This window comes from Lonchura striata, chromosome 2 (genome assembly GCF_046129695.1).
Source record: "Lonchura striata isolate bLonStr1 chromosome 2, bLonStr1.mat, whole genome shotgun sequence".
In the NCBI taxonomy this organism is placed as follows: Eukaryota; Metazoa; Chordata; class Aves; order Passeriformes; family Estrildidae; genus Lonchura; species Lonchura striata.
Window position 1 is genome coordinate 30,389,425 of NC_134604.1, and position 103,026 is coordinate 30,492,450.

The window sequence follows — 103,026 nt, forward strand, 5'->3', positions numbered from 1 at the left end:
ACAGGACTGGCTCGATCAGTTATTTATTCTATTAAGTCTTAGGTGTGCATACTGTAATTGTATCTGGCTTAATCATAATTAAAGCTTGCACCCGAGGAGCTCATGAACATGGAGGTAGTAAAACTTGGCTTGAGAACTGAAGTCCAGAGGGCCAGTAATTAGTAACTAGAAGGTTAGCAACTGGAAACCTTTCCTCTAAGCCCTCCTACTCTATTACCAATTAATGCCACTGAATTAATGAACTGTTCAAAGCAAATAACGAAATTAATGGAATGTGTCTGAAAAGAGGAAAGGGGTGGGATGTTAGAATACTTCCATTGTTAGCAATTTCATTTTTAAAATTTTCATCTATTTAAGAGTAGGAAGAAAATAACAATGGGAATATTGTAATGCTTAGGGCTGGAAGCAGCCACAAGCTGAATGAGAGAAGTGAACAGTTACACAGCCAACATCCTCCAGAAAATTTTCTCCTCTCCCAGTCTGTAAAGGAGTTCATTCAGCCTTGGTTATCTTATCTTATAAATGAGGTGAATGTAAGAATGGATACAAAAACTTATTTAAAGCATAAAGAAAATGTGATATGAGACAGTGTTTAAATTGTTTGGTTTAGGAAGATTAGAAATTGTGAGGGTGTGTACATAGAGGGAAGATTTTCTAAAACAATAAATGAGAAAGAAGAGGATGATCCTGTCCTTCACATAGTGGAAGAAATCAGAGAAATTGTCAACAAAACCAAAATTTGCTTTACATAAGAAATGCAGTTTGCTTCTAGACTAGTAGGTTTTCTACAAAAAAAAAAAAAAAAAAGGCAGAAAATCTAGACGTTGGGTTTTTTATTTGTTTTGTACAGGGTGTTTTTTTGGTTTTTTTTGTAAGGTAGATTATGTTCATACCAATGTCCATCTTCATGAATCTCTTGTATGCAGTGGGAGATGCAAGAGACCTGTTGAACAGCATTCTCCAGGTGAAGCTCTGCCAGGAAAGGGACAGTTAAATGTCCTGCAGATTCCCCCATCATCAGTGCCGTCATGTGCTGGTGCACAGGACACCGCTCCCCAAGGCACACACTTCACTGCCTCATATACTTGAGTGTATATGAAAGTTGTACCCACGAGTGGATCTGACCTGATGTTGGCATTAAAGAAGCCTCTGTCATCTTTCTGCATTTTACATGTCACTGGCCATTCTCTGACAGGGCAATGAGTGAGTTGAGTTGCCATTATGTCACAGTCTGGCCAAGGCTACGCTGCCCTAGTTTCACAAAATAAGAAAGGAAAGCATCATGTAACCTTGAAATTTAATTGTAGTGAATGGCCTTGCATAACTTGTACTACCTCTCTGTATTTTCAACCTTATAACCTGTAGGGTAGAGCTTCCCTTTTGATTATCTCATTGAAAATGTTTGGTTAATTAAAAACGTTGACTATATCTTAAGGAGTAATATATTGTAATTCTTGTATGCATTAAGAATAGGACTAGGCTGATTTGCCCTAGGATTTTATTCACTTAAATTATCATATATATTTTGATTTTTCATTTTGAAATTATTAAGCACCATTAGATTATGCATATATCATCAGAACATCCATAATATTTTTTTTCAACAATACCTGCATTCCTGATGTAGGAAAGGCCAAGTGCTATCAGTTCATGTTTCACCAAAGTTGTTTATTCAGATATCTAAAAAGCACCCCACTGTCCAGCAGGAACTGGAATTTCATGTAGAACTGTCTGGGACATTCTTCTAGATGATTACATAGATAACATGCTGAGGAATGCAGCACTGCTAATAGGGTATTAGGAAAGTAGTCATTACCATAAATGACTGTATTTTTAAGAGTGACTTTTCCTAACAGGTTTATCTAAAGAGTTATTATGTAACACAAACAGCCCACAGCCGTTGCATTTTTATGAGGTAAATCCTACTCTCAGTGACACTGTCCAAACTCATTGACCTCAGTTAGCCCATTCAAGTGGTCCAAGAACAGATGACCTTTTGGCCAGCATTCACCTCCTCTTCTCTTGTCTCATGGGGCTACACAAACAGTTTAACGGTTTATTTGAAGTTTGAAATACAGTTTAATTTTCTTTTAAAATTAGAATAGAATAATTCTTGTTGGAAAATCCCTGTGGCAATCATCAAGTCCAAACTTAACCAAAAGATGAGCTGGTTATTGAGGGCTGTGTTCAAATGCTTCTCAAACTGACAGGCTTGTGGCATTCACTCCCTCTCTAGGAAGCCTGTCCAGAAGGATGCTGTGAGAAACAGCATTGAAAGCCTTACTAAAATCCAGAAAACCTTCACTTTCCTTTACCCACTAGGCAGCTGATGTTACAGCAGAACACATCATATTAGTTAGACAGGACTTTCCTTTTAACTGTACCTGATGATTTCATTGTTTCATTGCTCTCTAAATGCCTTTCAATAGCATCCAGTATGATCTTCCCCATAATTTTCCATGTGCTGAGGTTAGAGTAACAGTTCTGTAATTTCCTGGATCTTCATTCTTGTAAATTGGAATAATGTAGGCTTGCTTTCAACTTCCAGTCAGGAATGAATTCCCAGACTCCCAAGACCTGTAATAGATGATTTCAGCAGCTGAACAGACCTGTAAACTGAACTGTTAAGTTTAGTACTATCTCTTTTTTGGAAGAGAACTCTGATCTAGTAAGGAAAGATCATGAATATTATTTGGAATTCTGCAAGATTTAAATTTTCATGACCACAGTAGAGGGGTATTTGGAATTGTTCCTTAAAATTCGTTTAATCAAAGAAATCTAAAATTATGTACAATCATTTTAGTGATTTTAAACTTAGACTGAGTGTAGCTTTTCTAACCCAGTATACCATCTTTACTGATACATGTGCTACACAGTTCTGAAGAAGGTAAAAGAGCACTCACAGTTAACACCTTGGAAAGTAACTTATTTACTGTTATCTTTTATTTTGAAACAAAGGCTGTGTTTTGAAGGTTTACTTGATTGTCCCGAAGGTATTACCCCAGATTTATTATTTTCAATAATACACTGATTATAACCTGTTGGCAATTCTGATGCTGTTAAAAAGAAAGCAGATATGATCTGCCTTGTTATGTGTCTCTTAGGAAAGGAAAGGATGAAGTAACAGGTTGTCCATGAAGAAAATTTTTCTAAAATAGTCACTATAGGATGCTCTGCTTGGCACTTATTCCTGAAAGACTCCTGGTGATGTAATGCTAACTTTTCCTACAAAACTGTGTACACCTCCAAAACACAGTATTTGTTTATATCTGTGAGAAAGATCCATGCTTTCCTGGGGTAGAACAGATGCTACATGAGAGTTTACTAAGACAGTAATTCTAATCAATGTACTTCTTAGATTACATGAAGGTATGGAGAAGCAAGGAAAGGAAAGCAGCAAGAGGAGACAGGTTTGCTTAATTTCATGCCAGCTGAGTCCCCACAGCATATTCAGAGTGATGAACAGAAAAGCTAACAGGAGACATTAATACATAAAGAGATAATGTGTTTTGATCAAAAACAGATGTGCTGAAATGAGACTGGAAAGGGTTGCCAGCATCTACATCTTGGGTGAGATACACCAACATCAGTCAGTGTATGTTAAAATTGTTCCTGAATAGAAACTGTATGGATTTTGCAGGATCACTTTCCAGAGAACACCTACTACTGCAATCAATGGCAGTGTTAGAGAGCCACTTCTAGTCTTTTTTGTTATGAAAATGATAAATGTCATTGTAAATGCAAAAACTATAAAAAAGTTACTTTATTCATCTAGAACAACAGAACAGTTTTTGAAGGAGGTCTTTATTTCACTTATAGGAAACTTCAGGTATGTATTTAAACTATTTTAAAACAGATATATTTTACCTATGTATTATTGTTATTCATATTGTGAACTCTACAAGTTTTATAAAGTCCTGTTTTCTGAAAGGAAGTATAAATATAAAATTTTCTGTAATACAGACTTCTGTCTTCCTTCTTTTGTTTTTATTTTGTTGTGATTGCCCATATGCAAGCCTTTAACTTCAGGAGAGTTTCAACTAGCTTGACATCTATGAGCAACCTATTCTGTGAATTCTTAGGAGTATTCACAGAAATTCCATTTGAGTAGCAGCTCAAATGGAATGCATCCAAGGATTCTCTGCTAAAACCCCCAGTGTTGTGGGAATTAGGCTATCAAGAAGTCGTGGCGTCACCAGTGATCTCAGTGGAGCACAGAACATTCCACAGCAGCATAAATATCTGATAGTGTGGCACTGCTGGTATGTTTAAGTATCCAGTAAGTTCTCTGAGGTAAGAGCCACATGATGCAGTGAAATTGCTCTTGAACCCTGTGACTGGCCCGGTGACCACGAGGAGCAGAGCAGGTGTGCCTGCAGCACTCCAGAAATTCAGTGCTTTTCTGTGTGCAAGGCTCAACGCAAACTGGAGGCTGTGGCTGTTTGTGTAATCATTCTGTTTGTGGCACAAGATTACTGTCAGAAAGACATTTGAAAAGAGAACGTTATTTTCACACTGTTTTTCATGTATGTGCTTTTCTCTATGAGTTTCCCTATCTGAAGATACTGTGATGCTGTGTAGAAGGGATATGTGCTCTACCTTGTCATAATGATATAACAAGCATACCACCAAAGCAGTGCTCATTCTAATTATCACTTTCCCATCTTCTGTCCTTCTTTCTCTCTTTCTTTTTCTAAATAAGTTTTGTCACAGGCCTATGGAAATATTTTTGTATTGGCTACCTGAAAGGGCATCAAAAAACAAAAAAATTGAGACACATCAGTTCCATTGGTTGCCATTTGCCTTGAGTGCCATTAAATAATTGATATTATTCATGCTCAATAAATGCTATTGGATTTGTGTGTGTTTAAACTTTTCCAGAAACTGTTTCAAAATCTCTATAACGGGGGAAGAAAAAAACCTTAAAATACAACTTAGTCTATAGAGACCTACCTAAAGTAGAAGGAATTAATCCATTAATAATTGGCCACATATGCACATAGATTACAGGGCTACAAATGGAGAGCAAATACTAACTTCTGGTTTTTAGAATGAATTGTTTTATTCCAGAGGGACACAGAACCCTTTCTATGCTGGTTTCATACAGTGCAGAGTGGTGAACAGGTGACATGGGAAAACAGATAATTCTAGGCCCATGCTTGCTTGTAAGGTAAGAAGGCAGCAGAGTATCTGTGAATAAACCTTTTAGGACCAGGGCATTGCTCCTGTTACTGTTTAGTCATTCTGTTAGGGAGATGGGGGAATGGAAAATGAGACCAGTGTCTTTTGCTCCTGGGTTCTCTTTCAGGTTTCACTGTGAGCTTAGTGTAAAACTGGATAACATAAATATTAATGGAAAGCGACAAGGAGCAGATCACTGCTGCTCACTCTGTCATCAGCGCTGCAACAATAAACAGAATAAAGATTAAACAGAGGAATTTTGCAAGACACTGGGGTTTTTAGGCAATCTGGATCCATACTTTGAGATGTAAATCTTCTGTGGATTGTTTTTCTGTTTTTAATAATACAGCTGAATAAACCAAGATTATCAAAGAAGAAAGGTATCTATAACAATGGACAGGTTGTGAGGGGGAGCAGAGTACTGAAAACCATGTTGGGGTAGTAGAGGACAAAGAAACCTACATGACAGTCAGTGTGAAACTCTTGGCATGCATATTGAAAGTATTATACAAGAGAAAGAATGTAAAATGTTAATTAATACATAAATTGTTAAAGCATCTGAAAAGTTTAAAAACTTGTTGACTGGAACCCTAACAATCAATCAATGATTGGGAAACATGCCTGACACTGAAAAGCTTACAAAGTACAGTCCATAAAAACATTACAATAAAAAAAAAGAGAAGTGGCATGTCACAAGTGTTAAGTATCTCCACAAGGAGAAAATGCCAGCCTGGCAACAGCTCTGTGAAATACCTGAGAATGATGTAACAAGAAACAGTGGCTTGGAGCTTAAGCCAATGTTAATTTTAAACAAAAGGAGTGATATTATCTGTAACAGCAGCATTGATTAACTGGGGAACAGAATTCCCCAACAAATGGTAAATTTTTAATCCTCAAGCTTTCTTGAAAACAAGCTTCAGCTAGACACCTTTACCCAGAGCTCTGGTATGTGGAGAGTTATAAGCATCTAAGAAGTATGGAAGGTCAGCCTACATGATTTTAGGTTTGCTTCTGGCCTTAAATTCTAATAATACACTTTATTTCAAAGAGGTAGTGAGCACCAACTCCATAAACATGGGAGCAGGGGTGAGGAGGAAGAGTAATGAGAAAAAAGCAAGGAACAGCTACTCATAACTAAGTTCAGAATATATTATGTACAAGCATCACCTTCTGCCAAAATGGCAATAAAGCACATTTTGTCTTTGACCTTGTACTTGTCCTTCTACACTGGCTAACACCAGAAGCGGAGAACTCCCTGTATTCTGAGGAGGCTGTCAATGCTGTGCTAGTCAGCTGGAGAACTATTCAGTCAAGAGGAAAAATGTCTGCGCTTCATTAAACTGTTCCTTGTATGTTGCAGTTGAAATTATTTTGCTCTTTGTGCTACCATTGCATTCTGTGTATTCCCCTATTTTATAAAATGGAGAAGAATTCACAGAATCTTAAAATGTTAAGGGGTTGGAAGGGACCTAAAGGTCATCTAGTCCCAACTTCTCCTGCCATTGGCATGGGCATCTCCCACCAGACCAGGTCACTCCAAGCCCCATCCAGCCTGGCTTTGAACACAGATGAGATGTTGACAGGTTGCCCAACTTCTCTGGGCACCCTGTTCCCGTGCCTCATCACCCTCACAGTGAAAGGTTTCTTCCTAACACCTAACCTCTGCTATGACCAGAGACTGTCAATCATATGAGGGGTTTTGCTTATTCTTTGAATGTTTGAAATACTTGTGTACACCTTGCTGGGTTAATCATTGCATATGAATAATAAGATTGCATCAAATAATGATAACCTACATATTTAAAAGATAATAAATCTAATGAAGAATTTCCAGTCTCTGTTTAGATAGTGTATTGTGCTAGAAGTGGTTGCACAGTGCCCAACCAGCTGAAATACACATCATTTCAGGTGTCTGTCCTGTTTCTGGATATTGGCAAGTTTTATAATCCAATCTTGAGTTTAGTGATTGGGGTCAAGACAATTAGTGACTGCTGTCTCATAACTCTTACATGCTTCTTTACCTCACACATTAAAGGTACTCGCCTTGAAAGTTACAATTTAGGATTCTAGGTACAACTCTGTGTGACAGAGTCCATCCTGTATTTTTTGGGAGAGTGCACTGACTAGAGCAAGGCCCATGTATGAGATAACTGTTAGGATAGAGAGAAAACCATTTTTAGATAAAATATCTAATTTCTGGTACATAATATTTGATGATCTTCCCTTTTCTAGCAATGCTATTTTGATCTAAGCTGTGGCTGGGGTTGGGGTTCCATAACTGTAGAGCACAAACCAAAAGAAGGCTCCAATGCCAGAGCCCTTTGGTGTCTTTTGTGCAAGAGCCCATAGATCCTGCCTTGAGCTGGTCACTAGTCACTGTTTTCTGATAGAAATGCTGTGCAAATATATGAGTTACAGCACTGGTGTAAGTGAAAAACAGACTAAAGACAGACCAATATTCTTTTGTGTTGCTGTAGAATTTCTCAATCAGCTTATTTTAAAATCCTTCAGACTGTTTACATAATTGCAAAGGTAAAGTCTCTTCTTTCCTGTGTTTCAAGGCATATGTGCTGTCTTTTTGAGAGGTAATCTGATTCAGCAGTTTTTTTAAGCAAAGGACTAAATACTACAGCCTTGAGTGCTGTAGTTAAAAAATTAGGAAGACCATAGAACAAGAAAGTGTGAAGAGAGAAAAAAAAAATAGGAAGACAATAGAACAAGAAAGTGTGAAGAGAGAATCTTTCCCAGTGAGAAAGATTTTATGTAGGAATGTTTGTGGTAGGTTAGGTGTCTGGGATTTACCCAGTTTTTTGAGCAGCTTTTTGAGCAGCTTTTCACACCTGTAGTGATGCCTGTGCTGCCTTGGTTGCATTTAAAGCTTGCTCAGGTAAATAAGCTGGAAGATACTGTCATGACATCAGTTTAAAATCCCCAAGTAGGATAACATTTTCAGCTACTCAGAGAGAAGAACAGCTCTATTTGCTCTCAGCTTAATAGTTGACCTGTTTGGAAGTGCAGCACTGCAGAGATTTGGAAGTCTTAGGACTATGCAGCCTGTATTGAGAGCCATGATGCATTTAGAAAATATTTTGTTTGTATCCCCACTGAGAGGCTGAATGCAGTAGGTGTCAATTTTCTGGCATTAGTTTAAATACTTCTGTGATGTGTAAGAAAGAGGGTTCATGCATCAACTCCCTTAAAAAATTGCTAAACCCATTCATTCCTGGCCTTTGGCATGTTGGACAGGTCCACACTCTCACTAAGGAAATAAAAAAGCCTGCAATCACCTGGATCACAGCTGATTGCAAATAAGTATATATTCAGCATCTAAAATAAGGGAAGCAGAATTCTGGCACAAATATTGTGCCAGAAACTAATCTCTGAGGGATTGGCCTAGATGAGGTTTTTTTTTTTGTGTAGAATCCAACTTAACTCTGTACCAGAAAAATAACTCTGATTAGATAAATGTAAACTCTCTTAAGGGGGTTTCAGACATCTGATTTGAGCACAGTAGTTTTAATTCCAGAATTTCTGGAAATTTTCTAATTGTTGTTATTCAGAATAATTTGTCACACAATTAATAAAGAAAGTGTCTAATAAAAAAGCATAGCTTTATATTTGCTAACATGGAGCCATCTTGGGTTAAGAAAATAAAAAAAACAGCTTATGTTTTGCTGTTATGGCTTCTGAACCAGAACTCTTCGAGGGAAAATGTCATTTCAGCAGGTATATAGGACACAGATATCAGAACTTTTCTATGTCCAAGTAGAGATTAAATAAATTTCTGTTTGACCAAGCATTTTAAGCAATGATTATCTTCACATTCATCTGGTCTGGTTTTCAGAAAAGCTAAACTCCTATGAATTCTGACTGAGTACTTAGCCATAGAGCAATAGATATCACCCATATAAAAACTTTTTGCTGTTTTCAAGGGGTGCCTGTCTGCAAACCTCACTCACCCTATTGTGAGTCAGTGGAGAGAAATTATGCAGCAGCTGATGCTTATCATGATCAGATTGAATCACCTCTATCATTCCTTTCTGCTGCTGCCTGGAAAGATCTATTGTGGCTTTGGAATCTTGAGAACAAGCCCAAATCATCTGCTCATTTATGCAGGTGATATTTTTTAGTTATGAAAGAATGTAGTATGTTTTATTCAAAGATGGCAGGAATTTTGTGCGGAGAGAGGAACCCCACTGAAAACTCTTTTGAAGGGGTCAGTGTCTCAGAATGTAAATCATTATGTACAGCAAATATTCTTTTCTTCTAAAAGATCTTTTGGGCAATTCTTGTTCTATAACTACCTGCCATCCTTCTGTGCAAATGGCTTCACTCTGAGCAGCATGCAGGAGTTTGTATTGAGGGGCTCAGGAGCCAGAAATGTGGCACAGCTCAAGAAAATATAATTAAATCAGGCAGACAATTATTTTTTATTACAAGAGCTCTGTTAGCAGATAGAGCATTTTCAAATGAACCAAGAGAGACTCATTGTCTGAGCCAGGGTGCAGTCAAGCCTGGGAATGAGAACCAGGTGTATGGTTTTATGGACAAACTCCCTGACGTTTAGAGGTAGCAGCTGCATTCCAGTGTTGTAAATCTGGCCTCATAAAGCTTGTGCACTTTTTATATATGGGGTCTGATATAACCCCAGGTGTCAATGGTTTAGCCAAAGAATAGAGTTTGGGAGGGAGGTTAGGTTGATGTTTGTAGCCACTTGAACTAAAACCTAGTTCAAATGGCTTACATTTAACTGGAGTTGGCAAATACATGCATTCTCCAGACAGAGATAAGCTGAGCAAGTCTTTATATGTCAAGTCGAGGCAGAGATGAATTTCTTCAAGCCCTCACTGTTCTCCACTCAAGCCTCTGCTGCTGCCTTGTGTTCGTTTATTCTCACTGCAGCAGAATGGCCACATCCTCACCACGGCCTGCCTGTGGTCCTAGAGTGACCAGCAAGAATGAGAGTTTCAAGTTTAAATAAACATTCGAGGCAGTCATTTGAGGTAGGCCTTTTTCTGCTGAGTTGGGCAAGGCTCTCTCAGCTCTGCAATTTTTTTTTTTTAGTGTTAGAAAAATAAAATAAACTGTTGTTCCTGTCTCAGACCAAATCCATCATATTTGCTTTCAAAAACATAAATTATCACCATATGCCATCACATCTACTGCCATTTCAATGTGGGCTTGTGTTCTCAAGTATCACTAAGTCTGGGAAGGGAAGGGAAGGGAAGGGAAGGGAAGGGAAGGGAAGGGAAGGGAAGGGAAGGGAAGGGAAGGGAAGGGAAGGGAAGGGAAGGGAAGGGAAGGGAAGGGAAGGGAAGGGAAGGGAAGGGAAGGGAAGGGAAGGGAAGGGAAGGGAAGGGAAGGGAAGGGAAGGGAAGGGAAGGGAAGGGAAGGGAAGGGAAGGGAAGGGAAGGGAAGGGAAGGGGAGAAGAGAAAGAGAAGAGAAGAGAAGAGAAGAGAAGAGAAGAGAAGAGAAGAGAAGAGAAGAGAAGAGAAGAGAAGAGAAGAGAAGAGAAGAGAAGAGAAGAGAAGAGAAGAGAGAGAAGAGAAGAGAAGAGAAGAGAAGAGAAGAGAAGAGAAGAGAAGAGAAGAGAAGAGAAGAGAAGAGAAGAGAAGAGAAGAGAAGAGAAGGGAAGAGAAAGAAGAGAAGAGAGAGAAGGAGAAGAGAGCCTTTCCAAACTAAAGCACTGCAAAAATAAAATGGTCAATATATGGATTCTGCTGTTCTGCTTGAGAAATCCATGTTGCTCAGCTCTGTGTCCTGGACAAAATGATATGTTTATCTTTTGCAGGCCACTAACACACCTGTGAGAACTGTTGTTATCTAAACTATCAGCCAAGCCAATCCTAGCCAGATATCACAAGGCAGCTACCAAAGGGAGCAGATGCTCTGTTAGTTCAAATAAAAGCAAGTTAAGTTCTGTTCTTGGTTAAATGCTGTGACAGTGCTACAGTTTGTTTGTTTGTTAAACAAACATAAATGGAATGACAGCTTCAAAATCTGGAAAGGCTCTCTGCCAGTCAAACTGAAATTATAATTAGTGACCCACCATCAGGCTTTAAGAATTGCTTTAAGTATTAATAATTAAGCAATAAAAAGATTTCATAATTGCATGAACTTCCAAGAAAAGTGAACCTCACTGCTTGAGTCATCTTAATATGAATAATCAGTGAGTAACACAATCAAACACATCTGGGAAGAATAAGTCTAGTGAGGCATGAGCAGAAACTAATTCTTCTATTGAAAGCTCAGAAGGACAAAAAGGCAGGGAACTTCTCCTTTTTCTCTTCCTTTGTTGAGTGGGACTTCATAATAGACTAGCAATAACATTTCAGAGCGTGGAACTACCAGTCAAGTGATATTTTGATAATCTTCAATATAGTTTTAATCAAAATATATTTAATGTTTCCTTACTAGAATCATCAGGATTTAACCATTTTCAAAACTCTACTTTAGCTACCTGGAGAAAAAAATTCTGCAACAAAAGAATGTAGTTTCTTGATTCCTGAACACTTTACAAGTAGTATATCAACACACACACTTCCACAGCCCTGTTACACAAGTTCATGAGATCTGTACAATTATCCAGTCTTATGTGGATACATATATCCAATCAGGTGATGAGCACCTACATTAAAAATAATTCAAAATAACATAGAAAATATTTCATAGAAGTTTGATTAAAGTTTTAATTAATGGAGATTGCATTTACTGCGTTTTCACAAAATTTTAATAGTAGAATTTTAAAATTCACTTTAGGAATTTTAGCATAATGAACACCCTGCTGAGAATAAAGACAGAGAATGTTAGGCACAGATGCAAACAATTTTAAGGCAAAGGTCGAATTATACAGACACTGATCTTATCCTTAAAGATAAAGCAATAAAATTGGTTAGAGTGGCTCAAAGAAAACACAGGGAACTACAGAAAATAATTAGGCAAACCCAGAAGATTCAGGTAGAATTATGATATCCTTCAGCACAAACACAGTTACGTAAACCTGTAAAACAGTCCCCTTAAGCACAGAAGCACAAACATTTGTAATCTAAAAGACTTAGACTTAGCAGTGGCAAAATTGTGATTTTTTGACTGCCTAGGGTAGATCACAATGAAATGACATTCCAGACTTTCACCGTATATTTTCTTCTGAGAAAAAATATTATCTTAAGCTTGACTTTTGTCCATATTTTAAATTTCCTGCAACTTCACGTTCAAAATCTTAATTATTCTGTAATCAGCTACCAGGTTTTTTTTTTTGGTTTTTTTTTTAACTTATCTTATAAATAATTCAGACTTAATCTAATTTAATTCTTAACTCTCTAGGAGTAACAAGTGACAGAAAGACCTGATCGATTTTCTTGAGGAACCTAGTAAACTGAGGGACATCTACATTGCTGCAGTCTACATTTTGGGCTGTTCCTAACACTGAGGATATCACAGTCTGCATGGATAGAGAGAGGCTATAAAGACTTTAGAACCTTTTCTATGAAGTGTTCCAAAACCATGCAGAAACACATGAAGGGAACTTAACAAGACTTGGTGGAAGGGTTTCTCTCAACTTTTTGTGAGAAAGTAATGGAGGATCAGGACCTACTTTCCACAATGGGTTTAGGGTAAATGATGAGCCCTATATCCTCTTTCAGTGTTTCTTTAAGACTAACATTCAAACACATGAATGATACCTCTGTTTTCTTGAACAGAAAGGCAGCAAAGCAGAGGTCCTGGGCTGTGATTACAGATGTTTGTATTACCCACTGAACCATGAGGAACTATGACAACCATTTATCTTATCTATCTTTTTAATAAATCAGGAATTACAATGCTGGTAAAGATGAGTAGCTGACAGCACTACCTAGTGCTGTGCAGAGCCAGTGAATACTGAACAAGTGCTGACTCCATATTCAAGTATACTCCTGTCTCTTCATCTTTTTCAGCTCTTTCTTCTTTAGTTTCTGTATCATATTTTGGAGATGCAGGTCAGAGAGACACAGCTCTTTTCCCAGTTTTACTCTCCAGCCTTGTATATCTGTGGTGTGATACCTTGTTGGCCAGATCTGCTGTTACACCAATCTTGCCCTTTCAGCCTGTTTATCAGTAACTGCAGGCTTGACTTCTCAACTTCCTAAGCACAGCCCACCTCATTAAGAGCAGGCAGAAGGGTTTTTCATTCCTTCCTTATGAAAAGCATGATGCTGCATGTTATTAGTACATTTTCCTAGCGTATCACCTTATTTTACTTAGGTTAATAAAGAGATGAAGAAGAAGCTTCTTTTTTTTAATTGTGATTTTTTTTTTAATTTGGCACATTAAGCTGGCTGGGACTTTACAGGCTGAACCCCTGTGGCTCTTAGTATCAGAGATAATTACAATGGGCATGCAGCCAACCTTTATGTTACTTAAAAATTATTTACTTCTCTTAACAATGACATCTTTATTTTCAAACTTTCCAGAGGGGTCATTATGTATTGTATTGAGCTGAAGCTCCCCTGCTGGGATGGAGCAAGATGAAAGGTTTACATCTTTAATTAGGATTCTTTTTTATCTGAATTTCCTGGTTAGAGCAGAAGGATGAGAATCAAAGAGACAGCTTTGTGTTCTGGCTGTGTATTTCCATCTGTCAGAAAGAAAGGATTTGGTTACTGAATTTTGTACTGTGACAAGAATCAATGATCCAGTCTACTTTAAACCGGTTGAAAAACTTGAAATGGGAGTAGAAATCCATAAATAATGCCAGAAATATGTGCAATTTCTGCATGGATCTCAGATGTGTGCTGGAAAATGCTGAGGCCCGGCCGTGTAAGATTGGAAGGAAATTTGACACCTTGTACTAAGTCTAGTCAAGTACAGTAAATATGCAATAACCCTGGAATGCTGAATTACCACCCGAGTCAGAATTATGTTTCCTTTGTGACATCTTCATCAGCTCCCTGGTCATGTAAAAGCTGAATTATGGATCTTCTGGTTATGCAAAATGTCTGATCTATAAAAGGTGGATCATTTATATGCATGTCTTGAGAGTTCTCAAAGTGTCCGCTACCTTGAGAACAAAAACCTCTAACCAAGTCTGGATGGCTGATGCAGCAAAACTCATTTCATGTAATAAATGTATTAATTTTAAAGCTATGGATGGGCAATTTTTATTGTTCCAGACTTTGGAAATCTCCCATGCTCCAGGCCTTGGAGAATAACAAGCTCTTCAGAAGCTTCTTGTTTCTTTTCTTGTTTGTAATATCTGTTGTACTCGTGAGATGGGTAACACCCCTTCCTGTACTAGTCCAGGCTGCAATATTTTTTTAGAAGAAAACTACTGGAGCCTGTATGTTTGGACAATGGGTATCTGTAGCAGAAAATAAACTTGCCAGAGCAAAGAGGAAATGGCTGAATGGTGGGGACTCAGCACTGGGATGGTGAATTTATTAAAATGTCCCTAGGTGCAGTGGGGGAGGCAGCCCTGCATGTGACTGCTTTGTCAGACAATGTGGATGTTGCTCAGCTGTGACAGACACAGCCCCAGAGCTTGTCAATGAAACAATGACATCTGACCCATAGGCATGTATAAATATATGAAAGGACATCCAAATGATCAAACATGATCCAGTAATGGTCCAGAACCATGTAAGAGATTTACTCAAGACCCCAAAGAGGTAGTGAAAATTATCTACTCAAGGATGTTCTATTTTATTTACCCATGACTCAGTTCCTTGATACCTCTGAATACTTTGCTTTCACTCCAAGAGGTGAACTGTGTACCTACATAGTCTAAAACACCCATGTCCTTAAACTGTGTATTTATGATGACCTAAAAGGCCCATAAGTCAATTTTGTCCTTGGAATGTATCCCACTGTCAGCTTTTTTTTCTCCATTTATTTTTCCTATTCGATTTGTCTGGATTGATAATTTAGAAAGATCACCTCTGTAGACATGTTTCAGTGCTGACAGAAGCAGTGTAGATCCAGATGATGCTTCTCTTTATTTGAAGCTCATTCTCACAGATGTTGCTGCACAGATCTGCTAGAGAAAGCAATGTAAACAGTCATGGAGAGGAGCCTCCTCCCTGAACAAACACAATTCATGAGAAGAGAATGCATCCAAAGTTCTTGTAAGACCATGTAGCCCTCAGGAGCAGTAGTATTTATCTGTGGTTTTGCCTAAATTTCAGGGTGAACGCTATATTTACATTGTGACTTTTTGGAGGGGTATGTCACATTTTAAAATGCTTTCATAGCAAGCCTACATTGTGCAAGAGTTGCATCCACCTACTTCAGAAAAAGTCTTAAAAAAGGTAGGAAAGAGCGATTTATGTTCAATTTCCTATCTATGAACAAAGATCTTCATTTCTCTGTGCCACAGCTTCTCCATCTGTAAAAGACCACTAATTATTTCAGATCCATAAACAAAGGCTACTTTACTGAAATCTGGTGAAGTATCATTTCCAAGTGCTTGAGATACTCCCAGTGAAGCATTTAGAGAGTATAAAAATATGACTGGGAACAGAAGTGAAATAAACCAAGTGCTGAAACACTTAAATGAGAAATGCTGACACTGAATTGGTTCACTCTGAGTGGCAATTCATTTCACAGATCTAATATCTGCCTTTGGGTCCAAACAAATGGAATCCTCCATGAATGAGAAACTAGATCAGATATTATGGTCCTTCTCACAGCACAAAACTCAGACTGTCTTCTAGAAAGTCAGTCCTAATATGAAAATGAGACAAGTCTTGAACTGACAATTTCCTGAGACTTGAATGAAATCTTATGCTTCATCTCCCTAGTTCCATGGATATTCATCACTCATTGCCATGGAAATCTTTGAAAATCCTGTAGTTTCCTATTATCTCTCAGTTTTCCACTAGCGAAGTATCTGTGGCTGTGCTGTGGATTTCTAGTTGTTGAAATATTTCTTGCACATTTGATATGGTGTGAGAGATAATAAGGAGATTGTGTGCTGCAGGAGAGACTGCTCTTCACAGGGCTGTGGTGAAAGAAACCATCAATTTGGTGAAGGTGATAATGGAAAAGGGAGATTATGTCAAGAATCCTCAGGCCACTAAATGAATTTTCAGTCACAACTATTACAATCTCATCTACTTTGGTACTCATCTGTGGGTTAAACCACTGTGCTTTATTTCTGACATGGGTGTCTCTGCAACTGTCCACCTTTTCTTCCTCTTTCTATCAACCTGTTGAATCAGTAGCATGCCTGTGTCTCTTCCACAAATGATAAGTATGGAATTGCTAAGGAAGACAAATCTTGTCAGAGAACTTTTCTGCAGAAGTTTGGTATTTAAAAAAGTAGTAGTTTTTTGTCCCTGTACCCTAATGGAACTGTGACCTGTGGGGAAATGCCTGTCTGAGCCTGCAGGCTGCCTGATACAGTGAAAAGAAGCAGCAAACTTTAATCCTCTAAGATAATGGTATTGACAAGAGCTGTTAATGACTTCACTGTCACCCATTACAACACTAACATAACTAATCTGAAACTTCATACCATGGTTTCTCTCTCATACCGTGCCCAAAACCATCAACCCTTCATACACAACTATGAAAATATTCTGCAACCTTAGCTGTGAATAGAAATATGCAATATTAAGTTCTGGTGTCTGTGGAAACTGATTCTGAACCAAAGTCAGCATAAAAAATTATCTAAATAACCCAAAAGGGCAGATTGTGCAAATGCATCCACATCGTTAATAATGTTTTCTTTTCTAATGGAACTGTTGTTTTGTGGGTCCAGATGTATTGTAAGGTAACATTTGACATCAGACATGGCTTCATGGTTTGCCCCTTCAATTAATACAGATGGCTTTGAGACAGTGATATTATTAATTTAAAATTTAGATGAACATATGTATATATAAAATATTCATATATTCTCTTATCTACCCTTCTGAAATTGAAAAGCATTGCTTCAGAGTGCACAGACTTGTGATTTTCTTTCCAAAGCCATCTTTCCAATTTCTTTCTCGTGTGGATGCATTTCCTTCTTCCATTCTCTCCTATAGTCTTCATGTCATGTCACATCACAGCAAGCCACCTCATCTCTTCTCACCTAATCATATGCTTCAAAAAAGCATACAACACTCACAGACAGCAGATATTCAAAAAGGCCTCAAAAATACAACAACAAAAAAGGAGTTGAAATTTGATAAGCAAAAGTGTGTGCTGAGTATCAGGAAATATTTGTGATAGTATGGAACTGGGGATATTAAGTGTTAGGCACTTAGCAGACAAATTCTTGCTCACTTTAAATTAGAGTAGATAAAGAATTATTATTAATATGCTAACACTCAGTAAGTCTCTCTTGACACAAAACACCTGTCTATGATTAAAAAAACCTCTCTTTTAAATGCTGGAACACCTCTGCTGCCAGGATTTGGCAAGGCAGAGATGGAAGATCAGCATAGTGTTGCAGGAGAGAATAATCTTTTCATTATACTGTTAATCTGAATTACCCCTGAAGAGCAGAAAATCTCTGCAGGACAGGTGAAAAAGAATGCAAATCCAAAAAAAAAATTTTTTTAAATGTCTGTATTTAATTTCTGTTTTCATTTCTTCAAATTCTGTAGCTTGCTTGTTGTATTGCTTCTTCCTATAAAGCTGGGTTTTCCCCTTAAGAAACTACTGGGGTTAATTGTCATTTGATACAAACTGGAATAATGCAATAAATGCCAGTATTTTATTTTTGTTAGTCAACCAGCTGGCCACTGTTTTTACTAACTGTCACTGCCACAAACTGTGAGTGTAAGGAAATAAGAAAAGAAATTTACCATTATTTTTATACTGACACTTCAATTAATTTTTAAGCCAAACATCTGTGTGGTGTATATATGTATATACCTGTGGTGTGTACAGAAACATGTGTACTTTGTGCTTATATATGACTGTACTATGTGTATATTACATTTTTGCTTCCATTTCTTCCCTGGGAACTTCAAAATCTCCTATTGAATCTCACATCATAGATCTTTCCATCCCACTGATTTTTCAATATTCTGCTTTAAAACATTTACTGGTCCATTGTCTAAATTCCAATTGAGAAAGCATGAAAAGTTCCAAAATATGGTCACTTATCTCTCCATGTAGATACTTAATAAAAGCAGCTTTTCAGAGAGTTAGACACTTTTCAAATCAAATCTGCTACAGATGGTGGTCTAATCTTACTCTTGATTACTTCACTGTAAATATAGTGACATTTCATTGAAGTTAAGGCATTTTAAGTGAACTACTTTTATGAGGAAAAAGAATCTGTGTAAATAGAGTCATTATGAGGCTGATGAACTCCTTTACATCCCACTCACACTATAAAATAAGATTGAAGTGGGACGTAAGCCTTGCACTGTGCATGATGAACCTCTCTTCCATGATGAATGCTAAATAGGAGCATCCACTCAGGTTCTGTACTGCCCTGCTAATAGAGACCATGAGTAAGAGTTCATAAACAGGAGATTATAAACAGGAGTTATGATTAATATAAACAATTCCTTTCCCCTTTTGTTTGCCCTTTCTAATGTTTGTAAATAATTATTTTGTTATGCTTCCACTTGTATTTCATTATATGAATAGTTCTTTCTCTCCATCCCCCAAAATCAAGGAGACATTTTTCTTTTAATTCCTACAGTAAAATGAAATGCTGAAAAAGAAAAAACCCAAAACAAACCCTGTTATAAATCACGCCTCTGGCTGTATGGCTTTGCAGAAAGAGTCTGGGGATACTGATGGACCACAGGAACATGAGCCAGCAGTGTATTCTTGACACCAAAACAGCGAATCCTGCGCTGCATTAAAGAGAATGCTGCCACCAGACTGAGAGAGGTGATCATTCCCATCTTGATCATTCCCCTCTGCTTGGCTCTGGTGAGGCACCACCTGGAGTCCTGCCTCCAGATCTGTGCTTCCAAATTAAGAGAGACATGTAGCTGTCACACAGAGTCCAGCAAAAGGCCACTAAGATAATTTAGGGAGTGGAGTTTCTTTCCTATGAGGTGAGGCAGGGAGACCTGGGACTCTCCAACATGTAGAGAAGTCTGAAGAGAGTGTTTAAAGAAGGCAGATCTGGACAGGCTCTTTCAGTGGTGTCCAGTGACAGGAAAAAAAAAAAGCAATCAGCATGAACTAAAGGACAGCATGTTCCATCAGGAAATGTATTTTACTGGGAGGGTGACAAAGCACAGGAGGAGGTTGCCTACAGATATTGTAAAATCTAGATTTGCTGCATTTTCAGTCATTCTGAGGCTCTAAGTCCAAAGCAGTTTCTTACTTTAAAATTCTTCATGGGTTTTCTTGTGTCTTACGTATTTGCTCAGTCTCTTAAGTTTTTACTCCCTTCACCTTCTCCTCTGAAGAACATAAATCTTTCATTTGCTCAGTCTTTACTTTCTGCTATGACTTAATTCTTGTCAGAAAATATTTTCTCTCTCTTTCAGGCAAACCCCCCCCCCCTCCCCCCAGATTCTTTTACTCTTTTTGCCTTCAGCAAATAATTCTGGAATGTTGTTGTGGGAATTTCAAATGAAGCGGTGGTGTGTAAATGGAGACATTTGTTGACACAGAGCTCTCCCTCTGGATCATTTGAATGGTATTTTTCAACCTCGTAGTGAAAAATATTCAGTCTTAGGCACTGGTACACTACAAACTTGAAGAAAATTAAATTAGTTCTTAAGTTTACATTAATGGATTAGGGATAAATCTATACTTCTTTTTTTACCTATGCCACCATCTAAGCAGATCGTTAAATGAGACAGAGGAGATCCAGAAATGGATCCTTGACCTGACGTAGTGCATCAAAAAATGAAAAAACAGGGGAGATTGATGACTAGGACATAATGGATACAATTGCTTAAGAACTTAAGAGTAGTTCAGTAGTGTGGGATCTTGAGTATGATAGATCAGTTTGAAGAGAGGACTGGAAGGGGTGCATGCTACTTTTTATATCTATCATCAGCTTAGATGATTTGGTAATTCACCTGCTCCATTGCCGTGTGAATGGCATCACAGATCCCAAGTGCTGCATGGACAACCATCGAGTTGCAATGCGGAAACTCACACATCACAGCCCTGTGCAATCCAACAGCACAGTCAGTTTTGTGACAAGTGACAGGATAATTTTACAGCATGGCCATCCAGATCCACTAAAAGAGTTGAACACCTAAATGCCTCAGCCTATGATCCATACTTGCTCCAGCTAATCTATTTCAGTTTCAGAGAGGATGTAGTTTAAGAATTTCTTGACTGAGTTATTTTGGACCCAAGGATACTGCTGCTATGCTTACCCATCAGATCACAAATATGTGGTTGATTATCTTATCTAGCTTTGCTCTGGCTGTATCTTGTAGGGGACCTATTGGATAAGTACTCTCTCAAAGCAGAAATGGAAAAGATTGATAGGATACAAACCAGCAGTCACAAACTAACATTTGGTAGGTGAGGTGGTAAGGCCTGCCTTTGATAGGGCCATTAGGGATTCAGAAGCTCTGGATCACTTTCATTTTAGACATTTTATTCTGGTAAGTTCCTGGCTTTAATTAAAAAAATGCTATAGTAATATGCCCCAGGATTTGTAACTTATCTGCCCTTGGAGTTTCACCAAATTGAAGTCACAGATTCATTCCTTATTGTATTTAAGAAAAGCTTACAACCCAGAAACAGCTAGATGCTGGATTCTTCTGGTGAGGTGCTGAATAAGCAAGGGAAAACTGTGTCTAGGGAGGAAGTGGCAGACACTGATATGTTTTCCTTAATTCAGGCAGTTCTTGTGAGTACTTACTTTGAGATTTGGATAGCAAAATTCCCGTAAAATTGAACTCAGGTAATCCAGACTTGACTTATGGATCATTTTACGTTCTGTTAGATTGAAAATACTGAATAAAAACTGCTTAGCATTGTAAAACGCCAATACTAAGATCCATTTTTTGAAAACTCTCCTCTAAGGGTAGTGCTTGACAGCTGGGGGAAAAAAAAAAAAAAGAGTGCACTTTCTATCTACATAGAATGAGTATCCTAAAAAAACCATTTACGTCAGAAGGATCAGAGTGTCCTGATTGAGTCAAAAAACTCAATTGTGAAAGGCTTACTGTGATCTGTGTGTGAATAAGCAGCGAACAGTCAGTTTGAGAGGCTGGTTTCCTGTCCATGTAGAGTATTAGTGAGACTGGTTCTGCCTCTTCTTCCTATTCCCCTCTTAGAAAGGAAGGCAGAAGATAAGATGGAGAACCATAACAAAGATGGGAGGACCAATCAAGATGTGTGACAGGAAGACATGTAAATATTTCCCTTTTTTAGAATATAAAGAAGTATGTATATGACCCAATGATGGTGGAAAATGCAGAAGTATCAGATTACAGACAACTCTTTATCCAAATTGGGTAGTAAACAAAAAGTACCAGTCAAACTGCAATTAAAAATTATCACAGCCATGGGAAAACAGTCCAAGGTATCTTGTAGATTCATTATTTCTTAATTAACCAAGAATAGATGCCTTTCTAGCAAAAATTCTCCAGTCAAATGTAAGGTAAACTCAACAGTGGGTAAAGTGTACTGTCCTGGAAGGTAAAGATCAATGTTCCCTCTTCTACCTTAACAGTAGAAACAGTAAGGCATATTACAATTACTGTCTTTTTCAACAGAACAACACAAACAGATCTACTTTTAAATAGCTAATTTCAGATAGTGCCTTGTCATTCCTATCTGTTCAACTAGGTGACTTCCCTGAATAAATCTGATTTTCTTATTTTTAATCTCCAGTTCACTTGCAGGGTTAGTAGGGTTCAAAGAGGGTAAGAGTCTGATCTCAGAAACAGAATTGCTTAAAATGATCTATCTGTTCCATCTGTCCAAATGTACAGGCAGTAGTAAGTTTGAGTTAAAGTATCCAAAATATGATGAGATGTAACTCAAATTCCAGTTGTAGCCAGCAGCCTGTGTAGTTTCTCATGTCACTTGTAAACTGGAAAAAATCCAACCTTACTTAGCAAGGCCTGAATTTAAGGAATTAATTTTCAGCTTTATCACTGCCAGCTAAGCACACTTGGTCTTGTATAAGAGACATAAATAACAGGCCAAACTATTAACTATTTGGGGCATACATGTCAACCCATGGCACTCATGTTTGTGACTTGCTTTTGCAGCACTTGAGTAAAGACCATGTTACTGTTTGTTTAAGGAAAAGAGGTCATGGAAGAAACCAGAAGGAAGTGCTAGAATGTTTTCATGAATCTGCATGTTTCAACTGAGAATATTTCAGGAAGAGAGTTTTCTCATCACCTGGGAAAGGGAAATGAAATAGCTAAGCTCCCAGGCTTTTTGAAGGCAGTTCTGTACTACAGCACACCGGGACACTTCAGTTCTGCATTTCAGCACACCAGGGGGAGTGATTCCTCTTTGAACAGGTCCTAGTTACAGCTCCACAAGGTCTAGAAGACACAGTGGCTTTTCATTATCTCAGTGCAGCCCTTTCAGCAACACTGAAGTGGAACAGCTCTACACAAAGTGCACTATGACCTTGAATGCCACAAAGTGTAAATTCTGAAAGAGGTGCAATTTTTTCCATATAGATTTGAAGAGTGAAAGATTAGACTAGCTTTTAGGTAGAGCAATGAGGTTTGCTTTCATGCTGTCTTTTAATGATATCCAAAGATTCAAATTTATGTGTGATCTGCAATCCTCCAGACGCCTGGTACTCATGAACAGTTGCTAATACACAACACATGTGATCAGCTGATTGCATTGCCCTTCTAGCATTACCTGGTTTTAGGAAGAGAATTTATCACTATTGTTCTGAACCCAAATCTACTGCCTACCTGCATCTCTAGGTGTAGGAGACATGAGTTTCATGCAGAAGACATTAATTCTTCATGAAGAAGAATTGTGTAGCCAACTGGTGAAAAAATGTGCCAAAAGCAGGATGGATTCAAGCTGGTTACCTTCACTTGGAATTGTCCTCAGGTGGACGTGTTGGCTGGAATCATGACCAAGGAAGATCCAGTGGCAGGGACAGTTCTACCCTTGTTTGTTTAGTAAAGCCAAGTTCCTTGGTGGTGTTCATTGTTTCTCACCATAAACACAGCTTTCATTCAGCTTTGTAACATTTGAATTGTCTGGGACCAGCTACAGCTGTCTCTTTCTTTCTAGATAGCCCTAGGTGCTGAATATATTTGTGCTAGACAGACAGACTCTTTCAGCATTTCTCTCCACTGAGCATCTTGTGCTCCCTCAATTAGCCCTAATACAGTGTTGTCGAAGCATGCACTAAGATTACACCCTTCAATTTAAAAAAAAACAAACAAGCAAACAAGAAACCGGGGACTTCACCCATTTCACCCGCACATGCATTGAAGCTACTTGGGTGCAAAGCACAGAAATCACTGTGTAAGTCACACTGTCATTGAGCCTTTCTTTAAAATAATTTCAGGCATGGAAGAAAAAATCTTAGCTTATGTGCTTGTCTTTGAGCACTTTGAGGCCTGCTTCTGGCAGAAACATGCCATGGCTTAGTGAGGCAGGAGTGCACAGGCACGTAGCTCCTGGCTGAGAATTTCACTTGGCTGCCAAAGCAGCATAGGTGGGAACTTGCTTGCCCGATGTGCTCTCTGGCAGCACAGAATATTAACTGACATCCTGGTGCAGATCCAATTATCTGTCTGGGAGGCTGTCCAGCAACAGACACCAAAAAGACAGGTTCAAGGAACCTCATCAAGAATAATTACAAACCAGCTTGCCTTAAGGTGAAGTTTCTTCCTGTTTCCAGACAGTGAAAAGTTGGTGTTTAAGCACAAAAGGCATTAATCTTTGAAATATATTCTTTCTAGCTATAGGTATGACTTTTCTGAGTTTTCATACAAATGTCTAACTCCCATAAGAAAGTCTGTCCACTGATCCCTGTGCATTTAGTTTATTCATTACTCTTGTCCACTTCCTGTTGTAGAAATCATATGGACTGAAGGGTGGCAATAACTTGTTAGTCTCCCATCTGTTCTCTGGCAAAGCTCTGTAAGACATTTTCAGCACTGTTTCTCACTCTTCTGGTGAAGGGCAGATACCAGGTGTCTAGGTGAGCTCACTGCTTTCCCTCCTCATTTTCATGCCTACCTGTTAGGGTTGCTCATGTACTGCAGGACATCTCAGATGACTGTGGAAACACAGTGTAGAATTTCTGGTTTCAGATGATTGAGAAAAGTAAGATCAGGGTATTTCTAATGCTTTTGCCATGATTGCCCTTCCTCCATGGTTGCACAGTTAAGGAGTGACATGATGGCAAATGACACAAGCTACATTGCAGCTTGAGAACCTTTGCATCCCAAACTGAATGACTGCCTGAAAACTGGGAACACATTGGGAATAAAGAGAATGGAGACACTTCTTATAGAAGTTATTCCTTTGCACTCAAATGTGATGCCAAGCCTGATCCTTATGCAGTTCTAAGTTTCATTGTTAACAAAACAGAATTCAGGCAAGGCTCCCATTTAATTTCCTATTGCACTAAGAAAGCAAAAAAATGTTTTTTCTGCATATAAGTTTCTACTAGGCTGAAAAGAGGCCATAAAATTCTATATAGGTTGCTAATCTCTCCAGTAATCCTGACCACTCAAGGCATGGAAAAGACAGGCTGCCTGGTTTCCCCAAATAGCACACAGAACTTCTAGAATACACTCATATATGAAGATGCATACATGCACTGTTGTCCTCTGGTGAATATATATGGAAGGTGCTAGAGACCACAGATTCCCCTCAGCATCTTGTGCTCAATATGCTTTCTGAAGAGGACAACACTTGTTCTGTCTAAGATGCCGTGGGTGGAGCTGACAGTCAGTCAGCATACATGTGACTGGATGTGTGAGTATTACAAGTTTCCAGAAACCCCTTAAAAAGCACAGACTGAGATTTTCTAGGTTGGACTCTAGTTGGATGTGATTTGGGTTTTTTTTTAATCTTCACAGTCTCTTTGTACTGTAATGAATGTTTTATTCATGTTTCCTTTTATTCTTTTTGTATTGATTTTTTTATATCTTTAAAAATGCACTGCTGTTCTCCCTCTTCAGCTAAAAAAAAATTAAAATAATGTTACTCTAATGCTGCAACAAAGAGTCTGAACTGCATCAGCTATTCCAGTGCAACTATTCTGGAGCACCTCCCATCATTCCAGTGGACTCTTCAATCACTCTTAAACATGGTTTCTTGGTCTTCAATTGCTAGGTTGACTGGGGGAATCTTTAAATCCATACAGGAGTAGTATGTGAAGAAGTTGTGATGCTCTTGACAGCTGGAGAAGTACATGAGATTCATGTCTACTTCACAGTAAGCAAACATAAGAACACAGATCAGAACAGTTGAGGTTATTTCTTCTCTAGACACACAGAGGGTATCATAACTAGGGTCTTGTTTACGTGGGCCATTTCCATTTCCCTTCCTACATGCTGATGAGGTAGAAAAGTGTATAGTTTATGAGTTTTCCTCTCAAGCTCAACTACATTGGGATACACAGATAGATACAGCCCCCTTGAAGCAGATTTTCCCATAAACAGGAACTAGTCTGCCTGAAGGGATACATAAGCTCTGCCATTCTGGTCACTCTCACGTGCCTGGGGATCAACATTGTTGAACCCAAGAACATTGTTAGCCCTTTTTTAAGGACTGAAGTGACTTATGGGACTGGTATCATTCCCTGATCACTCTTGACCAAAACTCGTGAAAGAGTTTCACTTCACACATTCCAGTTGTCTGTTTGAAGTTGACTACCGCATGTCTGTATTTTCTTCAAAAAAAATATTCTGTGCCTAATGGCTAGGTGAGAAAAAGAAGTATTTTTCAGCAGCAAAAGGTTTCATTTTTTTTTCATTCTGCTTTTCATTGTAAAGGGTTCAGAAGAAAACAAAACCCAAGATCCGGCTACTCAGGATTTCTGCATATCACAGGTTACGCCTTTCCTCATAAGAATGGGCTTGTGAGAACCAGGACCCGTTTCACCCTTCACTTTCAGGTCCTGCAGGAGGGATTCTAGGAATCCGTTGTTTATTCTGTTGCAGTCCCATAAATAGAGATGGACTGTTCCTCACATCAGCACAAAAGATTAGCAATTCCCATTATGGAGCAGACCCAAGAACTGCACACGAAATAGCATTGACTTTCGATTCTTTACTCTGAACCTGTGTACCAGGTGACATCTGTTTTTGCTTACCACATGCTGTGCACTAGCTGGAACTTCAGTTCCGAACTGAGCTGGCACACCAAGTGATAGCCTGATGCTCATCTCCATCTGAGGAATAATCTTTCACACCACAATGGCATTCTTCTGAAAAAAAAAAAAGCTAATTTTTTGTTACCTTTATTATGTCTTTGCAGCTTTGCTGGACTCTCAGCCATAAATAAAGCCTGCTGATGACTTTGTGAAGCTGTCAGATACCTTTTGTTGGCAGACAATAGGCAACAGGTGCTTGCGATCTGTCCAAGCCATTATTCCATCTCCACCCCGTGTTATTATAACCTTCCCTCCCCAAACCCATTCCCAATGTATGAGATCAGCCACATGTAACTGTCACCAGTCATTTAGTTCTGCTTTCAATCCCAGCAAGGCTTGGTTTTTGTTCATGGAACAGGACACGTAGTGTGCACTCTCTGGGTGCGTTAAGTCTTCAAGTAGCATACTGACATCTTTTTCTTACATTGAAAATCCCTCTGAATTCCCCCAGAACCTTTCCAGAGTTTGAGACTAGTGGAATGAGGATGATGTAAACATCACACTTCAACTGGTTCAAGTTGATTCAAATGGACTCGCATGAGCTGGATGCTGTTTAGAATCTTCTTCTGGTGACCAACGAGGGTGATTCCAATACGCTGGATATCTCTGCAAAACAACAGAGGACACAACAACAGAGTTGAAATTAACTGCTTGCCCTGAACAGTCTCAGTCTATTTTGCTGTAGATGCAAATAAATGTGTATGGATATGTGTGTGTGTGTGCCTATCTGTGCCTGAGAAACAGCTGACGAAGCTTCTGCTTTTGCTTGACAAATGTGCATGGGTGGAGGGGGTGTTGGCAGAACTTAGTAGGTACAAAAAGAAGCATTGCAACTGGGCCATGAAAAGGATCAGAGGGCTCCTACAGAAAAAAAGAGAGTTGGAAGTTTTTCAGCCAGAAGAGAAGGCTCCAGAAAGAACTTTCTCAATATATAAAGGGAGCTTACAAGAAAGATGGAGAATGACTTTTTACCAGGCTCTGTGATAACAGGACAAGGGGCAATGGTTTAAAACAGAAAGAGGGTAGGTTTAGACTGGAAATAAAGAAGGGTAGTAGGACACAGAAACAGGTTGCCAGGAGAAGTTGTGGATGTCCCATCCCTGTAAGCATTCAAGGTCAGAGCTGTGAGCAACATCATCTAGTGAAAGGTGTTCCTGCTTAAGGCAGGGGTGTTGGACTGGATGATCTTTAAAAGTCCCTTCCAACACAAACCATTCTATGATTCCAAGAATGTTTTTTTTTTCCTGGATCCTGTCTTTTATGTAGTACTTCAACCCAGTATATGGTGTGCCTGGTTCCACACATCTGCTTAGAAGTGCTTGTTATTATCTGTGCTAGCTGTCACGAACAGTCTGATATAACAGGCTCTCTGCAACACTGACAATACATTTTCTGATGCACCCTGGATCAGAATTAGTGCTTATAGATACAGATTACAAGTGCATCACAACAGGGATGCTGTCCAGAGCCCCTAGTAATATGCAAGGAACAATAGCTATTTTGTCTTTTTCATGTTTATGTATTTTCCATATAGCAAATTTCTCAGACTGCTTTCACTTTCTGCAAGGAAAACTCAGTGTCTGGCAGCTGTTGCTCTCTGCTCTGTTACTTACTCAAGAGTCATGCGTGATATCACATCAAATGTAGCCAGACCGGCCTGGTCAAAATTCTCCTTGTAGCGGCCCATCTTGATAGCATCCAACCACTCGTGGGCATTACTAAGGGAAGGGAAATCTGGAGGACAGTTGCTCAGGAGAGGCTGAGATGGTCTGCAAAAGAGGCAGGCTCTAAAACCCAAGTTATCAGCAGCAGCTGAGCACACTAGTAAAATAAGAACTATGAGGGGGAGAGAATGCAGCCTCCGAAAAGGACAGAATGAAGAACAATGACATTTGTTCTTCGTGCCCTGGCTCCTGAAGTCCCACCTTGATGTGCTGTTTCTAGAATTCCAGTGTCCCTTTTTCTGCCTGAAAACAATCAACCAATGCAAGGAATTGATTCTCCCTTCCCACTGCCCATACTCTCTCAGGCGCATTCTCTTCTTGTTGCCCAAGATCCTTCCACACTTTCTTGGCCTAGACCTATTAGCTGGGCAATGAACTGCAGTGAGGAGGTTTCTGGAAGAGACCTTATACACCTTTTTTACCTTTGTGACTAGGTCTTCCTCTCCTAAATGTTCTCTTTTGGTCAGATAGTGACCTATGAGACAATGGGGTGTTGTTTCAGCTCCAACACCCACAGATAACAGATCTGCACTAAAAGGCTAAAGAGATGACTGTTTACATATGGTATTTGCTCTTTTCCTCAACATCTGAACCTGTCCCAGAGCTTTAACACTTTTTATGTGCTGCTTTTAGTAAACTGGGCCTCACTAGATACTTTTCCCCTCCCCCATATGTGGAATACATTCCACTGAGACAAGATTTATAACCACAGGGAAAACCCCTCCAGGACAGCAGGATGTAATTTTGTCATCAGCACAGCAGCCAACTAACCTTGGCACCGTTTATCCCTCCAGAGACTTCTTCTTTGCTGACCTCCTGCCTCTTGTTCCATCAGACTGCAAAATGCAGTTGGGAAAATATGGGATGTAAGCTGCAGTTCTAATTATTCTTACGTAGAGACTTCCTTCCCTCTATAAGCTAAGGCCTTCTTTTTTTCATCATCTCTTGTGGTCACACAATATGGTGAGATCACAGAATACCTCATGCTGCTGCACATAGATGTGTCCCTCCCTTTATTCTCTATGATCCCTCAGTCATTCATCCTCAGTGTAACTCATCAAGATTTATCTCCTGTCACATTCAGCACTTAGAGCTCCCCATTAACTGAATCAGGATATACAGCTCTTCCAACCTGCTTCCTCTCTTTTTTTCCATTTCCTGTTTGTTCCCAGTCTCAAATGACAGGGTTAGGAAAAAAACTATATAGCCTGATTTCTGGCTTCCCTTTCCTCATGATGCCTACTGAGAGACAAGTCCTGTTACTTTACATTAAATCCCCATCTCACCTGCTGGTCCCAGTGCCAATGGCTTTGAGGGCTGATGGCTTGCGAATCATTTTATCCAGGGCACTGACTATTTGCTCAAATTTGGGTCTCTGGACCCTCTCCTTCTGCCAGCAGTCAAGCATCAGCAGGTGCAGAACAGTTGGGCAATCTGGGGGTGGTGGCAGGCGATAGTCCTGGTCAATGGCATTAATTACCTGCAAGAAAAGAAGAACAAAGCTTTATCACAACTGGGAAAATAAGAGAGATTCAATAACTTGGTGTATGTGGCTTTCTTCTGATTGAATTGAGACAGCACAGAGAGGCAGATGTACATCCTCACCACTTCCAAAACTTACATCCTGATTGGACATGTCCCAGTAAGGCCTCTCACCGTAGGACATCACCTCCCACATGACAATGCCATAGCTCCAGACATCACTGGAGGAGGTGAACTTGCGGTACTGGATGGCTTCAGGGGCAGTCCAGCGGATGGGGATCTTGCAGCCCTGGCAAGCAGACAGAAAGCAACCAGAATGCAGTGAGACAAGAACTGCTTGTGAAAACAAAATCACTGAAACAATCAGATGTTAGCAACACAGCCTGGAGCACGGAGCGACAGTCCCATTGATTCTGTCTTGGAAACATTGCTGGTTTAAATTCATACTATGTTCAAGGTTTCCACCTTGTTTTACTGACAAGTATAAATGAAAAGAAGAGAATCATGCCTCTTTGATGCTACAAATCCCATGATTTTATACTTCTGCAGCTTTACTTTGCAGCATTTGAAAGTGGCAATCATTTGGAAATCTAAAGCCATTTAAATAATGCCAAACTCCAGCACTTAGGGACAGATCCAATGAGTAGCTAGTGTTAACTCATTTCCCTTTCCATCTTGACCTCTCTAACTACAGGTATGACCTGTAAGATGAAATACCATTCAGGTGCTGGTTCTTCAAAATGCACAGATCTAATAATTGTTCCACTTTTCAGTGACTGGATGTTTCATCCCCTTCTTTTTTACTCCCACCCTTTTTGCAGGTGTCACAACTTCATAGGCAATAAGCTCATTTGATGGTTGGTTGTAAGCCGATAAATTCACTTAGGCCATTTATGTTTTGAAAAAACCGAACTCTTTTCTTCAAAGAGTGGTAGTACAGGATTGCAATCTCTCCTTAAGTCCTTTATCCTTCCTACAAAAAGGTAATGAAAGGGGGAAGATAATAGTTATATCAGGCTGTGTGGTTTGACCTATTCACCATCATGCCACAAAGAACAGCACTGAGACTTCACATGGCAGAGTGGCTCAGATACTCAGTTATTTTTAATTTTTGCTGCTTTGGAACAAATAGCCCACAAGACAGAAGTCTCTACTCCATGCTTCTCTATGGTCTTAAGACAGACTAGAGAAGATACATGAAACCAAGGAGGAACCCAGGAAAAAATTCTATCTGTCAGCACTACAGTAACTCCCACCACAGCAGTGACTCACCAGACCCCCAGTGTAGGTGGGATTGGAAGCATCATCCTCCAGAAAGCGGGACAACCCAAAGTCTGACACCTTGCACACCAGGTTACTATTGACCAAGATGTTTCGTGCTGCCAGGTCACGATGCACATAGTTCATGTCTGACAGGTAGCGCATGCCGGCGGCAATCCCCCGCAGCATTCCCACCAGCTGCAGCACACTGAACTGCCCTTCCTTCTGCTGCAAGGGATGAGGCAAACACAGGCTCTCATGGCCACAGAACATGAAGCCAACAGGAGACTAACAAAGAGCAGGGTAACAATGTGGATTTATGAAGTTAGAGAACACACATCCTAATTTCAGCCGAAATCTGAAGGTTCAAGGACAACAAATAACAAAGGACGGTGGGCTTAAATCAATGAACCTCAAATAAAACCACACATTGGTGATCTTTTCCTAAAGGTAAACCTCCTCTTGTGGCCACATCCCCCTTTAGCATCCTACATGTAGCCTCACTAACTACGAAGACGGCTAAATTAATGTGAGCACACAAATCTGCTTTTACTAAGATCTTCACAATGGCTTCTATGCAGTTCTACTCAATAAGCTCATGTACTCTTCAAATTGAAGCACATGAATCAGTAAAAAAGGAGAAGTGAAGCACCTATACTACCTAGATTGTCCATATTTGTTTTCCATTACTAGAAAACTCAAAATCCAAAAATAATTGCAAGTTTCATTACAATGTTGAAATTAGAATATATTCTGTGAAATAAAGTCTAAAAATATTATTAGAAAGGAAAAATTTGGAACATGCACATAAGTAACTGAAAGGGTGTATACAAAGATTTGGTACTGTTTACATTATTATTGGGAGTTGAAGAAATCTAAAATACTGAAATTTTACATGGTTGTTGAGCCCTTGGAGTGTTTTCACCATGTTGTCCTGAAACCACTTACTGTGGCTAACTACTATAACTTCTATTGCACCTGAAGAGGGCAACTGAGGACTTAGGGAAACAAGACTGAAGAAGAAGGACAGGCAAAATTATCAGGTCTGAGACTGGCACACAGGGAGATGAAGAGGTTAATGGCTGTGGGAGACTCTGTGGTACCCTGAGGAAGGAATCCAGCGATCCATTCTCCATGAACTCTGTGACAATCATGACTGGTCGGCTCTTGGTGACCACCCCCTCCAGATGGATGACGTTGGGATGCTCAAATTGTCCCATGATGCTGGCCTCGCTCAGGAACTCCCGCCGCTGTTCCTCTGTGTAACCTGACTTCAAGGTCTTAATAGCTACCATGTATTCACGCTTCCCTGGGTGTTTTAGGCGCCCAAAGCACACCTCTCCAAACTCTCCTGTCAGGGAGGGAAGAAATACACCTCAAGTAAGGAAACAGAGTAATGGATTTTAAACAGATGTACTAAAGCACTCTACCGTGGACGACTTTGGGCGATGCATGTAAATAGGGTTATGGGACTGTTCAGATTAAGGTAAAGTCTTTGGTCTAGGCTGGAGACATCTTTGGGGTTCAAATGAGGAGTTCTGAGTCTTCAAAGGGTGTTTTAAACTTAGTTTAGAGCCAGCATCTAAAGGGTGCTGTAAACTTAGTTTAGAGCCAGCATCTAGTAGGTTAAAATGAATTTTGGTAAAAATGAAGGTTTAGATATCCTGGGACACTGGATGGATCCATTGGTCCACTTCAGGCTAGTAGTGTGCCAGGTCTCAATGTGAACAAGAAGGCACTTTAAATAATCTGCAGATTCTCACACTACCTGATCCAATGACCTCCTCAATCTTGATGAGGGACACATCAATCTCCTTGGCAAATTCTCGAATGGCTTCATTGGGATCTTCATAGGTTGAAGGATCAATGTAATACTTCACTCCGAGTCCTGCAGTGAGGGAAACAGCCCAAACATCACCAGAATCAAACCCTGAGACACACAGGTGTTAATGAGTCCTGAAAAGAGACAGGTCCTGGCCATCTGTTGCTCAAACACACTTACCTCGTGCACCGATATACTGCTGCAGGCGGTCTGTGTATGGAGTCTCTCGCCTTTTACTGCAGGACACAAAGGAAAGGAAAGTCAAAACACACACAAGAGTCTCTCATCAGATCCTGGGGTAGGCTTCTCAGTGCAAGGCTCAGAGAATCCTTGAAATTAGGGGTAGAAGATGGATGTTAAGATCCTGCCCATCTCCTGGTAACCAGTGCATGCTTGTTTTCTATGTGGTGGTTTTTATACTGCTGTTGGCACCCCCACTTTAGAAAAGACAAATGATAGGGCTTTCAACACTATCCTGAAAAAGAATATTACAGTTTAACATTACTGCCTTGGAAGTTTTATTGCTATTCAGGCTAAATTTGCATTTTAATTTAATTTAATTACAACAAATTATTATTCTCAATTATAATGTATGTTTTCTTCTGTGATGTCTTTTAAGTTCTTCAAAAACATTCTAAGAGCCATTTACTCTAATGCTTAATATGTATAGATCTCCCCCAGTTATTTTTCCTCCTGGCTTTGTTTAACAGCATTTATTTTGGCCATTCTAATAAGTATGGTACTCAAACCAAACCACACAGAGACAAACAGATGGAAATCTGTTCCTTGATGTGACTTTTGCATGTGCAGATCAAAACAGATTTTTAATATTGTAAGGTTTATTGCATATATGCATCTAATTTCCAGTAAGCATAGGTCCTTCTCAGCATTGCATTTCTCAGATTTCATTCTCCTTCTGAATGTGTATGATTCACCATTTATTTCCCACACAATTATTTTACAAGTTTCATTCTATTCTTTGTTTGCACTAAATCTATTTGCCATTTTCAAGCTACTTCCTTTGTTCCAAGCAGTGTTCATTTAACAAAAAAAAAACAAAAAACAAAAAAAAAAAAAAAAGTATGTTTCATGCTAGTTTCCAATCACCCTATTAATTAGACCAGATTGTAAATCAAACCCTACAGTATCCTGCAGTATCCCTGCTGTCTGCATGGATTTGTGTCAACTCATGTTTTGCTGTTTCAGCATGAGACCTTTTAGCTGCTGATTCAATTAGCATTTGAAGGAAAAGTATCATGAAACATTATGTTACTTTTCTTTATGAACATAAGTAATTCTGACATTCTAACAGCTAACTGTATTATTCTTACTTGTCAGATATATCTCTTTAAATTCTGCTTTCAAAACCAAGACAGTTTTAACTTCAAAATTTTTTCTCTTGTGCAAAGAAATCGGCTTTGTTGGGGGCCTATACCTAAGAGCTCTAACTTTGCTGTTAAACCTGAAAGTCAGGTTTTTAATAAGTTATCTAACAAATTCATTGTTTTCCATATAAAAATCCAACAAAACAATTAGCTGAAAGAGATGCTTCACAGTGCATATTGCCTGAAAAATGTGTACCAACAATTTATAAAAACAAGTTAAAGTCAGAGCATTTAATTTTACGTATGTTCAACTTTTTATGGAACTACTAATTTCATCTGGTGTTCCTCATTTTCTGCATCTTCAAACTTACTTTTCTTATCAAGGACAAATTTAAAATAGAAATTTGGTGTCTTGACTTTTTCTGAAAAACTGTCTATTAACTGTACATAATACTTTAAGTACAAATTAATTTTTTTTTTATAATATTTCCTCATATGTATATTTACAGATGTTGTTAATGTCTTTCCCCAACACAGTTTTGGTAATATTAACTTATTCTGGGTTTGTTTTTTTTTTTTTAGAAAAATATATGCTTTATTGAGTTGTGCACAGAATATCACATTTCCAGCTGTAACAAGAAATCGTATTTTTAACAGTTCAAAGCAACAAAAGGAGGCAACATTTCAAATATAACAATATTTGATAATTCTTTTCTTTCCAAAAAGAAAAATATTAAAAGATAATATATACAAGAGGAGAAAACAAATGTAGAAAAGGGAAGAGTACAAAAAAAAAAGTCATTAAAACTAGATGCCACTTTTTAAAGTTAAGTAGTTTATACATTTTTTTTTAGGTCAGCAGAAAAAGCTAAAAAGTCCCTCTTGTGCAGAGGCACAGTAGAGCAAAGACACAGAAACCCATTACTGACATTCTAGGGGATTAAGTTCAAACCTCAGTAAATTCAAGGAGTGGGTAATGACTGTTTCTTTTCTTCAAATAACAAAACCCCCATTGTTTACTTTTGTACCTCTAAAAAATAGCAACCCTTACTTTTTTCTCTTTAAAATTTCTCTCCTTTCTTTTTCTCTAAGAGATTATCTCTACAATCTTTTATATGCCCTTTATTCTTTCCAAAATGGAAAGTGGTATTTGCTTTCTTTAACCTGTATTTTATGAGCTAGTGTTCCACGGAACCATTGGGGTTGTATAGATTTTATTCTTCAGCAAATGAGCCCTTGTCTCTTGGTCCTTGGTGAAAGGGTATTTATCACTTTCTAAATAACTGGATATGCATACTTATTCCACCAGACTTCTCCACTACATTGTTTCATTCTCCACTTGCTTGCCTAAAATTCAATTTACAGTCCCTCCTTCACAGCAATGCATTTAAATACCTTTTGAGTACCAACTTAGAAATACTTTCCTCGTGTCCATATTGCTAACTAGCCAAATATCAGCTAAGTACATGAGTGGTTTACCAAAGGAGAGGCTCCCCAGATAGGAGTAATGGGGCAGGATCTTTCCTTAATTAGAGAATGGCATCTCAAGGACATCTGGATAAATGCAGATCAGGCTGTTTCCCTTGGGACGGGGTTATGTTGCGGGGGTAAGGAAGTTCCACTGAAGTGCACATGAGCAGGTCAAGGAATTCACCTCTTGAAGATGATGGCAAGGATGGCAATGGCAGCAATTACCAAGAAGGCCAGACCCCCGAGCGCTGAGCCCACGATCAGCGGCAGTCGGTCCTGCACCATCTCCGAGCGCTCCCCTGGCAAGGAAGACACACATACACACACATGGATGCAGAGGGCAGGAACTGTGCAGTTTCCCTTCTGCTCACCAAGATCTCATCCATAATTCCAGCCCTAACAGCCCTTTGCTCCCCAGTCACTGTGCTTCTCCAGCGCCTTCTTTCCTACTTCTGAAACGCCAGTGCTCCCTCTGAATCCACTTTCTCCTCCCCTGGTCCACTGATGGCTGACAAGCCACTTAAGCACAGACTAGCTCTACACCTGGGCTGTAATCCCACTGTCCCCTATTAATGTAGCTTGCCAGTGACATACTCGAGTACCTTTGATCCATACCAAAAGGATGGTGATCCTGCTGGAAAGCACATATGCCTGTGTCCCATCTACCTTTGTGTCCTGTGTCCCACCTGTATTTTATACATTCACAAAGCTTTCAGCTGTAAGCTGTCCCATGACAGCTGGGGAACAAACTACAGCAGTATATAGTGCAGTGTATGGCCACATCCCCCTGAAGAGATTTTTACTGGCACACTGCACTTGCTGGTCAGAGGCACAGAGGCAACAGGGAGCAGGGCTGGGGAGTCTGGCAGTAGTATAAACAATACCCTCTAACACCATGAAGCTTTTCTGAGTGACCAAATCTGCATATAAAAATTATTATAAACAGAAATACAAATTGAGTGCAGTCTTCCAGAGGATAAGCCAATACAGTCAGGGACACAGGCAAGTGGAAGGTCATCATGTGCAGACCTTGGCACAAAATGGCAGCACTTACCTCCAGTTAAAGTCTGGAAATACATCTTCCCACTGTAAGGGCCGTAGCCGACTGCTGTCCTAGCACGCACTTGGAAGGCATAGATCTTGCCTGGGCTCAGACTTGGTATCGTGGCCATGTTAGTCTCACTAGTTAAGGTCAATGAATTATCCTCATCTTCTGCCTGTGAATGTCAATGACCAAAAAGGAATGTGAAACTTCTGCCTACACTGCTCACTCTCCTCATCACGACATGACAGTTTCCATGTCAACCCAGTGTTCTTTGAACCTTTACAGAGCCTCCCAACAACAGCTGCTATTCCAGACCTTACTTCCTCTCACACTACTCATTCTTCACTGCTGCTTTTCATTCCCCCAGGACTGGGCTTCCCGCAAAGCTCTGCTAAAGACTCTCAATCTAAACAAAAATGAAAGACAAAACTTTCTCCTGTGGTTCGCTTTCTAAAAAACTCCAAACTTGTGTATTCTCCTAGGAGAATTCAGAGCAAGAACACATGTAAAGCTGTATCCAGGAAGCTGCTACACACATTATCACAAATAGCAGTTATTTTTACCACTAAAAACCAGTAAAGTAGCCCTGCAAAATCCTGCAAAAGTATTTATGTGATAGACCAGTAATATGGAATGGGAATTTGAACAGCCCCACACATCTCTTCCCCTCAAGTCAGATGGATTAGGAGTCACAAGACATGTGAGTGGAGGACAAACTTGTATTTGCCACCTTGTAATTTCAGCATACAAAGAGGTATTTGCCACTTATCAAATGGAAGAGGGCATTTCTTCTCATAAAATTTCTTAGAGATGTCTGTCCAGGCATAAATGGGGACATGAGACTTCTCCTTATAAATGAATGACAGACCTGCAGTGAATCCAATACCATATTTACATATTTAGAAACTTCAGCTCCATCCACTGTTACCTGTGTCAGCTGTTACTAAACTTATATTTAGCTGCAGCTTTTAAGCTTAAACAAGTGTCTTCTCTTTTCTAAAAATTTGTCTTGTCCCTCGATGTTTCCAAGTTGGGAAATGCAGATGGACTGATGTCAGATGACATGTATATCACAATCTTCTGGTATTGGTAAAGTTTGTTCCTTCCTCGTAACTGAAGCATTTCTTTTCCACCTTGTTCATTTGGAGGTAGGGGTGCATCACCCAGACATCAAGTGCTCAGTATGACTTTTTGCTCACCTTGTCAAAGTAGCGTAGCTGGTAATCCAGGATGATCCCATTGGGCTGGTCTGGCTGAGGCCACGACAGTGTGATGCTGTTGGTAGTACGACTCACCTGATGCATCATAGGCACAGCAGAGGGAACTGAAATAAAAGACAAAAGGGAGAGATTGCAAAGGGATAAGCTTAAAAATTAACTGTAATTGAAAATTCCTTAGGATGAGTTAGTAAGTTAGGCCAGCTCTTCCTTTAACTTTCCTTAATTTGCATTATGAAGTACTTTGTAAAATAACCAGAAGAAATCCAGGCACAATACTACTCCACTGGAAGATACAGTCATTGACAACTGAGACTGAAAGAAAACAAAGAAATCCACATCCAACTGATTATGCACAGGAGTTAAGAAATTATCTATATTATAGCTGGAATATAATTCTGATCTTCAAATGTGTAATTTTTGCATGCAAAATGAGAAGGTGCTCTATGCCACTGCCTTGTTTTAAGATCACCAAAGAATATGATGGTGGTGAGAACAAAAGCAGAGCACCTTGCTTCTCTTCTGCTACTCCCCCAGACTGTAATTCTTTTCCTGGGGGAAAAAAATCAAATATAGACTATCAGAGTAATGGAGACCTTGTATATGAAACATTCCAGAGAATGGAAATCCACTTTTACCAAAGCCATTCATGAACCCAGCTGCATACACATGCACACTCTCCAGGTTCATGAAAAAAGCTAAGGGTGTATGAACTTCATCTTGGGACGAGATCTCCAAACAAAAATCTCAGGACAATTTTAAGAGGATCTTTCAGACTGCCAGCTGTGTTTCCACAAGGCTCTTCTCAAGTTTTGCTTTCTCTCTGCAAAGAAAATGTCATGTTGCCAAGAAACCTACAGGTAAGCAGCTAGGGTATCCTCATTTTCCTAATGGATGCAACATTTTCAGCAACATTTAAATTTTCCAGAAAAAGCATGCCAATGAAAAGCTGCCACCAAACCCCACTGGTTTTAGAAAATAGACATAAATTTCCTTGATGTGAAGAATGAAGCAGAGACATTTGGCAAATGATCAAAACCTGCAGAATAGAATTTTCTTCCCTCATTAATCGTGAAAAAGATAAAAGGATTGTTTTTAATAGCAAGATAAAATTATTCTGTAAAACATATTTCAGATGGGCTTCAAACAGCTCAGGCAAGTGGGAACTAATTTAAAAATGTAAATGAAACAAAATAAGAGTCTAAGCCATAAACTGCTTTCTCTCCTTGTTACTCCTTTTATTTTTTACCTTTGCTTGCCCTTCAAACAAGATTACACCACTACTTCACCTGTCAATGAGAATGTTGTGACAAGAATGGAAGAGAGCAATAATTAACCAAGACCATACATAGCATTTAAGATGCAAATGAATAACACTGTATTAAAATGTCGGGAGGTAACTGGTCAGCTAACATTTGACCAAGACAGATTCTGCTACATTTAATGTTCCAAAAAGTTTAACTCTCTTCCACGGAGACACAAAGCAAACACACAGGAGAAGTGCAAACCTAAATGCAAAGCTACATTGCCAGGGAACAGTTCACTTCCTTCTAAGATTTTACAGAATGATCAGAGTTAAATCTCTCCTCAATTCCTCTCCTTCCCACTTCTGACAGTTATTCTTCTCTTGCTTCTCATTTCTTCCCAATCTCCATTTTTTCCCCTACCTGGAAGAATTAATCAGCAAAGAAATAATAAAAACATCCCTTAGGCGTATCTCTTGACCATGTGCCACAGCATTCTAGAATGTTCTTATTATCCAGATATGTCCATTATTTAGGGTAATCAGATGGTGGCAGGGAGGGGGTAACCAGGATACCGCAGTCTGTTGTATTAAAAATAGTAATTTCAGTGATTTGCACCTAATAAGCAGATACTACTTAGAGGAGAAGCCATTAAAAACTCTCGGAAATAAAACCAGCTATGAATCACTGCAAGGCAGATTGTCTTTAATCTGCCTCTCTGAGACATAGTTTAGATTTTGATACATGTTTGCCTCTCTCTTAAAAACCTAAAAAATTATGAAACACTGGCCAGGGAACTCTTCCATCACTTGAATTAAAATAGATATCAAGATTTCTCTTTTGAAAATTTCATACTAACATGATATGAATATTAATACTAAGTTGATGTGCAAGGCAAACGTAATTGTTGGCGGAGTAAGCACATATTTCCTGTCAGAGGTGTATTATAAAGTTATTTTCTCAGTGTTAATATATTAGGAAATATAAAGTTCAAGATTTTATGTATATAGACATTCAAAGTTCCATACCTCTGCTGCCACATTAGTGCTACATGAGTGTTTTCCCTTGTCTACATGCCAACTTTTAAAAATGTTTATAACAGAACTTTGCTTTCAAAGCTTTCTTTTGTATACACCAATGTGTCCAGGTCTATATTGACTTGCCAGTTTTATTATTTTCTTTTTACATGAGGTTTATAGACATAGACATGTTACATCCCTGTCTAATGGCAGCTGAAATCACAGTGCCTGATTCAATCCAATCAGGGCAGTTGGACTAGATGATCACTGTAGGTTCATTTCCAACTATTCTACTCTAATTCTAATTCTAATTCTAATTCTAATTCTATTCTATTTACTGAGAGCAAAAAAACATGCTATGAGATCAGATCTTTAATTAAGACTGAAAAAGCAGTTCTCATTGTATGCAATTTAAATAATACCAAATGTATGGAAAATTCTTGCCCACATAAACCTAGTTAAGGCTGCAAAGAAGTCCAAACACCAGTTAAATACAACTCCCAGATTCCGTATTTTGTGATTGTCAGTTGCAGGCCAAATTTTTTCCTGGCAGCAGACACGTGCCTGAAAGACTAAAAATCTATCTCAGTCAACACACTAGGTAAGTAAGGAATGTGAAGGAAGTGCATACTCATGTAACAAGACATGGCAATCCCCACTTATGCAGAGTATAGCCAAGTGCCATTCTTGGCAGACCACGAGCATTTCTGGCGTGTGACATTCAGTCCATATTACATTCCATGAAGATACTTTGGGAGAGCCAATGTGACCCCTCTGTGGTTCTGGAGAATTCCCGTGGGATAACGCCCTGGAGGGAAGAGTGGCTGAAAAAAGCTAATTCATGTCCAAGGATTATCTCCTCTAGGTGCAAAAGCAGTCTATCCCAACAAGCACAAAATCAGGTAAAAAATGCCAATAGGCCTGCATGTTTGAACAAGGAGCTCCTACCTAAACTTAGACACAAAAAGGAAGTACACGGAGGGTGGAAGCACGGCCAGGTAGCCTGAGAGGAACACAGATGCATTGCCCAGACAAGTAGACACATGGCTAGGAAAGCCAGAGCCTACTTAGAATCCCATCTGGCACAGGATGTCAAAAGCAAGAAGGGTTTCTCTAAGTACAGAGGTGGTTCAAGGAAGAGGGAAAATGTGGGCCAACTGCTGGGTGGTGCAGGGGTCCTGGTGACACAGGGCATCTTCTTTCACAACTTTACCAGCAAGTATTGCCTTTAGGAACACCAGGTCATGCAGACCTTGGGGAAGTCTGCAGCCAGGAAGATCTTCTTCCTCATGCCAGATCAGCTGACTGAATATTCAGGCAAATTACACCATTCCACGGACCCTGATGGCATGCATCCTTCGGGCTGATGTCATTTTGAGGGCACTCTTGATAATCTTAGAATCATCTTTGTGACTGTGAGGGGTGCCTGAGGACTAGTGGAAAAAAAATGTCACTCCTCAATAAGGGAAGGAAAGAGGATACAGGGATAGGCAAGCAGCTCGGCCTCACCTTCATCCAAAGGGGTTGTTGAGTCTCCAACCTTGGCAACATTCAAGGGTGTTCTGGGTGTGGTCAGTTTACAATTTGCTTGAGGTGACCATGATGAGCAGACAGGTTGGAGAATACATTCTCCAGAGGTATCTTAGCCATTTTCTGGTTCTGAGGAGACCTTCATTTAGCAGTACTGACTAGACAGCCACAGAATACAAGGGGAGTTCAGACAACTGGCTCATGATGGGTCATCACTTAGCTGGGATTCAAACTAAATCCTGCCAAGACCTGTGTGTTATATCTAGTAATGTGTTTTCTTCCCCTTCAATCTTGCTCCACAATCTTCTGAATTTATACAGTTTGATCAACCTCAGCTAGGCCTCTAATGTTCATTAACATGCCTCTACATTCTTTCATAGTTATTTCACTTTTGTTATCCCTTCAGGTATCCTATTCTTCTCATATTCCAAGCAGATGACATGAAGACCCTAGCTTTGCTCTTAGTTTTGTTTCAGCTTCCCAAACATCATCTTCTAGGAAGACCAGTCTAAATGCAGCATGGAAATTCCCTTCTCGATATGTTTATTATCTTATCTTTATTTTGAAAAATGTTCTACATTTTTCCACATATTTCAATTTAGTCCTGGCCCTTTCTCTAAATACTCAAAAATCCTTTAAAAGTATCTTGGACTGTCTTCTGTCATAACCTTGTACTTTTGCTCCCTATGGATGAAGAGTGCATTAAAAGGGCAAATTAGTCAGTTATTTTAACTTCCCTCTCTTATTATTAGATTTTTTATATGCATTCCATTCATGCTTAATAAAAAGGAAAATAGCCTTTAAGACACAAGGTGCCATGTTTTACTTTGTATTTTATATTTATACTTGCACAAAAGGTTTCTGACTTCATTTAAAGGGTAAGTGAAACCTGAATTCTGAAAATAAGCATATTCATTCTCTGCTCATGCTGCAGAGATTGGGCATAGTAAAGAGAGAAGCTGGAATAGTTCCTTTTTGTGGAGTGACCATAGAAATTGTTATTAATTCCCAGTCATAGCTGGGAAAATCCATTAAAGATGGCTATATTGACAAATGTATTCCATTCAGAGGACAAAGAACACACACTCTACTTGCTGTACCTGCTGGCTTTAGCCTGGCAAAACACAAAAGCATGAAGTTTTTGACAGCTAGCTCTCTTCTTACTTCTTTCTTGTTTTGAACTACAAAATGCCTTGTCTTTTTCCCTGCTTTTGCCCACTAAGTCTACTATACTCTTTCGGCTCTCTTTGGAAAAGCAAACACCTTCAATTCATCATTTCCCTTCACAATCTCATAATCATACTTGGCATTTAATTCCTTTCCTCTTCTCACACTATTTCATGTGAAAATCTTCTGTCAGGTCCTCTTAAACTTCCTGGCACTACCCAAAAGTGTCCTTGTCCCCATTCAGCCTCTTACACAAGCCTTCAGACTGTCTAGCACTCATTTCTGCAACGCTACAGATTTTTGGTATTGCCAGGTCCCACTGCTCTGATTACCACTGATGCAGAAGGCTGCTACATATATTTTCACAGGTACAAGGCAACCTGGTCAAATAACCTTTATCTTCACATGCCTCTACTAGCTCTCAGAATATCTGGACTCAGCTAAAAATCCCAATACACTTGCTTTTGAAAGTCTGCATTGATTTGTGCCAACATTTAAATCTCTGCTGCCTTTCCTTTTTCCTCTTCTTTCTAGGAATGTAAGATCTGCCTGAACGAATAAGTTCAGTAGCATTTCTCTGGCAACAGACATTACTACATGCTTCAGTGAAAGTTGCAGGGAAAAAGTGATAGTTACAGGTAGTTATAGCTGTGCATAGAAAAAAAATTTTCACAACCCTTTAAATGAAAACCTTACTTCTGTCCTTAGACATGAGAAGAGATTTTGTTTACCCTAAGTACACTTGAAGATATTAAAATAATGAATAAAAATTTAGTCTGTTTTATTTTTTGTGATAATATGGTAGGAGTTTAAGTTCTTTGCATTTTTGTGCGTCAGGTTCACACCTGTGAAAAAGTCTAACTTCATTAGAATTACACAATTGCTTTGCATCATGTGGTTCCTGCTATCTGGAACAGCCTTCCAACATCTCTCTATACTTCCTGACATTTATTTAGATATTCACCCTCAGCACTTCAAACCTGAGCTGAAAGCAATTCCCTTCTCTTGACTCATCTCTGCACAGTTCTTCCGGTGATTAGCATATCATATTTGCATTTCATACTATTACTATCCAAACAGGTTTCATTACTGCTATCCAAACATGTCTCATGTTTCAGGTTAAGTCTTACAAAAAAGGAGGTTTTTCAGTGACAGCCCTTCTAATTCTGATTTCAGGCACAAGGTCACTGAAGAGTAGGAACATCATAATCAGTCTGCCACAGAAAAATGTCATTGTATAACCAAAGGACACTATCATGCTCTGAAGAAGGGCCAGAAGACTGTGAGGAATATGCAAACTCTTAGAGGAACAGTGCTTTGGAGACAAAGGTGAAGAGTGAATCGGTATCAAGGGAAGAAGAAAAAGTAGAACTGTTTGAACACAGAACATTGCCTAAGATACCTCTAACAAAGGGGCAGCAGTATTTTTTGGACCAGCACTTTAGAAGAAGAGGGAGAACTCAGACTGATGTATGAGTAAGCAGAATCTTCAGAAACTGCCAGGACTGGAGGATCTTTTTTTGGGTCATCTTTAATTCAGTGGAGAGAAAATTTTTGCTATGGTCCTTTATCCTGACACTGTACCTTTCTCTGGTTTGCTTTTTTTTTCTTGTACCCTTCATGTTTTCCCATACCCTCTTTCTTGCAGCATATAAAATCCTGAAAGCTCTATCTCTGCTTGTATAATAATAATAACAGAAATAATAATAATTGTTACAATAACACAACATCAACAAGCAATGCTAAAGTGAAAAGCTGCTGAAGGGATCAAAAGGAGGGGGTATAGACAAGACAGGCCACGTGATGGAGGAAGAAGGGCCTTGTTAGTATGAGCTGTCAGTACAAATCGAGGGCAGCTCATCTCAAGCTCACTCCTAACGATCCCAAGGAAAAGCAAGGAAAGAAAAAACTGCGACCAAACACAAAAAGAAACCACTCAGTACACACTGATGTTTAAGGAAGTCGTTTTTCCCTGAAACAGCTTTACTGCACAAGAGAGGCATCTTAGAGAAAAGCACCCAAGACACCCAGACACATTATGAGACACTTGGAAGAGGAGTGGTCAGAAAATTCAAACAGAAACAGAGGCTAGATTGGGTGATTCCGGGAAGGAGAAGGAAGCAGCTGTTCAATTAAGTTATCTCAGATATAGATAAAGAAGGTTGAGATGAGAAGCATGAAGAAAGAGAATTCTGTAGGATGTTAGTAGAACACCCACCTTTCTCCAGGAGAAGCCAAAGGAACTGCCTGGAATTACCATACAAATTACCCAGCCACATTTTACAGTAAACAAAAAATGATCACCCACTTGCAGCCTGCCTCTTAAGGGGACCAGGGATCCTTGGGGTGCTTTGCTGCTGCTTGATATCTGTCAGGTAACATTTCAAAGGGAACAAACAGATCAACCCCCTGGCATCTATTGACAGCAGAAAATTAGATGGGGGGTGTATATATATATATATATATATATATATATATATATATATATATATATTCCCTTTCTTTCCATATAATAGAAGCAGAAGCGATAAGATGTGATTTAACCAAGCCCATGATGCCACATCTGGTTTCACAGCACATCTCTGGAGCTTTACCAAAACCTTGTTTTGCAGGGGTTTCCACACTACACTCTGGAATCTCATATAGGATTTGTTTCAGTTTAACATTTACACAACTCTAAATGTTTGCAGACATTTTCTGTCACTCAGTTCAAAATGTTACCCCTCCTTCTCCTCTCCATCACATTACTTCTTATTATATCCTCTTAAACAGGCTGTGTATAATTCCTCTCTGTATTAGCTTATGCATGCTTGTGAAGAACAACATATGCCCAGCCTCTTAATGCTGACATTTAGCAGAACTCTATGCCTGGATGTATGTGTCTCTCTCCAGCTCCAGTAAATGATATTTACAGGAAACAGAACTCCTCTGACTGCCCACACAACCCATTAGTATGTTAGTTTAGTCATCCCCACGATTTAGTTTCTAGTTACAAGTATCATGACATCTTTGAATATAACCTCACAACATATTTTAATATTTCTACCATGTAAAGAGAGAAAAAAAATTGTTTCTTATTAAGAGGAAAATAAGACGATGAAATGGAGAAGAGTACGGGATAGAGAAAATTAATAGCTTCTCTGGCAAACTGATGCTCACAAAATCCTCATCAAACTCTGGTAGAGTCCCTTCTCCTGCACAATGAAACAATGTGCTTCATCTGACCCACAGCACTACATCTCCTATTGGAATCTTCTCCAGGCAGCTCCTTCCCCAACAATCACATCAGCTGCTACACTTGAGTTTTTCTCCCAAGAAGCAAGAATGGAAAGCCCATTTAGATAAGGCAGGAATGAGAAGGGCAAAAGTGAAACTATGGAACTAGCTGGGCAGGATAAAAAAAGGCACGCGACACAGGCAAATCAAATGAGCGAGAGAAGTAGAAACTTCAAGACAGGGGTCTCCTCACCGGACTGGCTGGTGCTAACATTGATGGTGGCAAAGTGGGGCGCTTCTGAACTCAGCTCGGTGACCAAGTTGACGGCCTGGATCTCGAAGGTGTAGTGCACGCGGGCCAGGAGGTTGGAGACCTGCACGCGGCTCTCGGTGAGCCCCACCTGGCGCGGCTCGAACTGCACGCTGTCCCCGCAGCGCACGCAGGGCCCCACCGACCCCGCTGGGCACACCTTGCAGATCACGTTGAAGAAAACGTCCTTGCGGCCGCCCAGGTCCTTGGGGAGGCGCCAGGTCAGCAGCACGTTGGAGCCAATGATTTCGTAGCTGAGGTCACGAGGAGCAGAGGGGATGCCTAGAAAGTAGAATGAAGGATCAAAATCCCGTGAAAGAATGGGAGAGAGGTGAGGGAAGGCACGAGGCAAAGCAAAGAGAAAAGAATAGAAGAGTAAGTTGCTGCTTCATCTCATTCTTACTCTTCATCAGTTGTTTCTTTGAGCAAGGCTAAGAAAAACACAAAAGGAACAACTGTATTAGCACATTTTAGACTAACAAAATTCCAAAGAAGAGTCTTTGTTTCAAGGGTGTGACTTTTTAATTTCCTTAAAAGAAACAGCCATTGTTTAGGGAAGCACCAATCCCTTGAAATTTTAAACTTTACACAAGCTTAATAAAGATTTATCTCTACTGAGACCTGTAATTCTCTCCTTTGGCACCTAGTATCTCTGAATTTTCTAAGACTTTAGTTAACCTGTTGCATCTGTTCCAGGAACTGGACACCAGTTTTGCCTGCAATTATTCCTGGTGCCAGCCAGATTCCTCAATGGCATCAGAAGTAAACTCTGACAGCTGAAAAACTGCCCATTCTGTGCATCCAACATTTCCCTTGATGGCACAGAGACAGTGAAGAGAAGGAGGAAAATGCAGAGGGTGAGAAGAAGGCACGGGGATGAGAATGGGACAAGACACTGCATCTAAGAAGTGAAAAGTTCAGAATGGTAGAAGGAGGCAGCAGAATTGCACTGCTAAACCTGGGGACAAACACAAAGCAAGATGGGAAAGGGAGGGACAGAGAGGCTGAGCTCAGTAACAGGGAGGGGTACGGGAAACATTATTTACAGAACATTTCCTCTGAAGGCTGTAATGAAACCTTCATTCTCACCCTCACTCTGTAGTCAGGTGCAGGAGCAAAGGGAAGTTTTGGGTAATTTCAAAGGTCTTGAGAAGAGGGGAATTGCAAACCCCGCCCCCCCCCCCCCCCCCCCCCAATATCATTTGGACACATTCTCTCCATTAACTGCCCTTCTTGCTTTCAAACACTTCATCCAAACACTTACCAGTGCAGGGAGCATCAGAATTGTCCGAAGCAGATCGATAGTACCGATTCTGACACACACATTCCTGGGAACCTGGCAGTGGAGCGTGGCTGTGGGCAGGGCACAGATGGCAGGGGTCATCTCCCACAGATACTTTAAAGAAACCAGGGGCACAGGCTAAGAGGAGGAAAATAAGAGAGGCAAAAGCAGGAAAATAATTAATTTAGATTTCAGAAACACTGTAATCTTATTTGCATTTACCTTGTGCTGCTACTGCTGGGAGGAGTTATTGCATATAGCTACTACTGGTTTTGGTTCTTTATAGAGCATATTTTGTCCAAGTTGCCATTTCCAAACAGTTTATTTTATTCTATATGTAAGTGCTTAAATTGATTCACTGGCAGATGAAAGAGAACCAGTCCTGAGACAGCTTTGGCCACCTTGAATAATTTTCTTCTCATTATTCACTCAAAGAGCTTTTAAATTGGAAAAGCCAATGAGCCCAGCCAAGCGATTTGTCTTGAAATATCAAACAGTTACCCACACCTCCTTCCCCCCAGCCAACACTGCCACAAAATTGGATTTTTTATGCTACCTGCAACAGTTTAATTGCTTAAAGTAATATTCACTACCCTTGCTGATTTTCATTAAAACTAAGAGCCGACACTAAGACTGGCAGTCCTGTTTTTTTCCAGTAGGTCTGAAAAATTCCCAGTAATGGATAAAAGCATGTTAATTAGTCAAACTTAATCTGCAAATGCATAGGAACATGTATATGCAACAAGCTGAAACAAGGATGGAAATCCATCCTAAGGGGAAAGAAAATGAAAAATGAAAAAATAATTTATTAACAATATGAGAGTATGTCACATTCTAGGTTTGGCAAAGATGCCTAATAGGAGGTGCTTGGACCTTATATAGAAATGCTAGTATACAGCTTTTGCTGCTTTTATGTATGTTTTCTAATGCTGATTTTCTATATAAATAGATGCAGCTCTTTTAGATTTTATGGACTAACAAGTTCAGGTGAAAGCTCATTTGCAGCTAATGTTTGGTTCATTAATTTCACAATAAAGAGCATTTACAAGGAATGGGAAACTTTCAGACAGACCCCAGATAAGCATGTGATGTCAAAAGACACAAGGGACACCCTCAAAAGCAGAACTATTCTCGTGGTTACCATAAGGAGAATATTCCAATGGATTGAGCATAGCAGAAAGTTACCTAAAAAAAGCAAAGCAAGTAAGAGAAGAATATTGTATAGAGGTGTTATATGAAATCAGAATCATATGTGTTCAATCCCCTTTGTGGCTACAGGCGCAGTCCAGAAATAACAGCCAATAACATCTGTGGAGTCCCATCAGGTTCATGCCTCTTCTATTACTTCATCCTCTCTGTCAAAACTCTTCCTGGATGCACAGAGCAACCTTCACATGTACACAGATAAGAGTGGTAAGGCCAGACCATAACGGGGACTTCAATAACTCTGAATGATAGCTGTTAGATAGGGGAACACTGTTTTCTTTCCAGCACTCAAAAAATGACAACATTCAGTGTGTGATACATTACCATTTGGAAAGGAAAGGGAAAGAAGAGACTGTAATTTTTCATGTGATGGATGATGGTTAAGAAAGTGCAACTGCCTTTGCCTTCAGGCCTTTATCCAGCAGAAAATCAAATTATTCCCATACGGAGAGATACATCCATATGTTTGCATGGACAAGAAAGAATAGGCAAGATTTTATCCACTTCATAAAGTATACAGCTTTTACTCAATTTTAGGCTCTCTTAACAGCCACAGATGTAAAATATAATATTCACACTTCTTGGCAAATGCATTTGTACTGAAACTACGAGTAGTATGAATGGGAAGTTCTCATCCAACACATTGCAAAGTCAGTCAATCAAAATTTAAGGGATTGTTCTTTATTTATTTCAAGTTTGAGAATGCTGAACTTAATGTGAATGTCTTTATTTTCTTAAAAGCAATTTTATCTCATTTGTTTTTTTTTTGCATCAAACTCCTTCTTGAGCTTTTGGTGAGGCTTAGAGCTAATGACAGATTCATTCCACTTGTCAAGGCAGACCCTGTAGAATGGTTATTTTCATTCATTCAGTATTACAGCCTGATATCAAGTAGGACACCTTGCTGCTAGTCACAATAATGAAAATGAACATGTAATGGTAATGTCTGCCATGTATGTCATGCTAAAGAGAAATCTGTAGAGAGTATAGACTTTACCTCTGAAGTACAAAACTGTATTTACCCTACAAGGACAGTGCAAAAAGATTTCAAGTAAATGCACCTTTAGCCCAATTTCAAATCACATGGAAACCTTGCAAAGCTGTGAATTAAGAGTTTGTCTGGTATTTGCTAAATGAAATTAATTTTAAAATAAACATGTTGTGTTAAAATAAATAAACATTTATTTTTACACAGTTCTTTTAAAGTCTACTGGCAACTTCCTGTTGAGCCTGGGGATGCAGGGATGAGGTCTGCAGAGATAGAACATTGTTGATGAATTAGCCAAAGGTAGTAAGTAAGCACAAGTGTAGTGCTGTAGATTTTACGCAATGGAACAAAATAGTGCAGCAGCTCCTCAGTACAGAAAAGCAGTCCATGCAAGTTAGAGCACCTCTATTGCTTAAAAGGCCATGCAAGATTTCATCCATGATACGGGCAGTCACTCCAAGTGACCACAAACATTCAAAAGCTGCTTGTGAAAACCAACCAACCAACACACAGAGAAAGAACACAAGCATCTGGACAGGAACATGGTGTCAGCTAATGGATAACAGTGTTACCTGCTCACAGTACTGATGCAGGACACTGCTATAGGGACAACACTCTGGAACAGGTATGTGTAACAAATGCCAGTGATAAAACACCTGTTCTTAACTGCTTCACAAAATCTAATTTCACCATCCATGCACTGTACTTGGCATTATATGTCTGAACCATATGCAAAAGTAGGTTATTGCTGTCTCCTCCAAGCACTGCCCAGGGTCCAATGCCTTTCGTCTTGTGACACTGAGATTATTCTTGCTACCTAAGAGATCTCTTAGTCACTGAGGCAGCATCTAGTTTTGAATGCAATCCCAGAACTGTAAGAGTCACTCGATGAAGAATTGTTTATTTAGGTTCAAGAGTAATGACAGCATGAAAACAGGTGACTTTACAGTAAATTACAGGTTTAAACAAGAAGAATATTTCCACCAACTAAAGTAGCAGGCTTCTGAGAAAAACTTCAAATATGAGCAGCAGACAAAAAAAAAATCAACAAAACAAAACAAAACAAAAAAACCACAAACCCACCAAACCAAAAAGCCTAACCACATTTAAGAAGGAACCTGGCCTGTCTGTGAAGTGATTTTGATAGTTGCCATTTACAGCTCTCCCTTCCAGCCTCTCCAGGCCAAACATTCTCTTGTCCTTTATTTAACATAAGCAGAGTGAAGCAGCCACATAGGCTCACTAATAAGCACTCCACTAAAGCTGAGTAAACTGAAGAAACAAAACTTCACTGCAGCTGTTCCACCAATGAAATAAATTTCAGTAATATGCTCCCATGTCGTATGAGCTAGACCTGAGCAGACTGATGTCTTGACTATACCAGCATGTCTCAGATGGTTTTTGATCTTTACCTGTGAAAATCTGGATGGAGCTCAGTTAACAGCTGGAATTAGCCTTCTATTCAGAGGCACTGATCTTGAAGGGAGACTACAACCAGCGCACTATACTGGAAGAGGAACACAGCAGGGAATAAGGGTTCCAGAAAGCTCCTGGAAAGGATCAGGAACAACTTCCTGACCCAAGCAATAGAGGAGGCAATGAGGGGAGGTGTGCCCCTGGACCTGATGCTCACAAACAAGGAAGGGCTCATTGGTGTTGTGAGGGCTGAAGGCAGCCTTTGCTACAGTGACCATGACATGGTGCAGTTCCAAGATCCAGAGTGCAGTGACCAGAGCAAAAAGCAAGCTCACAACACTGAACTCCAGGACAAGAAGATGTGACCACTTGGGTCACCTGCAGGAGTCCTGTTGTATAACGCCTTGGAGGGAAGAGTGGCACGAAAAAGCTAGTTCATGTGCAAGGATTACCTCTTCCAGGTGCAACAAGCACAAATTCAGGCAAAAAATGCCAACAGGCCTGCATGTTTGAACAGAGCTCCTAGAACAGAAAGTATATGGAGGCAGAAGCATGGACAGGTAGCCTGGGAGGAACATAGAACCATTGTCCAAACACGTAGACACATGGCTAGGAAAGGCAGAGCCTACCTGGAATCGCATCTGGCACAGAATGTCAAAAGCAAAAAGGGTTTCTCTAAGAACATAAGTGGCTCAAGGAAGACTAGAGAAAAATGTGGGTCAACTGCTGGGTGACACAGGGCATCTTCTTCACATCAGTCTTTACTGGCAAGACCAGCCTTTAGGAACGCTAGGTCCTGGAGTCCTTGGGGAATTCTGCAGCAAGGAAGATGATCTTTGGCTTTTACTCAGCTTTGGTGAGGGTACCCTTGGAGTCCTGTGTTGAGTTTTGGGCTCCCCAGTACACTAGAGACATTAACATATTGGAGTGAATCCAGCAGAGGGCCATAAAGATGATGAAGGGGATGGAGTTATTTCCCAAAGGAGGAGAGGCTGATAGAGATCGGATTGCTCAGCCTGGAGAGGAGGTTTCCAGCAATCTCATGAATGAGCACAGATAGTTGAAGGGAGGAAGTGAAGAGGACAGAGCCAGGCTCTTTTCAGTGTTTCTCAGCAACAGGTCCAGAGGTGAATAGCACAAACTGAAACACAGCAGGTTCCCTCTGAACACAAGGAAACAAATTTTTACCATGAGGATGACAGAGCACTGAAGCAGGTTACACAGAGGGATTGTAGAGTCTCCTTCCTTAGAGAAATTCAAAAACAGTCTGGATCTACTGCTGGGCTACTTGCTAGAGATGACCCTGCTTGTGCAGGGAGAGGGGTTAAGGTGTACTCCAAAGATCTCTTCCAAGTTCAGCTATTCTGTATTTTCCCTTAAACATAAGCCAATTAAAATGTGTGGATAGAACCCTGTGGTCTTGGTTGCCTCACTGCCAGATCACTCATCACATACATGATTGAGGGTGGTTGGACAGGGAACAATGAATGGAAAGTTCTTGACACTAGACTAAATCTCATTTCAGACGTTCAGAAGTGAAATGAGAATAGGATTGTCAGGTTCCCTCTGAGGGAGGGGTCTGAGAAAAGACCTTAAACAGGAAGAAAAGAATAAAGAAAAGCAATAAGGAAGAGATTCACCTGTCCAGTTCCACTCCCATTATAGAAATTGCACCTGAAGAACTATGGAGTGGAATACTGAGCAACTTAGGAAGGAAGATCTCTCCACAGTGATTATTTTTTATTGTCTAGTGAAAAAAAATAATTACTACATAAACCTATAATCTCACATTGTTATTTCCAGGAGGGATGGCAGATACAGAGAAACAATCATGCTTTGAAACTCTCATTCTGCCCCTGGGTATTTCTATTTCCAGAAGAAAAACAGCAAAATGAAATCACATAGCATACTGCAAGCAAAGCAGATTTACAGTGATTAAATATGATTCACATCTCTCTCACCTTCCTAATAAAATATAGTTGGAAAAATAATACTATGGCCTAAGCTTTGTTGCTGCTTATATTTTACATCTGTAATTTTGGCCAAAACGGCTGGACTGAGTAAAGTAGACACTAACTGGCCTCCAGCTACAAGAAGCTAAAGAATGGCTTCCAAAGGCAGGCACTGCAGCTAACACAAACTTTCTGCTTCCACCGGAACCTGCCTCTGCATCCAGTCAGAGCACTGCCTGCATTCACGAACACCTTTATCCCTTTCCAAAACTGCCTTAGATAGGCTGCCCACAGCACTGAGGACTTTAGCCCACAGATAGCAGTAATAATTGTTCCAAGGACATGGAGCTTTTCCTGGCTTTGCCTCAGTCCAGTCACTATAAATAGTATATCGAAGGTCAAGTCAGGAGGAAAGAGAAAAAAAATTCCCTGGCAATCTAAATAGGCAAAAGCCACTTCCTTTTATTCAAGCACTTACAGTGAGCCTAGGGCTGTCTTTGCACACACAGACAGAATCCATCTCTCATTTGTTCCTGAATGATCTTACCTTTCATTCCCTCTTACTGCAGATCATGGCATCAGGTCCACTTGCTGTGGTCCTACAGCCTCTGCAGATGACCGTGTCACTGGAGACAGTCTTAACAAATATTCACACTGTAGCAGGCCCACTGTCACCAGGACTAGGATGTTTTCCTTTAGTGAACACTAATACTTCAGGACCATCCCGGAGAAAGCCTTCTCTCAGGAGTGGCTTCTCCTGAAACACCTCCATGGTGTTCCTGCAGAGCAGCTTCACACAAAACACGAACACCAGCTAAGCCACAGGCCTTGTGACTGGTGATAGCACAACTTACCACCCCCAGCACCAGGACTTTCCAAGAAAACACAGATCTAGCTCTGATTGATTCACAGTATTGGATGCAAGGACAGAGGGTTGCAGAGCTAGCACCTCAGGGGGCAGTGCAAGCTGCCACTTCCCATCCAGTCAAGCCCACTATGACAGGAGAAGGCAGAGTTTGGAGCGCGCAAGCGCTTCTCCCTCAGCTTGTCTCAGTCATTTTTCATATCTTGGCACAGTGTCAGAATGCCACAGCAGTTCAGCTGGGCACAGCTCATCTCAGACACTGACCCAGTTTTCCTCAGCCCCTGTGCTGCCTGTGTTTGCCTGACTGCTCACTGGAGACGAGTTCCACCCGGGAGGCCAGAGGGGCAGCTTCTGACAGACTTCTAGCAATAACAAATAGCAAAACCAGCAGAAAAAAGTGCTGGAATCATGGAGAGGCAATAGGGAAAGGGGTAAAGAAAATGAAAATGAAGAGAGGATGGACCAACAACCAAAGAGGTAGAGAAAGAGGCATTAAAAAGCTCACTTGGACAGTAAGAGCAGAGAGGAAATATTTGGAGAACTAAGCAAAATGCAGCAAGAGGAGAAGAACTAAGAAAGGCAGCTGGGAACTTCAACAGAGCTTTAGGTATACCCAGCAGTGACTTTAGGGAATGTGATACAGGTGACACTTTTTGTATGCAGATATGACTTGGAACTGAACTGAGACACAAGAAGACATTTAGAAGAGCATAAAATTGCTCTCTTTTTGACTGAGACAACTGATCAGTTTCTTATATAGGAGTTCTGCTCCCAGGTGTACTGTGGGATAGCAAGAATAAATCTAGACGTGAGAGTATTTAAAATGAACAGTGTCAAAGCTGGAACTGGAGTCAAACTGGGAAGGATGAATGGACACAGATGATTTTGAGGCCTAGGGAAAACTGCATGTGCAGAGCTATACAGGGCCTCAAATGAGAATGACTCGAGACAAAGGGATGGAGTTTGGAACTTAGAGGGCAGGATGATGGAAAGGAGTTAGCAACCAATAATATTGTAGAAGCACGATGTAGACATTTAGACATTACATTAAAATGCTAAAAAGATAGCATAATTAGCATGAAGAAAACACACTAGAAAATAAAAACTGTAGTGTCCTTTAGATAAAACACTTCTTCCCCCCTCCCATAAATATGGCCTTCTTATGGTGGTAGCAAATTCCTACTGGGCCAGACTATTCCACACTGACTGATACTGTGCATCTTTCATCTTGCTCTGAATGAGGTGGGATCAGCCAGCAATAAAAGCCAGGCACAGTGATGCAATAGGGCCCTGGGTTGATCTAGAGTTTCAGTTACTACAACTGTTTGGGTGGGGAAGAGAGAGTGGAAAATGAAAGAAACATAAGGAGAGAAAAGTGTATCTTTTGAGTCTTAAAGAAGAGCATCAAATCAACAGAGATAAAATAACTGAAGTGACTAAGACCTCTTTCCTGCTTAACTGTTGATAGATCAGTTGAGTAAGGGATTTTTTAGGTAAAAGAGGTGGAGCTGAAGCAATTACTGGCTAATTATATGTGGGAGAACTGCCAGGGAATGGGTTGTGTGAGGAAAAAAATGCAAAAACACGAGAGGAAAGATTTGGGCAGGGTAGGACAGAATATGAGTAGACAGCAAGCACTTGATACAGGAAAAGAAGCAACTACTTGAAAAGCAACAAAATGCATGTGCAAGTAGCAGAAGGAGGCTGAAGAAACTGATGAAAAGAGTAATATGAAAGAAAAAAGATACTGAAAAAGGTAATCTAGATCAAGGCATCAAACATTATTGTCAGCTATGAGTTTACCTAGAAATTAAAGCTCTTACCCAGGACAGGCTAAGACAGTGGGTTTGTTCATTTTGAAGCAGAGCAGGCTGTGGGGCGGGAGCTTATGGCTGTCATCAGCCACCTAATGGGAGGATTATGAAGAAGGTGTAGGCACAAGGTGACAGAACATGAGATAACAGACACAAGTTGTAATAACTTCTTACTACATCTTACTAAAATCTTCTTCTACATAGGAAGAACTCATTTCACCATGGGCGTTGTCAAATATTGGAACAGTTGCCCAGGGACATTGTGTAATCTCCATCTTCAGCAATAACTAAAACTAGAGTAGAACAGGCCTTGAGTGACCTAACCCAATTTGGTCCTGCTTTGAGTGCAGGGTTAGAGCAGCTGACTTTCACAAGTCCCTGCAACATAAATTATCTTGTGAATCAATCACAAATTGTCCTTTATGGCTTTAAAGGAAGCATCCTTTAAGTGATTAAAATTTAAGAAGAGCTTATTGTACTCTTTTTTCCTTTTGCTACTAGTGTGAGCATATTTTTAGAAGACTATAAAATTTTTTACTTTAATACATATCTTAACATTCTTTTAGCCACACACTTAAAAAGGTTTATTCAAGCTGATGAGAAAAGGCATATTTTAATAACACAAAAATAATCATGCAATATTCTTCCCAAATGAGACCTCCAACAGCTCCCTGCACAGTTGCTTGCTCCTGTGGTTATCAGTAATACAGATGTGATTTCTTCTGCAATCAGAAGGGACTGCATATATCCAAAGGACATGGACACTTTTATGGAATCCTGACAGCTACTACAGATGTCAGGCAGACCTTTTGCTTGCTAAATACTCTTAGAAACAAACATTCAGAGAAAGAAGAGAGGAGAAGCAGCCATGTGGATGGCTAACCTTGGTAAACAACCAAATGCCCACCCTCTTACTCTCCCTCCTCAGCAAGACACAGGGAGAAAATTGGATGAGAAAGCTCGTGGGCAGAGGTAAAGAAGTTATAAAGACAGGGAGCTTGTTTACCAATTACTATCTCAGGCAAGACAGACTTGGCTTGGGGAAATTTAATTTATTGCTGATTAACATAGATTTGGGTAATGAGAAAACAAAAACAAACATTAAACCAACACCTTTTCTCCTCCCTCTCCCAAGTTCAGCTTAAAGCTTTTCATTCCAAACTTGTTCCCTCCTCCTCTTTCTGGCTGGTGTTTTCTGCCCCTGGTTAAGTATGTTTGTACAGAGGTGCCACACACATGGCTAATCAGCTTGGCTCTGTCCAGAGCTCTGTCCTTCTTTGTTTGGAAGTCAGCTTACCACTTTATCAGGCAGTCATTCCTCTTCTCTTTTTTGTCTACATTGTAATTTTAAAAAAAATTAAATGTCCCGGTCATAAATTCTAAATATTATTTTCAAAAGCACCTGGTAATCTAAATCCTATATGATTTTCGATGGCAAGGTACTCCATGTGCATACATCTACAGAAAGAAAAGGAACTCTAGTCCCAACCTTCTTTTTTCCTCTGTAAACTGCCATTCTCTTTTTTGACTGTTCAGCATGACAAGTCTAATTAGATAAAGTGAAAAGTGAATCCCACACAGATTGCACCCCACATCACCCAAAGGGATTGCTAAAGGTTGCTGTTTCACTCTTCTATTTAGCTGCAGAAATCTGCCATATAGTAACACAGAGCAGGCAGTCTTATAAAAATAAGGAAAGAAAAGTACCTTAAATCATGATAGGGGGCAGGGGGAAAAGAAGGGCTTTCTATCTATCTGCTCAGAATGGCTCTTGGCAGATTTGTTGTTCTAAATAAAGAGCTAACAGCTGGTCTAGGAAGGACTCCACAGGCTTGCATATGGTGAGGGGGAAGGCAATGCCCACACACTCTTCAACCAAAATGTAAGAAGGAAACTTGCTTCTCCTCCTTATCCTTGGTTGATTCTTCAGTCTTACTAAGAACACCTCTCTGCACTGTCATCAGTAGAAATCTGCCCTTGAGCTAATGCTTTTGTTCTGTGTTTCATCTAGAACTTTGTGGCTGCTCTGTATCAGGGTGTACGTCTGTTCTTAGGAAGGGAGAACAAATGCACAGAGGAGAAGGGCTGGAGAGGACTCCATGCAGAAGAACACCAAGCAAGGGGACAGGAGCTGAATGTGTCTTCAGGACAGGACAGAAACATGTTGTTAGAAGGAGAAGAGATCAGGAAGGATGACCAAGCCAGAGGAGTTTACAAGAAACATGAGGAGCAAAGAATACCCTTTAACATTATGATTTGTATTTGGTTGTCATTGGCTGCTCTAGGCTGCTCATGGAATCTCAGGAAGTAAATAATAGGAACTGACTTTTGTAGCTTGAGAGACTGTCATTATTTCACTTATTCCTTGTAATATTAACCATTTTCATCTATCTCCAGCTTCTGTGACAATGAGGCAGCAAGGAAGTATCAGTTTTCACTGGATACTATGGAAAAGAGAAGCCTTTTTTTTAAAAAAATCCTTGCTTTTATTTGAGAAGCCAAATTTCTTTCTCTTTTTTTTTTTTGACTGCTTAAGACTACTATCTGAAACTAAATTATTGACTGGCAGTTTATTTAGACTGTGAACTAGTCGTGCTACTGATGCAGACAACAAATTTAGTGCTATACAGAGCTGTTCTAAGTCAGAGCTTACTGCCTCTGAAGCAGCACTAAATGAATGTAGTTATATTTCTCTCAGAATGAGCAGGATAAAAAGGCACACATATTTTAATTATTCTCAAAGTTTAAACAAATGAAAAGCACTTACCAATTTTAATTGCTTTTTAAGTCTCCAGAACAATGACCTGTATTTTAATAAAGCTATTTTGCATGACCCAAATCACTTCATGAAGCAGGAATTTAAGGTAATATATTGATGACCATTTATTATTCATTGTATTTGCACTCAGTGTTAATCAGAGTATTTGTACAATCCCTGTCCAAGTTCAACTCTTGTTTGAATAAATCCAACTTTTAAATTTTGTTTGCAGCCAAAACTAGGTTCCACATTACATTTATTTTTTAGACTACTAAGGCTAGTGAAGAAACATTTTAGACTGCTGAGAGATTTTGAATAGATGCATATTAAAACAAAGGAAGCACCAGAAAAAACATCATACACAAATTATACAACCAACATAAGCAGTTTGCTCTAATGGATTGTCCTAAACTTAAGATAGGAACATAGTCACGACATTAGACTTGGTGCTCAGGCTTGGCCAGATTTTAGGCCAATATTACTTCTGGGTGACATGTAATGTAATCTACCTCCTCCTAGAAACATAACACAGAAATACCATTGGCCCTGGGGCAGAGAGTACATTATTGGTAATGATGATACTATTATGACTGCTTTTTCTAGTCAGAACAGACTCACAGAGCCACATTTTCCCTGTCCCATGACCAGGCTGCTGCTGTTTCTCCTTTTTTAATTTTATTACTATACACTAGCAAAAGGGACCGAAATAACTAGGACAGAGAGTCTATTAGCTTTGGGTTCAATTGTCCTCCATGTGGCATCTTTCTTCTAATTCTGCTGCCTCTAGGTAAAGAAGTGGAATCATGGTAGATCTGGCTAGTGACAGCTACTGTTAGTTCTGTGTAAGTACCCTGTCTCTGGTGGCAGCTGTAACTAAGGCCTGAGTGGAGTTTCCAACCATATTCTTAGCAACAAACAGTGGTGTCCTGGTTATGGCCAGGACAAGGACAATCTCTTGCATTAGCTGGCAGTGGGCTTGGCTGTGGGGGTGTACCACAGATGTTACTCTACACCACCTCTTATCATTGACAGGGGTGGGGGGAAGGCACTCACACTCTAAGGAAAAGGGCATTCCTCTCTGTTGGGAGAAAACCCTTCTGTGTTGGAAAGAACCAATCAGACCAGTATTTGTTTATTGTCACTTCCCATGTACATCTGTCTTACACCTTTTATGTTAATATTGTTGCTGATACTGTTCATTTACTATCTCACTGCTGTTTCCAGTAAATTGTTCTTATCATAACTGATGATCTTTGCCTTTTGTGCTTCCAATTGGAGGGGGAGGGAGTGGCAGTGTGGTCTTAGTGGCAATACCAAACTGGAGAACACCATTCCTAAACCATGACAAGTGGCCACTCCAACTCCAGTCTGAGGAGCTAAATGTGTGAGAAGAGGCTGCTACAAGGCGATCTCTGTGAGAAACTATTTACTCTCCCAGCTCTGTGAAATTTTGGCTAGGACCAAATATTGCTGACATAGAGAACCAATGAAAAGATGGCAGCCTAAGGGGAAGAGGGAAAAAAGTTCTCTCACCTTGGCAGGCTCGTTCATCATCCACAGGCTGGTAGCCAGCCTTGCAGGTACAGCGTCCAATGGCCACCATCCACTCCCCTTCTCCATTGCAGTGCAGCCGAACGCTCGAGGACCCCGTCATGCTCGTCTCTTCAGCGTTGGGGACACACGTCCCCGGCGACGCCACCAGTGAGGTCCTCTCTCCGCCAGCAAACGTTTCAGGAAAGGAGGCAAATCCTTTCACCACAGCTGGGCACTTGTAGAAAAAGACTTGGACTGCCACCAAGGACATGCAGGCTCCCGAGTCCTGGAAGGCCAGGTAGAAGCCATGCTTGGTGAGTGGCCCAAAGCTACGTACTTTAACATTCATCTTGACCACCTTCCCAGTGCTGTCCACCTGGGAAAAGCTTTCATCAGCTGCAATAGTATCCACTTTGGTCCAGGGGCCCTCACGCCACTCTGGCATGTCCTCAGAGGCTATGTCAGCCTCCGACTGGTGGTAGTAGAGTGTGAAAGTCTCCTTGCAGGAAGAAGCCACAGTGCGCATGCTGGCACAGTCCCTCACGGAGAAACGGAGGCGGACATGGACGCGGTGGGCCCCGCGCCGCTCGATGAAGTGAGTGCGCAGCCAGTTGTTCTGACCCGGTTCAGCCACGTTGCACACTTGAAAGGTTCGGATCAGGCGCTTCTTGTCATCCAGGACACTTACCTCATCCCACTACCATGGATATAGAGGAGAAAAAAGAAACAGTAATAAAAAGATGGATTCAGTATTCAACTGCATCAAAAATACAAGATAGGTCTTTGTCTTCACCTCTCCTTGCCATGCCTATGACAAGATTTGAACTTGTTGATGCTATGTGCAGCAGAGCATTCTAGACAGAATATGACCCTGTAAAGAAGAGCAGTCAAAGCTCTGAAGTAAGAATTGTTATGACAGAAAACATAAATCATGCAAACGTGATCACACGACATCGAGAATCTTAAAATGCAAGAGTCACACTTTCTTCCTTCCTATTTTCTCATCTCTTATCTCCAGAGACAAACCAAATGACACAAACAAATGAGACAGAGCAACAAGACACTGTTCTCTGGAAAACACATTAAAGCATAAGTCCCTTCTACCTAGCTTTACCACAGTGAGAGCTGTGTGCTGACATCTCCTATGCACATAAACCACTCAGCATGGCCACTACAGGGGCAGGTTCAGATCTGGTTTGTGCCTGCAGGAAGGCACAAGGGAGGGATGAGGAGGGATGAGGAGGGATGGACACAGGTTCCTGTCCAAAGCTGTAAGACAAAACCTTTCAACAAGCTTTACAGAATAGGTACAAGGCCCTGGGTATGACAAAGGATGTGCACAGTGAGATAGAAGGAACCTGCTCAAGCATTCTCATGAAGGTCTGACCAACCAACTTCTCACAATAAGATCTGTATTAAGATCACTTGCCAAGAAGAAACAACAGCAAATTACAGTCATTACTGACTCCCGCCTGTGCGAAACAGAAGCACCCTTTTACTGATTGGGAAATCTTTTCAAGTAAGTGTTGTCTCCCTGGGCCCCAGTTTAGCAATGTCACCAGATTATGGAATAGCTTAGTACAGCCTTCAGACTACTATCCACAACTGCTTTTTCACATGGGTACAAATAATGTTCCAACAAAAAGTGTGAAGTTGATCAAGAGAGTCTTCAGGGCCCTGGATGAAATGTTAAAAAAATCAGGAGCACTGGTAGTGTTTTTCTCAATCTTTTCAGTAGCAGTAAGGCACATTTGAAAGAAATAAATTATACCAAGACATCAATACTGGCTTCAGGACTGCTGCCGCTGCCAAAATGCTTGGGTTCGTAACCACTGAAGAATCTCTGAGACATAGGGTGTGTTGGGACATGACAGGATCCACTGTTCTGATGGAAGAAATATATCTTTGTTCATAAACTGGAGGGACTGATTGAGAGATATAATCTATAATTGATAGAGGAAGGGCATACCACCAGGAGAGATGAAGGTAAACCAAGGGCTAGCATGGCACAGACTTAGGATGGCAGTGCTAGCTGGGATCATATATGCTGTTCCTAGGAGCATGGAGAGCTCAGGAGCACAACTGAAATGTTTGTACACCATGGGAGCATTGGGCAATCATTCATGGCACAAAAATTAACAGGTGCCAGATCCTGCAGCTGGGATGGAGTAACTGCAGGCACAGGCACAAACTGTGCCAGGAGTGTCTGCAGACAGGGAGGGCCCTGGGGGTGCTGGGGCAGCAGCTCAGTGAGGGTCAGCAGGGTGTGCCCGGGCAGCCCAGAGGGCAGGAGCCGTGTCCTGGGGGCATCAAACACAGAGCCCAGCTGGGCACAGGGGGATCATCCTGTGCTCAGCGCTGGGGCGGAGTGCCAGCAGCAGCTCTGGGCACCACCACCTCAGAGGAGTGGGGAAGTCTCTGAATGTGTGCAGAGGAGGGAAACAAAGCTGGTGAAGGGGCTGGAAGGTGTGTCCTGGGAGGAGTGGCTGAGGCCTCTGGGTTTCTCCAATGTGGAGAAGAGAGGCTGAGGGGTGACCTCCTTGCTCTGCAGCTCTCTGAGGAGGGGAATTGGAGAGGAACGTGCTGATCCCTTCTCCCTCAGATCCATGATAGGATGCATGGGAATGGTTCAAATCTGCCTCAGGGGAAGCTCAGAATTGACATCAGGAAACATTTACCTAGAGGGTGGTCAGACACTGGAACAGGCTTAGGCTTCCTAGAGAGGTGGTCAATACCCCAGGCCTGTAAGTGTGTAAGAGACATTTGATAGTGCCCTTTGTAACATGCTTCAACTTTTGGTCAGCCCTTAATTGGTCAGGCAGCTGGACTAGGTGACTATTGTAGGTACTATTCTATTCTATTCTATTCTATTCTATTCTATTCTATTCTATTCTATTCTATTCTATTCTATTCTTGTATGGAGGGGTGGCTGGAGAACTCTTTAGTATCTCTAGAGCAGAGGGGAAGGAAGAGGGTAAGGAGGTGGCAACAACATTCCACTAAGCATCCTTCTCTCTTATCTATCTGGCTTTGCAAAACACTGTTCAAATTCTTCATATATACAAAATCTATGAACTAAGCCTCACAGTTTCCCTTTCTTCAACAGATGCATGCATGTCTTCCCAGCAGACATAAAGACAAGAAGAGGTAAATGCTTACCCCATCAGAAGGATGTGCAGTCCAGCCAATCTCTGATGTCTCTTGAGTTGTATCCAGCAGTATTTCTGTTTGTATTTTAAAAAAATAAATAAAAAAAAGTATTTTGTGCTATTCCAATCCAGACAAAAATCTTATCTGTTCCTCTCAAGATTGTCTTGTAAAGGACTTCCATACACCAAAAAATAAACATTCATGTTTTGAGACTAAATATGACAGGTTATGTCCATACTAATAAATTAAGAAAGGTCAAGACAAAGGCAGAGGCTCTGGGCACATAATCATACTAACTTACAATTCTCAAGTTGCTTGGCAATATTCTCACCAGACTTTCCCAAGCAAAGTATAAGCACACTGACAGCATGGTGCAGAATGATCACAATAAGCAGTTCAGATGAGGCCACTCTCTTTTTGGAAAAGAAAAGGTGGGACACAAGATGAGCTACATGAATGCATGCCAGTCTCATTAGAATTATGGTTTCCCATTTTATTTGCACATGTAAGTGTGGACACAAAGCCAAAGCATGTTTGTTCCCAGCTCTGGAACCAAATTTCTTTGGGAGTTTAAGACTATGACCCAGCTGATCTTGTAATGAATTAATTTTGTTCTGGAGCTGGGAATTACATTGCAGGCCTGTGTAGGAATTCCAGTATTAAATAATCTGTTGTATTATTACACTGCTCAAGAGTAGGGTACATGCAGAACTTCACAAGCCTAGTTTATTCCCACAACTAGTCTGCATTTCCATTGTTATTGAATCTACCACTGGAGACAGATATCAGCCTTAACTGCTCTTGGACAATTATTCTCTTCTTGGGTACAAAGAAACACAAAAGAGATTTTGACAGTAAAAACTATAAACATAGTATTCTCCAAAAGAGAATGTCAGGGTCTGAGACCACTATGGTATGCACACATGTGCTCTTCACTCTGTACATTTAGGACACAGAAAAAGAAAATGACTCAGCTGAATAGGTATTTACATGTGTTGATATATACTGTATAAATCAACTGGTTTTTCTTAAATTCTGAGAATCTTTATTTGCTTATTTTCATTTTTATATTTCTATCTTATTGCTTAAAAAAACCCCAAAAAACTGCAAATAACAGATTGAAAAATCCAACCCAAAACCTAACAGCCATCTTGATTACAAATAAGGTTCACGATCCACTATTAAACCTTGAAAAGGTTTATAATATGATTGTTCCATGTTTTATGCAAGAGAGAGATCCTCAATGTTTTTTATTTCCAGTTATGGATTGCTTATGTCATTACCCTTACCAATACACCTGGGGATTCACTCCACATTAATCATCAGAAAGGAAAGGCTAGGCTCATCCTAAAGCAGATGTGATCAAGTGAGCAAGTTTATACAGACCCCAGTCTTCAATGATGTCCCTGAACTATATTCCCTATGTTTCTAGAAGACATTTTATACTTTTTAGACCTCCCTGAGGATGCAGCTCCTTGATTCAAAAGCAGCGCAAAATACCAGGGTTGGCTTGCCAAAACTGGAAAGAACTACTGGTTACAACTAAAGTACAACCCCCCTAAAATTATGTAACAGACCTCAGGAAATTCTGAGCTGCTCAGTTCTCAAGGATAGCTCAGCTCAGACAGCCCCTCTGAGCAGCAGAACATCTGCAAAAGGCCTATGCCTCCCTGAGGCACAGTCTTCCCCAGGCTGCCCTAGCAGCAGAGGAATTTGGCATTCCCCTACGCCCATTACCTTCTCAATTGCACAGTCTGGCACAGAGATTGCATTGTATCATGTCATTACTTTGCCACTGGGATCCCAGACATAGCCTTGATATGCTGAAATAATACACAAGGACATTTTTCAACACAAAAAGAACCTTTTTTTCTAAGCTGATCTGACTCTCCCATTTACCAAAGTATAATGCTTCTACCCCATGGAAACTCTAGAAGAAAGTAAAATAGAGAAAAGTTAATCAGGGCATGGAAAGCCGTACAGAAAGTGAGAAAGGAATGGAAAAGAAAGGAAGTAAAGAAGACTTGCTCAGTAGCCCGTGCTCTGCCATGTCAAGCATATTCTCCAGATAACTTCTCACCAGTGAGCAAGGTAATATTTACCAAGCACGTGAGTATTTTACAAGCAAACAGAAATAGGCAGCCTGGAGTAGACAGAACTGTCCCTTTCACAATGAATATTTTAAGTCAGAAAGCACTAGAAAAATTAAGAGAAGTACACAAGAATTTTGTGTACATAAATCTCATTTAGCAACCTATGGCCAAAAGTCCCTCACTATGTTTGTTCTTCCTCCCTTTCCTACTGGCTGTATGCCTGGAATCACATCCCTGTCACACTAGCTGCATGTACACTCATAAATCTAACAAGCTGTTAAACTGTTCTCTAGCTCTAAGGACAACAGGCACAGTATGGTTCATGTTCCCATGGCTAAAAATTCCAACCTCACAGAAGTGCACAGCTGCATCCAAACCACCTCTCAGTCCATCCTAACCTCTGACCTATGTGTAGGCACTGTTTGTGACAAGATTATTTGGCATGGGCCAAAAAAACCCATGGCTGTGCTCATAATTTAACAGTATGAATGACTTCATGGGTACAGGTATCAGCCTTCACTCTGACACTTCATTAGCACTGATGTAGCATTTCACATCCTCACTGTGCTGAGCCAGACCAGTATTTTTCTGCTCTTCAGTGCTGACAAAAATGATCTGTTCAGCTGAATTTACCGTCTTGGAAAAAATCTTTTCAACATTGCTCAAAATCAAGGGTCTTGCAACATCAGGTTAGACTCAGGCTCAGTCCAGCCTATGATTGCTGCTAGAGGAAACACTGATTGATGTATCTCAGGGCATCACTGGAGCAATATTTCACTCTGCATTAAAAATGAGGAATAGGAAAGATACCTGAGCAATCTAGAGGCTTTGAAATACATGAAATTACGACAATTCTACAATTTTTCTTTTCACTCCTTGTTTAATCTCAGTTTTGAAGAATGATATTTCAATTTTATGTTACAAGTGTTATTTTACTTCAAGAAAGATAAAAATAACTGACGAGAGATTATCTTCTATGTCTCTTCCCTAAACTAAAAAGAAAAAAACATCACTTTTTATAGAAGAGTCACATGGGTTCATTACACTCTGCAAAATCTAAACTCTCATTTGAGTAGCCTCAGTACTTGCAGGCCAGAAAGGATAAAATAAAAATCCCAAATGCTTCAGCTAGTACTATTCTATATTTGCATCACAAACCAATCTCTTGGGCTACATTATGCTATAATGTCAACATCCAGAAAAACTGGGCGGAGGCTGGAAGTTGCTATTACAGATCAGGCTGTTCAGAATAGGCATGTTAATAATTTTCAGATTTTGGTCTGCCTGTACTTTTAAGCACATGTGTTACAGACAGAATGATCCCCTGATGCAAGAGGATGACAATTCACCCAAGGATGGTTGACCCTTAGACAATTTCATGGAGGAAGAGATGGCCTAACAGCTTTCTGGATTGAGGAACATTTGCTCTTGGTGTCTTAACGGTGCAGTGGTGCAAGAGGGAATTCTACAACCAAAGCCTTGCAAACTACAGACATGGACAAGAGAGTCAATCCTGAGAAGAGAGTAAAAGAATCCCTTTACCTGTATGATGAGAATCTGTTACTAAAACTGAAGAATCATAGAATGAAACAAGCTGGAAGGGAGGTACAGAGGTCATCTTAACCAACACCCCACTCAAGGCCAAGCTAAATAACAGTAGGCTGCTCCAAATCTTGTCCACTTGAATTCTGAATATATCCAAATGTACACTGGTAGAGGCAAAGGGCACTATGGTAAAAGGCAACATTCAGAGTTTGCTTTGCTATGGAGCTGAATGCCCCAAGCAGCAAAACTCATTCCTTGAAAAAGCAGGAAAAGTGTGAATGCTCTCCAAGAAGGCTGGAAAGACAAAGCATTTCCTGGGCTTGTGCAAAAATAGTGTTAGGAGCTGTCAAATCCAGTAACCTCACACAAGCCAGGCTGCTGCAGCTCCATGGCCCCAGGCACAACCAACAGCAGAGTTAGGTGGGTATTCCCAACAGACACACACAAACACACGCAGGCACTGCACATCCATGAATGGCCAGCCACAAAGATCCACACAGACAGAAGCACTCACCAGTCATGCAAACAGAAACAGCACCACCAGTGGCCTCATCCTGCTCCTCTTTCTGGTTGGTCAGGATTAAGGTCTGTTAGTGGGAAATGTATATGCATTTATATACAATGCAGATCTCTGCAATAACTGTCCTTAAAGATTTAGCCTCCTGACCTCTACATCTGTGGTCTCTCCATCTGCTGGCACCTGGAGCTCACAGCCCCACCCCTGGTGTGAGCAGTCAGACAGGCTCACTCACTGATATACCCCTTCACACACACAGAAGCACGCTATGGATCCTCTGCTACAGGGTTTTAAGAGAGCAGCCCTGGGGGTTTGCTCTCCTGGGTTGTTATTCTGTGGATCTCTCATGAAGTGGTCTTTGCCACTCAGCCTACCCAGGAGTTGCCCTGGGATCATCTTGTCTCCAGGTGCACTGTGATACACAACACATAGACAGTACTCTCAAAAAACCCCTGGAATTTATGGTGACCACAATAGCTGACCTGGAGCTCCTGATAGTTCTTCCCTCATAGATAAACCCCTCGACTTGTCTCACTCATAGACACACATTCAAATAGGTATCTCATTCTTCCTCCAGACTCTGCTCTTTCCCTGCCTTCCCAACCCACTAAGTCTACCATCAAACTAGTCTGGCTTGCTATAGAGATCACAGACTCACTAATACAAGCTCACTCACTCCAGCTGCTTACATCACAGATGCACAGATCCTATGACCTGTGGTCTACCTTGAGTTCCTAGTACTTGATTTTCATCCATTCCATGATCTTCAGCTGCTGGTAGCACTGATTTATGGGCCACTCTGACCTGTGGTTCAACTCCAGTTGCTGGTATATGAATAAAAAAAATGTGCACACACACACACACATACACACATGTGAAACAAAGCCCCCTCACCCAGGTTAATGGTGAAAAATGAAATTTATTAAGACGATAGGATAGACTGTGGTGATCAGATGCCTGACAGCCATACTGACCTGCAGTTGGTGTTTATGAATGGCCCCTTATCTCTCTACTTTCTCACACTGAATTACCCCTTTCCACACCTACAGTTACTCCCTAAACACAATAAATTTTGCAGATTATCTTCCTTACATCCCATTATAAATACCATGCCCCTGTTGGCAATAATCTCCTTCAATCTGAAAGGCATTCCAGAGAGCACTTCCATTGATTTAACTTAATGGGTTCATTCCCATCCCATGGACTGATCATACTCCTCTGATAGCTCTGGGAGAAGCTGGGTCAGGGCATTTATTTCTCTGTTAGCTTATTGAGGCTTCCCTGCCTTTCACTGTTCCTCTGTGCTCCTTTGAGCATGGGGAGAAGACCCTTTTATCAGGAACTATTTATCACTTATATAAACAAATACATTTATGCATGAGGTCTACCATCTGGAGACAAAATACAGTGGAAACCTTTGGGAAGCCTTAAATACGCTAGAACTTCTTCCAAAATCAAACAGCAACTGTGGTGAAGTAAATAATGTATCAATAGCTAATGACATATGCAACTGTATTAAGTATTTTTGCAAAAATGAGTTGATGAAACAAGTAAAAAAGCAAACAAAAATAGCCAAAAAAATCTTACTTGTTCATAACTATCCAACCACAACGGTTGCTGTTATTTTTTAAAAGAAAATGTCTTAAAAGTTTAGCTATGACTTAGCATGAAAAAACAAGCTACAGAGTTATAGAATATGCCTCCTAATATAACAGAATATATACCATATATATATATAAAACCAATCTATGTGAGACAAATTAGTTTGAATTTTTTCTTGTATGAAGATATAATGCCAATCCTGCAATGAATGATCCTCTATTACCTCTGCAAAGCTACTTCTCACATGCAATTAATTTCAGAAAAGCTATTTGGAATCAATGGGATATGTGTTTAGTAAGTTCCATGAAGTATAATGCAATTTAAGTGCTTGCTATGTCAGAGCAAAATGCTGACACTATCAGAACATCAAAGTTGTCATCTGCAAGGAGGAATTCTCACACTCCAACCAGGAGTTATGTACCATCTGTGACAGAGAGAAATGACAGCCAAATGGTGTAGGATATGGAAATACACAGCTTTTTGCAAGGTAACACAGTTTTTAAGCTTTATGAATGATTGTGTATTTTTCTCTTTCCCAGCCCCTTTCTTTTGTTAAAGCCCTAAGGAAACTGCCGGGATTAGCATGTTGCACTACTCCTGATGTCAGAAAATGCAGGCATCAAGAAATTAAAATAAAAAAAGTTCCAACTTTGCATATGAAATCCAGTTAAATTACTATCTACAACTTTTCTAGAGATACAATATAATATCTGCTCTTCCACAGCTTAAGAAGTTAATTCTCCCAACACCCACTATTAAGTCTAGAACTTGGGTCTAACTGCCACTGCCATCAAACCAGCTACTTTCAGTACAGCACAGCATGACTTTTTATGCTTACCTATGTTCTCCTCCTTGCTTTTTTTCATAGACATTAAAAAGTGAGCTTGTGTCTTCCAAAGTTTTACCAAGGCATACACTGAAAATCCTGGAGACCCTGCATTACAAGAATGCCATTCCTCTTCTTTGAAGCTTTAATTAGCTTTGAATATAAACAGTGTTAATTGCAGCATGAATAGTCTCTCCTGTCCTACTGGCCTCCAAGCAGCAGACTGGGAGCAGATTTAATGCAGGGCATGGTACAAACCTGGGAACAGGGATGTCCCTAGCACAAGAACTACACAGGTATCTATTATGGAAGAAAACGAATCAAATGGAGCTGCTGAGACTGACCAAAAGGATAAACCCCTGTCTATTCCCCCTTTACAAACAGGCTGCACATCCAGCCCTGTCTCATTCATGTTCTGCATGTCTACAGCAGGATATTCCTCTGCCCTGGGCTTTCCAAGCATGTGGCAAAGTTTTTGGCATGCAGGAGAGCGTCAGGAAAGAGCTGTGAAGAAAATGTTCGCTAGGATTTTAATAACTCATGTGAATCACATGCAATCAAACAAAAAAGTTAATTTTACTTTCTTTTTTCCCCCTGAAGTAAAATGACACTAATTTAAACCTTTCTTTGTGTATACTAAACTGCATATAATAAACCAAAAGACAATGGTATTTCTCACTCTGAAGATTCCCTCTGAGGAAGGTATATCTTCCTCCACTTCAAAGGCAAGCCAATTTGAGCAATCAATACATTATTTTCAACAGCCCAAGACAACAACCAGTTAGTAGAAAAAATAGGAGGAAAATGAAATAAGAATGTCTGATCTCACTACATTTTTTTCTTCCATATTCCCTTTTGCCAAAGAGACATTCTTAATGCAAAGAGGTTTTACCAGAGCAGAAGAATTATTCTCTCTATATCTTGAATTTCTGGAAGATAGTTAGAAAGATTGTCCAGCTATTCTGCAGGCTTGAGAACTTGTAAAATAAATGCAATCACAGACAGAAAACATCATTCCTTTGGAACATATTTAATGAGTTCTAGAAAATGAACTCTGCTTGTGTTTACAGCTGCGGACATTTATAACTCCATCAAAGCAAAACCAATATTCCACATAAAATTGATCTCAGTGCCCTAGCAAGAGCTATTTCACTAACAAGTTATCACTTGCTCTCACCTGTCTTACTGCAGTCCATCAAGCATTCTTAAATTCTATGCCTCACAAACTTTTACAATCAGAGAGGTTAACCTAAAATGTTAACTTAAATATTCAGTGATAAACTATGATTACATACGTGTATGGATTTTAAAAGAAATAAAATTGCTATATTTCTTTATGTAGCTTTGAGAAAAAGGAAAAATCCATTACTTCACCCAGTATGTAGCTCAAAAGTAATGCTCTCAAAACCAAATCCTCAAAAACTCTTGCAGAGCCATAAACCCTGAGAAATGTGATCTTAATGAAAACTTTTGTGCAATTGTGTTTCCTTTTATAAAGCTAAAAAAACCCCGTATATAAATGTTTTCTGTTTGCAAAACATTTTTCCCTCAAGCTTCCATTCAGGCTTTTATTTTGGTTTAAAAATCATGTCAGGAAAACTCTGCACAGACATGCTCATTCCTGGTGAAATCAGTGTGTTCAAATACTAGGGCTGTAGTGAATAAATTCACCCTAATGTCTCCTTTTCATGCATTAAAACCAATACCAACAAAATAATTTCAATTGCTTGCAAGAACTTCTTTACTTCTGAGTCATGAGGGAGTTTAAAGTCCCATTAGGTCCTGTAAAAGCATGCTGCCTTCTTTCTGTCTGAGAGACATTCTGCCTAAGAAGTATTTGCTGAATCTTCTGACTACTTCCCTTCTCCTCTCTACATCTTCTCCCTCTTTTCTTAATGACTAACATTAAGGTTTAGAAAATTTCAAAGTTTGAACAACATTTAATTTGAGACAAAATGTGATTTACATTCAGACTTTAAATCTAACTAAAATGCCTGAGAAACACTAGAAAGAATTGATTGATTGATTTTCCCACTGAGTCAATTATCTTTAGTTGGAGGTGAAATGTATTTTAAAACCCACCTAAAACTTCTAAGAAGCTCTACAAAAACTAAAGATCACACTGGATATTCCCTATATTTTTCAACTTAAATCTGAAACCTGAATTTCAAGTTTCTGCTCTATAGAATAATGAGTCAACAAACAAGCCATAGGCCTTTTTTCTTCCTTATGGACAACTCTCACTAAAGCAAAGCTTTCTACATAGTTATCATCAGACTTTCCTCCCTTACCATATAATTTTTATATAACTTTTAACCACAACAAAAATACTTACCTCTGAGATGCAAATCAGCTTTAAAGTGCAAACTTAGGACCATACAGTACAGTCACAATGAAGATGCTGACTCCCCTGACCCTGAACTGAAAGTTGAAGTTTGGCTCATGGACACCTTTACTGTTTCCTCTCCATAGGCATAGTTTTACTGTCCTATTTCAATCCAGGCAGGTCAACATGTGATCTGTGAAGCTGTGTCACACAGTACTTTCTAAACTCTTTTTATCTCTACAAACTTTCAGGACTGAGCACTGAATTTAAAAAATGTTCACTTGTACAGGCATCACTCAGTTAATTCATATTTGCTGAGAGAATTTACATTTTCCCCCCTTTTCTATCTCAGTTTCTCTACCAGTTACACAGTAATTTTAAATGCAATTTTAAAATCAGTAATTCACAGAATTTCAGAGATTTACGAATTTGCATCATAATCTTGCATCAATTATTTAGTCTCTGAACATCCCGCACACACTGTATTCCCCTCCTATTAAAAGAAGGGATGCTTTAACAAGCTTTCCTCTTTTTATTAGATCTCACACTACTATCCTCTCCTTTCCTCTAGGTCTTTCCTTGCTTTCCTTTGATTCCATCTCTCCCTCCTCTCCTCTTTCAGCGGCTTTCAGAAATGCAAGAGATGAACATTCATCACAAAGCAGTGCAGCTCACTGAGCACATGTAGCTGCAAGGATATTCTTGGAACAAACAAGGGGACTGTTTACAGCACCTCTGCCCTTCTCTAACTCTCTTCCATAGCTCCCATCTTATCTCCTGCTCTCATCACCCTCCCTTCTATCATCTATTCTTTCTTCTACCATTTTCTTGGCACCTCTTTTCCCCTGCCTACCTTCTCCCTAACCTGCCTCCAGTGCTTCCTCCCTCCTCTCTCTGCTAGCTGAATGTGAACTGCCTCTTCTTGTTAATGCAAAAGATTCTCTCCATATCTATTGTGGCAAGTTTATCAGACGTGAGACAAAAACTCTTGATTTCAGGCCACTGGGTGCTGTCTTCTCAAACAGTATAAATGTTCCAGGGATTGTTTCACAAAGCAAACACGGTGCAAGAACAGAAACACAAGAATCAAATACACACCAAGTATAAACAAGAAGCTTACTCCTGGTGAAAAAAAAAAAAATCTCTTCTTTGAGGCAGTCACTTCTGAGATAGTTAGTAGTAATGCTCACTAATGATCCTTCATAAGAGGGTTTGCCTCTCCCAGCAGAAACAATACTAATAACTTTTTAAATCCCAAGAGATAGTATCAACCATCAAACAGAAAGACATGTGCTCAGACTAGGATATAAGCATACTGGAGAGCACACTTTTCTTTTTTTTAACCTCTACAGAAAACTCTTTAAAGCTGATGTGAAACATCTGTTCTTACCTTCTAATGAGGTGACTAGATGAAAGAAGAAGACCATCCAGAGCCAACCCATTCCCGACACTCTTCTTGCACTGATGCCAGCATTAGAATCCATGAAGATTCTCTGTAAATACCACCATCTTCAACAAGCACACACCACTCCCTTGAAATGCTCTGAGATTTCTTGAAGTGTTTTAATATCTTCCCAAGTTAAAGCACAGAGGTCTTAGCAGAGAAATACTGTTTAAGAAAAAATAGAAGGTAGAAACAGAAATCAGGTCACTCTAACATGAAACTGACAGTTTTTATACACCCATTCCATCATTTACTACTTCCAAGATATGGGTAAAAAGGAGTATATTCCATATACCCACCCCTCAAGACTTCAGTCAGTCACAGGTGTTTTTTTGCACTGCCAGTACACACAGATTTTGAGACTTTCATGGCATCAGTGATGGTGTGGTTCCCAAATCAACATTAATCTCTACTACAGTATAGGCTGTACTATTACTGAAGTCCTGAACCTTTCTGCATCTTTGGCAACATTTCTTGGAAGGTGTCCATTCCATTTTCCCTGTATGCTTTTCAAATTCTGTCTCCTGTAGTTTACACTTTGCCTTTTAAGGACTCTGCAGGGCAGTAGCCATGACAGGAGAGTTTTTGCCAACACAAATCTGCACAGCTGACACACTTGTAACTGCATTTCAGATGCAGGCATTTGTCCCTTCAAGCATACGACTGCACAACACTACTAAGTTGGACAGTATTTTTCCCATTGATATGTTGTACATGAGGATACAAACGTTGTGATATTTAAGGTCAAATAGGGAGCCTGCATTACAGCCAGAAAAAGCACACAAGTCCAAGTTTATTATCTTAAGTGGGAAAAAATCCAAACAAAACTCTACCACCACCATTAAGAACCTGACATAAAAGCTTATCTTACAGTAAGGGAGCAGCATGTAGCCTAATCCAGCCCTGCATTAGATCAATACAGCATAACAATTTTGCTAAGCAAGGTAATTCTAGCTCCATCTGTCCAATTCTCAGCCCACCAGAGAAATATCACCGTAATATGTAGGTTGCATGCAAAAAGCCAGTATGTTTTGTTTCTTCAGGTGCTCTTTGAGCAGAGCATTGAAAATGCTCCAATGTCTTCAGTGAGACAGTGAAGCGTAGCTAAGGAGAAAGAGAAATGTCTCAGGCAATATACAAAAATGGCTCAAAAACTTGGCTGAAAGAGGGGAGGAGGGGGGAAGAGTTGTAATTAAAAGGGGCAGCCTCAGTGCAATTATCTGAAAACCTTGCAGTAGGAGATTTGAGCAAGTTGGGCATAGCAGAGGAAAAAGCAGCCTGGGGAGCATGCAAAAAGGCAGCGGAGCGCAATTAGATTTGCTTTACTGGAGAGGGAGAGAAATTTGGGCAGGATGGAACAGTTCTCTCTTCTGCTGCTTCCAGTGAGAACCTAGAGCACCCAAGACAGATGCACCAAAGGCATTCTGGGCATCACTAAAAAGTAAGGCAACTAAAGGAATCTCAGCAAGAGGCAAAAAATTTGATTCATGACTTCTGTGGAAAGAGAAAAAAATAATTAAATATTACTGAGAAAAAATTAAAATTAAATGTGAGGATGGATACAGGTACTGCTTATTACTTTATGAAGCATGTATACAACACAACACATCACAGAATAAAAACATCACTGGATGCAACTGCAAAAAGGAGAAAATTTCAGGGTGAAAAGTCAGAAAGTCCTTCTTTAGAGAAACAATTACCCAAGCACACAAGAGCAGTCTCCTGGAACAGGAGAAAAGACTGCTGCCTGAGCCACCAAAACTAAGACTGGGTACAACAAAATCAAGCCTGCAAGACACCTCTATATAGAGACATAAATACTCACCATTTGTACTGCCAATCAATCTATAATATTATAATATTTATAAGCTTTTTATTAGACCAGTGAAGTCCTAAGAGATGGGGACTTTTTAGCGTTCATAATGAAGGCAAATAAATGCAGAAACAGAGGTCAAACAAACTGAAGAATACTTTCATTTCAGTCAATGCAAACTCATTTATCTGCAGAAGGCTTGAAAACAGCTCGAAATTCAGATAATCTCATGTCACATAACTTCGGAGTCACAGAGCAGAAAACACAACCCAAATACACTTCAGCTGCTGGATCTCACACCAAAGCATCAAAATTACCACAAAACAGATATAACTAAAAAAACCCCTAATACACAAAACCAGACACAAAAAAACTTCTGGTTCCAAGGAAACCAATTATTCTTCTGCTGCCCTCCTCACCTGCACATCTCTCTTACATCTGTTTGCCTTATCCTGGTTTCCTCTGTATCCCACCAAAGTTACATTGCTCTTCAAGGGGAATCACGCAGCCTTTGTCTGGATTAAACTGGCAGTTATTTTCCCTAAAATAAACTGTGGCTAAACAAAAAAGATGGTTGTGATTTAGTAGATAAAAAAAGGTAATTTTTTTTAAATTTCTGGGTTTTTAAAAGTTTTTTATTCTGCCTCTTCCACACCTCAATGAAAAATGCTTACTCCACAATGAAGGATAGAGAGAACATTATGGAAGCATTTAAGGAAGAGTAGGAGGGAAGCACTAGCCTCTGTGAATTAAAGAGTACCAAGCCCCTAAATTGCTAACCACTGCCCTGCCCTTCCCCCTAGCACCTGATGTGTACAGAATCTGCCTACACCCAAAGACGCTCATCTTTCATTCTTCAGTTCTCCTACTACTTCTACCCTACACCAAACTACGTAAACAGAAACCTCAAACCATCCCAACTTTCAAACCACCCTCTTCTCTTGTCCACACAAGCACCTTTCCATGGCCGCCTCAGCTAGTTACTTGTTCCAAAACTGCTTTCAGCAAGATTACTTCTCTTTGCTATGGAATCCACTTTTCCACACACTCCTCCAAATCCAAATGCAAAGCAATACATCTTCTGTGCACAGGATCCTTCAATACACTTCCTTAAATACCCCTTCTCTCCCTCTCTCTCCTCCAAGTACATGAACTTGCCACTCATGTACCAGCTGTCAATCCTCTTATGATAACCTATTTTTAGGCATATATTTCCTTAGCTAGTGGAATGATTTCTATCTCCTTGGAAGTCCTGAAAATTCTAAAGCATCTGAGAAGTGACAGTTCCTGAGGATCAAAATGTCTTTTAATGATTCAACCCTATAAAACTGTGAAGATCCCAAGCAGTCAGAAAAGACCACTACCATATTATTTTTACTGCAATACTAAGCTTCAAGAGATGGGAGACAGAAGTTTCTGGGTTGTCTCCGTACATTATTCACCAAAGCTATCATGACTGTTTACTTTGGCACCATCACTGTGGTACTTAGATTACCAAAATTTATGTTGAGATCCCAGTTAAAAAGAGATAAATACAATCACCACCACTATTTTCAAGAATCCTGGTTTCTTAGCTGAACCAGCAATGGAATAGAGTTCTTTGGGAAGCTTGTCAAGGTGAGTTTTGAACACCACCAAGGATGGAGATTCCTCAAGTTTTTTGGGGCTTTTGTAGCAGTGCTGAACTAGGTAATTTTCTTTTTTTTTTTTTACTGGGGATTTTTTTTCTTCCTTATATGTAGTCAGAATTTCCTTTGCTCTCTTCTGTTTTCTATCTCTACAGAAGAGAGTCAGCTCTTGCCAAGCCCCTCAAAGCTTCTTCTACCCAAGACTGAAAGCACAAGCTATTTCAGCTGGAAAGCCTTGAATGTGAAACAGCATGCCTGGCTTGACTGGCACTGTTTAAGTCCTGTTTATTCTCACCAGACAGGGCTGGTGCCGTAATTTCTCACTTTTTCTGAACTCAATCCTAAAGTGGGAACACTTCAGTACCATCTCCAGGCAAATGATGCTCAGTGCTACAGAAGAGATAGTGACAGTGCTCCCACATGTGCTAAAACAACTGACAGTAGTACAGCTCTGTGCTTGTGAGATTTCTGTCACAAAGAGCGCTGCTGTCTGCCCATGCTGTACCCATGCTGTGGCAAAGCATTTCATGCAGCCAGCAGCTTTGCAGCAGCTTCTTTATGCAAATAAAGGATTCCCTCAAAGTTCAAGCATTGTCAGTGATGACACCTGAAGGGCCACAGGGCACCAGTGCTGCTAAACAGGTCAGCATTAATCGAGAATTCCCTTCCACCACTGCATGTGCGGTTTTTTTTTTTAAAGGAAGCAGGTTTGCTCCAAGGTTTGTGCAGTCACTTATTTTAGAGCACCCCAATGATATATGTCTGGAGTCTTGATGAAGGTGGTCATGCAAGTGACAAACCAAAGAGGGGTCTCTTTAGAATGGACTGCTTTTTTATTCTTCTGGGGTGTGCACGGCACTCTGAGACTGATCAAAAACAGTGACAGCTAGATGAACTGTGTTAATTCTGTGCTGGCCACAGGCTCTTGTGGACCTAAGCTTTGAACAAAACCCCTCCTTTTCTCAACCTTTTGACTCCAATCATAAAACTTTGGACAGATCTTCACTGAACCACATTCTAACTTACTACACAGACAATATGCAGTCACAGATCAGAAAGTAAAGTACAGGGACCCTATTTCCCTCTGACAGGGACCTGACATCAAATAGCATTACCCACTCATCTCAACCATGCATCTTGTGTGGCTTCCACAGGAGGAATTCAGGCATGCATTTTGGATTAAGAAAAAAGCTAGGATTGTTCAGGTACTGCACAAGCTTTCTGGAGAAAATATGAGGGCCTGAATATAGCTGTTTCTTTGAGTTCTACAATTCAACACACAAGAAAATGCAGAAGCAGATGAATGTCCTCCTAAGCCAAGCTTTCTCTGTGTCTCCAGTGCCAGGAAGAGGTGCTACGAGCAGATAACTTGCAAGCCTGACCTCTATGTGACCCACTTCCCTCCTCTTCCTCCGGTATCCACAAATGTAAGACAAAGATTACTAGACAATATCCCCCCTTTAATTCACTTTAGTATCTCTTTAGGAATTAATCCAATCCCCATTCTGAACTTCTAACAGATTTGGAAAGATGTCTATCCTTGTACAACAAAGTATTTTTACGTATTTTATATTGTTCTACTAATAGAAGCTGAAATCATAACAGTGCCAAATTTTTTATGCTTTTAATTCTTCTTATCTGTTCCAAGAACTTTTCCAAATCATCTTGTTTCCTCCCACTGGAACAATGCTTCTTCCTCATTCATTGTTAACTGACTCCTCTAGGCTTATTTCACAGAAGAAATCATTATATGGGTCTACCTGCCCTCTGCTATACTTCATTCCACAAATTTTCCCTGTATTTGTCATACTTCTTCCTCACACAAAGGATCTAGGGTGCAAAATAAATGCACCTCAAGAATTCTCCATGGTAGAGAAAATGCTGTACCTTTGCAAACACAGTCTTTCCTCCTCCTGCACATTTTGCACTGTGACTCATATCAGCTTAGTATTATCTCTCAGCAAGAGCCATTAAAAAGATAAATGAGCACAACATCTGGGAGAGTCAATAAACTACTATTCCAATTAATTTGTGCTGCACACTGATTCATCACATTTAGGCAGAGTACAAAAAGTGGAATTAATACCTCTCATTCACGATCAGTAGGGAATCATGATAGTGTTACGCATCAAGCAAAAGGCCCCCCCCTCCTTTGCTGGCCCCAGTCCTGTCCTACTCTAATTGCTCCTTTGCCACTGGGATGCCCTTGCAGCAGTGGTCACGCATCTCACTGGGATAAATTTCACAATGCTGCTGTGAAAAGCTGTCACTCAGCGCCTGTCCAGCACCCTGAGCATGACATAATACTGCCTACCTTCTTTCTTAGACAATAATTACAATAACTGCTATTCATAGAAATCTTTCTACACCCCAAACAGGAAGTGAAGGGGGGGGGGGGGGGGCAACACATAATTTATTGCTCAGGGTTTTAATGTAATGAAGTTAATGTGTTTTCTTCAAAAATTCTATTACTGGGGCACATAAAGCACCACAGAAAAACTACTGATTAAATGAATAGATCATTTTGATAGCTGCTGTATATCCTTTTATCCTGTGTTACTAATTGAGATTATTTTTAATGACTCCAAACTACTTTGAAAATATCTGAGACGAAAGTAGAATTTATTGAAAAAACCCTTGTGGATTTTTTACAGTCTGTTCAGTTGATTAATCTAATTTTGAGAGAAACACTCTAGATGAACTGTATAACTAAGTTTAAAGGAATACTTCCTCAAGAGCATGCTTCATAAAATATTTCTTCTAGCTGGCTTGCCATTTGCTTCCTACAGATTATCTACATAGAGTTGTGTCTGTGTCTCCTGGGATCCCTTAAGTATACAATGACACTCCAAAAGCTGATTCTGAATGTTCTCCAAAGAAAGGCATTTATTTCCTTGTTTATCATGGAAACACCAGGAGTCCTGAAGCTGATCTTCCATGCTCTGATTATGCATTTCCTAGTGGGACTCAAATTAAGAACTTTCATAGCTCTTAAAGGGAAGACAGAGACTCTTATTTTCATGAATTTTTATTAAACCCTTGAGGCTGTAGTAGGGTGCCCAACTTAGAAGCATAATCACTCAAATGGCCTCTACAGTCAGTGGACTGAGCTGAATCATGTTCACCAGGTAACGAAGATCTGCACTAATTAAAAAAGGGAGCTATGGACAGCTGAACAGCTCCCTCACAATGACCCCCCCAGGTGCAGCCCGGAGGTATCTGGGGACATTCCAAGCCTCTGTGCCATCTCCCAACGCACACAGGAGGCCAAGTTAGCATCTCTTTAGGTAACTACAGTGCTTTCCCTTAAATCTCTCTTGTGTGCCATGACATATACTTGGCTAGAGTAGCTTTACAGCTTAGCTTGTAAATCTAGTCTTTCTTCCTAAGCAAAATTCATTCACAGCTGCCCTCTGTTCCTGGAGCCTTTCTCAAAGCCTCCACATCATGTTTTGCTATGCCTAACAAAGATGGACACTGATCTCTTTAAACTACAGCAATTAAAAAAAAAATCTAATTAAAGATACAGATTCTTTCTTCGATCTATTATATACTTGAATTACATATATATTAAACACAATTAGGTTTCTGAAAACAATTTCTTCCCCCCTTACAAGATTTGACTTCATTGACATTTTTTATAGTGATTTGTATCGTTTTCAAAGAAACATTGGCAATTATAGTCAAGTTTCTAACATTAACACCTGGAAGCAAAATCCCAGCTCTAGAATATTAACAGCATTATAGAATGAAAAATGTGAAGAACTTAATTGTTAATTTATGTTATCCATTAGTTGCCTGATAGAAAATCTTCTACAACATAACAGGAATTGAAGTGATACAGAAATTACTCCCTTTGAATTTTCATACTGTAAATAAAGGAGACTGTGCAAAGAGGGAGAAATGAATTAACAGCTGTCCATCACATTTATCTTCTTTGATGGAAAGAGAAGATGACAACTGTACCCAGTGGGTATGGTTTCACTGTCCTGTTGCTGATTTTACTCTTAATTCCTAAGGATACTTCTCTCAGTACAACTGTGCATTGGTCCCTGCACTTTCATCTATGTAGAAATAAACATGATGTTGTCAACTTCAAGTATAATTTATCTTCAACAATTATACTTCCATTTGTACAAAAGGAAGACACAAGGCTTCAGAGAGGAAAAAAAATATGCAATTCACAAACTCTACAGCACAGCTGCAAACCTTTGTCAAGCACTGTGTAAAATGTTGTATTTCCAAAATTCTAAGCACTGAAATTTAAGTTTGGAATACAAGATTCAAGTACCCCTGAAGATCACCACATTATTAACTTCTAGGTGAAAGTAATCTGTGGTACTAAAAATTCTTTGAAAATTGACACTTCCTTCTCTGATACAACTTAAGTTTATTTAAACACCCCAAAATTCACTGAAATTTCATAACAGAAGATGTCTAAAAACAAGAAGAAAGATGCATACTATTTCAGCATTTAAAAGGGGAAGGGAAATAAGACATCTTCACAAATGGTTATTAAACAAAGAATGGTTTACTGTCCTGGTTTTGGCTGGGATAGAGTTAAATTTCTTCTTAGGAGCTGGCACAGTGCTGTGTTTTGGATTAAGAATACTCTTAATAACACAGATGTTTTAGTTGTTGCTAAGTAAAGCTTACTCTAAATCAAGAACTTTTCAATTTCCCATGCTCTTCCAGTGAAGAGATGGACAAGAAACTGGGAGGGAGCATGGCCAGGAAGAGCTGACCCGAACAGGCTGAAGAGATATTCCACACTAAGGAATGTCATGCTCAGTACATAAACAGAGGGGAGGTGGCCAGGATCTGTTGATCACTGGTCAGAGATGTGCTGGGCATACATCAGTGGGTGGTGAGTGACTGCACCAAGCAAGCATCACTTGTGTTTTTGCAGTTTATGACTCTCTCTCCCTTTCCTTTCCATCATCATCTACAACATCACCATTATTATTATTGTTGTCACTTTATTCCAATTATTAAATTGTTCTTATTGTTGTTATCTCAACCCATGCCCTTTACCTTTTTGTGATTCTCCTTCCCATCCCACTGAGGAGTGGGAGGGGTGGGAGGGTAGGGGCTAAGCGAGCAGCTGTGTGCTGCTCAGCTGCCAGCTGGGGTTAAACCACCACAGTGACGTAAAGAGAATGTCCCAAAAATCATGTCCTCGTCTACTGCTGATCATGCTTTTTTTTTTTCAAGTGAAATTAAAGTTATTATATACCAAGTTCTGTTTGCTGATGGGTGGAAAATGGTAAAGAAGCCAAGCACAGTGTTTGCAATGGCCAGACAAGCAATGCCACAAATCAGAAAAATAACCTCGACATTTGCTGACCAAGTTTGCAAATGCAACTGCAAATCTGCACTGACAGCCCAGACACAGAGCTGCACAACAGCCTTAAGAGGCACTCTGAGGACACTGGAAAAGAAATCAAGGGCCTGAAGGGTTGAGCCGGAGCAAAAGTGAGAGTGGCTTGCAACACTGAGATATGAATAAGTCTAAGAAAAGACATGTTTTATACTAATGCTCTCTCCCATTGTAACTTAAGAATGTAGCCTTACATGGCATGCCTAGAAATACATGAACCAAGATCCACGCACAAACATTCAAAAGATACAATGGAGGGGGAAAAACGAACAAGCTGAAAATACTTTTCTTAAGCTGTTCATTGTGGACCAGTTTGCAAAATCCTTTAGTAAGGATTAATATTTTCTTCAGCTGCAGCAAAGAACTTCATTTTTTTGCAAAAATATGCTTACTGTCTTCATCTCTAATTTTGCTTTTGACTTCATGAGGGTTTTACAGTAAGAAATATTTAGCATAAGCAGAAAATGCATGTTATTCGTATTCCCAGTATCCAAGGTTATGTTGTCTATTGGGATATAGCAGCAGCACTTGACAGCCGGTTAAAAGATAATGTTCCTCTTCTATGGGAATTCCCATCATTTTGAAATTGCCTTTCATTCCATGGGAGAAACTGTCATTTCAAAACAGATTACAGAAAGGATTAATAATATTAAAGCATCTCAATTTAAGTGCAGCTCTTTTTATTAACCTCCTGTCTGGCTTCAATGAGGCAGCTTGGGTTTTCAGAGAATGTGCTTCATAATTTAAGGGTTAATTAAAACTACTTTTTTCCATTTTAATCAGTTTCACAGCCTTGGGCTGTCATAGAGCTTGGTTCACAAATTGTTGGCTTCATGCATTTGCAGATAGAGGCTACTTTTAAAACTATTTAATTACTAGCATTATTTATCATCACTGTTTTTATTCCTGTTAAGAGAAGCAAGAATGCTCCTATGTAAAAAAACAAGTCAGAAAAGCACTGAAGCACAATCACTTTACTCACTTTTTCACTTTTTCGCAGCAAGCTTTGACCTTGCTGTCCAAACCTACTCTTCTACCTTCACTCCATGCAGATGACTACCAGGTACTTCCCATCTAGTTATAACCCCACAGAATTACAAATACCAGATTTTGAACTCATAAGGTTGGCCCAACAGAGGGCTGTAACATAACACATTCCCCAAATGGTAGTGAGAATAAAAAATTATATTCAGTCAAGCTGATTCCCTTATGTTTTGCTGACTGCACCAACAGGCTGTACAATATACAAGCTTTAGCTCCAGCACGTAAATTAGAGCGTTTGATGTGGAAATATATGCACAAAACTAGGAAGCTATGAGGGAGGGAGAAGATGGCTCAGAGAAGAGTTCTACCATACAGCCTTCATTCTTTTATGACCACTGTTTGCCTAGACGGGAATTCTGTCTGTTCTACCATTAGTCTGAGTCTCATATTCATGTGTAGGTACTAAAACATCACAGAACAACCCTGCACTGCACTGGTCATACTCTGAAAAGTGCACACCAACACTTACTACAGTCTGTCTACAGCCATTTTTTGCAGGAGGTGTTATTCACTCTGCAGTAACAGGCAATTAGGGAGCTCCCTTCGTAGCAATCTCTCGAGAACACAGAGAAAAGAACTATGAGACCTAGAACTTCTGGAAAGACTTTGAGAAAATAGATGGTTTCTCCAGTTTTGCTGTCTTCAGTTCAAGACTTGAAATCCATAATATTCATTCAGACTCAGCTGTCTTTCCTCTTAGGGTCTTGGTCTCACTGTTAAAATGACTAAACTAAGCAAGAAGAGACACTACAGAAGTTCTGTTGGACTTCAGAAACATCTCACTAGATCTTTCACACGAAGTTCGTTTTAACTTTTGTCAACATCTATATATTTATTTAGAGAAAAACACTAATGATTCATGCTGATTCAAGGCTTCAACCAGATTTTGGGAATCAGGTTGCCCAAAATTGGATGTCATCTACGAGACAATCGAGAGCGAACTGAAGCACAAACAGTAGCTTGAAGAAAAGAAGTCAGATAAAGGCTGCAAACAAGAGGTGATCTGAATGGCAATGACTGCTTGGAACAATTACCTGAGTTCAGTGAAGCATCAGAAGGAGCCCATGTGTAGCAAAAGTGGGCTAGAAAGCTCCACCAAAAATTTGAACTTGCCACTGGCAGAGCCTGAAGAGCAGCCAATTGTGTTCTCAGGTCCTTCCCTCCTCCTCCATCCTGCATTTCCAGTTTGATGTTTCCACCCTCAGGAAATGGGAACATTATGTGCCACTAATACTTCAGCAGAACAGAAATAGTCTTAAGAGGAAAAGGGAAGGCCAAGCAGGTTACGGTAGAAATATTTTTCAGGCTCATAGCATCTATTTCTAATGCATGTTTGTATTATTTTTTGTGCCAGAGATGAAGGCAACAACACATAATTCTCAGAGTTCATCCTGCTTCCTCAGTGTCTCAAAGGCTTATTTATATTTCAGTGTGGATGCTGGGGCTCACTGCTCTTGTTACATCCACATCTAACCTCAAAACCAAAGGATTACATTTAAAATGGAGTGAACACAATACACCACTTCCTTTCCTAGGATATCAACCAGTCTTGGTTGTAACAGAGCAGATCCAAGGTACATTTTCTGTCAGGAAGGTAGTCCCTCCCCCAGCTGTTGGTAAAACTGTAAGAATAGAAATGAAATGAGGGGGATGGGCACCTTTATTTAGACAACATCTGGCCTACAGTCCCATGTCAACTGCAGGATTTTTGTTGGTGTATTTTTTTCAAGTTCCCTAGTCATATTTTTAAATGTCATTAGCAACAGGGCTTTCCATGACTTTGTGCAATCTGTGTGGACCTTTGCTGGAAGAAATGACACCTTAATCCTGACCCCAAACCCATCTACTTTGGGCAATTTGAGCCAGTTTTCTCCCTTTGGCCAGCACATTGCCTGGGATCCTGTCAATAGTCTTTTAGGTACTCTACTCCAGAGCAAATCCTTTTCACTCATCAGTAAGCTAGTGCTTTTTAATAGCGTTTTAAAAATTCCCTATAGTCACCTAATCACTTCTGTTGCTCTTCACTGAGCTCCCAGTTCATCAGTGCTGTGGCAGAGAAGTTCACGCAGTCAAATACAAATGGTCTCTGTGCATTTGCATTAGTGCCATAAAGTCAGGGACTGTCCAATTTCAACACCACAGGTTCAGAGGCACCAAAGAAAAAAAGTAGAAAATGCCAGGCTGATACACTATGATCTGAGTGGAAGAGGGGAAGGCCAAGCCTTTAAAAAAAAAAATCTGAAAACTAATTTTAAAAGATTTTTCCAAGGATTTAGGGCAAGTTTCTCATTCCCACTCTGATTTCCATATACACAACTCTTTTCAACACTGGCATGGTACAGACTATCAGCCAAAAGAAGCAGGAAATGTACAATTCAACAGACTCTACTCTGATCCTTTCAATTAGGACTGTCCAGTAGGTGTTAATTTATCAAACAGAATAAGATCTGTTTTAGCTTAATTCTTTTAAAGAATTTAACATTTTTGTTTTTACTCTGTTTCCAGAGACTGATTTACTTTCTTCACACTCTGTCATCATGCACATTTTTTGGAGGGTAACGCATTAGACATAATCAAAAGAACCTATTTAAGAGAAAATTTTTAAGCGATTCTTCTCAGGTAACAGGGATCTAGTCACTAATTTGATTTCACAGAATCACAGAATGGTTTGGGTCAGAGGGGACCTTAAAGACCATTCAATTCTGACCCCCTGCCATGGGCAAGGACACCTTCCACTAGACCAGGTTCCTCCAAGCCCCATCCAGACTGGACTTGAACACTTCCAGGGAAGGGACATCCACAACTTTGCCAGGCAACCTGTTCCGGTGCCTCACCACTCTGAGTAATGAATTTCTTCCTCTACACTAACCCTTCAATTCTGATGTCTTTCCCAGACATTGTATTGCTTACAGGTCCTTGCCTAAAGTCCCTCTCCAGCTCTCTTATATCCCCTTTAGGAACTGGAAGGCCACAAGAATGTCACCCCAGAGTCTTTCCCAGTCTGAACAATCCCAGGTCTTTCAGCTTGTGTTCAGGAGAGGTGCTTCACCTCCCTTCCTGGCCTTTTCTGGCCCTACCTTCATGGCCCTCCATCTTCTGCCCAAAGATGTCCTTAGTTCTTCCAAGAACCTGCAGCTCTCTGAGACCATCCAGAGCCTCTTCTAATTCAAGACTGGTAAAATTATCCATGAGAAACACACAACCGTCAACACCATTCCTGCAGTCTGACTTAAGAGGACTTCTGACTGAAACAAGGAGCACAAGTCATGCATCATTCCCATTACGTTATTGCACCAAATGTCTTTCTGGTGCTCAGCCTGGGGCCCCAAGCAAAAAGGTAGCTACAGTGAGGCTCAAAATGAAGACTAATTACTCTTCAGCATCTGACTCCACATACATGTCCCAGCAGAACAAGGCACGTGCAAACTAAGAAAATTCCCTCTGTCAAAGCTTCTACCTATCCCCTAGATTTTAACACTGCTGATTTACACTCAGGTCACCAGGATTTGTTCTCACATCACATTAGAACATCTTTATGTACTTCTAACATGGTGAGATACTGGAAGAGGAGAAGACCACTATATACTCTCTGTAGTAGCAATGAAACAAACATTCCTCAACAGAACTATTCCATTCCTGATACCACAGTGATGCCAGTGGTAACTGCTGATATGTTAGCCCCTTTATGGACAACACATGCACCAAAAGGGATTAGCAAACTCACTGAAAAGTGAAAATGTCAGTATGTATTTGCATCCCCATTGCTGCTGGCACCAGCTGAAAGCCTACTGACATTAGAAAGGGAAGGGACCATCTGGGAGACAACTGCAGGCATGCATCCCAATCCAGCTGTGCTTCCAGCAGCTTCTTCCTGGCTCAAACCCAAGAAGGAGTAATTTCAAACATCTTCCTGGTGCAGAAAGCATTCCAGATTCTGTGTACTGGAATGAAATTGATCCTAGCTGTGAGCTAAACCTAACATTTGGAAATTCAAACAGTCTTATCAACAGTCCAGTTTGAATTTCCAAATTGAAATTATTCAAAACCTGCCCGGAAGGATCTGTAATACTGCGACATCTGTGATCTTGTGACATCACACTCTCTTTTTAGAGAATAGTTAGGAAGATAAGAGAGTTCTGCCAAGGAACCATGCTTGCATTTGCAGACATCCCCAGGATCTGAGAGAACCTGTGGTAAGCCTGATGCTAAAGGCTTCCACACAGGCGTCTGTATCCTACACACTGCCTCTGAAGTGGTCAGCTGGGCCAAACAGATTCATATCATGTGAGTGTTTTGCTGTAAGTGGGAGAGAGATCAGGTCATTTAGGGAGATTTGAAAGCTTTACAGTAACTTGGAGAAACATCAGTATGCTAAAACAGAAATATCTTACAAAGAGTCAGTAGTTCTCAGTCTTTAGCTTCTAGGGTTTAATTACATGATTTAGACACGTTGGATATTTTCCAGAGACATGGCACAGAGCAAAAAACCGTACTTGGAAACTGCAGAATCAGCAGAGGAATCATTTACTTGGCAAGCTTAAGGAGCCTGGAAAAAAAAAAGTCTGTCTGAAAATGAAGTCATGTATGTTTCAATGTGCAGGTCTGGGCTGGCGAGAATTTCCATCCTAAGGTGAATCAAGAGCCTAAGGATTCAGCTTTCGTATGTAAGACTGTAGTTTTCAGACTGGAGAAGCTCTGTTCTTACGGTACCCAGCATCTTCCCTGCTGCCAGGACAGTCAACCCTTTTTTCTGCCCTTTGCCCATAGCTATGTGCACCCACGAGCATGCGCCCGTGCATATGGGTGTGGGGGTGTGCATATGAAACGTTTGAACAAAAATCTTCTTGACAAGCAGGCCTGTCTAGCAGAATGCACACGGGCCTCTGGAGGCATGGAAAAATGAAACCAGCGACTAGAAGAGCTTTTGTTAGAAGTGGTCTCAAGAACAATCTTCAAGTAGGACCTCTGTGACAGAAGTATCAGATTGCTCCGTGGTGACTTTTTAAGAGGCAAGACAGCGCTTTCAGTATAAAATAAGGTGCCAGGATCTCCAAAAGGTACATACATTTTAATTGCATTTTTTAAAACACAACACATATTAACAGTACACTTCCGATAAAATTCTCTTTCTGGTGGCAGAGGAGTATTTCTTGAAAGCGCAACAGAGTGCCTCTGAGAAGGAAGTACTAGTGTAGTTCTTTGTTAATTTTAAAACTCCTTGTATAAATCAAGTGTGAGAAGAGTGACAACATGAAATGGCTTTTTCTTACTCAGACTTGCTGCTCACATGTTTGACTGCTATGGCTGACATGTGCAATTAAGGAGCTTTTATCCTTTTGGGTGTCTGTTTATGTAGCAGCACTGGAGAAAAAGTGCTAGTTTGCTGTTGTACAACATCTACAGAATTATTTACAGAATACACCTGTGATACACTTGTGTATGCCCCTGAAGCCCATGACACTTCACGGTTGCCAAAGAGCAAACATGGAGAGAAGAGTGATATCCAGCCCAAGATTTATCAGGTAGAAGCGAAAGTATAAGGTCATAATAAGTTGGAAAACTGCTGAATGCATGCAGTCAGCAGCTGGAAGAAATACCTTACCTGTATTTCTGTAAGATGATACAAAACTTTCTAACCAAATCAAACAGCAAGATATAACTGTAATATAATGCTAAATCACATTTAAGGAAAAAAACAACAGCAAACAAGGCTAAATAATGACAGTATGTTGGGGCTCGTCAGTTTTCCTCTAAACCTTTAATCAGCTTTTCACAGAAATAAGTCATTGAGATTTTTGAAAAAAATCATCACATGTTTATGACCAAAATGAGACAATCTGAATATTCTTAATAAATACTTTTTAATGAACAGCACCCTTTTTAGAAGATACTGCCCTCTTGTTTGGTGACTAAATGACATTATAAAGCTCTAGCTTGACCACACACACCAATTTGTACTTCTTCCACCTTGTTGTTTATGTGAGCAGTAAATATATGTGATATGGCCACAGAAATGAAAAATAAAAATATATTGTGCAACCTTAGGTGTGCTTCAAAAACACTCTGCACTAATCTGTAGGGACTTCAGGTTAACCCTCTGCACAGGGACTGCTGATGGATAATGAAATACAAGGAAATGAAGGTTTTAGGGAGCACAGATCTGGAGACAGGAGCATTCCTGAACCAGAGGAAAAGCATAAATCTTCTGACAATCCAGGGAAGGAAAGTTGGCCGAAAATCAAAACTGTCTTAATTGGAGGCACACGAGATAAGGCGGGCAGGGGGGGAAATGTACTCATCTCTTACATGATTCTCTGCATATGGCACATGCAATATCAGACGGGAGAAGGGGAAGCCATCTGCACCTGGGCACAAAGAGGGACCCACAGAGTGAATCCATACAGGCATAAAGAAGACAATTCTCAATGGGCTAAGGATCAGCTCCCTTGTCAGACACATCTGCTGGCAGCCTATGGGAGCATGCTGGAGAACAAGCAGCTGCCTCCCTGGAGCCACCAGCTGCCTTCCCCCCAAAAATGATTCACACTGTGCCATTGGTCAGCCTCCAAGGAAAATACAGGAGGTAAAGACAGTAGCAGCCTTGGGCAAAAGAAAAGACAACAGACATCTCCTCCCCAACCCCCTCCAAAAAGTCTCCACAACCTAAGCTGTTCTTGTCACAGATAACAGATAGGAAGAGCTGACAACTTCAGAACAGTAAAAGACAACATGGCTTTCTGTGAGGTTTCAGTGATTAAATTACAAAGATATACAATAATCCTATTTCATACAATATCCAGTGTCCCAGAGTGATGTATTTTCCAAGTATCAAAAACATGGCTATGCAAACAATTCTGAGCAGCTCAGTGCAAGTGCAAGAATATCAAATAGGTGAGAGCTCAGAAGACAAGAAAAAATGTTTAGTGGCTAGGAGGGCACACAAGTCAAGGAATTAAAAACTGCACATATGTAACTTGGCTAAGAGAGCATACATGCAAAAGGCAGTAAAGGAAAAGATGCAATTATGTGCAGTTATCTGCAGCTTGCCAATACATGGGCAAAGTAAACTGAAGTAGTGCAATGTATTGAATTTAGGGAATGAACTTCAAGAGAAAACCAGTATTTTTTTCTGCAGTGAGATGGGGTGAGAAGGATTACTAGATTGTGGATGATCTTTTCATTTCCTTCTCCCAAAAGAACATCAGCATTGGAATTATTTCAAACTGGGGATGAAGAAATACTTAAAATTAGCCAATAAATCTTGTGTTAATGGCTTAGGGCAAGTGGATTAGCTGTGACTAAACATGAGGTGCTCCCACATCCAGTTCTATGTTTCAGATTAGAACCTATATAACAATGAAAAAGGAAGCCTGCTCCTTCATTGCAGCTGAGGCTACAGATTTGTCTCTGTAACGGATGTGTCTGGGGGGCAGCTAACTCTCCTTGACTTTGTTGACTCCATTTGCCCCCTCACTCTACTTCATCATGAATCTTCATTACTTGGTATCACTGCTAGTGAAGGATGCCCTTTGGGAGATTTGCTTCCCCATCTTTACTCTCCGATTTCTGGAACCTGTAGTAAAGGCAGGTGATACTCTCCCTCCCGACTAAATGAGTGTGGTAATAGCAAGAGAAACTTCAGAGTAAGTGAAATAATCTCAGTGGAACCCACAAAAGGCAAAATTAAAATTACCCATCACAACAGCCCCTCCCACATTCACAGATTTATTTAGCCTGAGTAGTAGTAACTTGCATCATCTCCTTGAAAAATAGCCTAACATGGCTTTTCTCTGCCACAAGCACTCATACAGCCATCTGTCCCCCACAAGAGCGCTGAGCAACCCTACCCACAGAGAAGGCCACACAGCCTCCCTTGTGCCGTTCCACGAGGCTCGGGAACCCACACCAGCATCCATCAATCCCTGCTTCACAGACTTCCAAGGCAGCATTTCCCTGTGGCTCTCCAGGGGGGTAGAGAGAGGGGAAACACCGCTGGTGGGAGCAGACCAAACGCTCCACAAGGGCTCCGGGGGCGATGGCATCTTCGTGAGCGGATTCCCACACCTGTCCTCCCCGTGCCCACGGCCGGCACCTGACAGCAGCGGTGCGCTCGGCGAAGGGTCCCGGTAACACCGCCTTGAACAGCACACACCGGGAAAGGAGGAAAAAGAGCATCACCCGAGGAGCTTTAACCCCTCTCCAAGTGTCCTCGTTTGTTCTGTGCCCCCTCCCCACGCTGGCAGAGACCCGCGGGTACCCGCGACCACGTCCCGCTGGCTCCGGGCGCTCCGGCCGGACTCACAATGCCCGCCCGCGCCCGCCCGCCACGGTACCTTGTGCAGGACTCCAGCAACACCCCCTCCACTTCCCAGCATTACTCGAGCAGTGTTCGCAGCAGCCCTTCCCGCTAGAGCCGTGCCGCCCGGCCTCAGAAAAGTTGGACAAAGACCATTTTCACCGCGCGAGCTGCACCATCCCGGCGGGCCAGCGCCGGCTCCTGCTCGCTCCGCGCCCAGCGCCGCTTTGTCCCCCGGCCCCCTCAGCCTCTGGCCTCGCTCGACGTCTTTCAACAAGTAGGATGCTTGTGAGCAGTCCCGATCCTTGCGCTCCCCTGCAGGCCCTTCACTGGGAATGTCCTCTCCCCGCCCAGGTTCCCCCTCCTGCAGGAGTCTCTGTTCCTCTGCCTTCCCAGGATCTGCTTCGTCCCTTTCTCCGGGCTCCTCTCTCTCGCTTTCTCTCCCCCCTCCCTCCCTCCCTTCCTCGCCGTGCCCCTCCTCCATTCTCTCTCCGCCCCCCCGACCTGCTTTCCTTCGCAGAAGCCCAGCGACGGCAAATGGGGGCGGGGGCGCTGCTTGATCCCGCACTCCGAGGCGGCTGCCGCCCCTCCTGTCGCTACCGCGGCCATGGCCGCGCTCCGTGCCGCACGCCCCGCCGCTGCCCGCCCGCCAGCCGCCCCCCGGAGCCGCTCCTCTGGGCGGGTCGCTGGGCGGCACCGGCTTCCCTCCGCGATCCCGGGCTGCGCCGCCGAACCCCTCCCGCTTCCCACAGCCAGCCTCTTCCAGAGGGGGGTTTTCCAAAAGGGGCTTCCCTCGCCGCTTGCTCTCCGGGGATCCCGAGCGTGGCCGCGGCTGTGCCTGCCCCTGCCCCAGCCCCTACCCCTGCCAGGCTCAGGTCAGGAAGGACAGTGGCTGCTGCACAAGACTGATCCTTGGTCAGTCTCTCTTGACGTTGTTGAAATCCGTGTTACTGTGTGCCATCTCCCGTTGGTCTGTACAACCCAGCCTCATGTTCGTGCATTTGTGCTTACTTTTACTCCACCTCCAGTAGTTCCTCTCTGCTCAGCTCTGGAGAGGCTCCTCCGGAGTGGTGTGTCCAGTTTAGGCTCCTTAGTCTAAGAGAGACATGGAGTTCCAGAAGCAGGTCCAATGGGGGGCTACAAAGATTATTAACAGACTGGAGCATCTTTCTTATGAGGAAAGGCTGAGAGAGTTGAGCCTGTTCAGCCTTTAGAAGAGATGTCTGAGAGGGGGCTCACCAGTGCCACAAGCTATCTGCAGGGAGGGTGCTGAGGGTGGATCCAGGCTCTTCTCCGTGGTGCCAAGCACTAGGGCACGGGGCAATGGGCAGAAACTGATGAACAGGAAGCTCCACCTGAGTATGAGGAAGAACTTCTTCATTGTGCAGGTGACTGAGCACTGGGATGGATTTCCCAGAGATGTGGAGTTTCCCTCACTGGAGATATTCCAGAGTCATCTGGATGCAATCCTGTGCCGTGTGCTCTGGGATGATCCTGTTTGAACAGGGAGACTGGAGCAGATGATCCCTCCCGTGATCCCTTCCAACCTGACCCATGCTGTGATTCCGTGAAATGTCACAGAGGCGAGGCGCTTCCTTGATTCTAGGCACTGAAAAACCTCAGTCATGTGGGTGAATCAAACAGGGTTTCTCAGTTCTTCCAAAAGAGAACCTCACCTTCCAATGTGGAAACAAAGGAATGAAAGCATCTTTCTTGAAAAATCTTTCTGGGTATCTCCTGTTTCCTGCCAGTGCAAGAAGAAGAGTGTACCTACTCATTCTGCAAATGCCACTGGGCTGCATACAGAGAAATGCTAGCGGATGAGGCGCACAGCATTACCCTCTGCTCGTCCCTACCATTCAGTGAGCTACACAGCTGAGCAGCAGAAAATGAGGGATGGGGCAGTGAGGTAAACACAGCGTGCATTAGGACTGGATGGAAAAGATATCAAAACTCAGTGCCTGACAATTCATAAATGCTTCTGTGATAACACAGAGCAGAATTGTGGGCTTCTGTTCCTGTAGTAACTCCCTTTGGTTTAAAGTATGAGCTTCACAATATACACACTAGAAAGTGACCACGATTCCCTTCCACATAAGACACTGGAACACATACAAAAGGAAAGCACATTAAATAAAGTTCTGCTTAAAAGAAGTACTATCAGCAGACAGTGACACATCTCAGTGCTCAAAAATATAGGGCTGGTTTCCACAGAGCACAGCCTTTTCTAGCAGTTCTGTATATATGCAGAGTAACACAAATACCTACTTCTTCCCAGACAGCATAGTTTCTTTCTTAATCCTCTCTGTGGGGGTTTCTAGACACGAATTACAACAGACCTCTTTCCTTCCAACTTCCCTCCCTCTCCCTCTCCCCATCTGATTCTAAAAGAAATTTACTTTAGGAGAAATTGCAGGTATTCAGCTCCTCCTGGAATCTGGTCCTTACTAGCTGGGTAGTAAATTTTTGCACATATGTTTTCCTTTCTTCCTTGTTTTACTACTATGAGGAGCATCTGGCCCCTAGAAAGGAGCAGTGGGACTGTACCATTGCACCGGGGTCGAGAAAGAGGTTAACTAGCTGCTTTGTTCAATAGCTGCAGAAACACTTCCTCCCCTTTATGGTAACGGAATATTCCCCCCAAAACCTCCTCCTCCTCCTTCTTGTGGAATGAAAGCCAAGCATGAGCGAACTGCTACACTGAATGGGGAAGTCTGAGAAAAGTTCCTGTGCACACGCGTGCACATGCAACATCCAAATCCTCTTTAAAACTTCACCTGGTAAAAGGATAGCTGACAGTCAATCTTCTACGAGGGATTAATTTTTACCTCAGCCTTTAAATGCTTTTATCCAGTGTTGCAGCATTTTGCAATGCTGCAGAATTTGTATGTTTAAAAAAAATTCCAGTTTCTGAAATCTTCCCTCTGCTAGGCAAATTAATGCACCCTACCAGGAAACTTCAGCCCTCTCAATATATAAACAACCACAGCCGACGTGACAGAAACAGAGAAGAAAAAGCTCTTAATCCTGAACTACCACACATGGAGCAGATTCTCAGGAGAATCTTAAATGTGACAAAACCAGCATATCTCATGCAACAGTGTGGCTTGCATGATATAGAGCTGTGATCTCCAAAGAGGGCTGCATGAACACCAAAGGGGTATGCAAGGCAACCCATTGCTGTGCAGGAGGAAAGTAATAGAATTTCAGTAGAACATAATTGATAAATAAGTAAATATATGTATAATGGGGGTGTATGCTAAAGCCTTTTACCAAGAGGGATATGTGGTCAAGAAAGTTTGGAGACTCTGATAAAGGCAATAATGTACTCGAAATTACACAGACAGACATTCATTTTATAGGGATGATTCCACACAATGGTGAGTTTCAAATGTCCAGACACACAAACAGATCTCATAATATTTAAAGTTGAAGTTATTCAAACAATGGTCAGAGCAGCAAAGCATAATTCATTTATCAAATATTCTCCTCACTGTGTGAAACCTGTTAGGTCTTGAAGAGAAAAGAATTGGAATGTGCAGGGCAGACCACACAAACCAAAGAGAAGAAAACCACCCATGAGAGAATAGCTGAGGAGGATAAAAGGGAGGGGTGAGGCTAAGACAAGGGGAATAGAGTTTCAAAGAAAAAGGAGAGAAGGAGGGTAAGAGTAAGAGAGGTGGGAGACAGAGGTAGAGAAAGCAAGATACACACAGAGTAACTATAAAAGACAGAGAAGGAAAGAAAAGGATTTGAAGAAGAATGGGAGGAGCTGGGAACAGCAAATAGAATAGCAGGCAAAGCAAAGAATAAGAAGGGTACTATTTATACATGAGAGGACATGTTTGACAAGCAGTTTTGAAGCAGAACTATTTAGTGGATAAAATCTTCAAGAAGATTTTTTCAAGGCCAGATTTATCACTGCAACTGTCTGAAATAGCACATTTTCCTTCACACATTTCTGGAAAATAATCATACAGATCAGTAAACTAAAACCTTGTAATATCCTTCTGGATATCCTATATCCAAAGCCTTGTTGTTTTGTTTGTTGCTGTGTTTGGTGAAGTACAAATGTATTTTCTCCCTAAGAAAACTTGGCACAGAAAGAGGAGAAGCTTACAGAAAATTCATAAGAGATAACTGAAGATAATTTGGGGAAGCACAGAAGTGCAAAGGATTGAGGGGCAGCTCAAGATGGAATGTGAAAAAACAGACCCTGCACCTTTACAGTCTCCACACTGGTTCTTGGCAACCACCAGTATACAGTTATGCTTTTAATTATATTTTTTAAATATTTATCACAAACAATGATTTTTATTTTTTTACCAGCAAGAAGGCTTCTAAGTCTCAGCTCTCCCCTGAAACAAGCAGTGTTCTTCTGCTTACAGACCAGGCTTATTCTCTGCTCTGTTCCTTCTTTGCCATCATTCATTTCTGCTTAGGGCTTTGCTTATGAGCTTTAATGGAAATAAATGCCAGAGAGAAGAAAAACCACAATCTACATTAGCTGACTATTCAACCACCTATATTTTTAATTATTATTTTCATTATGTATGTGAAACTTATTTTCCTTTACTATTATATCAACAAATCTTTATAATGTAACAGTGTATTAACTTTGTTAACGTGTATTATTTCACATTGTACACTGTATTGTCACAAAGTTGTGAAATTTTACTGAAGTTAATATTGCTCCTGCTCAAGTAAAAGAAACTAAAGGGTAACCTAGTCCTGGAAATATGGACTTTGACAATCAAGATAACCTAGACCACATCTTCCCAGCATCTTCTGGCAGCAGAGCAAGTAATTATAGCAAGACTGAATCCAGGAATGTCTGGATCAACAGATAAGCAGTAAGAATTCTGCAAAAATGCAGGTGCTTTGCAGAGATTTACTGTTATTAATAATCAGTAGTGTGGGTGTAAGTTATTAGTCAAATCATGTATTACCTGAATGTTTGAAGGATATAAGAATTGTGTGTAAAACCACATTCAGGTTGCCCCAATTTGGCTGGGACACCTCATGCACGTGAATTAACATTTGCCCATTGTAATTCTATGCTTTGCATCCTACCTCTCTCCTCAGTTGGCATGGGCCAGTTGCAGATTTTCAGTCTCAAAGGGGAAGAAACAGCTAAACTTGTGCCAGTTCACCAGAGCTACAGTCTAAATATCTGTTTATCTATCCATTTTCCAGCATCCTACTTATGCAACCTGAGCGTTCTAACACACTCATCACACAGACTGAGTGCCAGTGCTCATCATGCTGACAGCCAGAGTGAAAAACAGTCATTTGTGCTTTGGACCAGGGTTTGGGTAACTTTAAAAAGAGAAGTGGCTGACTGGGAATCCATGACTGGTTTTACACTAAGCCTTGTTCCTTGCTGGGACTGGACACTATTTAGTCAATTCTGTGCAGACCCGCAATCCAGCTGTGTAAGTTCAATACTGCTACTAGGTTTTACCTGAGTGCCCAGACCTTGTAAATTAATTTTTTGCTTACTGGAACATGAGACACTACAGGGTTTCTGAAGCTGCCAAAGGGAGAAAAAGTAAAATTCATGAGCTCTGCAGCCATGGCTCAGAAGCAGAAATGTGCACTTAGAGAGATGTATATTTATTTTGTATAATTGTTATCAAAGTCCTATGAACTCCCTAGAAATTATGATTGTATAGGTGAACTTATTGTGAACTTGTATGTTTTACAAGTTCTCCTCTATATTCTGTAAAGCACCTGAGATTAGCCGTGTGTATCTGCTGATCCGTGTTGATCCAAGCTTCACTCACTCCCTTTCTAATTTCTACTTGTGAAAACCAGAAACTACAAACTCCTTTTGGAATAGCACAGACAAAGTATCACTGTACTTTTTCCAGTATTGTCTGTTTGACTTGGAAGGAAGAGGGGCTCAAGTAAGCTGTAATTATCCTACTGTTCTGTTGCTTCCTTAAGAGTGTCTGGAAATATTCCATGCTTTAAGGAGACCTGTGCTAGATTTGGGTGGCTGTTGCTCATCTGAAGAATGACTCTAGAAAGCTGCAGAAGATTGCAAAAAGCTCTGTTTTCAGTTTCATGCTTTATGCTCTAGTGGAAAAAATGGATCAACGGTTACGTCGATGGAAAGGGAAGTTGCACTTCCTAAGTGCCCTGGGATTTAAGCAAAATTGCCCAGCTAAAAAGATCACATAACATACAACTTATTCTTGGAAGCCCTGTAGAAAAATAAGGACATTAAGTTACTGGTATTGAAAGGCAGAGAGGTGAAGGCACACCCTCAGGAAGCTGAAAGGAATGGAGCTGAGCTTCTGTGAGACAACATAAGGTACCCAGAGGAGTTTTCTTTTTGACTGCCAAAGAGGGTGACTGGTGCCACCCTATGTCCAGACCCATCAGTAAAGGTCTGTGAGCCTGCTCAAACTTGCAGCAAGGGGTTACATAAATGACTGCCTTTCTCATTTAGCTCTTGGCTGAAAAATGAGTAGGAAAGGACAACTACAAATTTAGTTGGGAATAAAATTATTTATTTTCTTTCAGAGAGAAAAAGAACGTGGGAAGTGTTAAAACAATTTTGTTTAGCATGAAGCTCCACTTAATATAATTATTCCAGGAATTTTTCAGAGAAGGGAAAGAATGGCTGGATACATCTCCTGGCAGAAAAAGTGTTTCATGAGCAGAACCAGTCTGTATCATGACAGGTCCTGTGTCTCAGACTGAGCCAGCTTCTTCCCAAGCAATGCTTAATTACTTGTAAGATGTGGAAACATCTCAACAGAAAAATTAATTTCTCATTCAATCTCTCATGCACAGACTGGCATATTCAGGAACACAGAGGTGGCAACATATTTCTAGAAAACATTTTAAAAGCACTGTAGTGCAAAATGGGATTTTACTTCTAAGGCTGTAGTCCCACAGATATTTCAAACCCACAAGAATATGAATCTCTACAGAGACAGATGACATTACACTCTTTTTTTTCTCTGCCCTTTCCTCATCACCTTCCCTGTGCTATCAGCAAAGATTTGTGCAGTGATCTGGATGAAGGACCTTACCTGTCTGAAAACTAATTCATCAAAAATTAAATGCACAATTTTGGTGTACATGTAGGAGACTTTATGGAATTGAATGAAATGCTACAGCTAGAAGATGGATGGGAAGGCAAAGGGTGGGCAGGTTGGGGAGGGACAGTCAAGAGGGTTGATGTTTGTTTTAAGTGGCCATATGCCAGTCCCCAGAGTATGAGGCCTTTGAAAGTGAGTATCCCATAACAGGGATGTGTTTTCAGTACCCCTTGCTGTTGTGGTCTGTGTATGAAACTGTTCTCTTCCCACCAAAAATAAAGCTGCAGAAAGAAAGAAAGAAAATTGCTAAGAAACTATGCAAGAAAATAAAGCTAAACTTGAAAATGCCTCCAGAAATTGTTGAAATGCCCTTGTTGCGCAAATCTGGAAAACACTGAGGGAGTGCAGGTGTGAAGTCACACAGGTTTCGCCACAGGGTAACATGCAAAGTGTAATCCCCCTATGCATTTGGCAGCACGGCTGCAGAAGGTGAGCAAGCACCTTGAAGGTAACAAAAGCAATGAACAACTGCTCATCTTCATCATGTTGGGAGTAATTTATTACAATCACATCAGCTCTCCTGCCTATCACCCCGAATCACAGAATTGTAGAATCACATGATATCCTGAGTTGGAAGGGACCCATAAGGATCATTGTGTCCAATCCCCTGCTCCTCACAGGACTGCCTAAATCTAAACCATATGACTTAAGTGCTCCTTGAACTCCAGCAAGCTTGGGGCTGAGACAGCTTCCCTGGGGAGCATGTTCCAGTGACCAACAGTGCTCTCAGTGAAGGAATTCTTCCTAATGTCCAATGTAAACTTCCTCTAACACAGCTTCATATAATTTCAGTGGAATGAAAGGACAATCAAAATGTTTTTATAAATACATCAGCAACAAATGGAGGGCTAAGGAGACTCTCCATCCTTTACTGGATGCTGCAGGGGCAAATGTTGTGACAAAGGATGAGGAAAAGGTACATAATAGACCTTCCTTGCCTCAGTCCTTATTAGCAAGACCAGTTGTTCTTCAGGTACGCAGCGATCTGAGATGGAAGGCAGGGACAGGGACCAGAATGCACTCCCCCATAATCCAATGGAAATGGTCAGAGACCTGCTGCAGATACACACAGGGCTTTGGATCCAGATGGGATCCACCTAAGGGACCTGGATTACCAGGGAGGGCCCAGGTGACTGCATATTGACAAATGTGATGCCCATCCAAAAGAAGGGCCAGAAGAAAGATCCAGGGAACTACAGACCTGTCAGGCTGAGCTCAGTGCCAGAGAAGGTCAAGGAACAGCTCATCCTGAGTGCCATCACACAGCGTGTGCAGCAACCAGGGATTCAAGCCCAGCCAGGATGGATTTAGGAAAGGCAGGTCCTGCTTGACCAACCTGACCTCCTTCCATGACAGGGTGCTTAGTGGATGAGGGAAAGGCAGTGGATGTTTTCTTCTACCTGAACTTAAATAAAGCCTTTGACACCATTTCCACAACATCTTTTTGGGAAAAACTGGCTGCTTATCACTTAGACAAGCATACTTTTCACTGGGTTGAAAACTGGCTGTGTGGCTGGGCCCAGGAAGTGGTGGTGAAAGGAGCTGTGTCCAATGGGCAGCTGGTCACCAGTGGGGCTCCCCAGAGCTCAGTACCGGGGCCAGTGCTGTTGTATATCTTTACTGATGATCTGGGCAAAGGGTTCAAAGGAATCCTCAGTCAGTTTGCAGGACATACAGGCAGGGTGGGAGTGTTGACCTGCAGGAGGGCAGGAGAGCTCTGCAGAGGGATCTGGACAGGCTGGATCTGTGGGCTGAGGCCAAATGTGTGAGGTTCAATACGCCTGAGTGTGGAGTCCTGCACTTGGGTCGAAACATGCAGAGTTTGGAACAGAGTGAAAGGAATGTGACCCAGCATAAAAGGGCCTGGGGGTGTGGCTGAACAGGAGCTGGGAGTGTGCCCAGGTGGCCAAGAAACCAGTGGTACCTGGCCTGTATGATCAATACCTTGGCCAGCAGATCCAGGGCAGTGATCATTCCCTATCTCCTTGGCACTGGTGAGGCCACACCTCAAATCCTGTCTTCAGTGCTGGGCCCCTCAAGACAAGAGAGAGGTGCTGGAGCAAGTCCAGAGAAGGGCAACAGAGCTGGTGAAGGGTCTGCAGCACAAGTCCTGTGAGGAGTTGCTGAGGCATCTGGGGTTGTTTGGCCTGGAGAAAAGGGGGCTCAGGGGGACCTTAGCACACCACATCTATCTGAAAGGAGGGTGTAGCCAGGTGGGGGTGAGTATTTTTCCACGTAACAAGCAACAGGACAAGAGGAAACAATCTCGAGTTGTGCCAGGGCAGGTTTAGATTGGAAATTAAGGAAGATTTGTTCACCAAAAGGTTTATCAAATACTGGAACAGGCTGTCCAGGAAAGTGGATGAGTCACCATCCCTGGAGTCATTTAAAAGACGTGCAAATGTGGCAATTAGGGACATGTCTTAGACACAAACTTGGCAGCATTTGGTTTAAGGTTGGATTTGATGATCTTAAAGGTCTTTTTCAACCTTAATGGTTCTAGATTTCTTTGTGTTCAATCTTTGGTTACCAAAGACAGAAGATCAGCACCTCCCACTCTATTTACCCCATGAGGAAGCTGTAGGTCACTCCTAACCCTCTTTAGGCTGAACAAACCAAGTGACCTCTGTCTCTGGAGACCTTTCATCATCTTGGTTGCCTTTCTCTGGACACACTGTAATAATCTGATGTTCCTTTTACGTTGTGGTGCCCAAAACTGCACACAGAACTTGAGGTGAGGTCACATCAATGCAGAGCAGAGCAGGACAATCCCCTCTCTTGCTGGGCTGGTGATGCTGTGCCTGATGCACCCCTGGACCCAGTTAGCCCTTTTGGCTGCCGGGACACTGCTGACTCATGTTCCACTTGCCATCAACCCAAACCCACATATCCTTTTCTATAGGGCTCTCCAGCCTCTCATCCCTCAGTTTGCACCTATTAGAGTCCAGGCTGTGAACACAGAGGACTAAGACTTGTGAAAAGGTATGAAAGGATAAAAACGTGGCATAGGGAGTGTAATTTTGAACTAGAGCTCAGGAGAATAGAGAGCCGGCGAACGCGTTTGAGAGCAAGTAATACATTTTTCCTCGGGCTGAAGATGCGGTGTCCGGGTGTAGCATTTCTCGGGGGGCTCCGGCCGTGGCCGTGGCCGTGCGGTCCCCGGGCGGTTCCGCGCCTCAGCAGTGCCGCCCGGCGGCCGCAGCCGGCACTGCACCCAGCGCACAGCCTCGGCCCTCGCGCTTAGCGGAGCCGGGCGTATAAAAGCATCGGTGGGCAGATGTTAGAAATCCCGTGATATAAAAAAAAACTAAAAACAAACAAACAAACAAACAAACAAACAAACAAACAAACCCCCAAAAAAACCCACCCCCCCCCCAAAAAAAAACCCAACAAAAATAAAACCCCAACCAAAAATCATGAAAACTTGAGATAGTACTAGCTGTTATAAACGAAAATTTGTCCAGCCAAATTAAAATGCAAAAGTAAAATATTTATTTTGCAGTCAAATTCGATCTAGCCAGCCACAAGGAAAGTACAGTGCCGAGCCCGGGGTCGGCGCTGGGTGTGCAACAAGAAGTCAGCCTCAGCAGAGGTTTTCCTCTAAGCCCACACACCTCCATCCTGGCACACGCGGTTTTTATAGGGAAAATTCCGCCTGAGGCCAAGATTTCGGCAGTCAGTCTTTTCTTCTATTCAGAGTCCATGGGTTAATAAGATTTTCTTTTTCGGTGATGAAGAAGAACAATTCAGTGTCAGGAGTTGGTGAATCCCTTGCTGAAGTTTACGAGAACGCTGCATTCACATGGATCTGCCCGAGGATTTCCATGATATCCATCTCGGGTCGTTCACACAATGATCAGCGCCTGGGGTCCCCCAGTATCTCTCCAGACATGGCCCATCCCCACCTCCCGGCCGAGCCACATCCTTTTACGTGTAAATCGGGTTCTAATATACACCAGGTCTCGCCTGCGAGGGTGGGGAGGGAATCCCAATACAAAGGCGTATAATCCAACAAATATTCAATATCACATGTATCATACTAGAAATGTCGTGAATTATTTATACTACACATAACACAGCCCTCTCCTTTTTTGGGTCTTCACTAGCACTGCACAGTTCAAGGTACTGAACTCAGTAGGGAAAGTAATTTGAAACCACCTACCTAATCTCTAGCATTTCAGGGATACT

The 103,026-nt window shown here is 40.9% G+C and overlaps 1 protein-coding gene across 1 annotated transcript; it reads right to left on the bottom strand.

Moving 5' to 3' along the window:
* Positions 1 to 26,483: 26,483 nt before the first annotated feature.
* Positions 26,484 to 92,164, bottom strand: EPHB6 (EPH receptor B6). The gene is made up of 17 exons (XM_021548905.3): positions 91,761 to 92,164; positions 73,509 to 73,727; positions 63,219 to 63,283; positions 60,060 to 60,756; positions 47,510 to 47,665; positions 46,189 to 46,527; positions 37,742 to 37,866; positions 36,552 to 36,714; positions 35,682 to 35,796; positions 32,883 to 32,938; positions 32,649 to 32,768; positions 31,984 to 32,231; positions 30,893 to 31,108; positions 29,760 to 29,909; positions 29,425 to 29,618; positions 28,028 to 28,183; positions 26,484 to 27,020 (listed from the first exon to the last, which is right to left on the bottom strand). The coding sequence occupies exons 2-17, from the start codon at positions 73,600 to 73,602 to the stop codon at positions 26,912 to 26,914; spliced, it is 3,003 nt and encodes a 1,000-aa protein (XP_021404580.1). The 5' UTR covers positions 73,603 to 73,727; positions 91,761 to 92,164; the 3' UTR covers positions 26,484 to 26,911.
* Positions 92,165 to 103,026: the final 10,862 nt, after the last annotated feature.

Coding starts and splice junctions, on each gene's coding strand:
- EPHB6 (XM_021548905.3), bottom strand. CDS start 73,602: ATGGATTCTAATGCTGGCATCAGTGCAAGAAGAGTGTCGGGAATGGGT. Junction 32,939..35,681: donor CTTGCCATCATCTTCAAGAG/GTGAATTCCTTG, acceptor TGTGTCCTGCAG/TAAAAGGCGAGAGACTCCAT. Junction 27,021..28,027: donor ATATCACGCATGACTCTTGA/GTAAGTAACAGA, acceptor GTTGTTTTGCAG/AGATATCCAGCGTATTGGAA.